At 40.7% G+C, this 144,179-nt stretch overlaps 4 protein-coding genes across 7 annotated transcripts; 3 read left to right on the plus strand and 1 right to left on the minus strand.

Annotated features, from left to right (window-relative positions):
• Positions 1 to 3,061: 3,061 nt before the first annotated feature.
• TIE1 (tyrosine kinase with immunoglobulin like and EGF like domains 1) lies at positions 3,062 to 55,490 on the plus strand. Of its 3 annotated transcripts, none has more exons than XM_063297761.1 (23): positions 3,062 to 3,533; positions 8,255 to 8,533; positions 22,999 to 23,109; positions 23,704 to 23,859; positions 24,888 to 25,019; positions 29,653 to 29,793; positions 35,204 to 35,332; positions 36,928 to 37,073; positions 37,573 to 37,717; positions 38,156 to 38,311; positions 39,244 to 39,384; positions 40,762 to 41,052; positions 42,120 to 42,410; positions 42,681 to 42,874; positions 43,042 to 43,252; positions 45,474 to 45,584; positions 49,100 to 49,290; positions 49,757 to 49,870; positions 50,052 to 50,122; positions 50,535 to 50,575; positions 51,061 to 51,157; positions 51,430 to 51,529; positions 51,957 to 55,490. In XM_063297761.1, exons 1-23 carry the CDS (start codon positions 3,485 to 3,487, stop codon positions 52,026 to 52,028), a joined length of 3,369 nt encoding a protein of 1,122 aa, XP_063153831.1. In that variant the 5' UTR covers positions 3,062 to 3,484; the 3' UTR covers positions 52,029 to 55,490. The 3 variants fall into 3 exon arrangements, with proteins under 3 accessions (XP_063153831.1, XP_063153832.1, XP_063153833.1); XM_063297762.1 differs by having other exon boundaries at positions 39,247 to 39,384; XM_063297763.1 differs by lacking the exon at positions 42,120 to 42,410.
• A 12,760-nt stretch (positions 55,491 to 68,250) lies between these two features.
• On the plus strand, positions 68,251 to 91,609 carry MPL (MPL proto-oncogene, thrombopoietin receptor). The gene is made up of 12 exons (XM_063297764.1): positions 68,251 to 68,747; positions 76,361 to 76,490; positions 76,721 to 76,902; positions 81,409 to 81,563; positions 81,693 to 81,849; positions 83,979 to 84,108; positions 85,040 to 85,197; positions 85,400 to 85,542; positions 88,270 to 88,426; positions 88,564 to 88,651; positions 88,749 to 88,842; positions 89,383 to 91,609. The coding sequence occupies exons 1-12, from the start codon at positions 68,648 to 68,650 to the stop codon at positions 89,800 to 89,802; spliced, it is 1,914 nt and encodes a 637-aa protein (XP_063153834.1). The 5' UTR covers positions 68,251 to 68,647; the 3' UTR covers positions 89,803 to 91,609.
• Positions 91,610 to 92,723: 1,114 nt separating this feature from the next.
• CDC20 (cell division cycle 20) lies at positions 92,724 to 99,986 on the plus strand. Its single transcript, XM_063297768.1, has 11 exons — positions 92,724 to 92,831; positions 93,424 to 93,684; positions 93,911 to 94,053; positions 94,417 to 94,513; positions 95,158 to 95,286; positions 95,517 to 95,713; positions 96,074 to 96,168; positions 96,320 to 96,551; positions 97,162 to 97,287; positions 97,412 to 97,529; positions 98,021 to 99,986. Exons 2-11 carry the CDS (start codon positions 93,477 to 93,479, stop codon positions 98,191 to 98,193), a joined length of 1,518 nt encoding a protein of 505 aa, XP_063153838.1. The 5' UTR covers positions 92,724 to 92,831; positions 93,424 to 93,476; the 3' UTR covers positions 98,194 to 99,986.
• Positions 99,987 to 105,429: 5,443 nt separating this feature from the next.
• ELOVL1 (ELOVL fatty acid elongase 1) lies at positions 105,430 to 125,455 on the minus strand. Of its 2 annotated transcripts, none has more exons than XM_063297765.1 (8): positions 125,319 to 125,455; positions 116,113 to 116,179; positions 112,421 to 112,611; positions 110,716 to 110,796; positions 110,419 to 110,475; positions 109,905 to 110,010; positions 107,951 to 108,087; positions 105,430 to 107,691 (listed from the first exon to the last, which is right to left on the minus strand). In XM_063297765.1, exons 2-8 carry the CDS (start codon positions 116,159 to 116,161, stop codon positions 107,446 to 107,448), a joined length of 867 nt encoding a protein of 288 aa, XP_063153835.1. In that variant the 5' UTR covers positions 116,162 to 116,179; positions 125,319 to 125,455; the 3' UTR covers positions 105,430 to 107,445. The 2 variants fall into 2 exon arrangements, with proteins under 2 accessions (XP_063153835.1, XP_063153836.1); XM_063297766.1 differs by having other exon boundaries at positions 116,113 to 116,174; positions 125,319 to 125,447.
• Positions 125,456 to 144,179: the final 18,724 nt, after the last annotated feature.

Raw genomic sequence — 144,179 nt, forward strand, 5'->3', positions numbered from 1 at the left:
TCAGGCACTTTCTGACTACTTCACTGTAGAGTCCTTTCCTACTTGCACCTAACCATAGCAAAGTGTCATTGGACCGAGCCCAGGCAACTTTTTTCTGACATGTCCCATAATATTACCTTCAATTGTCCCCAGACCATGAGTGAGAGAAGCATAGATTATCCATAGTTGTACTGGTGTTAAAACAGTATTTTCCCCTTATTTCAACACTGTCCAAGGGCAGCCTCAAAGTCTATAAAATCTGTTAGGCTTTGTTACCCATTACTCTGGAGAGAAGTTAAGTGCTTCTTAAACAAAGGCAGCAAGTAGCAATTTCATGCTGGTATAATTTTCTGCCAACTCAAGGGTGGATGAATAACGTTTAAACTTGGTAGGGGAAAAGGTCCTAGTGAACAGGTGTGTAGTTCCAGAAATTATGAGAAGTAAAAAGGATAGGTGATGTTTGTGGGTTTATAATGTTGTACCCAGTATGTTGGATCCAGTGCTATATAGGAGGGTGGAAAATGGCTCAGGAAAGATGTTTTGCCAATTATGCTAGACTTCATCCCAAGCGTGTTTACCCAAACAGGCGACTTCTATTGTTCTCTGTCTAGCCCCTCCCTGGGCTTAGTGTAATTTATGTCTAATAAAACATGAGGTCTCACAGAGCAACAGTAGGGAGGTGAAAACAGAGAGGCAAACTTTACTTAGCCCTGGAAAAGCCAACAGTCCTGACTCCAGGCAACATTCTGCCAAGTCTCGGAGGCATTTGCTAATATAAAAATCAGTGCTTCAACATGTGTTAATTAGTGTTTAGCTTCCTACTGACAACACTAACTCAATTGCTTGGTTATATTTATTGGACCTCATGGAGTTGGCTTGGATATATGCAGCTCCAATAATCTCAGTTTATCTGAATGTAGACACTCTTCCACTGATAAGTCTATGACATACTGCTGTACTGACTGCATGTGCCAGAGTCAGAACTTTCCAAATTGATCAGATCAAGTTTTAGTTAAAGCTGAATTTTTCATCATTGGCCTGGTCCCTTTAACTCATCCTGCTCCTTTCCATGCATCCTGGAAACAAAAGGTAGAGCAAAAAATGCTGAAGACTGGACTTTTCCTCTAGATGGGGTGTGTGTGTGTGTGTGTGTGTGTGATGATCAAGGAAGAGAGACACTGAAACAGGGACTTACTGATGTAGGAAAAGGAAAATTAAGGTGGAATTTCTGTAAGTGCAGTAACCAAGATTTGGTTATATATCAGGCCATCCATGGGGAGCATTAAAAAAAAAGTCAAGATGGCAGCCACGACCACACAATTGGTCTGACACTTTATATCTGTGTTACACATGTAACATACATAAAAGGGGGGAGGGTGCTGGTCACACAGCCATCTTATCCTTTACACACACACACACACACACACACACAGAGCCATGGATATCCCAGGTGGCTCAATATCAAAAACAGCTTATTTCCTTAAGGAACAGAATGTCCACCTTTGAGCATTTTAATATCCTTCAGTAATTTTCAAGGTTGGATGGAAGAACATGCCACCCAATGAAAGATTGCCCATGTGGGGTGGCTCATATTTTAATGTTCTACCTCTTCTATAAGGGCATCTGTAACAACATGACAGCTCCCTTAACACAAACATTTCCAGATGCTCCAGATGATTTTGGTAACAAACCAAGACTTCAGAATTATGTTGCAACTAACAAAATTCTATTTGCTGATCTGCAGGGTATGGTGTCATTGCATGGAGGAGCAGAAAGAGTAGAAAGATAAAAATCAGTGTTGGTGTCTTTCCATTTGCATGTTCTTGCACATTACACTGATGCTATGTAATTGTATGTAACTTGTATCTCTCTTATTTTGTTATCAACAATTGAAGCAATATATTGACTCTGACCCTGGAGAGTTTTTAGCCCTTCTACCAACAGTTTCTCCCTTCAGCCCAATCCTAAGAAAAATAGAATGGAAGGCAATTTGGATCTTCCATCCCAAAGCCCAGAAATACAGAACCCTAAAAACCTGTGCCAGTCCTTAAGCAAACGAGTAGTGTGTAATGACGGAGTCTTGCATGAGGGAAAGGTCTTAATAAAAATAAAGCCAAATCTCTAAATATAGAAATAAATGTATTGGGCCAAGTGAAGTAAAGAGAAGGCAGGCAGGCAGGCAGGCAACAATCTCACACACAAAATTCCAAATAAATTCAGTGCAGTCAGCCTAGCTAGACGGGTTACATATTACCTGCTTTCCTGAGATCCAGAGTTTCAGCCCATGTTTAAAGTACAATGCAGAGAAAATGGTTGGAGAGAGATCATCTGGGTTTGTGTTTGAACACTGATAGGCAGGCCCTCTCTGTTTCCTCCAATTCCTCCTCCTCCTTTTCTTCCTTTCTTCCTTCTTTCTTGAGCACCATCCCCATTTTAATAGACTGTGGAGGAAAGTGAAAACCAATCTCATTGGGGAAATTGACCATGCTTTGCCCAATTCTCCGTCTCTGATGTCGTGGACTAGACAGCAAATCAGATATTAAACCCACCCTCCTAATGAACCTTGATTGAATGATAAAGGAACAGTCCAGTTTTCATCAGTTGTGCCTTTGAATAAATGGGATTACATGTCAGACACTTATTTGGAAAAGTGGAATTCCATTTATCCATGCCTCTTAGCATGAGGCCAACTTATCAGATGCTTTAGATGACATAGTTGTGCCATACCAAAAACTAGAGATTTGTCACACCTCTCTTAGTTGGTATCTCCACTGAATGACTTCCTATTATGCTGCTCTCTTCTGTGGCAAGATCCCGAGACAGACATGGAACAATGGGTGGAGAACAGGAAATGCTGTATGGGAAACAGGATTTCATGTCAGTGCTGAGCTGTCTGTAAGGGCCTCCAGGCATTCCTCCATCCTGCCCCGGCTGAACCCCAGCCAAGAATTTTTTTCTAACTGAGCCCCAGCAGCTCAGGCTGTACTCAGTCCATTTCCACTCTTAATCAGTTTCCTGTCCCTCCCAGTTTTCTTTTGTGGCCATTCTGAGGCTCTTTAGTTAGGCTTCCAAGCGAGCATGGCAGAAGCAACAGGATTGTATCCCCCAGCAGCTACATGTGGCAATAAACGCCAAGCTAAAATGGGTGAAAGGGCCTTTGGGTGCCGTATGAACTCTTGAATGAATGAAGTTCCTGGAATTAAAAAATCCGGCTCCTGTGGCTAACTAAATGGGGATTTTCTTTGCATTTGCCCAAGATACTCTGCATGATAACACCTTCTGCTGAGTTCCTTCAAATCAAAGAACTATAAACATTTATTTTGCTTGATCTGGTGACAACTTCCTTGTAACTGCTTTAACTCTTGTAAAGCAATGGAGGATGCAAGGACAAGAAGCTTAAAGGATGCATACGGCGAGTGAGAAATAACAGAAATAATCCTTAACACTTTTCTTCATCTAAAATAGTGATGTTTCAATTCTCCTGACATTGAACACATTCCTGAAAATGAGATTGGATAAGATTGGTCTTCTAAGCTTCTTCTTGCACCTGGCAGGTAAAATCTATTCTTACTTTATCTTACCTAACTATATCTTTCTATACCAACTAGTCTGTCAAAGAACCAAAGTGAACTGAGTAGCTCACAAGCTGAGGTTAAAAAAACCATTAAATAAATAAAGTAATAAAGTAATAACATGTAATGCAAAAATAAAACAAATCAATTCAGGCTAAAGCCAACCGTATAAAACAAAAGGAGTATACGGTTCTAAAAACATTGTTTAAAATTTGAACAATAAAAAGCCTGAATAATAGAAAAGTATTTGAAATAGTGCCCCAAAGGCCAATCTATTGACACTATGGGATCTTAATCTATCCCAGTGGGGAAAGAATTCCACCACTGGGGCCCACTATTGAAAGTAGTACCCAACCCACTCACTTTGGTATCAGAATCAAAGAGCTGGGAACTCCAGAGGGAGTCCAGAACTTGTGGCAAACAAAGTTAACCCCACCAAACCCTATATTCTGGGACACAAAGAACAGATCCTTCTGATTCTTCTAAGAACTTTGAAAATGTCTATTTCTAGGTAGAACTATTCATGTATGCATTTTCTTCTTTTTAATTCAAAGTTAGATAGACCAATAGCATCTGCCAGTCTACCCTGAAAGCTGGGGAATTGCAGTGAAAATAATCAGCAATAACAGCAGTGTAGGAGGAGAGCCGTAGTAGTCTATGGTGGCAAAAAATCAGAAGGAATCTGGTAGCACATTTTTGGACTAACAGATTTTGTTAAAAGGCATGTGGCTCACTTCATCAAATGCAAAAGCTTATGCCCTTTAATAAAATGTGTTATTTGGAAAAGGTAGTAACAAACAGGTAATTGTTGAATGATGCAGTAAAACAGATAAGTCATTTTATGTCCTCTTTTGTTGTGTTGCTTTATATCTAGATGCTGCATCGGCTGTCAGACACATAATCAGCAGCTTGTCACTTTCAAAAGTACTCAGCCTTGCTTAGCCAGCCCAGGGATCTGCTACAGTTCTTCAGGCAAGAGCTGTATGCGGCTTTTGAGTACCTTGGGGGGGGCACAATGTGATTGTGGCCAGTATGAAGAAGTGAGAACACCAAAACCTAAATCTGTCTTAATTTTTATTAAAATTATAATACCAGATTATTTTATTTTTAATCTGTTCAATTGTCCTGATTCTCAGAGACTGCCTGGACAAGTCCCTGCAGTTTTCTTGGCAAGGCTTTTCAGAAGTAGTTTGCCATTGCCTCCTTCCTAGGGCTGAGAGAAAGTGACCGGCCCAAGGTCACACAGCTGGCTTTGTGCCCAAGGCAAGACTAGAACTCACAGTCTCCGGGTTTCTAGCTTGATGCCTTAACCACTACACCAGACTGGCTCTCTCAATAATACCAGATACAACTAACATAATCAGTTTCTATGTATTTTATAAAAGGCCCCTTCTATCACATTCAGTATTACAACACAGCAGCAATTTTTAGGGGCAGTTCTGGGGCACACCCAAAACTTTAGGCCTCAAACTGGATTAGGTTCTGATCAGGAAACTAGTAGCTGGATTTGGGACCTAAACATTTTAACAGATTTTTCCCACTAATTTCTTACTAATAAGAAAAATAGAAGCTTGAGGAATTTTCTCAGAAAATGTTATGGATGTGTGTGAAAAAGCTCGTGTCTTGTTGCCAATGCTGCTGAACAAAAAATGTAGAGGGGCCATGATACATTTTCTCTATTGCAAAGCGATTTAACTTTAAGCATGGAGAATGTGAACTTCAGCAATTTCATCTGCAAAACATCAGACTAAAGTTAATATTTTTATGAAAAATATCAGAATGTCATATTTAACACTGAATTTAAAATAATGTTAAGCCTTCAGGAGAAGATCAGCATCTCAGAGAAGTGTTTCCAGTGGAAGAATTATTTCATATGCAGAGCTGGTTATCCAGAACTTCTACTTGTCTAGCAATAAAATTTGAAATAATTTTCTAGATTTCCATGTTCAAAATAGTATGCAACTGATATGTAGATGAACTTCACGTGTGTTAGTTACATGCATGTATTTTGATGCATGTAGTTTTGTAAAAGCTTGACTTTAAGGAATTTTGTCACATTTATAAAGGATCAAAAACGATTAACCTTAACTGTCAGGTCCTTCTATTCTCAGTTTGCTTTCCAAGTCACAACAGATACAGGCATAAACTAGTACATTAGTAATTTGATTTCTTAGCTACACTGAATGTGTCCTGAATTAAATGAATAGCATTTTTATGTATTTGATTCCTCTGTGCTAGGAAAATACTGACCAAGTATCATCCAACACATTTTATATGTGTGTGTTTTTTTAAATCCTTTGGTACCAAAATAAAATGTACAGGGATACAGAATATCATTCTCCATATTCAATAACTAGAAATATTCATTCAAAGCAGTTCTAATATTATTTTAAAAATTCTACATAAAGAGAATTCAGACAAGGGAATACATGGCATATGTATAGAACTTTGTCCTAGAATTTACTAATGCAACAGGTTGCAAAAGTTAAAATATTTGTATATATTAAGTCTGAGTTGTCCTTCCTTTTTTATATTTGCAGGTAACATGTTAGTTTTGACAGAACTGCAATATCGCAAACACTGTAATATAATTGAACAGCAGCAGGGCAATAGACAACTTCTAGTAAGATTGTCAAAGATTTTAGTCAGTAAGTGTTTTATGGCAGGGAATAGGCTCTTGCACTTTCAAAAATACTAAGCACATTAACGACTAATAATAAGTGGTAAATAATAATTTTGGCTTTGGTTATATACAGCTCTCAGATTATTGATCACAATATGCTTTATTCTACAAAGTCATGACTGAATCTTCAGATAGTTTATAAGCACAAAGTTGATTCCTATAACACCGCTATATGTTCCACTATTTTCTGAATATGAATTCCATAAATGAAGTCTAACCCAGAGTTTTATGTGGTAATGCAATAACATGCAGGGATCACAGTGATTGTGATCCTGCTCCTGAGAATGGTGATCATGTTCAGGCACAGTTAAGGCAATAAAAAATTTAGAAATCAGCCTGCACTATATTGGCATCCTTTCTGTTTCTGGCTAAATAGTACTAAGTAAAGGTAAAGGTTTCCCTTGACATTAAGTCCAGTCATGTCCAACTCTAGGGGGCGGTGCTCATCTATGTTTCAAAGCTGGCGTTTGTCCATAGAGACTTCCGTGGTCATGTGGCCGGCATGACTAGACGGAACGCCGTTACCTGCCCACCAAAGCAATACCTATTAATCTACTCATATTTGCAGGAGGTTGGCAGGAGCTGGGACTAGCAACGGGAGCTCACCCCATCATGCGGATTCGAACCGCCGACCTTCCAATCGGCAAGCTCAGCAGCTCAGCAATTTAACCCGCAGCGCCACGGTGTCCCCTAATAAATAGTATTAAACATGCAGTTAAAAAGTGCAAAGGTAGGGGCAGCCTGTAACGTTGCCTTTGGAATGGACTCTTTGTCCAAACCATAATGGTGGACATCTCTCGAGGTTGCACAGCATTTTTTGTTAGTCCTATTAAAAATTAAAGTTCTGGTGCAATTGATGGTTTGGGCCCCACCCACTTTTGACATGCAGGCTTCAGTGTGCTACACAAAGCCTGTGTGGCCCTTGAGCTGACAAAGATTTTCCACTCCTGGGGTAAAGCAAGGCAATCATAATATGATTTGATCACAAATCTTAATCTCATTCAGAGAAGTTTGAGAGTAACAACATTAGGAAGCAGCTGATGGAGATTCTCATTACAGTTGCCCTGTTGATTAACTAAACAACACAAAACCAACACAACCAACGGAACAAAGATGGCAAAAAAGTAATAGAACTCATGAAATTGGTTTTGCTGGATTCGGCTGTCTAGCTGTAGGGACCCTAACCCTAACTGAGCTGGGAACAGGAGCCCAAATAGCAATCAGAATAATATGTTATGGGGAGGACCTGTATCTCACAGAAATGCAGTCTCAGGATGCGTAGAGTGCTTTACAATCATTTTCATGGCTGCCCAGCATAATTGTCATAACTGAGGCTAAGGATTCTTTTTATACTTTCCAGCTTAACAAAATGTTGGGAAGAAGTTATGTAAATAGGTTCATAACTGTCCATCAGCACAATAACTTTCCAAAAATGTAATGGGATCAAAGCTGGTGTGGAGGAAGAGGCCAGCAAAAGAAAATTCGAATCTGAAAATGGGCCAGATAAGGATAGGGATTGTGGAGAAAAAAATCAGAAAAACCCAGAAAAATTCCCCAGTATATATCTGTAGGAAAGGCAACTGAGATCCATAGTGGATGCCAAGAGAAATGAAACCAGAATAGAATCAGCTGAGAAAGAGGATTTGCATGATGATGATAGTAATAACACTGAATTATTGTATTGGTCTGTTTATTCTTATTCAATATTATTATAAACCTAAGTGGCTATGAGTATTGAAAAGCTTGTCCACTTTGAAAAACCAGAGAACTAATCAACGTCAACTTCTGTTAGTACTGTTTGTTTAGTATTTTTGTTTACTCTTCTTTATTTATGCTCTAGAAGTTCTATGAGTTCCAAGTCTGTATCTGAGTTTGAGGCTTTCCTCTCCTAAATATCCCTTTTCTAGGAGAGAGGCAAGGATCATACTCTTGGGTAGTCAAGACAAGAGTTTACACTGAGTCATTTGAATCTGCTCCCCATGTCCTTAAGTTAGTTCCATCTTTGGTTCTTTTGATGCAGGAGCAATTCTGGATATCACTCTGGTGGCCAATGTTCTGAGTCCCTCACACAACAACTTCTACCTGTCCTGTGTGACAGGTGAGCGGAATGCCAGCCTCCAAATTGACAGAGACAATGCCATGATCAAGACCACATCCAAGTTCCAGATATACAGGAACAGCAGCAAGGAGGTGCATATGAGAGGGTTTTCCCGAGCAGGCCTGGTAGGCATCACATACTGCCTGGGGAAGACACAGTCAGAGCAAACCAGAGTTGTTTATGTGCACAATGACATTAACGGTAAGTGATAAAAATATTTAAGTAATGATGGACAAGATATACTGAAATGGGGTATCTAAAGTCCAAAATCTGCACTTGAGTAATAGCAAGAATAAAGATTGTCAAGCTAATATTGCTCAACATTCACTCCTTACCTCATATGATGTAATGCTTTCTATCCGTATATGATCCCTCTTACAAATATATTGCTTTTCTGTTGTTTGCTGAGAGTGGAGCTCCAGCATAGCCAGTATGATGTGTGTGTTGGGGGTGGGAAGATGGCAAAGAATCTACTTTATACCATCTGTCACAGAGAAAAAAAATATAGCTTGTATTTTAATTCCTACAAACCTGTTCCCACCCACCTCAGTTGCCTCACTCCCCTGGATACACTCCTGTTCACACATACACACACACAAACACACACACACTCATATTCCTTGCACGGAGATAGAGATGGAAGTAGGCCAGCAAGTAAATAGCAAGAATGAATGTTTTGTCCAGTTCTGTTCAGAAATTCAAATTAAATTATCCACAGCAGTTTCCACTTGACCATATCCAGTGAAGAGAAACTTACCACTTTTTTGGATAATACTAGCTATATTGTCGGACTGCTATTCCTGTTACAACATTTTTTCTAAAATTCAGTCAGAATCTGACTTCATCTAACTTAAATCCATTATCCTATTTGTTGCATTCTGGGGTAATAGAGAAGATCTTCACCTTCTTCTCTGTGGCTTCCTTTCATCATGTCCCCAAGTCTTTTCTTTTTAAGATTCAACATTTCTAGTTCACTCAATTTCTTTTCATAAAACTTCATTTCTGGTCTCATGCTCATCCTCATGGCCTTTTTCTGAACTTGTTCCACTTTCTCCAAATCTGTCTCCAACAGTAATATCCTGAATTGGACCCAATTCTCAAAGTGGAAGCTGCATAGTATATCATAATTTGGAGGCCTGAACTACAACACAGAGGATGTGAATAAATTAGCATTCTTTGTACCTTTAGAAGTGGCATTTAAAACTACAGGACTCACTATAGAAACCCAAGAGGATGTAAGACAGATAATCATACCACAAATCAGAAGGACGTGGAAACAGAACCAACTGAAAGCAGAGGACAGATCAGCCTTCAAACACCTAAAGATGGACCAAACTATCATCATCCTCCCAGCAGACAAAGGCCGCACCACTGTCATTATGGACAGATCACAATAAATACAAAAAGGCCAAAGAATTAATTGAGGACAAAGATACCTACACCCCAGTGAACACCAATCCCATACAGAAACTGGACAACCAAGTCAAAAGAACTCTCAACAACTTTACCAAGAAAGGTCAAATTACAAAAGAAGATCAGAGGCGGATGAAAAGCAGTGGACCCATCCTCCCAGGCTTCTACGGACGCCCCAAAATACACAAGCCTGGCATACCACTTCAGCCCATTGTATCATTACCAGGGACTCCCACATACAACAGAGCTAAAGAGGTTACAAAGAAACTTGGGCATCTCACAGAGGAGAGTGAATATTCTATCAACTCCCCACTACAGTGCCTCTGGAAAATCAAAGACCTAAAAATAGAAGAAGATGAAATTATGGTGTCATTCGATGTCACAGCTCTCTTTACATTCATAGACCTGGCACTAGTCCATGGCAGCAGTTCTACACAACCCACCTGACCTAACCAAATACACCAAAATAGAAATACCCAAAATAATGGATCTCATTGACTTCTGCCTTACAACCTACTTTCAGTTTGATGGACAAATATACCAACAAATCAAAGGAACACCCATGGGATCACCTATTTCAGGACTCATAGCAGAGATTGTAATGCAGCATCTGGAAAGGATAGAACTCCCACGCATACAACCCAAAGTATGGATCTGGTAAGTGGATGACACTTTCATCATAATATGAAAGAAACAACTGGAGGAAACACATGAAACCATCAACAACATCTTCAATGGAATAAAATTCACAAGGGAAGAAGAAACAACAACACACTACCTTTCTTGGACATCCTCATCAATAGAGGAAATGATGGCAAGTTAGAGACACAAGTCTACAGGAAAGCTACCCACACTAACCAAGTGCTCCATTACCAAAGTAACAACCCAACCTCCTGCAAGAGGAGCTGCGTAAGAACATTACTCAGATGAGCACTTACACACTGCAGCAACCCAGAACACCAGAAAAAGGAAACAGATCATCTATACAGCATCTTCCAGCAAAATTCCCCTCAACTTTATCAAAAAGTGCCTTACCACTCAACCCACTACAACCCAACCAACAGAAGCTATGAAAAGGATAACACTACCATACATCAGAAACATCACAGGAACCACCAACAGACTGTTACAACCGCATGGCATCACCGTAGCACATAAACCAACTAAAACTCTTCAAAACATCTTAAGTAACCCAAAAGACCCAGTAGCTCAAGAAGAAAAAACAGGAGTTATCTACAACATACCGTGTAAGGACTGTAACAGCCACTATGTAGGACAGACAGGCAGAAGACTAGCAGAGCGCATCCACAAACACCAACTAGCAGTCAGAAGACATGATGAAAACTCCTTAATCTCACAACACATGGACAGACTTAACCATACTTTCAACTGGGGAACTGTGAGCATCCTAAACCAAGCCAAATCCAAAAACGCTAGAGAATTCTTGGAAGCTTGGCACTCAGACAAAGCAGCCATCAACAGACACATAGAGGTAAACAACATTTACATACCATTCAAAAGAGACAATAGAAAAGCCAAAAGACCAGTACACTCCCTTGCCAGCAATCAACACCCAGATATGTAAAAATCAAGACTAGCATTAACACCAGATGAACCATCAAACAGCATAATATACCCTAATCAAAGAACTATTAACTCAGTCAATCAACCAAGCAGCAAATGACAGCCCAATCAAGGAACTCCCAAGGAGAGAACAACACCCCCATCAACACAAGCTGGACAACCCATGGTATATAAACAAAGAGCAAGGCCCACTCCCTTTTCACACTGAAGATGTTGCCTAGTCTGGCGATGAAACGTCTGCAAGAAAACAAGGCTCAGAGAGCACCAAGGATTCCACAAGGTGTTAGCTATTCTACCAATTTTTTTATCATCTTCAAATCTAATAATAAGCATTTTCTCCACCTCTTCATCCAGGTCCTCAAATACAACTTTCACATAAGGAGAGGCTTAGGTCTCCCTTCCAGACATGAACACAAAAGAAGCTTAGAGAACAAGAGGTTAATCTGTCTTTGTCAGTCAATAGGGAAATAATAGCCAATAGCACTGAAACTCTGAGAGCCAATGTGGTACAATGGTGGAGGCATTAAACTAGCACTGGGGTTATAGCTGAAGGGCAAATGAGAGCAGTGCTATATATGCCACCTTGAACTCCTAAATGAAAGTTGGGATACAACTCAACAAAAATATTTGGTGTATGTGTAAGAATGCACATACTTCACAGATTTTAGAACAAAACTTCTTTAACAATAAAAAAATCTCTGTGTTAGCCTTTAGATTTTGGAATGTACTGTATGTGTCAGAGAGGTTTACTAAGCCCTCTTCCTTCCCATCTCTAGACATCTTCTGGAGACCTTAATGTTCTAAAAAAATATTTTATAATTAGTTGTTTTATTTCTACTAAGCTTTTTATAAACCTCCCTGAAGCATAAATTCTACCGAGAGGCTAACTCAGAGAATGTTGTTCTATCATGCTGTTGGTCAAGATCAGAACATCCATACCACTGAATGATTATAATTCTTCAATTCTTATCCCAAACCCACTCAGTCCTAAATTGCACCTTTATGTTGTCCTTCAATGCCTGTTTGATCCATTCTTTCCCATAATGACATATGAAATGCCAGATCTGAAAGCAGTATTGCAGACTTCACTGTAGTAATGCAAAAGCAAATATTCACAGAACAACAACAAATAGACACAAAGTAAAAAAGAAATAGAGCCAGTCTGGTGTAGTGGTTTAAGGCATCAGGCTAGAAACTAGGAGACTGTGAGTTCTAGTGCCATCTTAGGCACAACGCCAGCTGGGTGACCTTGGGCCAGTCACTCTCAGCCCTAGGAAGGGGGCAATGGCAAACCACTTCTGAAAAACCTTTCCAAGAAAACTGCAGGGACTTGTCCAGGCAGTCTCCAACAATCAGACACGACTGAACAGATACTTTTTTTAAAAGGAAATATTTAAGAAAAGAATTAAAATAGGCACAAAATTAGACATAGAAAATAAACCAAAAACTAAACAAACAAAAATGAATGTTCTGGGGACTTCCAGTGGGGACAATGGAGGCTTGAGCTGTTTTTTTCTGCTGTCTGCAGTCTGACCTGTCAGAGTGGCTTTTTTTCTTGGGGTCAAACAAGCTTCCTTGGAGCCCAGAAGCATTTTCCGGATTAAGGAGAACCCCAGGAATCACCCCAGGTGGTCTCCAGATGGCTGGTCACAGCCAGAAGACTGCAAAATGGTGTTTCGAGATCAACTGGTAAGCGATCAGCTGGGGGCGGGGCAGTCATCTTCTTCCCAAGCCGCTCTGAAGACATAAGGGACCTTAAAGCTGCCCACCCCATTTCTACAGCACTAAGGTTTTTTTGTTTGAATTTTACCAAAAAGAGGCTTTCTACAACAAAGAAATACGGAATCTCTTGGCGAATCTCATTATTTTTGAAAATTATTAACTTGGTAATTTGGCTTTTTATATATAATTTGTTAAATTGAGATTTAAAGAATTTTGTTTTTTATTGCTCTTTTATTAAAGTGATTTTTGAGGAATATAAAATTTCTCTTTTTCGTTGAATCTGCTGATTGGAGTTCTGATCTATTTGCTTTCACTTTCCCATGAGAATGGTGTTTGTTATTACTTTTTATTTTCCTGATTCGCCACACTGGAGGTGAAAAGGCTCAGTTAATAACTTTACCTTCCTGAGGCACTAGAGGGCGCCATAATCTATTTTACTATTAAGAAATATGGAGGAAATTAATTTGATATTTAAAGATCTCTACAATGCTGTTATTCAAGTCTTGGAGCATTTCTCAGATTTTGTGGAGTCCAAATTGTCACAAGAATCTAGAGAGACTGGTAAGGCTGACAACTACCTTAAGAGTAAAGTGAAAAAAGAAAAAGAGAATTGGTGACTTATGTGTAAATAGTCAAAGGAAAATTGAATTGTTGAAAGTTGGAGATAAAAGACAGTATTGCCACCAGGTCATGATCAAGGAAGAGAATTAAACTCTAGAGGCTGGAAGATTTTGGACAAATATCTGGGCTTTTTAGAACAGGTTGTAGAATTTGAAATTGACAAGAAGAAAGCTCTGTACATAATACTGAGAGGTGTAAATGCCTTGGTTTACTTTGAAGTGGGATAATTGTTTATCAGGATGGTTTCTTAAAGGTTTGGATAATTGGTTATGCTGTTTTGAAAATTCTTACATTTTTGGTAAATGCCTAGGTTATTGTTTAAATGTGGTTATTAGGATGGTTGTTTTAAGGGTTTAGATAAATGTTTATGCAGTTTGGATAATTTTTATATTTCTGGTTAATGTTAGTTTAGTTGGCAGACAGGAGCAAATTATAATGAAGAAGGGTAGTGTCTGTTACTATATTAGGTTCCAAACTATGTCTGAAGGGTTTTATATGTTTTTGTTAATTGGGAGGGTAATTTTGTTTTAGAAAGGAATGTAATAATGAGAATTTAAATGCTTCACAGAAATAATGTTTACTATAATATGAATTGGAGTAAGAGATTGATACTGATTTATGTACATATATCTTTGTTATAGGAAGTCAGAAGTCACTTTGTAGTAGTTTGTTTTGTGTTTTTTCACACCTTTTTAGTTCTTTTTCTTTTTCTTTGTAGGCTTCTTTGTTTCAATCTTTTTAGTTTTTATGTATATTTTGAAAATGCTTTAATAAAGTTTTCTAAAAAAAAAAAGAATGTTCTAGTCAACCCCAAATGTCTTTTACCACTGTGAAAGTGATGTAAGCTCATATTAAGTCAATAATATGAAACCGGAATGTGAAATCAATCAAAACTATTGGTCTGTACAAAATTTAAAGATCTCCAAGTACTGAACTGTATGAATTTTGTCACTGGTTTCACTACCAGTTCCTACACGCTTTGTGAGATTGCAAGATCTACTCAGAACGAATCAATGGTTCTCAATATTGATTTAATATGAGCTTACATCACTTGCACAGTGATAAAAGACATTTGGGCTTGACCAGAACATTCATTTTTGTTCGTTTAGTTTTTGGTTTATTCTGTGACTATTTTAATTCTTTTCTTAAATATTTCCTTTTTTAAAAAAAACTGTTCAATTGTGTATGAAGCGCTTGAAGCCTCATAGCATTCTCACTTCTAGCCATTTCTGATCCTCTTTTCTCAGGATCGGTTAAACATTTAGGTTTCAGATTCACAGGGTTAGTAAATGATTTTCCTTCATAACTCACTAAATGACAATGATAAATCTATCTAACCAGACAGAAAACGAAAAAGTGCTGATCCTCCCACAAATATCCACTGTGTGTGTGTGTGTGTGTGTGTATGCATGTGTGTAGATGTGCATTATGATGTCATCATGTGAATGATGCAACACCCATACTTTCATCAGACCTTGTGATGAAATTGCCACAAATTATGTAATATGTCCTGGGCACTGTGACATCTTGGCACAGGTGTCAACAATTTGATTTCATTGTGCCTTGTCATGGAAGCCTATGATTCTTATCTCCCCTCCACTGTTGCACAAGCATGCCTTTTTACATACTGTAACGTCATAATATTTTCTTCATCTCACCCCCAGCCTACACTGAGTGTCAGGGCCAGCCTCGCTCCGCAATAAGACACAGACTCACTTAATGGGCATTAAGGATTTCTGGTTTATTGGAATGATAGCTGACAGAACGAAAAACGGGAACGGGGTAGGTAGGTGGGGGTGCCCCTTTTATACCCCCCTGTATTGCCCCGGGCTTCCCCACCCCTAAATGGCCTGATTGCCCTTGATGGTATTCTTGATGGCTGTATGGGCGTTTTCCCCGGTCTCCTCTTTGTCTTCCTGCAACGGTTGAGTTCTTTGGGGCACCATGTGCTCCTCATCTCCACTCCTCTGACGTCTCTCTTTTCAGTTGCTGATGGGATCATGGGTGTGGGTGTCCTTGGGTGCTTGGTTTAATTCCTGAAAGATTATCTCCTTCCTCCTTTTCCTTAATGATCATGATCCACGTTGTGAGGCTCTTTGTGCCTTGCAACGAGGTCATGACATACTGCCCCCCCAAAGATGTTCTATGGTGCTGGTTTCTCTGGGTATGCCTCATGGAACTGTCTTGTTAGTTGACTAGCCATGACGTGTCGTGCCTGGACCCACTCTGGGTGTGAGAAATGTTTCCATCTCACGAGGTATTGTAGTGTTCCTCTTTGTTTTCTTGAGTCCAGTATTTCTTTCACTTCAAAATGTTGTTGATTGTCTATCATTATGGGTGGGGGTGGAGGTTCTTCCGTATGCCATTTGGATGTGCTCGTTGGTTTCAGTAGTGCACAATGAAACACTGGGTGGACCCGTCTCAAATTGTAAGGCAGTTCCAGTTTGAACGTAACTGGGTTGATTACCTGTATGATTTTAAAAGGTCCAATGAATTTCGGTGCCAATTTCTTTGATGGTTGTGAGGTCTTTATGAACTTAGTGGAGAGGTAGACCCTATCTCCCACTTTGTAGTTCGGTGCCTCCGCCCTGTGGTTGTCCGCATATTTTTTGTACGTTGTTTGTGCGTCTGCTAAAGCCGTCTGGATGACTGGCCAGGTTGTTGCCAGCTGTGCCGCCCAATCGTCTGGTGAGCAGGGCAGGGTTTCAGGTTGCGGCAATTCTGGTATCGGTACAAAATCTCTTCCATAGACCACCTTAAAAGGGGTGTGGCCAGTACTCTGGTGTACTGCGTTATTATAGGCCACCTCTGCAAAAGGTAGTAGGTCTACCCAGTTGTCCTGTTGATAATTTATGAATGCCCTTAGGAACTGTTCAAGTGTTGAGTTAAGGATCTCTGTTGATCCGTCCGTGTTTGGATGCCACGCAGTGGACAGTGCTTGCTTGGTTCCGATTAGTTTTAAAAATTCCCGCCAAAACTTTGACGTGAATTGTGTGCCTCTGTCGGTCACCAACCTGTAGGGGGCGCCGTGAATCCTGTATATGTGTGTTAGGAATAAACGTGCCAGCTGTTGTGCGGAGGGGATAGTCGCGCACGGGATGAAGTGTGCTTGTTTCGAAAAATAGTCTTTTACCACCCATATCACAGTTTTTCTTTGGCTGGGTGGGAGGTCCACAATGAAATCCATGGAAATTTCTTCCCATGGCCGGGAGGGGCTGGCTACCGCCTGTAACAGCCCGTGGGGTTTCCCTCCTTTACGTTTGGTGGTAGCACATATGGGGCAGTTGCTTACGTAATCTTTTACGTCCTTTCTAAGATTTGGCCACCAAAATTGCCTCCTTGTGAGGTGGAGGGTTTTTACAAACCCAAAATGCCCTGCAGATTTGTCATCGTGTGCTCTGTGTAAAATTTCTCCCCGCAGTGATTCGGGCACGTACAAAGCTTTCTCCTTCCAGGCGAGATTGTCTTTGAAAGATACATGTTGTTGGTTATTCTGCAACCATGTATCTTGCTGTAGTGCTTGTGTGAGTCTTTGTTGCCAGTTCGGTGAAATTGAGCGTCGCCTCCGATCGCTCCCCGCCGTTCGTGCTGGCGTGCGCTGTGCTGGCGTGCGCTGATTCTTTGTCTGGCTCCGCGTGACAGCTGGGCAGCCGAGCTGTTTCTCGGTCCATACTGTTCCTACGATGTCGGAGGCTTGCGTGTCGTCCTGTGGTCGTCGGGAGAGGGCGTCTGCCAAGAAGTTTTTCTTGCCCGGTATGAATTTCAGCGTGAAATTAAACCGGCTGAAAAACTGAGCCCATCGCACCTGCTTCGGGCTGAGCCGTTTTGGCGTGCTGAGTGCCTCCAGGTTCTTGTGGTCCGTCCACACCTCGAAAGGGCAGGAGGCCCCCTCCAGCAGGTGTCGCCACGTTTCCAAGGCTGTTTTTACTGCAAACGCCTCCTTTTCCCATACGTGCCATCTCCGCTCCGTCTCGGAGAATTTGCGGGAAAGGTAGGCGCAGGGCTTTAGGTGGTTGTCGGAGTCCTTTTGGAGCAGGATGGCTCCGATGGCGAAATCGGAGGCATCTGCTTGCACCACAAAAGGCTTGGAGGGGTCGGGGTGCTGTAGCACTGGCTCAGCTGTGAAAAGGGTTTTCAGTCTCTCGAAAGCCGTTTGACAGTCAGCTGTCCAATTCAGTAGCGCCCCCGGGTTCCTCGATTTGCGCGTGTCCCCCAAGCCCTTAGTTTTTAGCAGGTTAGTTAGAGGCAATATAGTCTCTGCCAGCCTGGGCGTGAACCCCCTGTAGAAATTAGTGAATCCCAGGAGGCTTTGCAGCTGTCTCCTTGTGCGTGGGCGTTCCCACGCCAGGATGGCTTGGACCTTGCTGGGGTCCATTTCTATCCCTTTAGCAGAAATCCTATACCCTAGGTAGTCAATTTGTTTTTTGTGAAACTCGCACTTGGAGAGCTTTATAAACAGCTCTGCCTTGCGAAGTTTCTTGAGCACGTCCTTTACCAAGCGTTCGTGCTCACGTTCTGTTTCTGTGTAGATCAATACATCATCCAGATAAACCAAAACCCCCTTAAAAAGGTGGTCACGCAGGACCTCATTAATTAACTGCATGAATACCCCCGGTGCCCCCGCCAATCCGAAAGGGAGTACTTTATATTGAAACGCCCCCAGTGGGCAATTGAAAGCAGTCTTCCACTCATCCCCCTCCCTTATCCGTATGCGGTAGTAGGCTTCCCTTATGTCCAGTTTGGAGAATACCTTACCCTTCACCAAGTGGGACAAAATGTCCTTTATTAAGGGTAAGGGGTATTTATTTGAAATGCTTGCTGCGTTTAACCCGCGGTAGTCTGTACAGAGCCGCAATGTCCCATCCTTTTTCTCGCGAAAGAGGACTGGCGCTCCCACTGGAGAGTTCGCTGGCTCAATGAAACCCCTCGCCAGATTTTTGTCTATGAAGTCCCTTAACGTAGCTAGCTCTCGCTGGGTCATAGCATATATTTTTGGTTTGGGTAGGGGTACCCCCGGGACCAGTTCAATGGTACAGTCCGTCTTTCTGTGGGGGGGGAGTTTGTCCGCCTCTTTCTCACCGAAAACATCGGCGAACTCCCCGTATTTGGCTGGCAGTCCCTCTGGCAGAGCTGTCTCTGTGTGTTCTGCAGTTGTCGTCGCCCCCCCCATGGCTGCTCGGGGAACCTTGTCCCCTGACGGTGCTTGGTAGCGCCCGTCAGCAAACTTAATCTCTCTGGTTCTCCAATTGATGACTGGGTTTTGCTGCACGAGCCATGGAATCCCCAGTATGAGTCGGGGTTGCCCCACCGGTGCCACGATGAAAGCCAATTTTTCCTCGTGGCTGCCGAGCCGTAGCGCGGTTTTTCCGGTGTATTGGGTGACCGGGCCCCCTCCCGCTGCAGATCCATCTAGCTGCGAGAACACCAAATGGTGCTGAAGTGGATAGCAGCGGAGGTCGAGTGCGGCTGCCAGGTCAGGGTGCATGAGGCTTTTGGAGCAACCTGAATCAATGAGTGCCCAGACCTTTTCGGTTTTATTTCGATGGGTGAGGGTGACACGGACGTAGAGGGTGGGGCATTCCTCACTCACCCCTTTGTCGAAGCGCCTGTCAGTGTTCTCCACCTGTCCTTCGGCGCCCCTTAGGCCAGGTGGTTGTCGTTTCCCGCCGCCTCATCTGGGTTGCTGTCCTCCCCCTCCGAACTGTAGGGGTCGTGTCTGCGTCGGTACTCCCCCTTTGCTGCTGGTCGCTTTCTCGGCGCTGGGGTTGGTACTGTTTGTGCCCTCCTTGGGCTCTCTCTGGGCGTCGTTTTGGGGCATGCGGCTGCTTTGTGGTCTTCCCTGCCGCACGTGAAACATTGCCCTTGTGCGAAACGTCTGTCCCGTTCCTCCCTCCAGGGTTGGGGTCTCGCCCTCACCTGCCTTGCGCTGGTGCGTGGGGGTCGCGCTGTCGCCATCTGTTGCGTTTCCCTCCTTGCGTGGAGGAACGTGTCGTGGGCGTTCTCCGCTTCCGCTGCCAGCTGGATCCACCCCGTGAGGGAGCTGGGGTTGTCGCGGCCAAGTGCCCACCGGAGGACGTTTAAGTTGAGTCCATGTTTGAACTTCTCAATCAGTGTCGATTGAGACCACGTGTCTACTTTTCCGGCTAGGGCTTGGAACTCCATGGCATACTCAGCCACGGAGCGCGGGCTTTGTCTAAGTGTCTCTAGCGCCCTTTTTGCCTTTTCTTGCTCCAGGGGGTCCCTGAAGTGCCTTTCTAGTGCCTGCAGGAATTCAGTGCTGTCCTGCAGCGCCCGGGCGCCGGATTGGCACAATTGGACGTACCAATCGGCGGCCCGCCCTTTTAGTTTTATAGCCAGGGCATTGATTTTGCCCCGCTCAGTTCTAAAACAGGGACCCCATTCTTCGAGGTAGTACCTCGCGTTAGTTAAAAAGAAGGAAAGTTTCGAGGGGTCCCCATCGAACTTTATGCCAAAGTCTTTGGCGGGTGCCCTGGTCTGGCTCCTGGCCCCCTCTGCGTCGTGCCTCGGGTTTTGCCGGAGCTGCTGCGGGTCGGGGTGTCTCCGGTTCTCTTGCGGCATTGGTGCCTCTCTCTGGGTCTCCTCGCAAGGTACTCGTCCCGTCGCTCGGGGGGGAGGGCGGGGGGTTCTCCCTCGTTCGGGCTCCTGGATCCAGGCTCCGCCGTCGCCGTCGCCGCCCGCTTGGTCGTCCCTCCGCCTCTCAGCCTGGCGCATCTCCCGTCGTGGGGTGGGCTCCTGGGGCCGGACGCCGCCGCCGCCGAGGTTGTCCCGCCGTCTCACGTCCGGGCGCGCCTCCGCTCGTTGGGTGGCCTCCTGGGGTCGGGTCCCGCCGTGGTCGCCGCCATCCGCTGGGTCTCCACCCCGCCTCGCCTCCCGGTGCGCCTCAGGTCGTCGGTTGGGCTCCTTGGGTCGGGTTCCGCCGTCGCCGCCGTCCCACTCGCCCTGCCGCCTTTCGACCGGGGTTGCCTCTGCGCCTCCTCCGTCGCGGGGTCCCTGTGCCACCGTCAGCTGTTGGAGCATCTGCCGCACCGCCTGCATCCCCTCCTCCAACGCGCCGAGCCTCTCTGCCATCCCTGGCGTCCCGCCGGGGTTTTCGCCGCTCCGCTCGCCCTCGCCGTTGGCTGAGGTAGAGGACGGGTCGTCCCTCGATCCCGCCGCGGTGCCAGGCGCGCCCTCGCCTTCGAGCGCCCAGGGTGGCGGTTCGTCTCGCGCCTCCGTCGGGGTTGCCTGTAAGCTTGGAGAGGGTCCCCTCGTCTCGCCCCCGGTGCCTCGCGGGCTCCGGGGCACCGGGGTGGGTCCCTCCCCCGCTGCTTCCCCCCAGCTGAGTTCCATACCTACCGGGGCGTTGCATCGCCCGGACCTCAGCTGCATCCCGCCCTGCGAGAGCGGGGCTTCGTCGCCGGGCGCCGAAGGGTTGCGCCTCCTCGGTTCCTGGTTCTCCATGCCTGGCTGGGTCCCTCACAAACGAGTTGGATAGGTGCCAGGTGGAAAAAAAAATTTTTTGGGGTTCCCGTTTTTATGTCAGGGCCAGCCTCGCTCCGCAATAAGACACAGACTCACTTAATGGGCATTAAGGATTTCTGGTTTATTGGAATGATAGCTGACAGAACGAAAAACGGGAACGGGGTAGGTAGGTGGGGGTGCCCCTTTTATACCCCCCTGTATTGCCCCGGGCTTCCCCACCCCTAAATGGCCTGATTGCCCTTGATGGTATTCTTGATGGCTGTATGGGCGTTTTCCCCGGTCTCCTCTTTGTCTTCCTGCAACGGTTGAGTTCTTTGGGGCACCATGTGCTCCTCATCTCCACTCCTCTGACGTCTCTCTTTTCAGTTGCTGATGGGATCATGGGTGTGGGTGTCCTTGGGTGCTTGGTTTAATTCCTGAAAGATTATCTCCTTCCTCCTTTTCCTTAATGATCATGATCCACGTTGTGAGGCTCTTTGTGCCTTGCAACGAGGTCATGACACTGAGGCAGCTTCAGCTGCATCTTTAGCTTTCCAGTTTTAAAGTAGCACTTTCCCTCTTTTCTCAACCCAATTTTTGCTGTGGCCATGATTTGGATCATTTCATTGACCATGTTGACATGGGCAGGGGCTAGGATCTGTTCAGGTCTAGCTAACCACTTTAGTCTGCAGCAGGGATAACCCTGCCCAGATGAAAATTAGTTTTCCTGCACTTTGCAGCAGGTTGAACCGAATGATCCTTTCCAGCTCCACAATGCTATGATTCTACAATGCTGGACACTGTCTTCCATGGCCATTTTAGCTCAGGCTGCAGAAGAAACTGGACATCTGGCTTCTGCAGAGGCAGTTGCCTGACTGGTGCTTTTTGAAATGCTTGTAAGGTCTTACATGGGCTTCTTATAGACACAGGCTTAGCACTCTTGGAAAAGCACTTGTTCTGTGCTGTACAAAAGATTTAAACCAGGAAATACAGCTGGGTTCTTAACGGCTGTCTGTTGCTGATTCTATCACCAGTGAGTGCATTACAGATTTTCTACTGTCTTTGCCAACAAGGATTTTTTATTACTAGGGTTGGGGGCTCACAACTTCGCCTGTTCATACATCAAATTGCCTATGTATGAGGGTGGAACCTATTCCTGAACAGAAGTCTAGTACTCTTTTGAGAAATATTTCAAAAATAGCAGATTCAGAGTTCTGTGAGTCTAGGTACCACAATGGAACTGGTCCCCAAAGGAAGAGGGTGGCAGCTCATTCTGCATTCTGTGAAAGTGACAGTTTCCAAGCAGTAGGATGTAGTAGCATGTTTCCTTCAAAGCAGAAAATAGTTGTCCTGTGCAGCACAGAAGCAGAGTATTTCAGCTTTACAGTGTTGCTGCAGATTTGATGATTGTATCATGGAAAGGATGGGGTATGTGCAGCAGACAGATGCATTAAAATGGTCATGTGGTTGGGTTGATTGATTTGAGTGAAATACTATTCTTGGCCCACCTTTGGCTCTGCTCCTCACCCCTAGAGCATGCAGCCTCCAAATTAATACCTTCCCCAAGGGAAAACAGTCCTCTGTGGTGAAAAAAGTCCCTCAGAGTGAGTATCCTACTTTCATCCCACATAGTGAATTGTATAATTTTTTTCTATATATTCCCCTCCTCCTGGCAATATATCTAGCCATTTGTATGTGCCATCAAACAGGATGTGCTCTGGTAAGTGATAGAAAAACCAGACGTAAGTGCCACGATGGTTATCTTCTTTCAGATATCAAGACCATGTTACTTTAATGAACAAGGAAGAGAAAATATTTCAGGGCATAGTCTGTAACCCAATCCCTATTTCTGTCCAACTTTGCAGCCAACCTGATTCCAGAGAAAGTGACACACACAATCAGCCTCTTCCAGTCTGCCATACTTGTTGCCAGGATAAAGAATGGGAAGAAAACAGATATCTGGTGGAAAAGGAATGGCAAGTGCTCTCCTCATCTAACTGCATGTCTGTGATAAGATCTGCCCTTTTTCTAAGATATCCAACTCTCTCTTGGAAAAAATTCTTAAAACTTGACTTTCCCTGTTGACGTACAACAAGTTAGGCGTCCGCTACAGCAGTGGTCCTCAAACATTTTAGTCTCAGGATCTTTTTACATTCTTAAAAATGATTGAGGACTCCAAAGAGTTTTGGTTTATGTGGGTTATATCTATTGATATTTACTGTATTAGGAATTAAAACTGAGACATTTTAAAATTTGACTTCACAGATCCCCTGAAAAGGTCTTGGGGACCCCCAGGGGACCCCAGACCACCCTTTAAGAGCCACTGTGCTATAGGAACCATTGATCCACATATGGATCTACCTATTGGCTTCAAAATGGGCGTGTTGGATTTCCTTAGTTCTACTGTTCTACCTACTTTCCTAACAGCAGATATCCAGCTGCATAACCCTCTCAACCCTCTGCATGCAAGTCATATTTCAAAATATGAATCTCTAATTCAGTAGTATTTCTTTGTACTTCAACCTTTGGCTTTTCTATATTTCTTGCTTGTTTCTTATTTTTTTGTGCAGGGACTTATTATGACACCATGCACCAGGGTGAGTTAAAGAAGAATCAGTCCATTCTGATCCTGTCCTCTGTTACCATGGCTGATGGTGGGATTTACAGTGCCACATTTATAGAGGACAGCCCTTTGTCAAGTGCCTTCTTCAGACTGATTGTGCGAGGTGAGATTATGCATACCTAAAGCAACCATTTCATGCTTCCTAACATATTTTTGTGGGTACACAAGAATGCTGCTTCTTAAAACTGCACTCCCCAACCTAGTGCTCAAGTAATACTTGGAACTATACCCATCAATCCCTCCTATTAGTCAAGAATGAGGACAGCATAGTTCTAAATGTCAGAACTATGTTATCAGAACAGACTAAGAAAAGCTATTTTCAAATATATATTCCTAAGAAGAACAGTGCTTTCTCTTTTTACTAATTGCACAGAAAAGAGCGTTTTAATAGTTTGATAATCTTTATCTGCAGAAATACCCTTTTCTGTGCAACAGAGATGAGGAAAAATTTAACTCATACACTTTTCCAGAAATGCCTGATACCATATTCTACAACCAGTGGTCGTGGGAGTTGAAATCCAGTGCATCTGGAGGGCACTTGATGGAAGAAAAACCTGTCCTATTTTTATTTAATGCATGATATGACATAACTCTTTGAGTGAGATGGAGGGGTGACTAAATTTGAAATATAAATAAACAAACATTTTTAGAATTTTTCATCCTTTTCAAGTAGTTGCTAGTAAAATCAAGCAGGGCAATGATGAATGTGATCGCTATGTTTTTTGTAAGGTTTATCAAAGCAATTGGTGGGAACAGCAGTCTAATGTCTAATTCACTATTTGGTTATGATATATATGCAATTCACAGAAGAATACACTTATCACTCAGTAACTTATGGTTTGATGACTCACAAGGTATGCTGGGAGTGCACCTACCATTCCCAAACAGCATAGCCAATGCAGGACATTCATTTAGGAAACACTGATGTAAAGAAATTTGAGTGAAAATTATTGTTAGGCTGATCTGAACACTTTTTCAGTGATGCATCTTTAACACAAAGTCATTTCCTGTTGCCAGAGATAGTGCACACGATGTATGAAATTATACTTGGAGGCTGCGAGTGACTCTGCCATAATCTTTCCTTCCTGGTGCTGCCTGGAGATTCTTCATCTCATCATTCTGTCTCTCCAGGTTGTGCAGCCAAGAAATGGGGCTCGTTCTGTGACAAAGACTGTCCCGATTGCCTGAATGGAGGCATCTGCCATCACATTGTGGGAGAATGTATCTGTCCACCAGGCTTCATGGGCACCCGCTGTGAAAAAGGTTAGAAGCAACATGTTATTGTTCTGGTGGAAAGGGATGTTCCTGATCCATGAACTGAACTTGGAAATCAGGAACTTCTTTATTATAGTGGTCTTCAAGGGCTGCAGGGTGATAAAATACTATAGTGCAGGGTGATAAAATACTATAGTGGAGACCAGGGTTGAAAGTTTTGTGTCTGTTTCCCCCTTTTTTTCCAGACTTAAGAGGATATGAAATCCAAAAATATATGTGCCAGTATTAACACATATGTTTTCAAGTTTTAAATGACCCTAAATGACTACATGTGTCACTGAAAATCCAAAATCCACACTTGCTGCCCAAACTTGATTTGTGGGTGCTCTGTGGTATACCAAAGCGACTGGGAGCCCACACAGAGCATGCTGGCTACTCATCCTTGTATAAAATGTGACACACAGACCCTTTCTGCATCAGCAGCGTATGATCACCAGTGCCCCAGTTAAATAGGAAGTGGCCACCTTTGAAGGACTCTCGCTGGAAAATTGATGAGTGGCCAGAAAATTGAGTGACCTCCTGCCTTCTTTTTTTTACATTTTGCAGATTGTAGAAAATCTGAGTCAGTGACACCATAGACAGAGTGCCCTGATCCCCTCTCTTCTCATGTGGGGGAGGAAGGAGGAAGGGAATTAAATGAGCAGCAAAAGAGTTTGGGGGGCTGGCAGCACACATATACATATATACATACAGTATGTGTGTGTGTGTGTATATACATACGTATATATATATATGTACATATGTATATACTGTACATATTCATATATATACATACACATACACACACTAGCCAACCCATGTCATCTTTCCACATATAATATAGGCTGGCGCCATTCCCCCCCAAGCTTCATAACCCTCAGCAGAGCCCTGGTGAAGCCTCCTCCTCCTCCTTGGCTGACCCACTACCTGCCACTTTGCTGGGGGGAGGGGGAACAAAGGGAGCCATGGACCTCAAGGAAAACTATACCCCCGCTCTACATCCTGGCATGTCCCCAAGGGCCCCCTCCCTCCAGGGAGGAAGAGTGCTCACCCACTGACTGCCAGTGGCCCCCAGCCAGCCCAACCTCACCAGTAGGCATCCAAGTTGCTCCCTCGTCCTTCCCTCACTGCTCGCTTCCATTAAGAGATTTCGACTTTCAGCCTTGGTTCAAAAATAGCCAATCACCAGTTGCCCGTCAGGTCTTGCTGCCAGCCAATGAGTGCAGGGGCCAGAGGGAGGCGGGAAAGAGGACAGGGGTACCATCTTCCCTTGCATCACACAACCTACAGTTTTCTGGGAATTGTAGTCTGAAATCATGATCACGTGACTGTGGCTAACCATGATGATGCTGCAGCAGCCACAACTTTGCAAATAGAACTAGTGTGAAGATCCTTGAAATTTCAATTCAATGGGAGTCATGGATCCTGGATTTTGGATGCATTCTTTAAGTTAGCCCATTTGAGGTACCTTGCTTCAAAAATTGTTGCCCTATGATGTGCCATTTTGCCCAGTTAAAGGTTACACACAGACAAAGAGGAGAGTTTTAGTAGTATATAGATACACACACATACATACACACACATACACCTATATAAACCCTCTTTTTCCTCTTTGGAGGACATGGTTGACTGACACCCTTTTCATCTTGCACCTAGCCATGGCATGAACCTGCTCCAACAGCCTCATTTTTCTGCCATGTCCTTATCACATTGTCATCATCTCATCAGCATCACACGTACCTGAAGTATCTTAAAGTCATCCTTACCTTTTCTGTTACAGCTCTTGAACAGGCACAAGCCACAGCAGTTTTGCTGTGGATACAGCCTGATGTTCTTCACCAATTATTCTGTTGGGATTGCAATCAGGTGATCCACAAGTGATAAACTGAGCCAGCCAGGTACCTATTAGCACTTTAGACTGGTGAGACTAGCACTCTTCTTCTGGTGAGGTGTAACCCCTCACAATGCCCATTCTTCTTCAGGCAATAGGTGAGTGGATCTTTCAAATCAGGCTCAAGTGTGCTCATCAGATCTCTGAGCCAATCTCTGGCTTGGAGACCAGGAGCAGGAATGGAAGTGGGGGAATGATGAGAAGAATAGGGAGAGAAATATCCAGCTGTTTCACTCTGCCACTTCACAGTGCAACCCACCCACCATGCCTGTCAGTTGGGCTATTTTAAAACATTGGTTTAGCATTCTTCTTAAATGGCAGTAACCCTGTGTTCCAAGGAAGCCTGAACATGCGTTTAGCACTCTTTTTTAGCACTTTAGCAGTAGGCTGGGAGGAATGGCAGCAGAAGGGAAATCGTTTTTCCATTTCTCTCAGCCCCTACAGTAAGCCAAGCCTGGAATTACTTTTGACAGATGGCCACACCTATTGGTCTAGCAATCTGTGAAAACTCACCTGCTCCCCAGCTCAGTTAAGGAGAGTGATTAATGCAGTGTTTCTCAACCTTGGGAACTTTAAGATCTGTGGACTTCAACTCCCAGAATTCCCCAGCCAGCCATGTTAAAAAAGAACACTAAATGCATGTTCAGGCTTCCTTGGAACACAGGTTTACTGCCTTTCAAGAAGAAAGCTAAACCAGTGTTTTAAAAGAGCCCAACATGCTGGCTGGGGAATTATGGGAGTTGAAGTCCACAGATCTTAAAGTTCCCAAGGTTGAGAAACACTGCCCTATCTAATCCCAGTACTTACTGAGTTAAAAAGTTTGCATGATGTGCTAATTAATGGTCATTTCTGCTGCATCAGGGGACCAAATAGACTGAAACTCATTATTTATAACAGCCTTTCTCAACCTTTTGACCCTGGAAGAACCCTTGAAATATTTTTCAGGCCTTGGGGAACCCCTGCACATTCAGGATCAAATATAGGCCACAAGTTACAAAATGATTATATTTGTTTCATGTGTAGGCCTGTACATGTGCATTAACAGTGTTCTTAAACTAAAAATAAAGAATGAAACATACTGTACCTCTTTAATGTCAAGTTGCCCAAATTTGAAATATTTTTTTAAGTAAATCATGATTTCCCTAGTGACCTCTCAAGGAACCCTAAGGTTCTACAGAACCCTGGTTGAGAAACCCTGATCTATAAGAATAATTGAAGGTTATATTATCTTTGGACAGCACTTTACCTGATTTTTTTAAAAAAAATATTTTACAACATAGACTTGTATCTTCCCTTTTCCGATGTGCTCCAGAGCCCCCATGGATAGTTCACGCCTAGGGCATATTTTCCCAACCATTTTTCAGGTTGTCTTTTTCCTGCTGTTGCCTTGTGTGAGGAGCACATTGAGTAGATGAGAAATAGTAAAAATAATTCCTGTTCTTTTGCATTTAAACTGGAAATCCAGTACTGGAAGGTACAGAGGCAATGCCATTCTGTGATGAGCCATATAGGAAACCAGGAAAAAGGCAAGCACTGGAGCACTGTCCAAGGATTTTTACAGGGGTACATCACCATTCTTCCAAATGTCAGGAAAATGAATGTTTAGGAGGGAAAGAGATGCTATTTTCCCATAGTGAGATGGGCGGTATATAAATTTAATAAATCATCATCATCTCCTCTATTCTGCCATTTGTGCCCTGCATCAAAAATAAAGAACTCCCATGGTGTGCAAAACTAGGGGTCAGAGGGAACACAGATCGCACATGTTGATAGAGGGGGTGGTGAGGAAGAAAATCTGGGACAGCAGCTTTGGCAGCTGCATGTCTTAGATCTGCATAGGGCTTGCAGGTTGATTATATGTGCTAGTGGTGTGATTGCTCCCCATCCCAAAGGCACATTCCTTCAAGAGAAAGCTGTGGTGGGAAGGCAAAGCTAAAAAAAACAGGGCCAGAACCCATTTCATCATCTCATACATACCCATCATACCACACTAATCCATTTCTTTCTACTACCTTTGCTTCTGTCTTTCGGACATCCTATTTTTCTGACCTTTTGCTTTCTGTCTCATTTCCCCTTTTCTCTCCTGCTAGGTCTCTGCTTTATTCTACCCCACTATATGTCAACAGGGATTTGACAAAACACATTCCTGCACACCAAAGGCAGCATTTTCCCAAAATCTTATTCCTGAGTAGGAGTGATTAAGAGGAATTGCCATGTCCCAAGAGGAAGCCCCATCCAAAACATTCGTAGCAATTAAGCTGCTTAAAGAGCTTCCACTGGTTCTAATAAACATTTTAAAACAATTGCTGAGAATGGATAGAAAGTTCAGTGGGATTATGGTGCACAGTGAGGGGAGGGCTAAAATCAGCTGGGCTTTTTAAAAGCTTACTTGAAATCCTGGTTGATACATTGGAGATGGCACACAGTCTCCATAGGTGGCAACATCTGGCTAACCTTGTAACCCTGGAGATGGGCACAAAGCCTCCATAGATGGCAATCATCCTACAGGGGTTACTACAGACTTACTCAGACTTACACATGCCTTTTTCAGCTGTGAGGTATGGGTAGAAAATTATGCAATGTATAGCCTACCTGAAGCTCTTCAGGGGGAATAATGAGTGTTCTCTGAGCAAAGGTAAAATTGCAAGGCTAGTTCTGGGACATATGGGAGCAGGAGTATACAAATAGTGCACGAGTCACTGATTGCTGGAATGAAAGCAGCTCTCTGATAGGAGTCTTCTTGCTTTGCAGCATGTAGGGAAGGTTGGTTTGGGCGAAACTGCCAAGAGAGGTGTCCTAGTGAGCAGGGCTGCAGAGGGTTATCCTTCTGTCTGCCTGACCCATACGGCTGTTCCTGTGCTGCTGGGTGGAGTGGCCTACAATGCAATTCAGGTATGTCTACTTCCAGCTGATTTGTCCCAGTATTGTGCTACTACCATACTTACTGGGGCAGTAAACGTGATCAGAGGATGGAATGAGGAAGGAAAGGCAGAAGCTGACCTGCTTTTCAAAAGGCAAAATGGAAGCATTGAACCACCACACAAAAACTCCCAAATAAATAAATCCGTTCCTCTACAGCAGGGTTCCTCAACCTTGGCAACTCTAAGCTGTGCGGACTTCAACTCCCAGAATTGAAGCTGGCTGGGGAATTCTGGGAGTTGAAGTCCACACAGCTTAGAGTTGCCAAGTGTAAGGGTTGCCTATTCTAACAGACTCAGTCTCACAAGCAGGTGCTTAAGGAAAACTGGTTTATTGAAAGAATAGTGTGCAAATACAAAGAAAGCTGGGAATGAGCAAAAGCGCGCCAAATACAAACTAAAAACCCTCGCTTCAAACCCGATCCCGCCCTAGCTCCCACTTAGCAACCACCCCCTCCCAGGTGTTGGCAACCATCACACATCGGCCTGAGAAAGTAACCTTGAACACATGCAATAACCCAAACATACATTCCTCAGTTACAGTAAGGAGATTACAGCCTGGCACGGCTGAAAATCTCCTCCCAGCAAACGTGAGACACGGATCAGGAAATTGACATGCGAAACATTACGATGTATTCAGTACATTGAAACGATGAACATGACACCAAGGTTGAGGAACCCTGCTGTACAGTATTTATTTCTTCACTGTATTATTCCCCAATAGATTTTGACCTATGGGATTTTTTTATCCAGGGTAATCCCTAAAAATATCAAAGGTTGTTCCTTACCCTTTTCAGTTTTACCGAATTACTAAATAGCATCAGGACTAATGGCATCCAGTTTGTTATATTTTAGAGTCCCACTTGATAAAGAACCCATTATTTGAAATGCTTTGAGAATAATACATAGACATCTTATGGAAAGCTAATATTTTACCACTTATAGATAAATGTTCAGTTATTAGAATTTGCTTTTCTCAACACGCTAAGGGAGAATTCAGGTAAAACATTCTTAATGAAGATCACTTTTATGATAAACTCATTCTAACTCTAGTGAATCAGGAGAAAACAAGAATTATATATCGTACCTGACAAAAACAAAGGAGGTACGGCAAAGGTGGTTGCCATTATACTTAATGTACATAAACTTTTGATTTCATGGTCTCCATCAACAGAACAATGACATGTTCCCTGGAAAATCTCTGTCTGGAAAAGAGGTACAACAGTTTCTCCTTCACCTCAGACACATGGTGGTGCATAAGTTTTATCCAGCTTTGGCTGCTTTCTCTGTTGGGGCTGCACTTGGCTCATAGCCAGGAGAGAGTAGCTTCCTCCCTTTGTTTCTTCAAAATAGTTTCTCTCCTGGTTGGCCCCAACATACAGAGAGAAAAAGAAAGATGCTTGTAAGCAGGAAGTTCCAGTGGGTGAAAAAAAGTTTCAAAAGTAACCCTGTCCTGTCTGTGCTCTCCTGTTTCTGATGCTAGATTTTCTCATTCCTCAGCAATCATCTCTCCTATACTGATGTTTGTTTTTGAGGGGGAATGTTTGGAGTCAGGGTTAGGCAACCTAGTACACTCCCAGTGATTTGGACTGCAATTTCCAGAATCCCTTCTCCTTCACCATTAGGCTGGGGCTGATGGGAACTGAAGTCCAAAATATTTGGAAACACTAGGTTGCCCACGCCTGCTCACATTACCCCAAAGCCAAAAATTGCATGATATTTTGGATACCATAGAGCTTGCTTTGTTCTTCACTGACTGAAACACAAAATAACAGTGGAATGCAATTTTTTTGTCTCCCTGAAACCACTTTCGATCTGAAACGTGAAGTTCACACATTGCCAATGATCAGAAAGTTGTGCCTTTACTGCTAAGGATGTTAAAGCATCCTTCAATATTGTGCCAAGTAAATACTTTTGTATTGGTCAGTTCTAGAAGTTGACTTGTACCAATGTGTGACTAGATTTAGAAAGTCACAGATATTGATCTTGACCAATCACAGTTTCTTTCACTGTCCTCCACAACCACATCAACTATCTTTGGTGAAGCTAACAAGATCAGGGTAATGAAAGCATTGTCAAGCATTGGGTTTTAATTTAAAATGTTATGTGTTTGATAGCATATACGTGACCTTTAAAAATAATCCTCCTCCTTCCTCCTGAAAAGGAGACATTTTCTCTGTGTACACAGGTAGTCCTCGCTTAATGATGGTAAGAGGGACCAGGATTTCTGTCACTAAGTGATGCAGTCGTAAAGTGCGATGTCACATGACCACACCACTTAGTGACAGTAGTTCCAGCTGCCATCATTACGTGAATCCCACACTGTCATTAAGTGCAATGTCACATGGTCACCATTTGCAACCTCCTGCTGGCTTCCCCACTGATTTTGCTTGTCAAAAGACGGCAGTGAAGGTTGCAAATGGCAATCACATGACCACGGGACACCGTGACATAATAATTGCAAACTGGTCGCCAAGCACCCAGATCATGATCATGTGACCACGGGGATGCTGCAATGGCCACAACTACAAGGACCAGTCATAAATACCACTCATTCAGCGCTGTCATAACTTCAAATGGTTGCTGAACGAGTGGTTGTTAAGCGAGGACTACCTGTATGCAATCAGTATTTCTCCCACTCTTGGCAAGTTCTCCATACCCTGTAAAAGAAATTGACAAGGATTTCCCCTGAACTTATCAGTTTCACCAGGAAATAGAAAGCAGTAATGAAGGAATTCTATATTGAGAAAGTTGACATCTTCCTCTTCCCAGCGACATACATATTGGTAGGCTTCTGTAATAGTTTAAAATCAGAAAAAGCCATTCCTCAGTGTTCTGCAGCATGGAAAAACCCTGCGTGTTGCCTAGAAACTCAGGCACCCCAAGTTTGGTGTGAAGCTGATAAAAACTTGATCCCCTGAATTTGGGAGAGACTAACTCTGCAAAGTGGCCCCTTCACCCTTCCCAACAGCACAAATCACAAATGCTTCAGGCAAAGCGAAAAGCATTTATAGGGTACAGAAACAAATGATACATACATTTGGTATATGTGATACATCAGAAAGTAACTAATCAAACAATAAAAGACATTGATTACATGTGAGAACTAAACAATAGAAAACATTGATTACAGATAAAATTCCACAAGTGGCAAATTTATGGGTTATGCCACTCTCTTTCCCAGCTGGGTTTGTATCTTTCTTAAAACTTGCCGGTGTATTCAAGGACTTTTAGAATATGCTCTCTACTGTTTAGTTGCTGAGAAGGCAAGTTCTCACATACCAGAAGAAATGGCCTCAGCCCAGAAGAAAAACATGCTTTCTTAAAGTTAGAAAAGAGGCCTAGACTGCCATGTTAGAAATGCTAATATCACCTTTGTGATGCTAATAATGAGGCCTAAAATTCCAGGTAATAATTCCCCCATTCTCAAACTATTAATAGTTTGCTGAATCACTTTTGTATTTAGTGAGCAAGTTAGCTGTTAATATTTGAAACTGCATAAGGTCTACGGTTGCAGTGTGTTGTGGAGCAGGTTTTAAAAAGCAGTTGCAGCATGGGGTGGCAGGCAAATATAAATAAGGGATACATTGCATAAGACAACATGTACAACATGGAGTGCCAATGTAATAATTATATTGCCAATTAATAAATGTTTCTTGAAAATGTTCCCTGTCCCTAGTTAGGGAGACAACTATTCTAGCTAACTTCTGTTGTGTAATTAAGACTTCATGAAACATGCAGACAGCTTTGATTAATGTACATATAGACTCCCTATAACTGATCTAAGGCTAGCCGATTGTGCAATACTACATATTTCAGAGAAAGGATTTCATCCTGAAGCAGCTTATGGCTCTGTGAGGTATAGTTAATTAAGACTCTCAAAGATTATCCTTTCAAAGATTATTTATAGGAAGAAAAGAAAGTTATCCTTTGTGAGTCCTTGGCCTAGAAGAAGCTCCTGGAAGTTTCTACATAGGTTCCAGGAGCAAGCCAGTCTACAATAGCTTGAGTACCACAGTGTCCTTTCAGATGTAGTTGTTGAGCCAGAAGATGAAGAAAAGCACATGGGACAACTGGTTGCCCATTAAGAGCCATCCAGAAGGAACCGTTCCAAGAAGCATCATAGAGACATTGCAAGCAGCAGTCCCAGCATCTGAAAGAAACTTCTCATAAGCAATAGCACAGGAACTTGAAACACAGGTGCAAAGACTGAAAGACACCAGGTTGTTGAGCAGCCTTCTTAGCAACCTCTTCAGCGAAGTGATTGCCTTTAGCAATAAAAGAAGAAGCACATCCAAAGATGAAACAACCAGGCCTTTGAGAGCAATCTGGTGGCCTAAGGTGGTCAGGAACCTTCTCAGCTTCCATAAGGCACCTGGAGCATGGCAAACACCATAAGTCAGTGAAGATATTAACAGTTTTGTCTCTGGCAATACAACAAGCTTGAATTAAGGCAATAAGTTCAGCTGCTTGGGCCCCCAAAGAAGGTGGCAAGGATTCCGCCCAGCAGATGAAAAGAAAATAAATAAATAAAATTGCAGCCCCTGTTAAATGGACTCTGTCAACCAAAAGGAAGACCCATCCAAAAAGAGTTCAAAGACAGGATTCTGAAGGGGCACATTTGTAAGATCTGAGCAAGGTTTCTCTACCAGATTATGGTTTGCAAACAGTCATGTTGGTAACTTCCTTCATCTGTAATCTCAGGAAGCAGAGTTGCAGGATTCAAAGTTGTATACCACTTTAAAGTCACATTTGGAGTAGCTAGAAGGTCTGCTTCATAAGCGGCTGAACGCTGATGTGCAAAGGCTTGAGTTCAGCAACCTTACGAGGAACAAAAAACAGGTAATCAAAAACCCATAACCAAGTCTTTTGATATTTGAACAAGTAGGACAGCAGCAGCCAAAGCTCTGAGGCATCCTACTGCACCATGATCAACAGGATCCAGCTATACAGAACAGTGGGCTACAGTCCTCTCTCTGGTAGTCAGAACCATAAAAAAAAAGTTTAATCAGTCTGTCAAATGCTGGTATCCAAGGCTTACAGAAACCTAGAATACCACCTGGCACTTAATAGAAGGCAGTAGCAATAGAAGGCAGTAGCAATAGAATCTCACCTGGCACTTAATAGAAGGCAGTAGCAATTGAAGAATAGCATCTACTCTGGCAGGGAAAAGTTCTCTTGTGCCAGGATGTATAATATAGTCAGTTAAACAACTGGATAAAATACATGTAAAACACACTCATGTATCTGTATATCCAACAAAAAGATTCACAAACACTCTAACTAAAACAAATGCAATCTGTCACATTATCTTTGACCAATGAACTCCATCTTTACAATGGGTAAAGTTGTTGAGGTTCCCAATCCCTCTGCTCTTCCCATAGCTTGTTCTCCTGGCAAATATGGTCCTGACTGTACCCTGGAGTGTAACTGCCAGAACGGAGGCACCTGCAATCGATTCAGTGGCTGTATCTGTTCTTCTGGTTGGCATGGACAGCATTGTGAAAAGTCAGGTAAAGCAAGAGTGATGAGAATGGGAATGACATCTGAGATCTTCCAGACATGGAGCACTTTGTAGGTTCTGGTGGGGGTGGAGGGGTTGTTAAAAAAAAGTCAAGATGGCAGCCATGCACATAAGAAAGTGTGGGGTTTGATCACATGACAATGGCTACCATCCCCTGGCAGGTTATTTTATAAATGATGATGGCAGTCAGGCAGGAGATTAGGTTTTTAGTACAAAACAATAATTGTATACAATTATATATCAGATGCTCACATACTAAAAAGAGTGTTTTCTTATTTGTGTCACTTCAAATCCTTTTATATTCCTGATTTCTTCTTTTAACTTAATTTCCTATAATAACACATCCATTTTAGCCTTGAAACTTTCTCCACTCAGATTGTAAATTCATTTCATCAGTTTTGTTCTTACTCCTTTTTGATTACTTCCTGTTAAGAGTTCCTTGACTTATATTGCTTTATAGCCTAACTCTTAGATTTCTATTACTTTTACTATAGTTCTCTCTGCTCCCTCTTTATTTCTCCAGAATCACTTGCTTTGCTTCTCTCAGGAAGCACCTGGGTGTGGGTCCAGTTTCTCTTAGTAGGTGTAGCTGTTACTCATCTCCTTTTGAGATGACCCCATTCCTATCTGTCAGACTTCACTCTTCTGCCAGCAGCTTTGGTGGAAATTTTCCTCTGTGTGAATGCCTGAATCGCTTTTGCCAGCCTTCTTCCAGCCCTCATGGATTCCACAGAATGGCTTCTCCTTTCTCTGGCTGTCATCACTCTTGATGGACTGTTCTATGGGTTTTCTGACTTCTGGTTTTCTTCTCCTTTCCTTCTCCTTTTTTCTCCCTCTCCAGCCATCTCCAACATGCCTTTTTGATACTCTCCCAAACAGCCATCTCTTTTCTAAATAACAGCTTTCCTAAACTGTTAGCTCTTACCTGCCTCTGTTTAATACTTGTCAGTTCTCCTTTCCCACTTCTAAAAAGGCATTTGTTTATGAATAGCAAGGCATACATTCCTGGTAGGAGATACTAGTGAATGGCTTATGATCTTGATGAGAGGCAGGTAGAGCCATCCTCACACAAGTACACATAGGGTGCACTGTTCATTGAATATAAAACATCTCCCTTTGGTATTAAGCTTGACTTCAAGTGATTTCATGGACTTATCCATGAAATTTTCTTGGTAACAGTATGGAAATAGTTTTCCACTTATTTCTTCTGGGATGTGTTTTCAACTTCCAAGTCTAGCCCTAGAATTTTCTAGTGTTTCTTATCCAAGTACTAACTACATCCAAATCTGCTTCTTTTTGATATCATCCAAGGTTATTTAGGTGCTATCACCTAGCTTGGTAGTTATTTTATTTATTCATGCATGCATGCATTTTACCCATTGTCATAATCCTTGTGGACTCTAAATGGTTTACATATATTAAAATAAGAGTAATAACTCATATGTTATGTTAAATCATAACAGGTGTATCTCTAATACCTGTCACAGAGGTGAATGAAAGAGTGGATAAATATCATAAAGTATGTTAAAAAGCTTTCTTAGTACATTGTAATGATTTAATTTTATTACGGTATTTTCTGCCAAGACCGTATACCCCAGATCATCAACTTGGTGTCTCACTTGGAGTTTAACCTAGGCTCCCAGACTGTAGTTACCTGCATAGCAACAGGCAACCCACCTCCTGTGCGTGATAACATTGAACTACGCAAGCCTGATGGAACAGTGATAATAGTAAGGATCTGCCCATTTATGTATTTAACTTTCTGTCTGATTCTGTATTATCATGTGAAATCTATCTCCTTCCCAATTTTGTCTGGCTAACTACACTTTTGTCTGAGTATTGCAACCAACAATGACCAAGGCCTTAGCTCACCAGGAGGATCCACTGCCTCTGAATTCTGGCCAGGTACTGTTGGCCCCTCCTGTTCTCTGGCACGCACAGTAGCACCCCTCCTTCTCCCAACCATGGTCATAACTGTGTCATGAATTGCAAAAATCGCAAATTATGGTGACCCCCATATAATTCCAAATGGGTTCATGAACTACTAGAGTGAGAATTAGACCAGATGACGAATTTCCAAGAGTGTATCTAGTGTCTACTGTATTATTTTTCTATGTTGGTATTAAGGATGCCCCATGTTTAACTGGAACTTCAACAATATGGTTGTTTTCTCACAAATGTCTGTTAGCAGATTTTGGCAGGATATATGGTGTTATTGTTTCTCCTTAGCCCACAAAAGCCATCATGGAAAAGGACATGACAACCTGTGAATTTCAAGTGTCACAAGTGGTCTCTTCTGACTCTGGCCTCTGGGAATGCCGTGTCTCTACTACTGGGGGACAGGATAGTGGCAAGTTCAAAGTTACTATAAAAGGTGAGAAAGCAGCACAAGTAGTGACACATCATAGCTAGAGCTCACCCTCTGCTTCTGAGATGCAGAGAAGTCACTGAAATGTTTCTAGAGTCTCTAAGGTTTTGTCCAATTCAGATTGTTCTCTGTTTAAGAGGAAGCTCTGTCTCTAGCTTCTGTCCACCAACACTTACCCAGACGAAGTATGGTTATTAGGGAAAGGCTACTGTTTTCACTGTAGTATTAATTCTCAAACAAAGGAAATTGTTACTGGAACTTTAATCAGGTCAGGATGCATGAGGATGATTGTGCCAAGTACAATTCAGGGAACAGTGATTTGAAAATTTACTGATCCAGATCTTTTTTGGTCAAGTCATTTTCCCACTAAAGCAAGAGATAAAATCTGCATACCCTTGCCCCTTTTGTATTTATTTGTGATGAATTCTCTGTTCCCTTCTTTAGTGCCTCCAATGCCATTAAGTCCTCCTAGACTTCTGGCCAAGAAGAGTCAGCAGCTGGTGATATCCCCTGTGGGGCCTGTGGCAGGTGATGGGCCCCTCATCTCCATCAAAGTTCTGTATAAGCCCCAAATGGGCAGTAGCTGGTCATCTATTGAAGGTAAGGAATTGTTGTACTGGAATGAGGTGAGTTTTTATGGCACATGCTGGATATGTTGACTGAGACTGGATTCCAAGATCCCTTCCAACCCTTACTTTCTGTTACTTATCTCTCCTTATTCCAATTAAAGAGATTTTCAATTCCCTAAGGTTACATTATGGACATGTTTATGTTTTGTTTTGTTTTATTTGCTTCTGGCCTTGTATTCATAGAATGCTTATAATGGAGAAAGGAATCTTCAGTAAAGGGTAGCATCTCAGTGTCCTGTTTCACCATGGAGTTCAAACATGCAAATACTTTCATGTCAGTTCAAAGCAGCAAGTTGCTAAACATCAAAACTTGGGTTTCCTTGGAACCAGCAGAGGCTCCTTTTCATTGAAGAAAAACAATATGGAAAGTATTGTTGCAAATCTGTTTTTCCAGCAGCATTTTGCATTAACTCTGAAGCTGGTTCCTCAGCCATCTAAAGCAGTTTCTTGGAGAGGACTGGAAGAATCATAAAATAATTTCCTCATCCCTTTTCTTCACAAGTGTCAACTAAATATTCCTTTGGACCTAATCCTGCATCTACTTTGGCTATATTTCTTCCCAGCCATCCAGACAAAACCTAGGAGATTCCAGTTTCTAGATTCCTAGGGTGTCTACTCAGCCAGTTATGAAATTACAAGATGTATTTAGTCATATAAGCAGCAAGGCCTACAAGAGCTGGATGGTATATATGATTCCTCAAGGAGGGGCATGATACTTCAAAGAACCTAGACTAATGAGATTTCTCTCTGCAATAGATGGTAACAGAAAAGGGATGAATGTTAGGCACCGAGAGCTGTAGATCCCAGTTTCAGAGTCCTGCCCATTGAGCTTTCGGTAATAGAAAATAGGTAAAGCAAGACCATGATACGAGACCCTGAATTAATGACTTCTACTCTGATCAGCAGTTGATAACACCCAGAACATCACTCTCATGAACCTGCGACCTGTCACAGCCTACATTGTTAAGGTGCAGCTAACACGCCCTGGAAAGGGAGGAGAAGGTGCCGCTGGCCCCAGTGCTATCATGGTAACAGAGTGCAAAGGTGAGTGCTTAATGTTTGTTAGTCAGATCTGTAGTTTGTGGGAGAGGGGGAAAGGAAATATGACTAAAGAAAAAACAAAGAGGGAACATGAGACAGAGAGGAAAAAGTCCATTTTACCAAGTGCTGTAGATTTTATTTTACATGTCCTACAGCTTATTCTTAGGAGCAATCATGCGCAGGTTGTGAAGAAGAAAAAGGATCTATTTATTCTGGCTTGAAACCAATCAGGATATGAGTCTCGTTCAGTCATTCTTTCCAGCCGGAGATGATATATTCAAGACTTGATAATTTTATGCCTTTATATGTGTGTAAAAACATCAAAATCATATCCCAGGATGCCCTGACTTGAGCTTCAAGAAATAAAAAAAATATTTATTGTTTACTACTTATATACATTATTTGGCTTCTTCTAGTGGTGGAAGGCGGTTCGCATGTCAGTCCCAGATGTTTTCCATAACAAGAGTAACAACAGTTAACTATAATAACAAAATTCAACACTATGTTCTATACAGTAATCAACTTAGAAGGAATACTTTTTTCTTAACTTAGATCCAAGCTCTCTGAATTTGCTTTAACCCTTCTTTTTAATATATTTCTATAACATACCAGCATTTTCAGTTTGGCAACATCTAGCCAAGTTGGCTAAATTGAAAAGCTTAACAGGAACAGATACAGCTGGCATTTTGATGGAAAATATCAGGGCTCTAGGATAGCCTGGGAAATTTAAAAAAAACAGTCTGGAAGAAGATAATAGCAAATCAGTTCCACATTATTGCCAAGAAAATTGCATTCACAACTTAGAGGAGAATGGTAGCAGAGAAGGTAGCAGAAATGGAGCAATTAGCAAGTGTCTATAACATAAAGGTAGACACTGGCTAATTGCTCCAATTCTGCTACCTTCTCCATCTTCAAGTTGGGGAATGGATTTCTGCTGGTATCCAGTTGTATCTGCAAGACATTATATTTTGAGGCAGAGGAGATGAGATATCAGCCTCAGTATTAGTGAAAGGGACAGGAAAGGAACACACTTCCCTAATATGGCCCTTTCACTTTATACAAGGAGAACTTTCTCACCTCTCTTCTCAGCTAGCATACCTTCTCTGAGTGCTGGGAAAGAATGCCTTGCAGCTGAGTGGTGGTGACTCTGACCATCTCTGGGCTAAGGATAGTGACTTCCTGAAGTTGAGTAAAGCAACTAATATACAGTTGACATTGCAGAAAGAGCAAGTGTAGTTGTGTGCTGCATTAAAAACCATTGAGAAGGGAATTCTACACTAAGCCTATGGCTCAGGATGAAAAAACACAGAATTTCTTGCTCCCTTGCGCTGTTGACAACAGAATCAGTTTGATGGGTTTATATTTCTCTATTTCATATAGAGCCAACAGTCAAACCTGTAATTGAAGGTTCATTTGTTGAAGGGAGCAACAATCTACGTGTGAACTGGAATTTGCCCAATAGTGACAACGTGGGTTCTGGGTTCCTTGTCCGGCTCTATGATGCAGCTAAAAAGCTTGTTCATCAGGAAAATGTCACTTCCATGATTGTTCAGTCAGCCTATATTCCACATCTCAAGTTCAAGAAGGACTATAGCCTAGAAGTAATGGTCTATCACTGCACCAGCTTGGGACCACCATCTGATCTCTACAAATTCAAGATCAACAGTAAGGGTAAGAAAGCTGTCCCTTTCAAAATGAACAGGATGGCTCTGGAGTAGGGCACTCAGTATAGTTTGTTTCCAAGTGATCCTTTAGAGAATAACTATTATGTCAGAGATCAGGGTTTTAGAAGTTGCCAGGCTTTGACTGGCCATGTGTTCTATGACTGATGGTCTAAAAAATCCCAAATTTCCACTGCATATTAAGAGAGAGAGGGGGGGGGGGGAAGAGAGAGAGAGAGAGATAAATAGATGATAGATCTAAGAGGCCTCTTGTTGTGCAGTGATTTCTTTGAATTTCCTGTGTTGCCATGGGAAGCCGAGGGTATCATAGGGTATTTCCCTATATCTACTCATTGTATTCCAGCAAGATGACAACCCTGCTGATCAAATCTCTCTCAACTAGGATGCCCCCTGGCTCAGAAAGGAGGGATTTTAAATAATTCTGTGTAGAATCTGCAGCAAGCAGATTTAAGAATTTCATTGCTAGCAGTTCCATGAAAGGATCATTGTGAGCCAGAACAAAGATCAGCTAGTGTGTATTCTTTCCCAGAGTAGTCTGTAATAAGAGCAGACAAAGATGGCATTTACTTTCTATACTTAAATTTTACATTTTTTAAAATACTTTTCAAAAGCCTAATGTGCTTACAGCAGCTCTGCTCCTCAAAGAGTAGAAGATTCATGCAGGAACATTGCATGGTCCCATGGCCATTTCAGGAACCACTGGGAAACAAGTCACTTGCAAAGAGCCCAGAGCTATTGGAAGCATTCGGGACCTTTAAAAGTCAAAGGATGGAAGACATACCTCAGCCAGCTTGGACGCTTTAGCTAACTCCTGTATTATCTTTGGATCTGATTGGAAGATTGTTCTACAGATTTTTAGTAATGTTTAAAAATGGCAAGAAAATTTGCTGGATTGGAGATTCAACCCCAAAAGTAAATTCTTAAATGAAACACACTGTTCCTTATATGCTAAGCCCTAATCAGTGCCTAGGTCATTGTGGCACAGCATGGCATATATTCCAGGCCAAAAGGAACATTTGCAGAGCTAACAGCTGTGCCATTTGCCTCCTCTCTCAGGACCCTCATCACCACGCTCTCTCTCTGTGAACTCCCTTGCTGATAACACCATCAGGCTGTCCTGGCTAGCCCCTGAATACTCTAATGGGGGCATCAACAAATATACTGTAGAGGTGCAGCAGCTGGGAGGCAGCAGTGATCCACAATGGATGGACACAGAGAATGGCAGGGATACCACAAAGATTATCACAGGGCTTAATGCCAGCACAATCTACCAGTTTCGGGTGCGAGCCATCTCTTACGTACCGGGCGAGTGGAGCCAGCCTGTGAGAGCTGAAATCCTGGGTGATGGTGAGTGGGCCAAAAGCCTATTTGGTTAGATGATCCAATGAAAAAATCATGGAAGGGGGAGAATATTGGCATGGAAAAGCCAGGGAAAGTTCCACATACATCTAGCATGCCCTGGCCAGGATTCTCCAAGCAAGCAATCTTGGCCAATTTACCCAGAAGGCAGAACAGCTTAAGAACCCACAAATGGCAGACATGCCATCTTTATTGTACTGTGATATAGTTTTGCCAGCTGTGTACCACAGAGCCAGACATTTTATTTTTGTCCTACAGGAGCCCTGAGCCAAGTGCCTACCCTGGAAAGTAAAAACTTGCCTCCATCTATCACGGACCAGCAACTGGTATTAGCCATTGTGGGCTCTGTCTCTGTCACCTGCCTGACCATATTGTTTGCTCTCCTGGCTCTTTTCCTCATCAAGAAGAATTGTTTTCATCGTCGCCGCACCTTTACCTACCAGTCTGGCTCAGTAAGTGTGTTGTCCCCAGCCCACTCGCCTGCACTTCTCCGATGATCTTGACTCCCTTCCATCAGCATCTTCATTCCTTGGCACTCTTGTCCTTGTGCCCCCATGTTACCGACCTGTCTGGTCCACAGGGTTACCTGCAACTATTCTCCCCACAAATCATCTCACAGGGAGAAGAAACTATTCTGCAATTCAACTCAGGCACCCTGACACTGACACGCCGGCCCAAACCACAGCCTGAGCCACTCAGCTATCCCATCCTGGAGTGGGAAGACATCAAGTTTGAGGACATGATAGGGGAAGGGAACTTTGGACAAGTCATCCGAGCCATGATCAAGAAAGATGGTCTGAGAATGAATGCCGCCATCAAGATGCTGAAAGGTGAGATGTCTGTTATGACTGTTGGACCAAACCTACTAATGTCAGACCATCACCCTTCCCTTTCTGGCAGAATGGATCAATGATTAACCCACCAATCCTGATCCCTGACTTCTAAGTTGGCGGAGGAGGGGGGAGAAATGTTAATAATGTTTGTTACAACACATAAATACAGATTCTTCCTATACAGTGCAAGGTTCTCCTCCAGCAGGTAATGGATGCACCAGCCTCTTCTTGCACCTCTGTTCAGAGGACAAATTAAGGGGCATCCTTATCATGGATCCTTAGAATAAATCTGCATCACACAATTAAATAGATAAAACTAGTTTCATAACAATTCCTCTCCTTAGAATCCAAATCTTTGCAGGAAACTAGAAAATTATTTAGTTACTTAATTATTCATTTACTTATTTACCATCTTTATATACAGTCCTACTCCATAAGGTGCTTAATAATTATAAAAACAGGTAACAGATAAAACAAAACAGAACAATCACCACAAAAAGATTAAAAATCACTTCCCTCAGAACAAAAGAATAAAAAGCAAAACCTCCAATATCTGTGCTTAAAAAGCTGACCACCTATTATTCTCCAAAGACCCTATGGGATAAAACTGTGTTTACTGCCTCCCTGAAAGACAGCTAGATAGTGACAGATCAAACCTTCAGGCTTTTCCAAATGCCAGAGCTGAAAAAAAAAAGAAGGTGGAAAATACACAATATATAAAACGGGTAATTTGAAGGCAGTCTTCTAGATTAACCTGGAAAAGTGCATAGTTTTAAAAAAAACAAGAAAGGCATGCCAATGTAGGATGTGCGTAATTTTTTATAAACAAAGGGATGGGGAACGAATAAGGTTACCCTCTCCTTCTATTATGATCTGGATTCAATTTTACATAAGATAAAGTAATACCAAAGGAATGTTGGATAATATGCATTTTATGTGACATGTAATTAGTCCTAAGACAATATATGCAGCTGCTTTATACCAAACCAGATAGCAGATATGTTGATCTAATTCAATCCAGCCAGTTCTGACATAGAGTGGCCTTACCCTCACGTCCTGCAAACCACAACACTAAGATGCATTGCTAAGTGTTTTTGAAGGATATATTCTGATGGCATGGACTTTATCATATCCCCAGCCCAACCAAGAGGCAGCTTAAATTCATCTTTAGCTATATCAGTGGTACTAAAATCTTGTTTTCTCTCTTGTCCCAAAGTCCTGCTGTACAAATAATCTTCAGTGCCTCATTGATGATGCAGTTGATGATTTGGTCAGGGGCTGAGATCTGCCCAGTTCTCATTGGCCAGTTTGGACTGCTGTAGGCACACCCACTCCCCTCCAGCAAGTGCATTTTTCGTAGAGCTATTCTGCCTGTGTCAGTAGAAGAGTCTGCTTCTTTCAGACTGGGCTCTTTCCTTGCATCTGCCACAGCATGGAACTGTGGGATTGGAGACCTGGAGAGTAAAAAGCTACCTCTCCCCACTTGTCCTGCCAACCTCCCCAGCCCAAGCAGCAGTTTGGCAGGCTGTCAGGGCTCAGAGGGGTGGCAGAGGGGTGGTAGAAGTAGGATTTTCCCCCCTGCCAGGTCTCTCGTTGCACAGAACTTAACCATGTGATCAGAGACCTGGCAGGGAAAGACTCAGCTTCTCACACCTGATGCCAGTCAGCCAGCCTAATAGATGTGAGGAGCTTCCATTTGTGGGATGGGGTGGCTTCCCAGTAAACTAAGAAGGCTCCTCTCCTGCTTTACTAGGATGCCTCCACCCATGCATCAATCAAGCTTTGACAGATGATCAAACCTACTGGTTAGAATTTTCCTTCTCTCTCAACCCCAGCCTATGTTAGTAACAGCAATTGCTGAATGTTTTTTCTACTGGCAGAAAATCAATCAATAGCTTTCCTTAACTTGTCCTACCTTAAAGGTGTCAGGACAGCACCACTTGCAAGTCTCTTTATTAAGATCAGAGGTGAACCATCAGAGTAGTGCAATTTATGCAGGCACATTTTCTGCTGACTCTGAGACAGAAGGAATAGCTCATGACTTTTAGACAGTCTTCACACCTGAAGATGCCAGGGGCTATGAGCTGAGAATCTTTTCTACCAACCATGTGAAGATTTTCCACCACATTTATCAGAAAAAGTTCCCTGTTGGAATCCTCATGCTAGCTAGCTTTCCTAACTGAGTTTGACAAAATTGGCATCTACATCTATATTTCAGAATTTGCCTCTGAGAATGACCACCGGGACTTTGCTGGAGAACTAGAAGTTCTCTGCAAGCTGGGTCATCATCCCAATATCATCAACTTGCTGGGAGCCTGTGAGAACAAGGGTGAGTGCCAGTGACTCAAGACAAAATAATCTCTATACTTAATCTTTCAGTACTTATCATTATTTCCATTTGTCTGCTTTCTTTTCCCCCCAAAATCGGGCGTGTTGGTTGAAGTCTCATTCTACTAAAACCATCTGTGGCTGAAGAGACATAAAGTAATGAACTTTTCAGTAATCTCTTACCTGGCGATTAACTTTTCTTTCCCTCATCTCTTTTTTTTAAAAAAATAGTAATTTTATTAAACATTACAATTAAAAAGATAAACAGTAATATAAACTAAAAAAGAAAAAAAGAAAAAGAAAAAATAGTCAGAAATACAGAAAAAGAAAAAAGAAAAATTATTCTTCGCTGTTAGCTGCAGTCGTTAGCTCCACTTTGGCAGAGATGTCTTCATTCTGCCAACCCTTCTCCAGAAGTCCTGAATCGTGAAAGCCTGCCTTCTAACCCATATCCCCCTCACCTCACATTGGGCTGGTTCTTGAGCAGGCCCTCCCTAAATGATCTTACAATATGGACAGAATCATTACAAACACAATGGTCCCTGAGGAAGATCAACTGATTGAATCAGAACAGCCCTGCCCAATATTTAACTGACATTATCATTTCACTATGGCAAGGTAGAATGATGTGTCTCCTGAAGCAAATACAATCCACACTCATCCTGTTGCATAGAACTGATAGACCAGCAAAGGAGAGCAAAATGTGGGGTCCTTGGTGCTCTCTGAGATTGGTTGTTCGCTTGCAAACATTTCATTACCCAACATCTTCAGTGCTAAACAGTGTTGGGTTTGCTCCCTGTTTATACACAGTAGCTTGCCCTGCCGGTGTTGGAGGCGGTGTAGTTTTCTCCTTGGTAGCTCCTTGATTAGGGTATTGTTTTCTTCTATTAAAGACACAGAGATAAACCAAATTTCACACCATTCAAACAAGACAATAAAAAAGCTTAGAAGGAAACAAAAAGACCAGAACACATCCTCTCCAGCAACCAACACCCAGATAAGCCAGGATTAACACCAGACAAACAAGAAGAAAAAAAACCTAATCAAGGAACTGCCAAGGGGAAAACCACACATCCACCAACACTGGCAGGGCAAGCTACTGTATATAAACCAGGAGCAAACCCCACACTCACTCGCACTGATGATGATACCTAGTCAGGTTATGAAACTTCTGCAAGCAAACAACCAAGCTCAGAGAGCACCAAGGACTCCACAGTTCAACCCTGAGCTACTTATATTTTCTTCTATTAGAGCAAAATGTCCAAAGTCTCTCTCCATACTGGGAGGATGGGTATTAAAACAGAAAATGCATTTTAACGTATACATGTATACAGCGAAGTATGTTAGAGCAAACATTCTTATCTGCAGTTGCATGTAAAATTTTAGGCATCCCTGTCCGAGCTGAAACAACCACTAAAAATCAAATATATTGCCCATCAGGGGGCAGCACATAGCTAGTTAGTATCTGTATCTCTCTGCTGTAAGAGCTTAAGGGAAGGTAGACTGTATATACGTACTTTTCTAAAGATAAATTCTAAAAGTTAAAAATGACAGCTTTCTGTAAATGTTATACATACTATTTATGTACAGTTTACAGATTCAAAGTAAAAAAAAACAGTGAATATGGCAGGTGCAGAAGTTTTAACCCCTTTCAGTCAATGCTTTGGCAAAAATTATACCTTCTGAACATTTCCTGTCTTTATATTCTTGCTTATGGAATATAAGTTTCTTTCTCCACTTTTCCTTGTAGAGGTCTTCTAGCTCAGAGATACACTAGGTCTTCTTGTACCCAAAGCCACTCAGTCTTGCTAGAGTTGGGCTTGAGCTTATTTCTCCTCTTCTAGACTGCCTCCAGCCACTGGGACAATACATCAACAAGCATCACTTGGCCAACCAGGAATTAAGATAGACAGTTGGATGTCTGCACTGCACTGATGATACCTGACCCCATTCTGTCAGATGATGTCTCCCAGCGGTCTCGTGTAGGTGTAAATAGGAGAGAGGAGAGTGTCGAGCCCTGAGGTTCCCACAAGCCACAGGTCTTGGACTCAATCTTTTCTCTCCCACCAACACCAACTGGTACCAACCCCAAAGAAAGGAGAACCACTACAAAATCCCACTCCCAAATCCTGAACTCAGTCCAGAAGGATACCATAATCAATGGTTTTGAAAGCCATCAAGAAGTCAAGGAGGACTGAGTGAATTGTAGCACCTATGCCAATCCTGCTGAACTTCCCCTGCTTTGAAAAAGAAAATTATCTTCATTTGTAAATGCTCAGACAACTGCTTAGAGTAGCTCAAAGTGTTGAAAGTAGGAAGAACAATCACAACCTGAATGATTGAAAGGCTAAGATTATTTGTTCACCTGTCAAATTGTCTTCTCTTAACTATTGCAAGCCTAAAGAGTCAACCACCTTTGGGGACATACAATTAACAAGAAAGGAAGGGAGGAAGGGGAAGGGGCAATCAACCGGAAGGGTTTCAAACTTCTGCACCTGCCATATTCACTGTTATTTTGAATCTGTGAACAACTGCACACGAATAATAATTAGGCATTCAAATTTGCAGAAAGAGATCATGTTTCACGGGACACCGTTTAGAGGTTGGATCACTTTTTGTTCTCTCAATGATTCATTGAAACATATGATTTGAACAGGAGTGCTGAAACTTTTGCATGCCACTGTAGTGTATAAATGTGTTGGGATCTGAGCTGGTTGCCAGGAAAAGCAGTTGAGGTTACAGCAGGTGTCTCAATCAACAAATCTTTGGGTGGTTGCTGTGAACAAAGTATTCCTATTAGGAAACATTAATAAAAGGATGAAGTATGTGTGTATTATAATAACAAGGCCAGTATTACAACACTGTTGTACAAATCAGTGGACATATTTAGCCTGAGAATATTGTGTAAAATTCTGGTCACCACTCTTAAAAAGAATAGAATAGAGCAAATCAAATGTTATTAGAGCTAAAGCAAGATAACAGGGTTTTGTTTGTTTGTTTTTGAGAAAATTAAAAAGCAAAGAATGGGATAGGGTAGAAGCTTCCCCACTCATAATACTAGAACCTGGGACCATCCAATAAACTAAATGATGGGAGACCAAGGACAGGCAAAAGGATTTTTTTGCCCACACAGTGCCTTGTTAGACTATGGAATTTGCCATCATAAGGTAGAGTGATAGCCATAGACTTGGATGGTTTAAAAAGTGGCAGAAATAAATGCATGGAGACTAATGCTATCAGCCACTATTTGTCACAAATATAGGCTACTTTCACTATCACAGGTAATTTGCCATCAAAAGCAGGTCCTGGGTATCTTGAATGGAGGGTGCTATTATACATTTGCCCCGCTGCTTATGCGTTTCCCATGGGCATAATCAATCACTGTAGCAATGGCGAGCTGGTGGAGATAGGTCCTGTCTGATCCAGTAGACTTGTACTAATGTTCTTATGTTCACTTATATTTGTGCTGAGTTATTGGGATGGCCCAGTTTGACAGACTTTGGCCTAACCTTCTAGGTTACCTATACATCGCTATTGAATATGCACCCTATGGGAATTTGCTAGACTTCCTACGCAAAAGCCGAGTGTTGGAGACAGATCCTGCCTTTGCCAGAGAGCATGGAACAGCCTCAACCCTCACATCCCAGCAGCTCTTGCAGTTTGCATCTGATGTAGCCAAAGGCATGCAGTATCTGAGTGAAAAACAGGTCTGTATGCCAAGCAGCCCCACTAACCAGGCTCACTGGAGAAACTCTTTCTATAGGAATCAGCTGGGAAAGCCAGGGAGGTAAACAGAAAAGGACTGTGCATGTAGTTTCTGCCTCTGCTGTGTTTCACATTCCCAGAATGGTAGAACTATAAGCATTCTAGGGAATGACTTCACAGGAGTAGAATCGTACAAGTGTTTTCAGAAGGATTACTGAGACTCATTAAGAGCTAGAGGCAACTGGATATTGTCCTAGTATGAATTAGGACTGAATATGGTAGAATTCTGAATCACAGATGGCCTTGCATTTTCAAAGAAATTCATGAGAAATGTTAGGTTTGAGATGCACCGAGGAATTCCAGTCCATTCACAGTACAATATGTGATGGTTGCTATTGCCTGCAAAACAAGAGTCCCCACGTTCTCTGCCACTAACTATACTGCTCATTATTGTTGTCTCTTCCCCAGTTTATCCACCGAGACCTGGCTGCCAGGAACATACTGGTGGGTGAAAACTTGACCTCCAAGATTGCTGATTTTGGTTTGTCCCGAGGAGAGGAAGTTTATGTTAAGAAGACAATGGTGAGTTTGGTAGAGAATCACGGCAAAGTGGAATTAGAATAACTAGAATATCCCTTGAGAAGCGTTCTCCCACACCGCTTAGGCTTCTTTTCTGCTTTGAAGAGAACACTGCTTCGTCTTTTTTTCTGTGTTGCCCCTCATTCCTCTGTGAATCTCTGATTCTTCAAATATGTTTCTGCAGGGTCGTTTACCAGTTCGTTGGATGGCCATTGAATCCTTGAATTACAGCGTATACACAACCAAAAGTGACGTGTGAGTGACCTATCCTTTGGGGACAGGGTTCACCTCGGATTTCAAATGGTAGGCAATCCTCAGTCTTCCACAAAGTCTTACGATCCTTTTCTTGGCTGACATCATAAGAAAGGTACGTTGAGGGCAATGTGTGATTCAGCCATTTCCACCTTGCTGTCCTCTAGGTAGGTTGCCCATGCTTGCAAGAAATTATAGGAGCTGACATCCAACAAGTTTTTAGATATTGAAAGACATGTAAAATGACTTACAATTAGTAAGCAGAAGATACTGGCTTTTTAATGTTTTCTTTTCCTATTGACGTTATGTAAGAGGCCAAAACCAAAATAATCTTAATAAAATCAACACTTTCTATAGCTAGGCTAAATGTACTAAAGGACCACAGCCCACATCCTAACTTATCTTTCTGTTGCAGGTGGTCTTTTGGGGTCCTTTTGTGGGAAATTGTGAGCTTGGGTAAGTTCCTATCTAGTGGGAACAAGCTGGACTCTGTTCCCTCAACTGTCCTTTGATAGTCTGCATCCTATTTGGGCCTCACGCTGCTTTGTACAGCTTGTTCTTCTCATTTGTTCCACTTCCTCAGACTTCTCTCTGTGGCATGAGAACTTCTTTCCCTTGTCTCAGGGAGGTGAAATAATTAGATTAAAACATTCACTTTGGGGGAAAGCACAAAGTGTGGACATTCTGAGGATTATCTTGAGGGAGAAGAAAAGTTTTACATAAGTTAGACCCCACCTCATTCTTGCTGCCTTGATATTTTTAATTATGCTACCCTTTTCACTGGATGGAGACAAAAGATAATACGGTACTAATAGAGAAATGGACAGTTCTGGAAGAGATGGCAGCATTTGTCCTCGTAGTAGAAGGCTGCTATACTTATGCTTTATACCCCACAATGGCTAAATATGGTGTCTTGTCTGATCTGTTTTTTCTCTTGCTAGGAGGGACACCGTATTGTGGCATGACGTGTGCTGAGCTATATGAAAAGCTGCCACAAGGATACCGCATGGAGAAGCCTCTCAATTGTGATGATGAAGTGTAAGTGGAGGCCCTATTCAAACCTTCACTTTCTGCATATTTCATCCCCTGCATTCTGTATAATATACTTTTTATATTCAATCATACTCCATTGATGATAACTGGCAGACTAGGACATGGCTTTCACATGTTCTCACTGTTTCATTCTGCTGGAAATGCTTAAGAGAGGTAAAAACAGACTAACCTTTCAGGGTAGACCATTCTGGCAGTTCCTCTTCCCTCATGTTTTGTCATTGTTGGTGTTTTTTTAAATTTGTCTCTTCCTCCTACAGGTATGAATTAATGCGTCAATGCTGGCGGGACCGGCCATATGAACGTCCACCATTTGCTCAGATTTCAGTGCAGCTCATTCGCATGCTAGAAGCTAGGAAGGTATTGATCTCAGGAGATATTCCTGCTGTGATCTAAACAATTATTGTGAGCTCTGGAGTATTTATAATCAGATACCACTGCCCAATGTCACCAATAGAATAATCAAGGCACAGTTAGCCTGGCCTTCTGCTGAAAAGGACACATTTTGTATCCTTTTCAATTGTATCTTTCAATTTACTTCAGAATAGTAGGATGCAGGTAGTCCTTGGAGATACAAAGCAGCGGGATGTATATCAAGCAATTGTCCCAAGGCTCCATGGTATGGAGCTTACTCTGAGCACTATCTCAGTGTAAGGTTAGATAATGAGTTACTATTATCATTTAGTCTGTAATCAAAACTAGGAGGAAAATGGAATTTAAAGCAGAGAATGAAAAGAAATCTCCCTGCTGAGTAGCCTTCAACATGATTCTGTTTTTCCTTTGCCAGGCATATGTGAACATGGCATTATTTGAGAACTTCACTTATGCAGGAATTGATGCAACAGCTGAGGAGGCATGAGGGACCTGACTCCTCCCCCTCTGGCTACAAACAGAGCCCGGATGATTGGGACTTTCTTGTACATTTGCCTCATGGGGATGTCAGCAGCTTATCACACAGACTGTGCTGGGCACAGTGTACAGTTGGACGCTGTTAGTTTAGAAGATTCTGCAGGAACCTAATATGTCAACTTTCCTTACAGTAGAGGAGACTACCCTTGAATGGATTGTTCCAATATGTGTGGCTTTTAAAAATCAAACATTATAGGTATTTTCTGTGTAAGAGAGAGGCCCATCACTCCAAGGGAGAACATGTCCAAAATGTTCCACCATACTGAAGAAAAAAAGTCTAAGAAGATTGGGAACCAGTCAAGGACACTGTGGCTACAACGCACACCACACAAGAAAGGACAGCCCTACATTACTGCCAAATTCCTTGGACAGCATTACAGAAAAGATGGGGCAGTTGGCAAACAGGGCAATTCTTTCCAGAATCCAATTCTCCAAGAAATAACGTCTATCTACAATGATCAACTTTGTCAGCCCCACTGGGTAGACCAGACCAGGAAAGCAACTCCACAGGAAGGCTAAAACGACTTTTATTGAGACTGACTGTAATAATGGAATCTTGCAAGTCTGATTGTGCTATACCTCTTCCTCCTTCTTATGGTTCAATGAATTAGAGAGGCATCTGCGTGAGGTGCTTCCGAATGTTATTGTTCTGGACTTTAAAAAAATGCTTCAGCCTTTTTTGCCTAGGTAATTTTTCCTACATATCTCCATCAAGGTCATCTTCCTTACTCTCTATATCTTTTTCCTCATTTCATGATGACCTGGCCATTTCCTGAAATAAGACCATATGACACTGAGCCCAGCATTTGAAATTCTAGTTCTTAGATAAGCCACTAGATATACTAAGTACCTAGTGAAGAAACTGGAACAAAGGCCTGGCACCCTTGAGGTGTGGACTAGAAAAAGGAGAGAAGTCCCAACCTCATTTCCTTCTATGAAAAAAAAAATCTGTCCCTTCCTCTTCTCAGTCTAAGCCACTAACTCATAATGTTCCCAGAAAGTTAGGGAGTTACACAGGAAATCTCCTTCAAACATATTAACCAGACCAAGATACATAATGCATCTAAGAACTGACCATCAGTCCTCCCTCCTTCAAAAGGGACTGATAGCTTTCTAGTGAGGAAATCTATGAGTTCCAGCAGGATTTGGAGGAGGGGGTGGTTGGCGGAGATTATTAGATCAGATTAAGCTTTCAGTAAGGAAAGTACTGTAAAGAATTTCAGAAACTTTTATTTGTGAAATTTAATATACCTACCTGCTTAGAAACAGGATACTGAGCTGACTGTACAACACTTAGGAAATTCCTTCCATACTGAAGACTTCTGTGTCTCACCTCTGCTCCCCAGAAACATTAGAACTTTGGAAAATAGGTTTCCAGGAAAACACAGAGGCATTTGTTAGCTTCTCTAGACAGCTACAATTTAAACAAAACCAAATACCAAAAAAAAACCCCATGCCTTATAACTCTATGGAAAACTAATTCAAACTTTGAGGGCATATTTCATTATTGATTCTTTTCCAGCCTCCATGAGCCACAGGGGTGATGTCATTAGAGTGGGAAGGAACAATATTTTCAGCTGTTTCTTCCAAAGTTGAAGGCCTGCAGAAGATAGATGGCTATTATAACTTATAATGCACCTTAACTCTTTTCCCTTACCAAAAGAAAAAAAAATGTTCTACCTTAAAACAACTGTTTATATCACTGAATTTTAATGGCAGAATCTTGAAGGCTCAAGGCAACTGGAAAAATGGGTCTGGGTCATATCCAACTTAAGGACTGCAACTTACCCCTGCCCTCTAAGTTCCAGTGTTTCTTATACTGCAATTCCAGAAAAGGTCTTAGCTATTATGAAGTAAATGATTAGGGCTTGGCAATGTTTCAGATTCAGTCTTCAAAAATTGCTTTGAAGAGTATAGGAATAAAAAGATAGCATCTGAAAAAGCAACTTTTTCTGGATTGAAAAGATGCAAGTTGTTCAAGGTGTGGCCAACAGGTGTTCAGTTTATACTCTTGCGCAGCCCAAAGCAGGAGACTTTCAGGAGATTGCATCTAAAGTATTGCAGAGTTTTCTGAAAAGGGTTACCCAAGTAAGCTATGGTTTTTGTCTACGATGGCAACTACAAGAAGAGTGTATTCTCATTTTATCACTTGAAAGCAGATAAGATCTTTAAAAGAATCAAGGTCAGCCTTCCCAATTTGATCTCTTCCAGAAATGTTAGAATCCAGTTCCCAGCATTCCTCCGTAACCTATGGTTAGCTTTTTTTTTTTTTTAAAGATGTCAAGTCAGTTTTTGACTCTTGATGACTGCCTGGACAAGTCCCTGCAAGAAATGTTTCTTGGCAACATTTTCAGAAGTGGTTTGCCATTGCCTGCTTCCTAGGGCTGAGAGGGTGTGACTGGCCAAGATCACCCAGCCAGCTTTCATGCCTAAAGAGGCACTAGAACTCACAGTCTCCTAGTTTCTAGCCTGATGCCTTAATCGCTACACCAAACTTGCTCTAACAGTTAGCCTTAATGCCTAGAAATTATGGGAAATGAAGTGAAATGCATCATTTTAGGGCACCAGGCTAGATTTAGGGCTGATTTGGATTTGTGGAGGAAAAAGCTTCCAGTATTTTAAGGGGGATTATCATACTTTCAGATTTTTATTGGAGGATAAGACTGTTTGTCAGCAGGGGTGACTTTATAATAAAGGCAGGAGGTAGTAGTGACAATCCAGAAATCTCCAGGTCCCTATTTCAGTAAGTAGCCTGTTTATTCATTACTATGGTATGCAGGAAGCATTGTTGCCACTGTGTAATGTTTATTGAAAGGTGCCCCAGTGTCTCTTTTTCCATTACATTTATAAGGTGTATAAGTGCTCAGAACAGCAGATAGGGCAGGAAAGAGTAGAATATACAGAACATTCTCTTTCACGCCATTGTAGTTATACCAATTAGCTGTTAAAGCTGATTAGGAACAGAACAGCTATTTAGCAAATGAAATCGGTGTCCATTTAGATTACACAGAGCAGGTGGGGCAACTGTATGGGTTAAACTCGGTCTTTAGCACTCCTCTTTATTATGGCATGGCCTACTTTTGGCTTTCTTTGGCTTTAAATATTTTAAGATGCAGAATAGGAAAGAGACAGTAAAAGAAAAAAAGAAAATCAATGTATACATGTAAATCAGTTTTTCTTCCCTGTTAAATTTTTGCAGAAATGTAGGCTCATGTATTTGCTGCTCCCCCTTCCCACTCTGCTTTCTGGATCTTATTGTTGCTTGCCCTAGAACAAGTAGCTGCTATGGATTCAAAAGTATGCTTTGCATATTGTTGTATGGATCTCTTCTTCCTTACCAAACCTTTTGCTTTGTTCCATACATAAATTGTTGCAAACGCAATTTTTTCATAAATGAGTTTTTCCTAACAAATTTTGTTTCACACTCTTGACAAATTATACTTCAAATGTCAAGTGGTGTAAGGTAGGTTGTAAGGTAACCTTTCTCAACCTTTTGACCCTGGAGGAACCCTTGAAATATTTTTCAGGCCTCAGGAACCCCTGCACATTCAGGCTCAAATACAGTCCTGTATATATGCATTAACAGTGTTCTTAAACTAAATATCAAGAATGAAACTTATCACTTTAATGTGAACTTGCCCAAATTTGAAATATTTTTTTAAATAAATTGTGATCTCCCAGGGAACCCCTAGTGACCTCTCGCAGAACCCTAGTTCCGGGTGAGAAACCCTGTTGTAAGGGATGATAAATTATACACACCTATTCTGTCATGAGTAAGGATGGCGAGCAGGGGGCTCCCATCCAGACTGTTAAGCGCATGCGTAGCACTGAGGAATTGGGCAGCCATTCAAAGAGACACAGATCGGGACCACCTTAACCTTTGGGTTTTATATGTCTGAGTTTTTCCCATGCTTCAGTTTGTTAGGATTCCTGTAATGTACTAGCAATAAAGCATTAGAGACCAGTTCCCTGTCTCAGCGTGTTTCCTGGTTGTTAGGACATACTCTAACACAACAAAATCCTGAATCACAGCACCCAACCCTTTTTAACCACTGTTAGCAAACTGCTTTTTATGGGGTTAATTATAAGCTTTCCTTAGGCTACTTCAGGATGAGAGAGACATAATTAGATTTATCTGCACTGACCTATTTCCCACCCCTTGGCTCTGCCTACCAGCTTTCTGTTGTATCACCAGCCCCAGTTAGAATCAGGTGTTACTCCCTGTCAAAACTGAGGAATCTGGGAGATTTTTTTACTAGCTACCGATATATTTGGGTTTCTCCTGAATAGAAATTCTTTGTTATTTACTCCTTCCTGGACATAGAATTTCTCAGGAGACTTCTAGAAATGAGACATCATAGCTGTCATCAACTGTGTCTGATTGAAAGATGCCTCAGTTTTCCAGTTTTTCCACTTTATTATTCATTTAAAAGATAGTAAGAAGCAATTCTAGCCAAGCTTTATCAGAACAATCAAGCAGTTTCACTTTCTCCCCTTTACCTCCCTGTTTTGTATTCCTGTGCAGCTATTTTCCCCTCTTAACTGATAGCCTGACCCAACCTGATGCAGAAGTACAAAACGCATTTTTTTCTCTATCTTTAAGCTCAAACTTACAATATTTTAAATATGAATCTCTTAGCAACTGATGGTACAAATTTAAGATATGTGTGTCTAGAATGTATGCACCTTTTTTGTTTCTAAACAAACTTATTTCTATCTAAAATTGTAAAAGTTTTACTGGTTAGCATCCCTCTATAAGTCAGATTTGCATCATGTTATCTGCTGTGGGGTTTTCTGGCAGGTAATCCTTTGATGCTAACTATCACTTCTATTTCTAAGTTTCTCCTTCCCAGAGTTCTCTCTGATGGTCTTTTAACTTGACCTCTTTGCTAATTCTGCATCTGCTGCTCCTTCTTCTCTTATTAGCCCTATGCCCTATGAGATTTGAACTATCTTCTATTCCCAGCTCACCAGCACAGCTTAGCACAGAGTTAATTCAGACAATGTGATGGGTTTCTGCATGGATATGTGAAAAATCAGTCTGATGCTGCAGCATGTCAATAGTCCTCCTAGAAAGATGGGTTCAATACCTGCTGAAGAACAAGCCTCTTGTGTTCTTCAGCAACAGCTATTTGAGGAAACAATTACTTCTATTTTCTCTGGGCATGCAGGTAACTTGGCAATACAGCATTATTACTTTTAGTACGTCAGTAGACTTTGATTTTGTTGATGACAAAAATGTTCTTGAAACAATCACATAATAATCTGCATAGATTTGCCTATAGTTTGCCTTTGCTTAGGTGATTCTCACGGATTATAAAATCCATCATGGCTATATGTTCCTGCCACTGCTCTAGGATGAGAGTGATTTAATATAAATAGTTAATGACACAGAAAGGAACAAAATTGGGCAAAATGAGCTGAAATGAAAAGGGTTGCTTTGGATAAAGACTGTGAGGTATGAAAATGGGAAGGCCAAAAAGCCTGGGGAGGAGATGGGGGCAATGTCATGGTGGTACACAGAATCAAAATGTTGCTGGGGCATATTTGTGCTATCATTAGGCACAAGTGAAGAAAGACTGAAGATACCCAACGCCTTACAGGAAAGGCTGGCTCCATTTTGGCCATTAGTGGCAACATGGATTCAAATTACCAGTAAAAATAACTGACTGGTATGAAAAGATAAGCACAATGATAAATGTAACTGCTACTCCTAAGAGTAATGTACATACATATAGTCCCAAAACTTTGTCAGGTCTATAAACCACATAAATGTGACTGTTTCTCTCCTGCAGGATTCAGAATCTACACAATTCTCTGTATCTCTATTGTATAACTGATGGTACTATTAGAAGGTAATCTTCTCCCCAAGCTGGGAATGAAGAAACATAGGCAATTGCTGGAACAGAGGTAAAAGGTTTATTCTCCGAGAACACAAAATACAGAGTAAGTGTGTTGCTGAGAGTGGCCATGCCAGTATTTCCCCCACAAGCCCTTTATATAGGAGAGCTAGGCTGTTGCTATGCAAAGGTGTTCCCATCCCCTAGGAATTTGAGAAAAGTGTAGTTTTCCAGATTTCTGAGAGGGGGCGCTCTGTGGTTTGGCCCCCTGCTGTTTGTGTTTCCTGACCTGGTTGTCTGGGTTCCCTGTGGGACTGTGGCTTTGTCTACTAGCTTGGAATGTTTACCTTGGAAGGAATCTTTCGTGATTGGATTATGGAGATCTGTTTGGCTGGGGAAAAACGTTTACCTGAATGGGTTCTGCTAATATCTGTGAATGAGCTACCTTTCGTGTTTCCAAGGTTTCTGACTGAATCGGAAGGAAGTCCTTTGTATAAACAGTTGGGCTTCCTTTTACATATTAATCTCTGGTATCTCCTTTTTGCATCAAACTCATTCTATTTTGTAACCTTTAACCTTTTACCTTGCTCAAGGATGTCGTGGTAGTAAGTAAAACGATCTTTTAGGCACCAGGTAAGATAATTGGTCTCATTTAGATGAGATGAGCCAGAGGAAATCCTCCCCCCATGCCTGCAACAGACTGCATCGTGCGTCTAGATACTCATGGTTGAGTCCGTCCCTGTTACTTGCGCTGCGAAATAAGGGAGGTTCAGCACTGCAGTGCAGATCGTGGGCCCATAACCTGTTGTGGTAGTAAATAAAACGATGTGCAGCAAGTAACAGACACAGCACAGAGAGCAGTGAAAGATTCTAGACTCTCCCATTTATATTAATCCTATCCAATCCCAACAAGGATTGCATCATGCATGACTCAACCATTTCTTCATACACCTGTGTGTTAAGCATTTATCCTTAATACCTGTGAGTTAATTGTTTTCTCTGTTCAGCACTAAATTTCAATTTAATTCCTTGACAAAGGAGAAGGCAATATTGCAGGGAGAGAGTGTATCTGGGGAAAGACAACACAAACAGCAGGGAGATATCTTAATTTCTTCCAATAGTACAGTGGGCTTACATCACTTATAATGACCAACAAGAAGAAAATGCCTCACCAAAAAGGAGAACAAAAGAGGGTGCTAACATAGTCGGTTTGAAATTCTATTTTTTCTATAGGTGAACTTTTAGAAATATATTTTAAACACTCAAATTATCCTACTTCAGACACATTATGCAAAGACCTATGGGAAAGGTGGAAGGAAAGAGAAGAGAGAACAACCAGCAACAAGGTGGATGGACTCAGTTACAGTCGTGATGGGCACACCATTGGAAGAGCCGAAAGACTGGGTGAGGGACAGATCATTATGGAGAAAATCTACGTGGTTGCTAAGAGTCTGTGATAGAATGTGAGGGCGACCTTGGAGAACAGAGGGAAGAGATGCTGCCCAGGGAACAATAAGATGAAAGGAAAGGGAGTCCGAGAGAGGGTAATGGTCTAGAGAAGAAACTTAGGAAACACCCGCCCTGACCACTCAAATGATAAACAAAGAGGGCAGGAGATTTGTACGTTCAGACTTGCAAGATTCTGTTAATGTAGTCTTACAATAAAGTAGAATTAGTTCATCTAATCATGTTTCCTGTCTGGTTTACCTGGAAGGGCTGACAGTCGACACTGACTTAATAGCACATAATCAATCAATCCTTTAAACAGAAATACAATATAATTTTTATCTATAAGGAAAAACAATTTCCAGTTAGTTTGGCTAATTGCTAACTACTAAATGACAACTTCAAATTACCTTCCTGCTCTCCCTGTTGATACTTATCTTTAAACAGGACTTAGTTCATTTCCAGATGACCAGTTCATTCATTACCAAACTTGCAAAGATAGGGTTAAAAGCCCTTGAAATGGTTTTTGGATATCTCTACTTTTACATCTCACAGTAATGTCTGTGGAGGAATGAATGCAGGAATGCCAAGATGTTTACAGAAGAGGTTGACTAACTAATCCTTGTTAGCACTCTCCAGCAAGCCAGTCAATGGCAATTTTTGCTCCACCTTCTCTGGACTCTCACATAGAGCATCTAAGTTTACACAGAACTCAAATTTATAATATCCATTTACCCCTTCCACAGAAAGAAAATAAAAAAACTTTCTTAGTTATTCCATCCCTCCCCCTCAATCTACTTATTTTACTTCTGTGAACATAATGCAAGAAGTCATTTGAAGCTAAATAACTTGTTCTTGAAAGAATGGCTAGGCAGCTATACCTTCTTCAAGACAGAAATTCTATAATATGAACCTGACATTGAGAAACTTTGAAGGGCAGGGATTAGTGTGAAGACACTCTTTGAGGGAAACATCATAGCATTAGTGGCAAGAAATTCCCTGATATTAGGGTGACTTTGGAAATAGTGTGGGTTAAACTTCCTGGTGTATTTATATATTTAAAGTATTTATATACCACTTCCTATTTTAAAAAAATATTAATGCAGAGGTAAAATAGCACTGGGCACAAAATAGTGGTATGAGTCTCACCCGACTACGTTGTCATGAGGTTGGTAGGGCATGGACCTACTAGTGCTGAGGCCAAAAATTCATCTGGAAAGGCTCTTTGGATATATAGCCCTTCATTCACTCTATTCCTTCAAAGAGAGAACTGTATTCTAGAGAGAAGGTCATGTGGCACTCCTAAATGTAGTTCATCTAATTGGCAATAATTTGAACTTTGCACATTAACTTTGATCTCCTGCAAATCACCCATAAGTTCTACTAGCAATTTGCATTCAACGTATGAAGAAAGCAGAGCCATGCCACTATTTCAGTGTAGCATGTCAGGTAATTATTCCTCTGGTGTGAGGAATCTGAGGCCAACAGTATTTGCATAATTACACCTTTCAAGTTAAGAATGAAGATGACATCTTCTTCATTAAGCAATTTCTTCCCAGGATAGCGTTGTTTAACATATTTGTCTCCATGCATCTTCTACTATCATTACTAAAGCTTTTTGCTCTTGGGCATCCAGTTGAGGGTGTGCTGAACCAATGAAAACTGCAGCAATAGAGCCAATATTCTTTGTAGTTAATTGAAATTCTGTTTAACAAGGAATTAAATTTCCATAATGAAATGCTGGAAATAACATCATGTTTCAATTAGGATGCAGTACAAACTCTGCCACTGTTTTTCCCTCTCATGTAATGTAATTGCAGAAAACTACTACAAAAGTTCCTTTGGCTTCCTGAGGATACATTCTTATGTTTACTCATGATTTAAATACAATTGAGGCAGTGGGCCAAGAGTCATGGGGAAGGGAAGCTGCAGGGAAAAAAACTGCAGTTGCACCTTGGAGTTTGGAATAAGGCTAAGTGCTAGGATTATGTAAAGCATTTGAAACAGTGCTTTGTAATCTTGTACTTAGCGTGAGAGAACCATTCCTCTTCAAAGTGGTGAAATAACCATGACCTTTGGAAAGCTCGTGCCACTGTTTCAAAGGATGTCTCCGGTTGTTTCCACACGTGGGTATGCACACACAGACAACACTTCCACTATCACTGCTAGCAAAGTCTCTCTCTCTCTCTCTCTCTCTCTAGGTCGAATGCACTAATGTACTTGTAGTACACCTTTTAAAAGTTTAGTATAGCCCTATTAAATGCTACCTCCTGCTTCTGTGCTCTCTCTCTCTCTCTCACTCACACACTCACACACACAGATATTTGGAGCTCCATAAAGTATTTGCATGTGATACATTAATTGTTATTTATTTGTGTTGGAAGTCCTGGCAAATCCAGCATGCCTCATTAACATGTAAATTGAGTTGTCCCACAATGCAACTCTGAGGGAGCTGTTTGTTGCCACTCCCACTTCCTTTCCCTCCTCTTCCTTCTTCTCCACTAGAAGCTAGCACATGGATGTGTGCTGCTCTCCTCCATTCTGGGCACCATATGGTGGGCCTGGAATTCAGCTTTCTTCCACACAGCTCTTAGCAGCTGTATGTCATGTTCACTGTTTCAATGTACAGTATACATCGTAACGTTTCACATGCCATGGCGCTGACGCGCGTTTCTGTTTGGGAGGGAGCTGCTGTGAGACCTTGTACCAAGCTCTGTATCTGTGCTCATTACAATGGAATGTGTTTGGGTTATCTTCTCTGCTCAAGGACTTTTCCCGCAGACCATCAGAAACCATTAGGAGCACCTGGGATTGTGAACTTGGGAAGATTCTACAGGGGGAGGGATCTCATTTACACCAAAGGTTTTAGTTTGCATTTGGCGCGCTTTTATCATTCTCAGCTTTCTCTGTGATCCTGCATACTATTCTTTAATAAATCGATATCTTTGAATTCCTGCTCATGAGTCTGATAGTGTTTTAGAATAGGCAACCATTACACTGTAGGGCTGAGAGTTTAGGGCAAAACTTACCTTACCTAATAAGGTTTTCAATTTCCTGGCTATTTCCATGCCTGTAGTACAATGACATGGATAAGCTTCAGTCCAATGAGTCATCTGATCTCTACAATGACATACTGAAAACTTTGCACTGTAGGCAAAGTAATAAAGACCATTTGTAAATGAGAAAAAGGGACTTGAGAAAAAAGAACCTGGGTCTGTGGTCATCCCCCCTTTGTGGCTGTACTGCTATGAGGAGATGTAACAAATGAAGCAATTTTCGTGGAGCTATGAGTCAGCCATCAGTTACTCTCACCTTTGGTTAGAGAAAATTGCTTCAAATTTATTCTTCCACTCTTCCTCCTCCCCCGTCAGCAAACTCACCATAATTTAAGGGTGACTGAAGATAAAAGACTGGAGCTGCCACAGAGAGGGAGGGGACTTGAATGGCCACCCATGTGGCAACAGCATCAGCATAAGAGTTCCCCTTGGTCACCATGGAGTCATAATGTTGATGTGCAGAGCAATGGACAACCGCTATGAGGGTAGGAAGCTGGATTGTATCCAAAAGAGCCAATACCAAGGGACCATGAGCAATATGGGAGTCATTGGCAGTAATGGCATGGCAAATTCCAAAAGCATTCTTAGGATCAGCATAGATGTTAACAGCTTTGTCTCTGGCAATGCAACAAGCTTGAGTTAAGGCAGTAAGTTCAGCTGTGTGGGTTCCCAAGGAAGGTGGGAAGGGTTCCACCCAGCAGATTAAAAAAGAAAAGAAAACAACTGCAGCCCCTGTTAAATGGACTCCGTCAACCACAAAGGAAGACCCATCCAAAAAGAGTCCAAAATCAGAATGTTGTAGGGGCACAATTAGTAAGATCTGAGCAAGATTCTTTACCAGGTTTATGGTCTGCAAACAGTCATGTTGGTAACTTCATCTGTAGGCTTAGCAGAGGTGCAGGATTCAAAGTTGTACATCACTTCAAAGTCAACTTAGAAGGAGCTAGAAGCTCTGCTTCATAAGCAGATATATGCTGATGTGTAAAGGCTTGACTTTGATATTCAAGGAGAATGGCAGCAGCCTCATGAGGAACCCATAACCAAGTCAATGGAAATGCCATAACTAAGACTTTAGATATTTGAACAAGAAGGACAGTAACAGCCAAAGCTCTGAGGCATCCTCCTGCACCACGAACAACAGGGTCCAGATGTTCAGAACAGTAGGCTACAAGTTGCTGTTTGTCACCCAAAGGTCCTGAAGTTTATGAACTCCTTGTTGTTCATAAACAGAGAAAAAAAGGTTTCCCATAATTAGGGAAGCCCAAAGCTAGTGGCCCATGTTTAAATTGGGGCAAAGGCTGGTGCAGTGTTTGGTTAGGCAAGTCATTGTAGTCAGGACCACAGAAAATGTAATTAGCTTGCCAAACGCAGATACCCATGGGTTACAGAACCCTAGAGTTTCAGGTAAGGCTCTCACCTGGCATTTGGTAGAAGACAGTGGCAATTGAAGAACAGCATCCAACCTGGCAGGGGAAAGTTCTCTTGTGCCTGGGTGTATAATATAGCCCAAGTAAGAGATTTCAGTGTGGGACATGGTGGCGCTGCGGGTTAAACCGCTGAGCTGCTGAGCTTGCCGATCGGAAGGTCGGCGGTTTGAATCTGCGTGACGGGGTGAGCTCCCGTTGCTAGTCCCAGCTCCTGCCAACCTAGCAGTTCGAAAACATGCCAATGTGAGTAGATTAATAGGTACCGCTTCAGCGGCCAGGTAATGGTGTTCCGTTTAGTCATGCCGGCCACATGACCACGGAAGTGTCTACGGACAAACGCCAGCTCTTTGGCTTTGAAATGGAGATGAGCACCGCCCCCTAGAGTTGGACACGACTGGGCTTAATGTCAAGGGAAACCTTTACCTTTTACTAAGAGATTTCAGCTTGTAACGACTGACGCTTACTGGATCAGGGTAGATTGTGCTGGAAGATGTATGGTAGCCAGATCTGCCTTCAAAATTTGCAAGAACAAAGTTCGGGGTTCAGTACAACCTTGGGCAGCCTTGTAGGCAGTGATGAGCTTTTGGGTTGGTGCTAGAGCCTCTTCTGGAATACCAAACTGAGGTAGACATGAAGGCAAGCCAGACCTAGTATAGATTATAACTGATACAGCCAACTCCAAAAGGCCCACCTCAGTGAAACCCCAGCCCCAAAGAACTGAGGGCAAAGCTTGCAGGTCTTCTGGAGGCAGGGTGCTGGAAGTGGTCAAAGAAAGAAAGTTAACTTTGTGGTAACTATCAAAGGGAACATCCAGAATAAGCCAATCTGGACTATTGGAAATTTTGGCAAATCCAGCATGTGTCATGTTCATCGTTCCAATGTACTGAATACATCGTAACGTTTCGCATGTCAATTTCCTGATCCGTGTCTCACGTTTGCTGGGAGGAGATTTTCAGCCGTGCCAGGCTGTAATCTCCTTACTGTAACTGAGGAATGTATGTTTGGGTTATTGCATGTGTTCAAGGTTACTTTCTCAGGCCGATGTGTGATGGTTGCCAACACCTGGGAGGGGGTGGTTGCTAAGTGGGAGCTAGGGCGGGATCGGGTTTGAAGCGAGGGTTTTTAGTTTGTATTTGGCGCGCTTTTGCTCATTCCCAGCTTTCTTTGTATTTGCACACTATTCTTTCAATAAACCAGTTTTCCTTAAGCACCTGCTTGTGAGACTGAGTCTGTTAGAATAGGCAACCCTTACATAAAGCTGGGAATCTAAAAAACGTATTCCGCTAGCCCCTATCCGGATCCGTCTGTGAAGGGGAGCACTAGCGATGAGCGAACCAAGATTGCAAGAGATGGAGAGCGAGGCATCGAGTGAAGGGGAACTGGACGCCATGGTGGTGAGAGCGGGGAAGGTACCATGCAGCAACGCTCCGGAGGGTCGGGCAGAACCCAACCCCAACCCAAAGGAGAAGGAGGGACGTCAAAAAGCCCCAGAAACGACCAGTACTTCGGCCGGTGATTACATCACTTGGGACGAGGACTCGGTCACTGGGGCGACTCAAGCCTCCTGGAAGCGGCGGTACCTGCTGTCACCTAAGGTGGTCAGAAAAGAGGCGCCTGAGGGATCACCCACCCCTGACCGTATAAAGGTGTTGGAGTCAAAGTTAGACTCAGTCAAATTCATGCTGAAAAAAATGTCAATGGGCTGGGGTTCGCCTGAAAGAGGAAGGGAAGGGTCCCACCACAGGCATTCCACCCCACCATCACCCCTAATATCCCCCAGAGGGAGAAGCAGGACCCGGCGCCGAGGAGAGGAGAGGGGCCCGAGGGTGACAATTTCGAGGTCCCCTCCGGCGGAGAGGCGCTCGTTAGGGGCCATGCCAAGGGCTGAGCGACCAGAAGCGGCGAGACCCCCACCCTTCACGGTAAAGTTCGATGGGGACCCTATGAAATTGTCCTTCTTCATAACCAATGCTAACAGTTATATGGAGGACTGGGAACAGGGGTTCCAGTCAGAACGGGGCAAAATAAATGCCATTGCCACCAAGCTCAAGTGGAGGGCGGCCGATTGGTATGTACAGCTGTGCCAATCGTACGCCCCGGAGTTAGAAGACTTCGAGGAGTTCCTGTGGGCGTTAAGGCAACATTTTGAAGACCCGTTAGCTCAGGAAAGAGCAAAGCGGGCATTAAAGGGACTGTACCAAGGGTCACGATCCGTGGCGGATTATGCGCTGGAATTTAAAGCTCTGGCTGGGAAAGTGGAAGATTGGTCCCAATCCACATTGGTGGAGATGTTCAAGGATGAACTGGAAACTGAGGTTCTGAAGTGGTCCCTGGGGCGAGAAGACCCAAAAACCCTGTATGACTGGATTCAGCTGGTGGGCAGCGCTGAGCATGCCCTAGAGACGTTTGCCCACCGAAGATCGGCGAGGTATGGGAGATTCAGTAAAGGGTCCCGCACCCCGGCTCCTCCAGGGAGATCCAGCCAACGGACCTGGGAGGAAGAGAAGGAGCGACGCTATGCGCGAGGCCAGTGTCTGCAGTGCGGAAAGGAGGGACACCGAGCAGCAGCGTGCCCGAAGGGAAAGACCGAGGACCGGCCGGGAAAGTCATCCAGGAAATCTCCTTCTCTACCGAGAAAGGCTGTAATCTCCTTACTGTAACTGAGGAATGTATGTTTGGGTTATTGCATGTGTTCAAGGTTACTTTCTCAGGCCGATGTGTGATGGTTGCCAACACCTGGGAGGGGGTGGTTGCTAAGTGGGAGCTAGGGTGGGATCGGGTTTGAAGCGAGGGTTTTTAGTTTGTATTTGGCGCGCTTTTGCTCATTCCCAGCTTTCTTTGTATTTGCACACTATTCTTTCAATAAACCAGTTTTCCTTAAGCACCTGCTTGTGAGACTAAGTCTGTTAGAATAGGCAACCCTTACAGCATGCCTCATTAACATGTAAGTTGCCCCACAATGCAACTCAGAGGAAGCTGTTTGTTGCCACTCCCACTTCCTCTTTCCCTCTCTTTTTCTCCTGTCCACCCAGGGGGAGGGAGCATGGATGCTGCTCTCTTTATCAGGTCCATGTGCTTGGGCCTTGATGAGGGATTCTGCCCCTTTCTTTCACACACCTCTTGGCAGCTGTAGGGCTGAGAGTCTAGGGCAAACTATGTAATTAGAAAGAAAAGAAGAACAAAGGAACTTCACCTTTTGCCACCAAGATGGATGTAGCAGAAGCAACAATGAATAAAGTCAGTAAGCTTCTTTTTACTTCTTAACCTAATGTGTCTAAGCATGTGATTCTTTATGCTTGGGAGGGCTGAATGTGTAAGAGCAATAACCTGTGTTTCTCTGGCATGCTCACTGAAGCTATCTAAGATAATTTTCTTTTTCTGTGCCAGCTTCTAAGCTGTGTTATAAACTCTCCTCCATTTCAGTGGTTCTAGCAGGCCGCTGAATTGGCTTCACGGACTACATTTAATTGTGGCCCCCAGTTTACAAATTTGTCAGGTAAAGAAAGGCAGGCTTAAAAAAAAATGGACCAATAGTTGTGTTAACGCACAGGTTTCTAATAGTTGTTGTTAATGCACAGGTTTCTTCAACATCAACTCCTTTTTAATCCTTGTAATATAAAATTGGTTTCCCCTGGGTGCACAGCCAGTAAAGAACAAGAACCTCCAATATCAAGCGAACATTTGCAATCTTTTCTCTTAATTTGTAATGGAACATAAGGTACACCTCTATCAAAATGCTCAGTAGGCAAAATTGCAGCCACCAGAAACAAAAGTTGTAGTTTCTAAATGATGGTAATTCAACAGAAATCAATTTTTCAGTCTCAGAAAAGCAAGGATAAGTCAAACTCAGTCTCACGTGGTTTGCACTCTGCACCTGTAGAGATACTCAAGGATCTTGGTGCAAACTCAAAGGATTGAATTTGAGAAGCATGAGACTTGTAAAGCAAATAGCATATCTCAGGAAGCTATAAAGCACAGTGTGTAAAAGTATTGCTAAAATCCTGAAAGGGGTGGTTCAGCTCCCATCAATGGAAGCACTGCATTCCCCCTCTGTCAGTCATCCTCCCCCCTTTAAAGTCAGAAGGAGGGAGGGTGCTTGAGCTACAGGAAAATATGGAGCATGAAGCCTGAAGATGGCAGTCAATGCCAGTCAACCCTTTTCTCTCAGTTTTCCAGTAACCCTGGCTCTTGCTTGTCCATATGATGCTATCACATTGCTCCCCACCCTTAAATATTCTGAACAGTGCACTAGGTAGTGGGGAAAGAGTGTCCCCCTTCACTAATGAGGATTGCTAGCCAATATGGATTGTTTCTATTTCAAGAGCACTGCCCACCCTTGCCTGCCCTCAGGCTATCCCATGCAGGACCAGAGGATGTTTATTTCCTGTCTAAGGATCTATCCTCCAAGGCACTACCACAAGGGCAGGACATTCACCCTATCTGATAGCAACAGCCTCTAGGCAGGGCTTCCCCTCTTGCAGACCATGGCATGGTGGTTTGGGGCTGGGGAAGTGGTGGAGGACTGGAACTGGAGAAGGCTTTTACCAAAGTTTCCTCTAAGCAGCTGGGCTGACGCTCTGCAGATACATTTCCGCTACGGAGGTCCAACAGCAGAGGTTCAGAGTTTTGGAGCTCAGCCACCTTAACTGGAACATCAGATCAAGCAGTTACTGCTCCCACCATGCCCAGCAAGTATCCAGACCTCCTGTGCATTCAGATGTCCATAACCTCTAACCGGGTTATGTGATCATACTCAGCAGCAGCAGTTTAGATGCTTAAAAAGTTGCATCACCTGTTAGAATGGCAGTCTATTTGTGCTCAATGACACCACTTCCTTTCCTTGCAATGCTGCTGCTCACCATTTTACGTATGCTCCATTTTGTCCTTGTCACAGATGAAGGTAAGAGTAAACATTGTTACACTTCCTTTTGTCTGGGAGGAGAGTGTGATTTTTGCTGATTTTCTGGGGTTCTGCAAATCTAAATGTAAATATAGTACAACCAGGTGGGTGAATAACCATTGGGCTGTAGTATCTGGGAAGAGGGAAACTGTATGAAGTTAAGATTTCTGGAAGTCTCAGTCAGTTTATTTGACATTGTTAATTCCTGGACATAACTCTGATGGGTAACATAAATGTCTAGCAATATGACTGCTCATGCTTGTTGAACGTCACACATACATGATGAAAGAAGCTGCTCTTCACATATTTCTCCTTGCTATGCCATTATTAGGAATTCCTCAAAACACCTAAGCTTGACATTAGTAAATGTGCTACTGATAGTATGGTCAAGAACTCTATAATGAAATAAAGCAATTTTGGAACTGAAAAAGCAAGTTTTCAAACTCTCCAGAATTCTTTATTAAGCTGGATGGTGACTCAAGTTCTCTCTAGTTTTTCCCACTCATCAAGGAACTTCTACCTTTCACTAAGTCTGGAAACAGATCTAAGTAACATTTTCAGAAATGTTGTTTCATCATCCCAACTCCTTTGTGGACAGTTCTAAGCTCAACAAGATACCATCACAAAACTTTGTCTAAACTAATTTATCTGAAGAAGTATTCTGGAATATTTGAAAATCTGCATGATATTTGAAGAAAGGATTACTGTCCTCTTCATGTTCTCCTGATTCAAATTTTTTTCCCTGGTTGCCTTTATTTCAGTTAAGCCCAACTGGGTGGTGGACTCTTCCATTTTTCCTAACTTTATAAAATCAGCTGAAATAGTTTTTCCTCAACCTTTCATTCTGAGGATATATGTCCTTTTAATTTCTTTCATGTCCTTTATCAAATGACTAATTCCATTTGCATTGTATAACATTAAGCACTTGCATAGTGAGATGTTCTTTCTACATAAAGAAGAACCCAAAACTAGGAAATCTATTTGGGAGGACTTTTCTGGATAAGCCAGTCCATCAATTGTAAAAGGAACTTAGGCGTACTCCCACTTTTCACAAACCTGATTGCATATGGTGAAGAGAGATCTCTATACCCTTTCAACAATGTGGGAGAACTAAAAACAAAACTGCACCATGTTATGCAGTTTAGCTCTCCTTCCAATTTTATGGCCTCATCAACATGTCCTCCTTCCATTTTGAGAGATAGTGATGCAACACAGGAAGCACTGGCTATCTCCCTGAATTAGCTGCTTTCATTGACAGACAAATCTAATGGGCCATTTATCACTGTGATCGCCTTATGTTAATAACACAGTTTTTGAATGACTACGATAAAGTTCAAAAGAAGTGATGCTGGAAGGAAAAGTCACCAGGGCAGTTGCTCAGAAGGGAAACAAAGTCCCAGTGAATACTGTGAACACCAAAAGGTTATGTCTTGGTGTCTATAGAGGCAGCATTTCAGGCTCTTGAATTGTTCCCTTCTGCACTTAAGTGAACTGACACATTTGTCTAGCTGTGGCCCAAATTTAGGGAAAGTGCTTCATAGGTAATAGGAGTTGGACACTGAGCAGGAGAAATCAACTTCAGGAGCCCCTCCTTACAAATACCACAAGGGTCTCGTTCTTTAGTCCATAGGAAAATCTGAGTGTTTGTTAGGATAAAGATATGGGACAGGACAATGTAACTTGGAACTAATGGCTGATATTTCTGTTACAACCCATTGACCAAAGTGTTTTTAGAGTGTCTGGAATATGAAAACACATATGTCCATCATCATAATCTTAATTGTTTGATATTGGAATCAAATGCAGATACTCTTTAGGATATACCACAGCCATTTCACATGTCTACTCTGAAACAACTAAAGATGTTTCTTTTGTGTTCCATCTTTATCTTTAAATCCACTTCCTTATTTTAAAAATTTGCAAGTTGCTCCTATAAAAAAATCACATGCCAGTAAGGTAATGCTCAAGATCCTGCAAGGTAGACTTCAGCAGTTCATGGAGCGAGAATTGCCAGATGTACAAGCTGGGTTTAGAAAAGGCAGAGGAACTAGAGACCAAATTGCCAATATCTGCTGGATAATGGAAAAAGCCAGGGAGTTTCAGAAAAACATCTATTTCTGTTTTATTGACTATTCTAAAGCCTTTGACTGTGTGGACCATAACAAATTGTGGCAAGTTCTTAGTGGTATGGGGATACCAAGTCATCTTGTATGCCTCCTGAAGAATCTGTATAACGACCAAGTAGCAACAGTAAGAACAGACCACAGAACAACGGACTGGTTTAAGATTGGAAAAGGAGTATGGCAGGGCTGTATACTCTCACCCTACCTATTCAACTTGTATGCAGAACACATCATGCGACAAGCTGGCCTTGAGGAATCCAAGGCTGGAGTTAAAATCTCTGGAAGAAACATTAACAATCTCAGATATGCAGATGATACCACTTTGATGGCTGAAAGTGAAGAGGAACTGAGGAGCCTTATGATGAAGATTAAAGAAGAAAGTGCAAAAGCTGGTTTGCAGCTAAACCTCAAAAAAACCAAGATTATGGCAACCAGCTTGATTGATAACTGGCAAATAGAGGGAGAACATGTAGAAGCAGTGAAAGACTTTGTATTCCTAGGTGCAAAGATTACTGCAGATGCTGACTGCAGTCAGGAAATCAGAAGACGCTTAATCCTTGGGAGAAGAGCAATGACAAATCTCGATAAAATAGTGAAGAGCAGAGACATCACACTGACAACAAAGGCCTGCATAGTTAAAGCAATGGTGTTCCCCGTAGTAACATATGGCTGCGAGAGCTGGACCATAAGGAAGGCTGAGCGAAGGAAGATCGATGCTTTTGAACTGTGGTGTTGGAGGAAAATTCTGAGAGTGCCTTGGACTGCAAGAAGATCCAACCAGTCCATCCTCCAGGAAATAAAGCCAGACTGCTCACTTGAGGGAATGATATTAAAGGCAAAACTGAAATACTTTGGCCACATCATGAGAAGACAGGACACCCTGGAGAAGATGTTGATGCTAGGGAGAGTGGAAGGCAAAAGGAAGAGGGGCCGACCAAGGGCAAGATGGATGGATGATATTCTAGAGGTGACGGACTCGTCCCTGGGGGAGCTGGGGGTGTTGACGACCAACAGGAAGCTCTGGCATGGGCTGGTCCATGAAGTCACGAAGAGTCGGAAGCGACTAAACGAATAAACAACAACCTATAAAAAATGCTGACAAAAGAAATATTTACACATCTATTGCTGTGTCTGCAAACTAGATCTAGATTTTGCAAAACAGCTTGAGTACAACTTGGTATGTGTGACCTGCTTTTTGTTATAGGTAATGAAATATATTAAAGCTTAGGGTGGGAACAAGCCCTGCTGTCAAAAAACTGATGATCCCTTATTTGGGAAGGGCAGCTGTGCCAGATTCCTAGCTGCCCTACCTTTCTCTGCCTCTCCTAGTCTTCCTAAATCAATCCCCTGTCCTCAGATGTAAGTGTAAGGATTGCCTACCCTAATAGACTCAGACTCACAAGCAGGAACTTAATGATATCTGATTTATTAAAGAATAGTATGCAAATACAGAGAAAGCTGAGAATGAGTAAAAGCGCACCAAATACAAACTAAAAACCCTCGGCTCAAACATAATCCCTCCCCCCGCCCTGCCGTTGCAAACTCCCCCCCCCAGGTGCTGGTAACCGTTTCTGCTGATGTCCTGGGAAAGGAACCTTGAACACACGAGATAACCCAAACACATTCCAATCCAGCTGCTAACATATAACAATCCCACGAGATGGAATCCTCCTCCCCTCCCAGACGAAACACGCATCAGCCAAATGACATGCGAAACGTTACGATGTAACGGTAACATCGGAACGGTGAACATGACAGTAAGAGAGATTAGGAGAAGAGAATGCTGTCTCATCATCCATGCCAACATATGATCACACTCCCAGTCTGTAGGTGAAGTGGGAGGGTGGAGGAGAGAGATCGTCTTTCAACTCAGGCAGCCAAATGTCTTCAGGCAGCCTTGTTAGTGAGAAAGGAGTCACACAACTCTCTTCTCTGCTTTCTAAGGCTGCTTTTCCGTTTTCAAAACAGAATGGTCTTGTTGTGTACATTTGCATGTAATATGTAGTTAATCCTCTTGTTTCCTCCCCACTTACTGGGGAGCGCTATCTCCCTAAAGCAGGAAGCTTTCCTCCCCAAGCCCTCAGCAAATGCTTATCACAAAACCACATGGTTATTTTAGAATGTTTTGTTTGTGAAAAAGGGCTCTCCCACGCCTCCGCCACAAAAACCATGAGGGACAACCTAATAAACAGGTCCTCTATCTCATGTTCTCTCAGATCATCCTCATAATTGTTTATCCAGTATAGATTTCTACCTGAAAAAGAGAGCAAGAAGACCAATGGCACTTAGCTTTATTGGCATTAATAAACATAACTGGACAAGTGGTCAAGAGAAATTAAAATCATACAAAGCACAGATTTATAACCACAAAAAGAAAGTGATGCTAATATATGCCATTTCACTACCATCACCAGAAAGTGCAAAATTCATGTATTTTCCTGATGCTGCCACCTGCTCTTAACATTTTTAACATTGTTGAATGCCACCTTTATTATCTTTCCCTTTATAACAGCCTTTCTCAACCTTTTGACCCTGGAGGAACCCTTGAAATATTTTTCAGGCCTCGAGGAACCCCTGCACATTCAAGCTCAAATATAGGCCAGAAGTTACAAAATTATTATATTTGTTTGATGTGTAGGCCTGTATATATGCATTAACAGTGTTCTTAGACTAAAAATAAAGAATGAGACTTACCTCTTTAATGTGAAGTTGCCCAAATTTGAAATATTTTTTTAAATAAATTGTGATCTCCCAGGGACCCCCTAGTGACCTCTCGTGGAAGCCTAGAGTTCCATGGAACCCTGGTTGAGAAACCCTGTTTAAAAGAATATAGCCAAACTCTAAGATGAGTAAAGCAGTTATCAGTCCTGTCCAGGCTGAGTACCAGTATTATGATGTTTTCTGAGCACTTAATATGAAAGCAGGGGAAGGTAGCTGAAGGTAGAAAGTATAACGGCATAATGCTCAGATGCTGTGCTTGACACCAGGTTGTTTGTGTTGGAGGTGTTAACAAATCAGCATGCCTCATTAGTATATAGATGAGTTGATGCAATTCTCTATGTGCAAGGAAGCAGTTTGTTGCCACTTCCTCTCCCTCTCTTCCTCCTTCACCACCACCGAGAGAGAAGCATGAGGCATGTAGCTCCTCTCCCTCCATCTTGGGCCATGCGGTGGGGCTAAGAATCAAAAGGAGTTTTCCCATTTTCTGCACGCAGCTATGAGGGTTAGAGGTAAGAGTTCATTAAGTTTAGGGAACAGAAGAAACAAAGAATCCTCATTTTTCCATCAAAGATGGATGTAACTAAACCAAGAATAAAATCAGTAAGACTCTTTACTTTTAAACCTACTTTGTCTAAGCATGTGATTCTTTATGCTTGGGAGGGCTGAGTGTGTAAGATCAATAACCTGTGTTTCTCTGGCGTGCTCATTAAAGCTATTTAAGATAATATTCTTTCTCTATGCGCAGCTTCTCCACTGTGTTAAGCTCTGCTCCATTCAGTGGTCCTAGCTGAACACTAATGGCTTCAGTTTGTGGGTGATTATGATGCTGATTACATGCCATCAAGTCATTGTTGACTCTTGGCAACTACATGATGATGACCTGTTCCTAACCTAGTTCTTCAGTTCTTCCAACGGTGCATTAATCGCTACTGTAACTGAGTCTGTCCAAAACTTCACCCTTTTTATGTAAGTTGTGACACATGTCAAAAAGGGATGGGGCTTTGATCACATGGCTTCCATGTTGGCTTTTTAAAATCCCTACAGGTACCTCTGACATTCATTAACTGAGAAAAGTGCTTGAAGCTTTCAGTTACATTAATCAGAGTTTCATCTGATCTGATGTGACAAAAGTTACATCTTTTGATTTCAACCATTTCTTTTCCATTTCCCTACTAACAAACATGAAAAGTAATATCATTAGAAGTGATCAGCATATATTTTATCAGATTAGAATATTCCTATACAATTTACTGTTTTTTCATTCCCTTTATGTACAAACCAGAAGGATTGAGTTCAAATCAGTTTGTAAGGAAAATGGGATACTAAAAAAAGCAGTGATCTTCAGATACTACAGGACATTTTAAGCACATAATTTTATGTGAGATTGTAAATTAAGCAAAAAGTAATTGCTTTGAAAAATCCAAAAAGCAACTGTTTTTGTTTGTTTGTTTTTTGATTACATGCCATCAGGTCAGTGTTGACTCTTAGTGACCATACAGATAGATTTTCTTCATGACGATCTGTCCTTAACCTGGTCCTTCAGGTCATCCAACGGTGCACCCACCATCACTGTAACTGAGTCCATCCAACTTGCTGCTAGTCGTCATCTTCTCTTTCCTTCCACCTTTCCCATAGGTCTTAGCGTTTAAACATTTTTTTTCATTCAAGTAGATTGATAAAATGTGATGATTGGTTATGTGCTATCACTTAGCAACCACATAGATTTTCTCCCGGATGATCTGTCCCCAACCTGGTCCTACAGGTCTGCCAACTTTGCATCCATTGTCTTTGTAACTCAGTCCATCTACCTTGCTGCTGGTCATTCTACTCTTTTCTTCCACCTTTCCCAGCATTAGGGCCTTTTCCAGAGAGCGAGGTCTTCATGTAATGTGTCTGAAGTAGAATAATTTGAGCCTGGTCATTTGTGCCTCAAGTGAGAACTCTGGGTTGATGATCCATTTGTTTTCTTGGCTGTCCATGGTATTCTCAGCAGTCTTCTCCAACACCAAAGTTCAAAGCATCAATAACTTTTTCTATCCTGAAAGCAATTATTAGAGACCAAAAACAAAAAAGAATTACTGTTGTAGGAAAGAGGAAGGGAATGTTCACCTAAGTAAGAATCTTGGAGGGGATAGAAAGTGCTCTGAAACTCTCTACTCTCTTATAATCCATTAATCTATTCATCCATTATACCTAATTTTGTGTGTCCTGCTGATTGCAGCACTAGAGAAGGGTTTTCACTTCTCTTCACACAAATGCAGAAAGCCTCAGAGGAATGGAAAAGAGAAAGAGTAATGTTTCCTTTCCTGAAACTCATTCCCTTCCCCTGTGCAAATAGGCCTGAACACTGTTATAATACTGTATTCACAAATCCTGCTAAATCATAATGTGGTTTGCTTGCATAAGTTTAATTGGATGGGTGAACACACTTTGTGTTTACGTGTGAACCAGGGCTTCGGGCTTGTTTAACAAACCATGGTTTTAAAAGATTGGCTTAGCATTATGCACAGAGTCTACAACTCCCATTTTAAGCTGCTTGATCTCTTGAAAAATAGCAGCATGCTCCCAATAGAACATTTTGTCAAGGATGTCATAATCTTGACTAATACAGTTCCATTTGCCACTTGCTTCCTGCCATCTCATAGTCAAGAATAGCCTGGATATATTTGGTGTTATAGCTCTTGTTCTTTTCAACTAAAACACTACTGAGAACTCAAACCATTTTTTGTTTCTTTTCCCCCTTTTTTAAAAAAAACTTTCCCCATACAGAAGCTATTCTACTGGCCAAAACAGCTCAAGATGTCTTCTGCTTTTCCCGGACCTTTGAGGATCTCACCTGTTTCTGGGATGAACCAGCACATGTGAAAGGAGCATATCGATTCTTCTACACATATGAAGGGTAGGAGGTTATTCTTCACATAGACTGGCCAAGTTGTCTGAGTAGAAGGGTTTAGCCAAGCAATTATAAACCTAGTTGCAGTTTCTGAGCAAATTACTTTGAAGTCTGGGAAATGATGGTGGTCTGTAGAGGGAAAGGGATGGTTGAAAGTCACTTTTGCCACTTCAGAACAAGATTAAATTACTGTGGGAAAGTACTGCAATCCTAACTATTCTATTTCACTCCTGCAGAGACAAAAGCAGAGAATGTGCTCTAATCTCCATGAAAAATACAGATGGAGGTTGGCGCCACACCTGCATCTTTCCTGAAGACCATTATGGCATTCAGCTCTTTATTGAACTCAATGTTGAAGTGTTGGGTATTGTTAGTAATCACAGCATATTCTCACAGTATCTCAGAGTGAACACTGTTGGTAAGTTTCTTCCATATACAAAATGTGAAGCAGGGAAAGAGATGAAGATTGGGTAAAGCCCATTTTGGTCACTCTAGGGCTGTCCAGCATCCTAAAACACATTGATACTATGACCTGTATTGACGCAACAATTTTAGCCAAGTTATGTACAAATATGATTTCCATGTTATAATTTCAGTGATTGCTGGAATGAATCTGTGAATCACACAGATACTTGATTTATGAATTTAGTCAAACTTAATTAACTCTATGTTTAATTTGGCACTGACAGGTAAGATTCTTGTTCAAAGTTAATAATGGACAGTTGTGGACTTTTTATTTATTTATTTATTCATAACATTTCATGGCATAAACAATATGCGGGTATTTATTTCAAGCCATCTTTCAGGGCATACAGTTATCAGTTTCCAAGGGGTGTGTCTGATGCTACTGACGTCCCCAGAAGAGAGGGTAAAACTTTTCACCCGGGTATTTTGCTTTTTGCAATAGACCTGAGAAAGAGGTTAAGTTCAAATAGGCACATTGAGCCTTCAAAGGTTTAACACATCTATTTTGCCCCTTATGTAGCACAGAGAGGTAGAAAACAGTACTATCAAAAATTGGTGGTTTGTCCACAGACTTCTGCAGTATGATCTAATGGGTTTTCTGGAAAATGCAAAACAGGGGTTGGAGGACAGCATGTGGCTAAAGCAGTGCATTCACCCACCAATAACTTAAACAAAAAAATTAAACAACACTTCCTATCACTAAAAATAGTTCAAGTACAATACAAATGACTTTACTTTACTTTGTTTTTCTTTTCTTTTCTTTTTAAAAAAAGCAGTAACAAGGCTTCATTTTTCTCCCTGGGAAAAGGAGTTCCAAAACCGAGAAGCCACCACCAAGAAAGCCCTGTCCCTAGTATTCCCAACAGCCTAATAACTCTTGCTGGTGAAATACAGAGAAGAGGTTGCCATTTACTCTAAAATGTAACTGTAGGGATAAGGCAGAGACAAAGAGGAAGGTAATGTGAGCAAATGCCGTTATACTCATATGCTTCGTGCCTGAACTCAGTAAGACACCAGCAGTTTTGAGAATTTTCATTTCAACTCTGTCTCTGCTCACACAATAGTACTTTCCCTACTGTCCAGGAGTCAAGAGCATCCCAACCCAGAAGTTAGCCCCTATCATCATGTTTGAGAGTGCTTGTTGAATACAAGGATTGAGTTATCATCTGCCATTTGGATTTTATTTTTATCTATATTGTTTACCTGTAACTGTTTTTTAGATACTGTATTTTTATATATAGTAACTTTATTGTATATTACTGTTTTATCGATTATTGTTGTAAACCGCCCAGAGTCCCTCTGGTGGGTGGAGATGGGTGGTGACAAATTTGACAAATACATAAATAAATTTTAAAAGATGTTCCTGCACTGATACCCATCATGTAGCACCGAGTTTTCTACAGACTTATTGAGAATTGTTTTCCCTACCTTTCAGCTTGTCCATATAGCAGGGATCTGAGAGTCCCATCAAGCAGCTTTGCTGTTGATAACAGTCAAGTTCTCACATTCCTGTTGCCTCTGCAGTTCCCTGTTCCCTGCTTCTACCTCACATGGAAGCAATCCAACATGAGTGGACAGATAGGGGACATGTTACAAGTGCACCATGATGTGTTTATTAGCCTTCTGCGTGGATTTCCTATTGTTCAGCTTTTAGAATAATATTTGCTGCAACTTTAAAATTATGATTTTGCATTATTCCATTTAGAACAGCAATAATTTTATTTCTGTTTTGTCCTTATGTTAAGGAAATGCAGAACAAAAAAACACATTTTCACTGTTTGTTTAGGATGTACGTATAAAACACATCTGAGTCTAGATGGCCTATATTGTTTTTCAAAGAATCATGCATTTAGGGGGGGGGTGTCTCCAAGTGCACTATCCATTACCATGATGCAAAGCAGACAGACTGCATGCATGCTGGTGTACATGCTTATGTACTGCTTACTGCAAATCCTACAGCTATATTGCAAGGCACATACAGGTAATAATCAGAATGTCCATTCTGCTGGAAGCTGTTGTTCCATTAAAAGCCAAATTGGCCATTTGCATTGTTAAATAATTTAATATGAATGCCTTTTGCTGGAGGAGAGAGTGTGTGATGGATACAAGAATTGCACTTGGAGAATTGCACTGTTGGGGATTAAATAAATTAAACATAAATTGAATCTTGTGATTTGCAGATAAACAATTGTAGGGGAGAAAGAGGTAATTTTATTGCCAGCAATTGATTTCAAATTTTATTTTTCTCTGACACCATTACATATTTACTTCTATGTAAGTGAGTGTTTTCATTAAAGTTGCATGTGTTTGTGAGAAAGATAGAAAAAAGGCCTTCATCTTTAAAATGTGATTGTACAGTTCAAGATGTTGTGTAAATGACCAAGCACAAATATCACATTACTGCACTGTTGGATTTAATGGGTGCTTTAAAAGTTTAAAGTAACTGCTGCAGGAGAGGGCCAGAAATAAAGCAGAAATTGGGGGTGGCTAGGAAAGGATGAATCCTTTTTCTATCGTTGCAATCTGAAATCCTGAACACGCTTATATTCGTAGGAAACAAAGCTCCCAGTTGTTTGCTCATAATCTTTGAAAAGCCCTCTCTCCCAGAGGCACAGAATCTCTTAGCTATAGCAGAAATGTTTTGATGGTGACAGCGTAACTCCAAAACTATCCTTGGTTTGGCAGCCTCTGCTGATTTGAACCATGTATAATTTGCAAATGGTTCCAAGACTAGAATAGTGGCAGTTGAGCTTTTTTTTTTTTCCCATGTCAGAAGCACCTACCAAGGCACTTCTGTGTTGAAAGGATTTGCCAGTGATGTCACCGTTGCCTGGGGGACGCCCAATGGGGCTCCTTTCATGTCCGTTTTTTTCCTACCGAAGTGGTACCTATTTATCTACTTGCATTTGCATGCTTTCCAACTGCTAGGTTAGCAGGAGCTGGGACAAGTTGACAGGAGCTCACTCCGTCATGTGGCTCACGCTCTCAGGTTTCGAACTGCTGAGCTGCCAACCTATGGACTGGATTCAATATCCTTAGTTCAGTTGGAATTAGAACTATTTGTCAAATAGCAACCACTACCTGATTGCCTTCTGGGGTATTTCTAGGAACCAGCATATGTCATGAATGACTCTTTTCTCCTCTTGAAACCTTACCCCTCCATGAACTCCCAGTAGCAATGATCTAGCAGTGGAGGAAGAAACCAAGTTTTTTCTTGTGTTACCAAATTGTCCTGTGCTTGTTTGTGCATGATGTGATCTGGTGCTGAGAAGAAAGGGATGGGAGTGGTGCTTTACCTAAGTCTTAGCAGGCCAGATGGAAAAGCTTGACAAAAGCAGTGCATCTGGTCTACAGGCTGGAGATTCATTATAATTTAGTCACACGGTTTATTTGATTATAAGCATACATGCAAATTTCAAGACAATAAGGATATAAGCTGCAAATAGGAAGGCTGTGGGTAGGTTTCCAGTAATGGTGGATTGTGGATGGCATCTGCTCTTTCTTTATAAGTGTCGCTAAACAACATACTGTATATTTGATATTAATCAAGTTTCTTTCTTTGGGCAAGTTGCGGAGATATTTGCTCATACATTGACATTGGCAGTATTGCTATTTTTTCTCCGTATACTACATTTCCATCAATATTTTCTTTATCAGCAGACATTTTACCCAACAAGTCCCTGGGTCCATCCTAAGTCCCATTAGGTCCAGCAAAAGAGGAACGCTCCAGGGTCTGGAGTGCCATCTGGCAGGCCCTGGGAAGAGAGATTTTCTGTCATGGCACCCACTTTTGGAATATCATGCCCCAGAGATTAGACTGGCCCTGACCCTGTCAGCTTTTTGCAAGGCCTTAAACACATGGTTCTGTCACCAGGCCTGGGGACCTGGGCAAGCTCATGCAATGGTTGTGTTGATCTTTAATGGTAAGTTTGTTTTTACCCTGGCTGTGGATTACATGTGTGTTGTTTCTTTGTTTTGTTTTTTTAATGATAATTAAATTATAACAATTTATATAATAAAAATATATTATAATAAAAATAATTATTATTTAATTATTTTTAAACACCCAAGTAATGAACTTGAGATGAGAGGCCATATACAGTAAATTGAGATAATAAATAAATAAATTAGTAGGTCTTGTAAGAGAGTTCAGCTATCAATTCTAAAGGAGGCACAAGTGCAATTTATTTATTTATGTATTTATGTATGTATGTATTTATTTATTACATTTATTACATGTATTACATTTATTACATTTTTATGACTGCCCATCTTCCCCACACTGGGGACAGATGTTCCAATTTCTCTTCTAGCAGATTAGAATGCTAAATATATCAATCAGATTACCTCCTATTCAATCTAGAAGGGCCATTCTTTCCTGTTCAGACATCACACAAATAGCATAGAGATAAGCAAGAGTTTTAACTTTTGTTTTGTTTTGCTTTTTTTTTTTCTTAAGGTCTCGTTGCTCCCCCAACAAATGTAACAGCTAAGTGGCCTGGGATTGCACAACAACTGCTTGTAAATTGGGTGCCTCCATCTATCGGCTATGCAGACTTCTTGATTTATGAAGTTCTTTATGGTGCTCAGGATTCCATGCAGCCACTGTTCAGGGTATGGTTAATATAGGGGAAAATGGCTTTGGTATACAGTAAGGGATAGAGGATATTTTTGCTCTATTACTTCCAAGTAAAAATGGTCTAATTGAAGAAACTGTTATAGTCCTGTTCTAATTTATTACAGATTGAAGTGAAAAACAGCTACATGTGCCAGCTCAAGAATCTGATCCCAGGGCAGCAGTACCACATCCAAGTCCGCACCAAGCCTGATGGCCTCTCTCTTGATGGCATCTGGGGACTCTGGTCTCCAGCAGTGATAGCAGAAACACCCCATCTTTCTGGTGAGTGGCCTGTTGGCTAGGAAGCAGCTGTCAGGAATTCTCAGTGGTGCAAACTTGTAGGGCAATAGCATGGTAGGATGCAACACTTCTTTGTGGAAGCAGGGCACCCAGGAACCAGAATTGGCATAATCATACTGGATCAGTATTACTGCACAATGAAAATTTAAAATAAATAAAATTGTTGCTAGCATGGATTCTATGACTCCCTATAAAATCAAAATTCTCTATACAGGAGGCATGTTTATGCATGAAAATATTCATGTAATGCTTGTGAATCTGTACTTCTGCTACTTGCACATTTTTCTGGCATGCAGGTACTTTCATATATGTAAAACCACATGTCCCATGAAACACTGAATTGGAAATACATATTTCTCTCTCATTCCTCATTACTATTAAGTAATTCAATAACCCCATGGAGATGCAGCATCAAGGTACTTGCAATTCTGGAAATGCAAATGTTGCATTCCCTTCAGGATCCATACTACTGATCAGAAACTACTGATCATCCTGACACAAGGATGTACTCAGATCTGCATTTGCTTAGCTAGCATGATGGAAATGGGGGAGATGAGCGGTAATATAAATTTAATAAATAAAATAAAAAAGGGACAAACAGAGAGGTATGGATGTTTACCTTCCAGTTCTGGAGTCTGTTAGGCGTGTGGGCATGATTAAAAGTATTGGAGAGCATATGGAAGACAAAATCAACCAGGGCGTAAGGACTAACTACCTTTTCTTTCCATTCGCTTCTGCATGTCTTCCTGCTCAAAATTTGCATCCCTGCTCAGAATTTGGGGTATTTTCTTCTACCAGCTCTGCTAGCATAACATACCTGACCCAGTCAGTCATTAATTCAGTCAAATTTCCTTTCAATGATTCTAGCAACTCACAATCACGCTAACTGAATCAAAAGGCACTTGTTCAGAAATATTGCCTGCCTTCCCAAGGACATGACTGGTATCACATGAGCTCTTGTGCCAGGAGAGCACTTAACAGACTTCATGACATCACCAACCTCTTTTCCATTGTCCAGGGCAAGCAGACAGCAGTTGGCGTAGTTTGGATACCACAGCTGATCAGTGTTTAAGAGTATGTTTTGTGCCACCAGATTCTGGCAGTGATTTTTTTCAGTCATTTTCTCTCTCCAGCTATTTTTCTTGAAGAGGTAGGTAGGCAAAATGGAGCAATTGAGTAAGTTTTATGTTCCCCCAAACATGGTGATGGGATAGAAGACTGGCTCTGGCTTGGGCTGAACCTGACTCTATAGGCAGCTTGAAGATGGGTGGAGTTCAATTTCCAAAATTCCCCAGCCAGCATGCTGGCTGGAGAATTCTGGGAGTTGAAGTCCACCCATCTTCAAGCTGCCAAGGTTGAGAAACACTGCTATAGGCACTAATTGGTCTTTTGATTTAACAATTAATTCCCTTCCCCTGACCCAGTGTATGTCCCATTGTCTGTATATTCTTCTAAATTTGTCATGCCTCATTTATGGATTTTTATGAGAAGCCCCTTATTATCTTTCACTTTTATCTATGCTTTCCTTCTGCATCATCTGACTCCTCCCCCCCCCAAAAAAAGGTGAGGAAAAAAGTAGAAAAGCTGCCCAATGCCTTTTGGCTGGTGGCATTAGGAATCTTCCATCTTCCTAGGTTGGTCCTTTCCTTTCCAAAACGAACTTTGCTTCTAAGGCACAGCAATAAAAAAAAATCTAAATATAACTATTTTTCTTATTAAAGTTTTTTTTCACATTTTATAATAAAAAATAAATTTGTGAAAAGAGGTTTCCAAGTGTCAGAAATCCAACTTGGGGAAGGAGTTGGAACATGCAATAAATGTTCTGAAAAGCATCAAAGACTGCCTTAGGATAAATAGCCACAGCTGTACAGATGTTCCTGAGCTACAATCACAAGCAGCCTCACCCAATATGAACAATGTTGAGAGATTTGGGCAGTTTAGTTCAGTTATATAGAATTTCTAGAAGATACCACTGTGGGTTGGCCACTGTCTACAAAGGCAGGATATGCATTGTATATACTGTATATCAAAGAACATAGCATGTGAGACGCAGAACAGTACTGAAAAAGCAGCTGTCGAATGGTTCTAACTCTGTTCTCTCTCCTGGACAGAGGTAATTGGTCTGCACTGCTTCACTCCAGACTTGCATCAACTGCACTGCCAGTGGGACAAGAAGCCCATTGGTTCTGGCCCCCTTCACAGCCTCTTGTACTGGATGGAAGGCAACAGCAGCAGTACAAGGTGACTAGATGGGCAAGTGAACAGTACAAGGTCCCCTCCTTCCTGTCCTGTCCCATAATTTGGGTTTTTGCTCCTGTTTCAGGTACAGCTCCCAAGTAGAGCCTTTCCTCCCCTTCAGTTTCCACATCCATATGTAGGATTGAGGAAGATACAAACAAGGTTACTAACTTTTAGCTAGTTAATGCACATCCCATCCTACTTTCAAATTGCTTAGGTGGCATAGATAGTTCCCCTATCTAAGCCACCTTCTTAACAGCAGCAACCCTGGGAAATAGGTTAGGCTGAGATGAAGAGACTGGCCAAAGCTTAACTGGGAGAGTTTCAGAACTGAGTTGTAATTTGAACCTAAGTTTCTCCAGTCCTAGTACAACAGTTTAAAATGGTATCAATCAGTCCTGCTTCTTGGTTGCTTGACAGTGACTGACTTTGTGCCACTCACAACAACTTCTTTCATGTTTACTAAGTTTCCAAATCCCAGGTCTCAAATTGCCATAGTTTAGGAGGAGGCTATACTGTAACATGTGAGCTTCATCTGTCGTTTCCATATCTTGGCCCAGATAGTACATCTTCTTCACAGAGCCTATATTTCAAATGGCCTATGACAATCAATAGAAAGTGATGACAGCTGTTCAAAATTATTATGCAACAGGGATGATGGATGGATGGACAGATGGATGGAGACAGACAAAATAGATGATAGATAGCAGTGCTTTTTAAAAAATTTTGCAATTTAAGGGATCTCACTAATCATATTCATTCCAATATGATTAGCAAGATCCCCTAAATTGAAAGGTAAGTTTAAACAAAACTTGGGGATACTAACTGTCAAGGAAAGTGTGAGTGTTGATGATAATTTAAAAACTGTGTTTAAAAGGCAACTTCAGGTAGTTCTAGCAGACAATTCAACACTATTTTCCATTTTAATTTTCAGAGGGCAAGTCTGGCATAAATGTAAGAAGGAAGACCCTGTTTCCTGCACATGCACCTTCCAGCCCAGCAGCACCAATTACCTTTCTATCCTGGTGACTGTCAGCCAGGGTGAGCAAGAGGTCAGCTACTTTGAAGAGCCATTCAAACTGTACGATGTGGGTAAGAATCTTCTACATCGCTAGGCCTCAGCACCACCAGGGCTTTCAGCCCAAACGAGTGAGCTGTTCTGAGATGGTCCAGCATCAAAGAACAGCAGCACTAGGAGAGATGTAATATTATTAATACTGCAGCAGACCTCTGCTTCTCCAAGAAGCTGAGCTGACTTAACCAGCCACCTCTCTCTCCCTCTCTCCTGTTATAGTGCACACTGCTCCCCCAAGAATCCTGCAAGCTTCGGTAGACAGAGATATACTAAGGCTGGAGTGGGTCTCCCCACTGGAAGAGATAGCTGAGCACATGGTATATCAGATACGGTATACTGTGCAGGACACCTTGAAATGGAAGGTAATATGTTGGTGTAGGATGGATAGATGCAGGACAGCTTCTTAAGAAAAAGCCATGCTGGAACTGCCTTTTGCTCTAAGTCAGTACTCTGGAGCATAAATAGAAGTCTATGATAGTGTCCCTGGTACTGTGTTTTTTCCCAGGAGATATCCTTGTGATATCCAATTAGCAGTGCCAGGTAGTTGCAAATAAAGAAATAAATAAATGCTTCAGTATTGCAAATTTAGAACTATAACTTCTAAGTTATAAGATATGATACCCTAAATTCATTTTATTCTGCACGAATCATCTGGGATGTTGTGTCCCATTCTGGGACCTCTATATCCTTCTTATATCACAAAAAGGATATAGAGGTAAGCGACAAAAATGATCAGCACAGTGTAAAGAATGGTTGAAGGAGATGAGAGTGTTTAGCTGGAGAAATGAAGATAGAGTGGAGATATAAGAGCATTCTTCATACAGTATATCCAAAGAGAAAGACAGTAATCATTTATTTTCTGCTATCCCAGAGGGCAACGCAAAATTTATTACTGATAGTCCTTGCTTAATGACCACAATTGGGACCAGCAACTCTATCGCTAAGCAACGTGGTCATTAAGGAAGACATCACATGACCGCGACAGGTTTACAGCCTCATTTCTGCCATGGTTGTTAAGCAAATCATCACATGACTGTGAATTGCAATTTTACTGCTGGCTTTTCCATTAACTCTGCTTGTTGGAAGCCACCTGTGAAGCACGCAAATGGTGATCATGGGACAATAGGATGCTGCAATGGTCATAAATGCCCGCTGGGTATGAAGCACTAAAATCCTGATCATGTGACCGTAGGGATGCCGCAACAGTCATGTGAGGACCGGTTGCAAAGTTGTTTTTTCAGCGCTGTCATAACTGAACAGTTGCTAAACAGGGCAGTCATTAAGCAAGGACTACTTGTAGCCTTAAATTACAGGAAGGTTGATTTCAACTGAAGATTTAAAAAAGCTTCTGGACAGCAAGGGCAGTTTCACACCCCCAGAGTTCTTCTCCCCAGTTCCTCAGAAAGCAGCTGGAATCAGGCCCACGATAGTGTTTGTCTGCCAACCTTAAGAAGAGAATTCAAGGAAAATACCAATCAGCCAATCTGTGCTTTTCTTCCAGCTGCCAACCGAAGAAAACAATAAACATTATTCAAGCCTTATACTGTACTGCCTATTGGGGTTAACATAAATCTCCTTACCCCCATTTCATAAATAAAGGAAATTACTGTCACTCCCTCACAACCACATGTTTTCAGTACATGTATTTCTATGGAATTATCTAATGGACTGCAGAAAGGTTTTGACAGTTTTTTGCTATGAGGGAAAGGTTTTTCAAGGGAAGATTGGTAGGAAAAAATGAAAAAAAAGTGAAATCAGGGCACCTGGGGGAGGGTCCAAAAAGTCACAATCAGGGCTGCAACTCTGTGATTGAAGCCTCATCTCCTTTTTATGTATCCTGCATGCACAACACACATAAAAAGGGGTGGGGGCACAATCATGTAGTCATGGCTGCCATCTTGACATTTTTACAACCCCCACTCCCAACAGCTGTCCCTGAGTGAACTCTCACAAAGGTTTTTCAGCTGTTTTGCAGCCATTCCTCTATTACATTTTATAAACCCTATGAAATATATAGGTGAAATACTAGCATGTTGCTAAGTTTTCAATTGAGTACTCTGTTCAATACTGTAGCTGTGACCATAGTTACATCTTGGTAAGATCTAAACAGTGCTTACAGAAACAGGACACCAAATCTCTGTGATGGGGAGGGAGAGAGATAAAGAGAATGAAATTGCCCATGATCTGGAAAATGGGGGTCTTGCAAGTATTTCTTTGAATGGGGAAACTGACCACTCGTAAGGTCTGCAGGACCACAGCAATTCAAAGGAAAACACCAGCTTTGCAGTGATTTCCAATACACCAGAACAAATCAAGTCAACTTAGGGAGCCATAAAATGGTGCAAGTTTAATAAGATCCAGAATTGATCATAAAGTGGTACAAAATGATGGCATGGACATACCTAAGATTAGTTCGGTAGTAGAGAAATTTCTTAGAATGGGAGATAAGTCCTTAAGCAGAGAAGAGAGAGCCATCTTTAGGGATCTTTTGGTCTGAGTTTTCTGCAATGGACAGCAGCCAAATTAGTTGACCTACAAGATTCAGATCGTATCTATGGAATGTAGCAGAAGGGAAGAGGGACAAGCACCATGTAATCAAAAACACTGTGATCCTAAGGAGATCCTAAAATGTACACTCACCACTGTTATATATATGACCAAACAAGCTGACCTACTGGTCTGTGGAATGCATAGAAAAACTTACTGTATTTCTGGCCCAAGCAATAATGTCTAAACTGAACCTTTACTAGAGAATGAGATAAATGCATCTCATACTTTTGTATTTGGCTCAAGGTACAACTAAGGCAACCAGAAGTGTTTAACAACTTAAACAAAAGAGGCTTTAAAAGGCTTAAGAATTCCAATTAATCCTCTCATTTTTCAAACATGCCATAACTTTCATGAGTGGACACTACTACAATTTGTATTATATTAAATGAAGCATGAGGAATGTCCCATCCAGAGGAAAAACAGCTCCACAGCTGTGACCTAGATAGTAGAATAATACCTAGGACAATGCTGTAGTTTTGGGATATGACACCCAGGAGTCTAATTAGTAGAGTGACATGATGGGACCATTTTCTGTGTAGACTCTGCAGGTGCAGTATTCAAACACCAGTGAAATTCATCTGGCCACCCAGGATCGCTACTGCCTTCAGCTGCGTACCCAGCCGGATGGACAGAGGTTCCGTGGGGGCTGGAGTGCTTGGTCAGAATTAGTGTGCGTTGAAGTCCTACCTGGTACAGGTAAGCAACATCAGTGGCGGCTACTGGGGAGAAGTTGCTAGATATGGTTCAGAGAAAACAGTTGGCAAATGAAACAAAGACTGCTGACCCTCAGGAAAAAAGAGTCACAAACTCACCACTGTATGCTTCTGCTTTAGATTCGGTGATTATGATTGTGGCCATTGCACTCTTACTGTGTGCAGGACTTGTGCTGGGACTGGGCTTCACCTGCCTCTCCAATTACAGGTAACTGAATTCTGTGCAGTTCAGCCATTGAACAAAAAACACACTTGGGATATGCGTTGTTATCCCTTTGAGATCATCTGTGTTTCTTTGTTACTAGTAGTGTGAAACAAAAGCTCTGGCCACCCATTCCAGACCTACACCGTGTCCTGGATGGATTCCTCAAGGATAATGGCAAGCAACAGCAGCAGCAGGTGAAGCATTCTTTTCAGTATGTTAATTCTAATGCAGTAAGCCAGTAGAAGCAGAATTAGGTCATCTTTTTACTAGAAAAGGAGAACATTCCTGTGCTTTTTAACTCTTTCCAATATACTTTTTGTGGGAATGTTGCATCATTCTGTGGGCATTATTTTCCAGGTTTCAGGAATAATATAAGCAAAGCCATTTCTCTTCTGTCTTTTCAGTGATGCAGACCTTTTCAGTTCCATTCCGGTTTTGAACTGTGATGTATGTGATGGTGAAGACAGTATTATGTATGGAAATAAGATGATGTAATGTTAGCTTGTGCCAAGAACTCTCCCACGCTCCTCCCTTGTTCAGATTACATGCTAAAACCCTGGGTGGAACTGTTCATGATTTTCAGCTCTTCCTAGTTGGAGTACACTGCTCATTTGTTGTTATGTTGCCTTTTACATTGTTATTTCATACAGACTCCCATACAGTGAATGTCAAGGAAGGATGGAATAATTCAGAGGTCCTTCTGAATTTCTGATTGTTTCTTTCTGAACTTTTAGGTAAATGCCTTCTTTTGCAACAAAATGTTGGAGGATGTGCCTTTGACTTGCTTGTTGGAAGTATTATCTGAGATACCCCTGGAAACACCAAGCTTTGACCCTCTTCTAGATACGATTTCAGCAGAACAGGCAGAATGGGGCAGCCAGCCTTCTTCCCACCAGCACTACATGGTGCTGGGTTCTAACAATCCCCAAGGTAGCCACCATGAAAACGAATACTTTGATGACATAAATGATGATGGAAATGCTTTCCCACAGTCCTTGGAACATGATCTACACATAATGTCAGAGCCAGTGATCCACTTTGCCTTGTGGAATGCACCATCAGAGATTAAAGAAGAAAGAAGGGAGGAAAATTCTGAGGACCAAGCCACATCTGTCACTGACATTTCAAACCAGACATATTTGCTAATGGGCTGATTGTGTCTGCCATTAGGGGACAACACTATGAGAAATTATTAGGTCCTACGGATGTAATACAATACAAACAATTTTGAATTGTAGTGCAGCTATTTAGCTGCTACTCCCTGAGTCTCTTATGGACCTACTGACTTTACCAGTTGACTGTTAGAGCAGAGTCAGGCAATTTTTCATGGCCAAAAGCTGCCCTTAATTTTTGGAAGGCAATGATGCAAAGTGGCTAGACCTATATTCCATTTTTTTTTTCCTGGTTTGAAGGGGAAAAGACTTACACTACAATTTTTCTGTTTCTCATTTCAAAATGGCAGGAAATTATACTGCCAAATTCTGGTAGTTGTGGTCAAAGGAAACTCTGATTGCTGCAAAAGGATTTGAGGATCTGTGGCCTCAGATTGCCCACCCAGGCATTAGACTATGAGGGGGAGTTGAATGTGGAACTTTATTCCAAGGCATGCCCACATTGCATCTGGTAACCGCAGCTTTCCAAATGCAAAGTGACTCTTACAAAGCTATGTCCCAGTGTTTTATATGACAGCCTAAAATAAAACAAGCTCTTTTAAATACTTTCTCCATTTTGGAGAAATAGGATCAACTACCTTTTTGCAAAGTATGTTTTAAGCAAATGCTGAAAGAATTGCAGGAATAAAACTGCTTAGCATAATCAGAAACAATGCTGAATGGTAAATATACCACGATCAGCACAAAAATACAAACAGTAATTTGTGAAATAAGCATCACTCTATGTTGGGTCACTGCAAAGGTCATATCTGTCTGTTTCACTCATTTTAAATTGCACAGGTTACTACTGACCTGTAGAGATTAGGATTCACTGTTAATATTTGCATCGCCATGGCTGCTTGTAAACACAAATGTAATGTTATTTGAATAATGCAGCTGCTATAGTTCACTGCAGTTAAATGAACTTTTTTTTTCATGAGGATCAAATTTAGGTGTTCATGCAGCACTGATTAACTATTTGGTGTCATAAAATCACCTCTTACCATCTCCAGAGAGGTTTCACCAACTTTCAAAATCTATTTTGCTTTAAAAATAGAAGGATGATGACCCAATATTTAACAGAATAAGACAGCAATCAAAACAGAGTAAAGGAAAAAATTCTGTTGGCTTACTGTAGCCAGGGCAAGAGCTACGTCTCTTCTGATGCTGTCCCTGTAGCAAGCAAATTAACTGCATGAGCTGCAATTCAGCAGTTAATGGGACTGATTCCCAGGCTCCTCAAAAGTGCTTTGGATCCAACTGATATAAGGCCTCAGATGGCCTTGCTTAAGGTCTATTGCTGGTAGAGAGTTCACGGAAGGGTCCAGAGCAAAGGGTATTTCTGAATGAAGGAAGCAGATGGAGAGCTGAATCAGTGTTGCAGTGGATGGGATGACCACAGCCACCTGACATGGGTGAGGGAAGCAAGATACTTCTGATAGGGAAAATACAACAGCAGCTACTATTTTAAGGTGACACTGTATATATCACTTTTATAATCAAATGCCAGCTAGAGAGTTTGAGATGTTGTACTGAATATAAATGTACTGTCCTCAACAGACCAGGTTGGAGCAACGAAGGAAAAGAACCTGGGATCTGAGGCTACGTACAAAAAGTACTTCCCATTTTCCTTGTATATTCCATATTCAAAGATAAATATATTTTGTGAGGCCAAACATTAAAAGAATGGCAATTATATCTAGTGTAATAACAAATGTAGATAAGCACAGCAAATTTCCCCAATGGAGTAGTTGCAGAAATATTGAAAATCCATTTTGCAAAATTAGGTGAAGTATTAAACATATTAAGAAAAGCACACAAGTAGAATATGGAGCATTTTTGCAAGACTATTCAGAATGAAATGATTTTTTAAAAAGTAACACAGCAGACAACATTCACCTTGTTCATCTGTAGTTGGTGAACTACAATCTTCAGCATCTCTCCCTACTATATTGACCTTGCTAGCAGAAGCACCTGGAAATGATAATTCAGCAACATCTGAAGGATTGCAGAATTGACCTGCCTTGTAGGACTTCTTGTCAAATTGCTGAGTTCAAACTGCATTTGCTGAACAGGTTCTTTACTACCCATTTAGGTTTTTCCTGTAAATATAGGATGTTGTTGATAATTCTATTGATCACCAATAAACAATTGAACAAATTGTCTTTCTAAATTAAAAATCTGTTACAGATGTGACAAAAGTAATCCGGTCCATTTTAGGACATTATTTCATCCCTGGGAAAACTGAAACGCTCTGGCCTTGTAGATTTAGTACAACCAGATTATTTATTTATTAAATTTCTCTGCCGCCCATTTCCCGTACGACGACTCTGGGTGGATTGGGGCTGGGCAGATTAAGGCTGTAAACTCTGAGCAAACTGGGCAGATTAAGGCTGTAAAAGCACATAAGCTCCATTGAATGTAATGGGGCTTTCCTCTGAGAGGATGTGCAGCATTGTATGGTATAATACCTTATGAAAACTACTCTAGTCTGTTTGCCTAAATCTCGCAATTATCTTTAGGAACACACTTTTTTGGTTATGTAATCTTTCCTCCGATTTTGCCACTTGAACGCCTAGCAGAAGAGTTTACATCAATTTAGGCTTAGCAGTCAAATAAAAGGCTAATATCCCAACGAAATTTCTTGCAGCTTCCGTCTCGCCTGCCTCTCCCTAAGCATCGAGCCAAAGCCGTTTGCTTAGAACATTGAATTTAGAATATTTTAATTACAGCGTCAAATGCCATGGAAACGTCCCCCCGCCCCGCGCCGAACATTGCCAGAAATTCCTGCACGCCCCTCCTCCTGTTACGACAATGTAAATCACAAGGAACCACCCAAGTTACCCTGGGAAACTTTTTGATAGCAAAGCCGCACCCACTAGCTATAGAAGGACCAATGAGAGTAAAGTGAGGCGGGCGGGCCGTAAGTCTTGCGGCGGACGTTAAGTTCGAAATGGCCAATAGTTGATCAAAGTGGCAAGTTTAAATCCTGAATGGCGGAAGGAGCCGGAAAAGTTGGAGTCAGAGCAGTGGTAAGTGGTTTTGCGGACCCGAGCTTTTGAGGCTCCTAAAAGCATTTTTGTTTTTCTTCTACTTCTCGATCTCTTCCGGTCCTCTAGGTTTTCTGCCCAATATTTCTTGCAACATATTTCGCCGCGGTGCACGAGGCCTTCCTCCCCCTCAGTGCTAGAAACAGACCTAGTAATTGTATGAGGAAAACACATGCTGCTTTGAACCAGCAAACGTATTGCAATAAGAGAAAGTAGCGCTTAGTCTCCAGGAGATAAGCCGTTAAGTACAAAGAAAGCTCCACCCTGTGGAGCTATTTTCGCTCTGATTAGGGTTGAATGCCTTTGTGCAGGGGAAAAAGTCCCTCGCTGATAGAAAGCACAATATTAAAGAGGTGGGTGGTCTTTTCTTGCCACGAGATAAAGGAGGGTGGTCTTTTCTTGCCACGAGATAACTTTTTGCTTGCAAAGACTGCATTCAGTCACATGACTCTAGTCCTCATCTGGTTTGTTATTTTGGAATGAGGAGGTGGTGTGTGAACTTATAGCCATCCCGTGGATGCAATTGTGTCCCCTTTCCTCTTTCTTATCTACTGTCTTCCTTCCTCATCGGTAGGTCAACTTGTCTACCGCTCTTCCCTGGCTCTGGTTACACAGCACTGCATCTCTATGGCACAGTTTCTCTTTGAGAGTGATTTGCACGGGCTGTTGAAACTCGATGCCCCAATATCAAACGTACCCCCTGCACGGTGGCAGCGTAAGGCTAAGGATGGTGCTGCTCCCAGCACTGGAACTGCCTCAGATGCCACAGCTCCTTCACCTATGAAGCCAACTAACAGGCCTCATAGTACCAGCAAGACTCCCTCCAAAACACCAGGTAAGATGTCTTTTGTAGCTAGGGGGAGGATAAACATCACTGTATGAGATGAAGTCAGACATTAAGTGCCAACTCTTTGTGCTCTACTGTTTCTCCAATTTGTTTTCCAGTGTTGGAGATCTACTGTTTGTCTCAGTGACCCTGTGAGATAGCATAAAAGAACCTTGTTCTCAGGCTAGTAATTACCTGAGGGGATATAGATTAATGAAATCTCTATGTTTTTCAGGCAAGTCTGGTTCCAAATCACAAAATACTCCAAACAAAACTGGAGGTGATAGATACATCCCTAACCGTAGTGCTATGCAAATGGATGTGGCCAATTTTCTCCTAACCAAAGAGGAGTCCTCTGAGGAGACACCCACCAAGAAGGTGAAGAGTTTGTGTGTGTGTATACCTGTAGTGCTTTTAATGCTTGACAATTGTAACATGCAAGTCCTTCTATACATACCAAGTTAAAAATGGAATATCTAGTATACATTCCTACCTTGAAATGTATCATTTATACAATTATGGAAGTATTCCACAGGTTATAACTTGAACCATCTGTTTTCCAAATGCTCTATCTGCTCCCTGTTAATATTGGGTTTTTAGATGAAGCGAGACGCTGGATGAAATGATTCTGTAGACCCTCTCAGCATTCCCTGTCTTGCCTGGTACAGTCATGGTCACACAGGTTTGTACCTACTGAATTCTGTGTGATCTCATACAGTGCTTTTTTTTTCTCCCTCTAAGGAGCATCAGAAAGCCTGGGCAATGAATCTTAATGGTTTTGATGTAGAAGAGGCAAAAATCCTGCGACTCAGTGGGAAACCTCAGAATGCCCCTGAAGGTAAGTCTGCGTTGGACTTATTCAACACAGGGTAAATTGAGAAGTGAAGTGCATGGTGGATTTCATAATGCATCTCTTGTGGGTGAAATCTCCAACCATAATAGCTGGCTTCCAAACTGGTATTGCAGCAATGATCCATAATCTAGTTCATTCAAGTTGATTCCATTGATCTGCTGTGCTTGTATTTTAAATGAAAATTAATCTAGGGAATTCTTGACTAATGTTCAGTTAGCAGGCTGACAACTATACGCTTCTTACAGGCTTGTTTCTTACCTTTTGTTTCAAGTGGCTGTTTAGAACCCCACTGGAAAAGGCAGCATTTTTGCACTTTCTGAATAACAGCAATGATGCTAACTTGGATTAGTTCATGTTCAGCATTAAAAAACAAACAAACTTGGCTTTCTCATAATGCAATCCTTACATGTCCTTGAAAGCAAGCTCTGTAGCATCTATTACAGTCTTCTGTACCCTACTGCCTGTTGGACACCTTGAAATTGATGTCTCTATTGAAAGGAATCCAGCTGGTGGCCTTTAAATGGAGATTCAATTTCCCAAAATTGCCATTGACCATGTTAGCTTGGAATTATAGGAACATTCAGAGTTGATCTTGGTTTGTGCTAATAATCATGTTGCCTCTTTTCCAGGATACCAGAACAATCTCAAAGTGCTCTATAGCCAGAAGAGCACGCCAGGCTCCACAAGGAAAATAAGCAGATACATAGCTTCTGTGTCAGAGCGGATTCTAGATGCCCCAGACATTCGAAATGATTACTGTAAGCAGGCATGGGAGTTTCATTTCAGCGAGGGTTTGTTCCAAAGTGCACAGGATGCTCATCTGCTCTGCCATGTTACAGCTTCCTTGGGAAGAATTATGCCCCCATATTGTATTAGATATGGCTGCCACGGAGAGGCAGGAAGGGATTGTATCTTTATTTAACTTGGCTTTATTTTTCCAAAGTTAGTACCTTGGTGGCCTTACTAAGTGTGCATTGTCCTCATTTAGATCTGAACCTAGTTGATTGGAGTTCCCTCAACTTTTTGGCTGTGGCTCTGGATAGATCAGTGTATCTGTGGAATTATGATTCCCGAGAAATAATCCAGCTCATGCAGATGGAAAACTCGGATGACTACATCTCTTCGGTTTCATGGATCAAAGAAGGAAATTACCTTGCAATTGGCACAAGTAATGCTGAGGTCCAGGTGAGGCAACTGAGGCTGTGTTTAATGACCTTTGTTGCATATTGGCAATTTAATACTCTGGCAATGGGGCAGGGTAGGATAAAAAAATCTTTTAATATTAAAGCAAGTTAAATTCTCTGTTGGAGTGAAAATTTCTAAGAGACAACCAATGTGGGCTTGTTATGTTCAGGATTGAAAAACTATGAGTTGCTTCCTTTGACAGTCACTGTGGTCATGATTTGATTCATTTCTCTATATCTGAGATGCAGTAAGTTCATGACAAGTGGGGAAGCCTTGTGCACTTTCTCATTAGGACTGTATTCCACGAGACAGTAAAAATTAGCAAGGTTGGGTATATTGACTATGTTTGTATTGATTTAGTTATGGGACATCCAGCAGAAGAAGCGTCTACGAAATATGGTCAGCCATTCATCCCGTGTGAGTTCTCTAAGTTGGAATAGCTACATCCTGTCCAGGTAATAATTCCTAAGCAATGGATCTCAAGGGCACTGATGGGAGAAGAGGCCATGTGGCTTATCGTTTTTCATGGTGAGGAAAAAGAATATATATTACACTTGGCCTTCTGGTATATTTGATATCAGGGAGTATGCTAATTTTCCCTTACAGTGGATCACGGACTGGTCACATACATCATCATGACGTCCGTGTGGCAGAACACCATGTGGCAACACTTGCTGGTCATACTCAAGAAGTATGTGGGCTCAAATGGGCACCTGATGGCCGTTACTTAGCCAGTGGAGGAAATGACAATCTCGTAAACATATGGTCAGTTGCCCAAGGGGACAACTGGTCACCTCGTCCTGTGCAGACTTTTACACAACATCAGGGAGCTGTTAAGGTGAGCACATATCTGTATTTAGATAGTAGACATGACTCTATTGGTAAAAAAATTGTTATAAAACTCAATTAATGGTCATTTGGGTAGTTCTTTAACCAAGTTCTGTAGCTTGCTATGTGATCTGAAACCAAGATGTGGCATTTTAAGTTCCTCTGGAAACTGGAATTTGCAATAATCAAACCTTGATTGTGAGATGTGATTGTTAGAAATCCAAAATGTAGCCACTTTAAGTTCTGACAGCACGAGTGAGTGACAATATTTTGTTAAATAACAAGAAACTAAAATGATAGCATTTTCACAGAGCTTCTTAGATTACTGGTAGTCCTCGTTAAGTGACTGATTCATTTAGCGACCATTTGCAGTTATGACTGTGATGAAAAAGTAACTTTACAACTAATCCTTACATTTATGACCTTCACAGGTCTGTAAAGCAAAGGAAAACGGAAGTAAGCTCATACGCACAGTTGCAGTTTCACTTAGTGACCACTTTGCTTAACAACCAAGTTGCCAGTCCCAGTTTTGGTCACTAAACAAGGTCTACCTGTAGTGTGCAAACACAGCCAGTATTTCTAACCACAGAGAAGGGTGGCAATATTACTTTCCCTCTTAGGCTGTGGCTTGGAGTCCATGGCAAGCCAATGTGCTGGCTACAGGAGGTGGAACAAGCGACCGGCACATAAGGATCTGGAATGTGTGCTCTGGGACCTGTCTCAACACAGTAGATGCACAGTCCCAGGTAGGTTTGCCTAGTACATTTCAAAGGGAGGTTAGGATTATTCTAATGCTCTCTAACACGCTGTACTTTTTTCTACATGAGCTTACCTCCAGTCAACTAATATTCTACTTATTGGTGCTAATAGGTATGTGCAGTACTATGGTCTACAAACTACAAAGAACTTGTATCTGGTCATGGCTTTGCTCAGAACCAGCTGGTAGTGTGGAAATACCCATCCATGTCAAAGGTCACTGAGTTGAAAGGTAAGATCCGTTGTGGATATTGCAGTTACATCACAGAGAAGACAGCATGATGCCCATGAACATCAATGTGTACCAACAAAACTCTTGACACCTACCAGCATCCCTGTCTCGCTTTTAAAAGATTTTTTATAAAAATTACAGAACACTGACATCACCACAAATCTCAAACATATTTATTTACAAATCTGACCTTGAGCCCAACAAACATTCCACGGGGATAGATAGCATGCTGAGGGCTATTTTCTCCTTTGGTAAATAATATTTTAGAGCTGGTTATGCTCACTGTAGCAGTTGTTTTGTAAATAGGCAAGTCTCTTGTTTCCAATATGCTCCTAAAATTCAAATGTGCCAGTGGCCAAAATGGTTGCCTACCCTAGGTTAGATTAATTTAACCTACAGGTTACGGTGCTGTCCCATAAAGAAAAATGCCCGTATTTGCTTGAATAGATTATGAACTATCCTTTAGTCATTTGTAAAATATCTTTCTCTAGGTCACACTGCTAGAGTGCTAAGCTTGACCATGAGTCCAGATGGAACCACAGTTGCTTCAGCAGCAGCAGATGAAACACTCAGGCTTTGGCGCTGCTTTGAGTTGGACCCAGCACGTAAGAAGGAGAAAGAGAGCAGCACTAAAACCAGCATTATCCACCAAGGAATTCGCTGAGTTTCATCCAGCTCCCTCCCAACTTATTGCTTTATGTACAGAATTTTAAACTATTAATAAATATTTCACTCTCCTCTAGAAATAGTGTTGGTATATGGGTTGATATATGAATCACAAAGTGGTGTGAGTGCCTTTAATTGATATTGGCTGTTTGCTAGGACTTGGCCTGTATACCGTTGTAATAAAAATAAACTAACTATTGAAGAAAAATTAAGACCAGACTGTTCCTCCTGAATCCAACTGTAGTCAGAATCCAACTGTAGTCAGCCTCCAACTGATAAGAATTTGCTCCTTCTCTAAATCACTGAGACAGCTTTATCACTAGGTAAATTGCCTTAGGTTTGGTCTTTTCCTAGCTTTCAAGGAACAATTCAGCTTCTCTCTTCCACCCCTCTTGAGTTGTGGGACAGATCAGGTTCCAGAACTGAGTGTTAACCTGGAATATTAGTTTGGGATCTGAAGTATATTTTCAAGTCATGATTTAAGCTGCTGCCACCCTGCCCCACACATCAGATGCAGAACCCTCGAGCTCTGTAGGATGATTGCAACAATTTATCAATCTGTCATCCTCAAGATGCAATGTCCTGTTACAGAACAACTGTTCTAAGTTATGTTGTACTGGGAAATACATAACAGAATTTTGTCTTGCCAAGTGTTGTTGCCTTATACCAGACAGACAGACATTGCAATCTTGCTGTTAACTTGCCTAACTGAACTCAGTGATTTTACTGAACCATGTGCACTGATATTTAAGATTCTGTTCTTCCAAAACTATTTTCTTTGAACTCAGCCTCAGTAATCTTGGAATAGCTGCTCAATTATCCTGACAGTTAATCCTTCTACTCCTTTGCTTCTTATCTCTTGCACCTCGTTTAAACTCAAGGCATTCTAATATCCCAAACATGCTGATAGAGGAGTCTATCCCTCCTGTTTTTTCCTCCCCACTCAATCAAAGCAACTGTAACCCAAACTCTCATACAAATGCAATTCCTTATTTCTTCAGGCTAGATCATTCAGGTTTTAGTTCACCTTTATCAAGATTTTACTGCCTTCTGATTCAGTGGTGAAAACAATCTGCAAGAGTCACTCGTCACTTCCTTATGCCTAACTCTCGCTCCTTTATCTAGTTTTCAGGATTGAGTCCAGCTAAGGACTATCTGCCTGGCACCACTTTAGTACTAAGCCCTGGTCAATGAAAATACAGTAGCTAACATCTCAGCTTTGCTACCTAGGGGCCAAATTATCAGGAAATAAATTAAGTCTCCAGGCATTACAACAAACCTAGTTTACCACAATCCTATATATTTGGATAGAGGTCAGCTTAAAAGTTATCTGTTTAAGTAGACAGGATGTGTTCAATGAATTCAAAACGCTAGGATGGGACATCTCTGTCTATACCTTCTAGTGTAAATGTTAACATTTTTATAACATCAGAAATTGCCAATAATTTGTGTTGATACACAATTCAGCTATGAATTCATGCTGTAATTTGCTATACTTACATGGGTGAGACACTAATTTGTTAGGTTTGGTTCGATAATGCTTAAAAGGGAAAAGAATATTCTTCTGACATGAAAACTCTACTTTCACCAAATAGTGGTTCCATTACCACTCTGAAGGGTGACACCACAATGAGTAGGCCATATGCAAGTATGGATGCTTCTGGCTTTGGAGAGAAAGAGATGCCACTTACCAGTCCTTCAGGTTAAGGATTCTGTCTCCTAGGTAGAACAGAGTACTAATCTTTGGAATTAGTGTCTGACAGTCAAGTAGAAAAAATATAGTAAGCAAAATACTTAGCCAAATTGTAATATTTTTCATTCTTTAATCTATTGTATTCACACATTTAGAATATACCTATACTACGTTTTGTCTTTTTTGTGAAATGCTCGTGTTATGTAGGTAGAAAGCATTCTTTGGTTGACAGATGTTCATAAAAATCCACAAACACTTGTCTTGTATTCGGTCAATGTTAATTATAACCATTTTCATTTTTAAACTTATCACAAGTATTTCCACAGCATGCTTATGTGTGACAGAGGGGTGGAGTTTACAATTCAGAATCTTTACATGTCCTAAGGCCATGTGCAGATGGAGGACAACTTACTGTTATGTATACAGGCAACCTTTTGAAACTCAAGCAGGGTTTGTCCCCCCTTGCTGGGGTATATCCCAATGTGCATTGCTTGTATGTCTATGATATATTATTTATGACAATTTATGACAAGGGAATGGAAGTACCTTGTGTAGAGTATAAGTCCTGAGCAAAGTTTTGTTACAACAAAGTACAGTGCACTTTTAATAAGTAACCTATATTGTTTGTTTGGGTGTATGTGTGTCTTATCAGATATGCCAGCATTCAGCATTCAGCAAACATAATACTCATGCCTATTTCCTAAACTGGGATTTGGGGCTAGGACCACATCTGATGAACAATTAGAAGAAAGTAATTTAAGCAATTTCTCCTATATCGTAAGTGGGATTTACAGGTAGGCTTAGTCAAAATATGCAAATATAAATTCTTGAACAATTAATAGGGCTTTTTAGCAGTGATAGCTGAAGCCTAAATGGAAGGAAATTTGTTTCTTTATGAGGAAGTACTCTGAGATACACGTAGTCCTCACTTAATGATCACAATCAGGACTGGAATTTTGGTTGCTAAGCGAAGTGGTCATTAAGCGAATCCAACCCAATTTTACGACCTTTTTTGCAGCGGTGGTGAAGCGAATCACTGCAGCATTAAGTGAACCATGTGGTCATTAAGCAAATCATGTGGTTCCCTGATTTTGCTTACCAGAAGCAGGCCAGGAAGGTCAAAAATGGCGATCACATGACCACAGGATGTTGCAAAGATCATAAATGCGAACCAGTTGCCAAGTGCCCAAATCATGATCAAGCTGACCATTGTACTCCAACGGTCGAAAGTGTGAAGACCAGTCGTAAGTAGGTTTTTTCAGCTCTGTCATAAGTTCAGATCATCACTAAATGAATGGTTGTTAAGTGAGGACTACCTGTACATCTTATTACAACTAGGGAATAAGTAGAATAATTGCATTCTAATGCTTATTTAAAGTAGATTAGATTGCATGTTGTATAAATTTGCAGGGACAACACAGTACTAAAAAACAAAGCCAAGCTGCCAATTTCCTGCATCCAATGCAACAAAGAGGATATATGGTAATTGTTAAGTGCAGTTATAATGATCTATGAGTAAATTTTCAAAATTAAGTTGTGCCCCACATTCTAGCTTGCTAAAAAGTTGAGAGGTATGATCAAAGGTTCATGTATCTACTGTAAATACAGTGGATAAAGATTCTTCAAACATTCTCAGCTTTACTATGCTGCTATTCAGGATTAGATAAATTGAGTCAGCATTTATACTGATGAGAGCCAGTTTTGTGCAGTGGTTAAGGCACCAGGCTAGAAAGTGGGACACAGCGAGTTTTAGTCCCACTTTAGGCACGAAGCCAGCTGCATAACCTTGGGCCAGCCATTCTAGAAATTAGGCGATGGCAAACCACTTCTGAAAATCTTGCCAAGAAAATTGGACTTCCAGGAGAGGCAAGGCAAACTGAAGATATCTTGGTGAAAGCTGAGCAGACAACTACAGCAAAGATCAAAGAACCGGTGAGTAGACCGGTCCTTCGGAACCTCTGGATGAGCAGAGGATGGGAGATTGTCTTCGTGTGTTCTGACTGGCTGCTCCTTGTGAGGAGACCACGGGACAGCGGTCTTCCATGAGTTTGAGCCTCAGGAGACAAAGGGATTAGCCATCTTGCTCACAACCACGGTGGAGCCTTTTAAAGGACACTAAGTTTGCAAGCCTTACTTTCTAATCACTTTTGGAAATTGCCTATTAACCATCTTAAAGCTATTAGAAACTTTCGGAACGAGAATTTTGAAAAGTTGCTGGGTGACTTTAGCTTCAACTCTGAAAAAAAAGAAAAATTACAAGCTTAAGAACTTAAAGAATTTGAAATAAACAGCAAATAGCTAAATTTTGAGCTAAGAAAGTTACAAATGGATTAAGAGCCCAGTTAAATTTGGAATACTGACTTTTACGATAAGACTTTGGAATTAACTATAAAAAATAAATAGCTTCTTGTGGGAACCAGTTATTTTGGCTATCTTGGTTCATAACAAAGATAAGCAACTATATGATTTTAGAAACTGGATACTAGAGGCGACTAAAGATTCTAAGCAGAAGGAAAAAAAAATACAAGCCAGCTTTTGGTGTCAGTTAACTGGCATTTAGAAAATGATGCAAAACATCGTAACACTGGAAGTATTAAAGGAGATCTTTGAAGAATGGATCCAGAAATTAGTATCTACAATATCAACAGTGTCAGTAATGATGTCTGATTCTATGGATAAATTGTCCAAAAGATGTTAATGAGGGAATGACAGATGTGGAGCAAATTTTGTCTAATAAGACAGAGAAAGTACCCAAAGTGGAACTGTAAATGACAGGCCAAGAGAATGATTTGGAAAAGGACGCTTTATTGGATATACAAAAGAAAATGGCTGAAGTTTTAAAAATTGAAGTGGAAATACAAATGACAAACCAAGAGAATGACCTGGAAAATGTTTTCTTACTGGATCTACAAAAGACGCTTGTTAAACCCTTGAAGAACTTTGTACAATGGGATAAAGAAGAATTGAAGAGAAATCAAATCCTACAACATTTGCATGAACTAAAGATTAAGACTTAGAAGTAAAAGGAATGAATATAAAGTTGGTTTATTTGATTAAAGTTAAAACAAGACATTTATTCGCAAAGTTCTGGCAACTCTTTATGGACTTTTGGCTGACACCAGGATTGAAAAGCTGATGTTTTATGGATTGCTTATAGATAAGGGATGGGATATGGGATGAAGAGATATCTGTTTGTAGCCTTATAGGGGGTGAAGAGTTACTAAATTTGCCTATACTTGTAATGAAGATTGGAAGTCACTTCTTTATATATTTCTTTTTCTTTATCACATTTTTTTTCTTTTTTCTTGTGCTTTTTATTCTTTCTATTTTTTTCTTCAAGTTTAGTTTGTTTCAGTTTTTACTACTGTAATCAAAATCCTTAATAAAAAATTATATACTAACAAAAATCTTGCCAAGAAAATTGCGGGGACTTGTCCAGGCAGTTATCAGGAGTCAATGCTATCTTAAAGGGAAAAAAAAATCAGCTACTAAAATATCTTTCCTTGCATTTGCTGTCCAAGATAGAGGAAGAAAAAATAAAAGACGCTTTCTAATTGTACTCTTGTTGCAGCAGAAAATAGAGGTAAAGTATGTTGGTATATGCTAGCTACCAAATTTGACTCCAGTATATAGAATACAATACCTGTCATGAAGAAGTGCCCCTTGAATTTTGGCTGTTGTACATTTGAACCATTTTGTTTTGATCTGTGCAATTGATAACAACATTCTTAATTTACATAGGTTGAATTGTAGCCTACTACTAGAGACTGTAATATTTACAAATTTGTCACTGTATCTGAATTTGAGCTACATTATATAATTAGCAGAATAGGGGTACAACTCACAGAACTTTATTGGTATTGGAAAGATCACAGCAAGTATATACATACCTCATCTCTGCCAATCTTTCTCATCTCTACGAATCTTACTGTTATGAATAGCTAATTATTTCAATTTAGTATGAATTGGTAAAAAAAGAATTGAACCTCTTATTGCAAGTGCTACTCTAGTTAAGTTTGCAGGGGGCAAAACAAAATCATTTAATTATCAAGCCAAAATATATAAAGCATATACAGTTACAGTCATACCTACGATAACGTACGGTCTTAATATAAGAGCTAATGTAACAGAACGTGGGAGAAACTCCAACCACTTTGTTCTGATTATGATTTGCAGAAAAAAGCTACTTTTTGTGCCTACTGTTAAGCAAGAAGTATGCAGGCAAATGGAACACTCACACTATTAGATACAAAGATAATGCTCTTGGAATTTCTCATCTGAGATGGTGTTGCTATTAAGAAATCAAAATGACATTAGTAGAAGTTATTGGACAATCACCATTTGGGCAGACACTGATCTGCAAACAAAATTTGTAGTGTAACTATTTTGATAATTTGTTGGAAGTTGTACAGTGTACAAATTTAATAAATAATAAAAAGATTTAGTAAGATTATAATTCAAGTTACATGAATGAAGTACATTTTTAATAAAGCTTCAGGAGTTGGTCCTTCAGATCATCAGTAGGGCAAATAAAGCATTAATAGTTTCAGGCTTATGTTGAAGTGTAGCTTATTATAGATAATTTATGAAATCTATCTGCAGTTGTAACTGAGTAAAGCTGCTTGTGACCGAGGAGGTGTAAACACTTCTCTTCCCATATGTGATAAAAGTTCTCCTCTGGATTTCCTATTTCAAAAAAGCTAGTCCTATAGCAACCTAATAGAGACTATACTGAAGCGTTATTAACTAGTTTAAGCAGGAAATTCTGATGCCTAGTAATTCACAACACTGTAGATAATCATACTCCAAACTTAGAGCAGTTAACTTACATCCTATTCAGAAGGCACATGGCTATTCAAAAATGCATTACATCAGAAAGACACTGGGGCAACATGAACGTAATCTGACTGACAAGTACTAAAGTCAGCACTTGTAAAAAATGCTGAAGAAATTAATACCAGGTAGTCCTCGCTTAACAGTCATTCATTTAGCAATGGTTTGGACTTATGATGGTACTAAAACCCACCTTGCAACTGGTCCTTGCCCTTACAACTGTCGCAGAGCCCCCACGGTCACATGATTGCAATTTGGGCACTTGGCAACCGGTTCGCATTTACGACCATCACTGTGTCCCCTGGTCACCATTTTCAACCTTCCTAGGTTGCTTCTGGCAAGCAAAATCAATGGAGAACCACATGATTTGACCAAGCGGTTCACTTAACAACTGCTGCAAAAATGGTCATAAAATCAGATCAGATTCGCTTAACAACCACATCCTGAAATTCCGTTCCCAATTGTTGTTATACAAGGACTATCTGTACTGTCTATGAGGGCCTGTTCATTAGAATTCATGAAAACCAATGATTCTTAGAACAGAAAGTTACTTCAGGTTTATAACAGAGGGCATTTTAGAATGGGTAAGCTATATTGCCTAATTTGGGAACAGTGTCACATGTTGGTTTTTCATCACCCTTGCATGATTGATCATCAAATACTGATCCATTTAAGTACAGCAAAAAATGTTGAGAGCAGGCACACATATAAGAGAACAAACAAGTATCTTTTACTTTTTTCCAAATGGTACCCCTAAGTATCCCCTACATTGTAAAAGCTTCTTAGTCAAACATTGTATCAATTTTAAAGGTTGCCATTAGCATTAGTTTAGGGTTTCTCAGACAAAGGTGGGGAAACAGTACACAGCAGGATAATCAGCAGTGTAAAGATATTAAGTAGTGTTACAAAACCTTCTATTTCAACCTAAAAATGAACTTAGCTTAAAGGCTGTTAAACAAGATTGCCTTATTTGAGAATGGCCAGTGAATGTATCAAAATATTCTGGGTTATACAAATCTCTCTAATAGTATATACAGCATTGTTTATGGCACATAATCTAGACTCTGGGTTAGTCTACCCCTAGCACTGAGGTAGAGAGACTACTACAAGTTTATTCTAACAACGAAAAAGGTATTACTTAGTGCCTTAGCTTATTATATTCACCAATGTAACCTTGCTGTCACATTTTGGCACTCTGAGCACAGGAGGCAGTACAGATCTAGGATCTACTACTACGGTTACTTTTCCAATTTATTCTATTGCAGGATTATTTTGTACGGCACACATAGCACTTGCAGCTTTTCCACTTATCACACTCAGCCAGACCATAGGCAATAGCACCAACGAATACAGGTCTCTTCAAGCCCAGGAGGATAATGCCCAGCAGCTGGAGCTTCAGCAAGAACACAAGCCAGTGCAAACAGCTGGCCTGAAAGAGTTCCCATGTAAAGAGAGTAAGGAATATACATTCTCCTGCCTGGAGTAGCAGAGGGGACAAGCAGGAGTCTAGGACATAAACGCTGTATTGAACTTTGAGTGAAGTTATTCTATAGACACAGAAAAATGGTAAAACTTTAATTTGCAATTCCTGTGTACTTGAGCAGAAGTAATCTGAGCCTGGCACCATACACTGTGGATGAGCCAGAATATAGCCATCCCTCTACTATAATGCTTTATAGGACTTTGATCTCAGTTTTTCAGCTCCTCTTATCTAGTAAACCAACCTCAACTAAGACACCAAATCACTGCAAGAACAGCAGTAGTCACTGGAACTGAAAATCGATAATTAACATAGCTAATTATAGTAAAGTTGTTCTGTTTCTCACTCAGGCCCAAAGAGCAATGGTCAAGGCCTTCAAATCAAGAACAAGAATGACTAATCTCTTTCTATCCATTTATTTCTGTGAATACAAGTGGAAAACTCAGCTATGAGGGAGACACCTCCTCCTGATGAATCCTCCCCAATACTTAGATTACAGGGAGCCTCTGTTCCTTGGAGCAGATCCAACAATGTTTTAAAAAGGCACACAGAGCAATGACATGCAAGCTGGACAACATGTTCCTATTTCTTCTCCTTGGGCCTCAGTGCAATAAGAACTTGTGGTCATCAAACCGTATGGAGAGTGAAGCCCAGAGTTATTGCTAAGGTCCTGGGATCAAAGCAACCAAAGTTGTGAAGTAATGCCAAGGGAGGAATACAGCCAAGGCAATAAGAAAAAAACCTTGCCTAGTAGTACTAGTAGTACCCCATTTGCATACAGAGCAGGAAAAGTTATCTCCAGGAGGAGTTATATCCCACTCCCAGCAAGAAGGGACCACTTACATTTGAGTAGGAATGGCAGGATACCAATGGTAAATAAAGAGAATAAATAACAACACAAATTTAGGGAGAGCAAAGTAACAAAAATTCCCATCTAGATCACATTAAGTACATAGAATTAAGTGGATAAATGTGTCCCATCAGTCAGGGTTCTGCTTTGGTCCAGCTCTGAGGGGAGCCCAGCCCAGGGCAGACACAGGCACTTTGGAGACCTTGGGCTGGATTCAGCACCAACAGCCCAGGCAGCCTGTCTCCCCTGGGGCAGGGTGAAAGCCAGGCAATGAGGGAAACAGGGCAGTTGGGAAGGTGGTTTGGAACTGCAGGGTAACAGTCTGTAGGCACTTGATCTGGCTAAGAAGCCCAGATACGGGACTAGTTGGTCTGAGTCACCTTGATCCCACCCCCTAGTTGGCTTTGACTTTGCCATTAGCAATAGCACCATTCTCATGGAAGCCATTTTGCTGAGGTTGTGTCATGGCCTTGGGCAGACGCTTGCCTTTGGTGTACGACTGGTACCAGAAGTTGGAGAAGAGAATGAAGAAGATAACGCCGTAAATCCAGATGAGGTGGATGAAGATTGGGAACTGGTAATTACAGGTAGGCATGAAGTAGTACTGGGAGATATGGATGGAGACGAACACAAACTGCAGCTAGGAAAAGAATCAAGGCAAAGGTTATATGAGTAAAGGTTACAGTTGTAACTCCTTCCACCCACAGGCAAAGATGAGTAGTCTTAGAAGAAAAGGGAAAGTTCAACACAGCTACAAATATCAAATTAGGTTATAAAGTTCCTGTCATTAGCTAGTTAAAAGACTCAGAATCAGACCAGTGACCAAGCTGGTTTGTAGAACTGAATCAAAGTTGGAGATACTGGCATAATTTGCCTGTTCCTTTCCCTTTGTTACTTACCAGCTGAATAGCAGTGATGTGCTTCTTCCACCACAGGTACTTTTGGAAAGCAGGCCCTGCAGCTGAGAGCGCATAATAAAAGTACATCACAACATGTACCATACAGTTCACCATGGCATGGAAGGAGCCCATTCCTCCTGTAGAACAACACAGGAAAAAGAGAATGCAAACAATAAGGATGAGTGACATAACTAGACCTTAACAGTTTATATAAATATTGGAAAAACAGAGAATTCATTTGGGGCACCTGGGATCATGATCAAAATGGTATAAGAGGGAAAAAATTGTTAGTAATTTTTATTCAGTCCATACTTACTCAAAAACTTTTGCCTGTTATTAGTGTTAACTATTAGTGTAACATAGCTTAGGACATTCTGAGAAGGTAAATCTAAGTATCCACCAAATACATTCACAACATCTAAAACAGAGTCAACAGAGCATACAAATACTGAAAATTAAAACTGTTGGTTGAATTTGCTGGACTGACCCATGGAGACCTTGCTTATAGATCTGCCAGTGAGGCAGCTAGCAAAAACAGAATATATGTCCTTTTCCATGGTGGTTGCTCATTTGTGGAATTCTCTTTCCTGAGATCACTCTTTTTTTTCTTTTTTGGCAAATCCCAGAGACAATGTTCAATCTGCTTTAGTGAGAAAAGTTGAGTTGGTTATTTTTTTATTCTTCTTGTTTTAATTATTAAATGTATTTTGTAATATCACTAACCATAAGGTATTTTCTACTTACTTGTTTTAGATCTCCAGACCATATCATTTTTAATATATATTTTTTACATTCCGGAGTAGGTATTGTATTGTTGCATCTTTTTTTTTTAAATAGCAGACCAGTTTGGAAGGACGTTTATTGTGGAGTCCTTGGTGCTTTTTGAGCCTTGTTTTTTTCTTGCAGACGTCTCACTGCCAGACTAGGCAACATCTTCAGTGCACTGAAGATGTTGCCTAGTCTGGCAATGAAACGTCTGCAAGAAAACAACAAGGCTCAGAGAGCACCAAGGACTCCACAGTGCTACTCCCTCCACTTGGTGCTACTCCTTGAGCTACAAATATTCGCTTTGATTAGGACGTTTATTGTTTGTTTATAAGTATCCTATCCTGCCCTTTCTCTAGAAGCTCAAGACATGTACATACATTACAACTCTTTCCTCCAATTTTTGCCATAACAGCCCTGTGAAGCAAGTTGGGCTAAGAGATAGTGACTGACCTAAAGTCACCAACTGAGCTTTCATGGTTAACGGTAGATTTAAACCTGGGGCTCCTAGTCCAACACCTTAAGCATTATATCACACTGACTCTTTTACTCTAGAAAAGCAGCATAAAATATCTTAAATAAGAATTTTAAAATCCTTGATGTTTTAAAATCCTGCTTGACTTTTCTATAATCATTCCCATATTCCTAACTATTCTACTGGCATTTGTACAGAAAATTCTAGCACTCTGTGATTATTGTGGATATATATTAGACTTTTCATAAGTAATGCATTCAACTGCACATACATACACAAGCATACAAATAGCCTTTCACCTGGAACCATGGTGATCTTGATGACTAAACACTGGAAATGCGTGTGATTGCTAAGACTTTAATGATGACAGAAAAATAAAAGAAAAGGGAATCTATTTTAAAATCTACTTAAATCACAATAGCAAAGGTCTGAAGAGATCCAGGACTTCACCAGTATCTAGTATCCAAGCATGACTTTAATAATGGAAGCAGATGGGGACTGAAAGCTGAAAGGCTGAGACTGATGTGCTGTTCCTATCATGCCCTGGGCAGCCAAATTTTATGTTCAAATACACATACTTATAATAAGGGGACACATATTCTGCATATATTTATGAGATACTGTGTGAGAAAGAGACGTATCTGAAAATAATTATGGATACTATTTTCTCAGATCATATCAAGACCCAAAGAAAATCCCTTTTTAAAATCTCACCTGGACCAAACTTCACACCCCACCACCAGCTCCAGGGTAGCACTGAATGGTGGAACACATGCAGAAAGGTCACTTGTTCATTCTTTTTCCTTAGGATAAAGATCACCTGGAAACAGCAGTACACTGTGAGATGTAGGTTTCAGGTTTTGGCTAATAGTGTATTTATAAGTCTATCCTTACCTGATCATATATATCAGATGTAAAGTAGGAGAAAAAAAGGACCCACGGTACAGTCCTCAAAATATGACAGTCAAATTGTTGCTAGACAATCTTTTAAATATAACTGCATTTATCAGAAAGCATATAGGCTGCCCCACCCAGAACATCCTGCTGCATAAACATAGTAAAGTGTGCAACGATTAATTACTATAATTTTATAAGAATATAAATGCTGGAAGAATAAGTAGATTTGAGTGGCCACCATCTTCTCTAAATGCTAGTGATACTGGGTCAAAAGTATCTGTGCTTTAAGTAGAGAAATAGGAGCAAACATAAGAAGTCCAGAGTCACTTACTGTATCCATCAGTTCAATGATTTTAGAGAAAATGAAGATCCATGCCACACGGACCATCTAGAGACAAGGCAAAAGTCAAACATCCTAGCCATCGCAAGAATCAAATCCCATCTTTCCCTCCACTCTTCTCTCCTTTTGGTAGTCTCCCTCCTCAACCCTCTTCTCAGAGCAGCTTCACCAAAGGCCGTATTAAAAACTAAAAAAAAAGAAACACAACACACAAGAGGAACAGGGGGGAGACAACATAGAGTAGAGGCAGAATGGAGGGAGGACAAGACAGGGAAATAACAAGCTTACCCGAAGAGCCTTGGGATCCTGGGATGTATCAATAGGGTCACACCTCCACGTATAACCATTCAGCCAGCCTGACATTAGAAACTACAAAAAAAAAAGGCTGTTAGAACTCATCTTTCACAGCCTTCTTCTTCATTAAAACTACATTCCCAGTAACATCACATTCACCAGTTGCATTTCATAGCAGTTTTCTTTTCCAGGTCTCATATTATGACCAAACACTACAGAATTTTCAAATAAATATCACTACAATTTGCATAACTACTAATATTTACATGTCTTTTTACCTGAGAGATTTTACTTCAAATATTTTTATTCAAGCAATGCTTTTACATATTTTGCTGCTACAATGCAAGCCTTACAGACTTACTTTGCATTACACCAGAGGAAGTTTTTAAGATACAAGTATGATGTACTATATTTACCTCACTGAATAATTCTCACCAATACAATTTTTTGAAAAACTAAACCGAGTATCAGTAATAATGTTGTATTCTCCCATCTCAAGAACAAATCCCACATGCTATTGTACTTGGGAAAAATGTGCATTCACAAGCAAATATAAAAGGATTCAGAGAAGTTACTCAACATAACAGCTGATAGAAATATAATGTGATCTTGTCTAGTATGATCATGGCCAATTGGTGTAAATTCTATTAGCTAGCTTATAAAATGAGTTTGCAAGATGCCTATTAATCATCATTTACTGTACTTCTACAATGTCATTTGTACCATTCCTGGTAGGAAAATTCAAAGTTCATGGAAGTAAGCTTTCCTCACTGCATCAAATTTTCTAATACCTACTATCTTAAAAAAACAAAACTCTTTTGTTTTTGTTTTTCTCTCTTTTGAGGAAGCATTTTTAATAAGTTTGAAGAACCTGAAGTTTTCTGTTGAACTGAATCTTCTAGGTAATCTTCATTGATTTGTATGCCTTAGGGCAGGGTTTCTCAACCAGGGTTCCATGGAACCCTAGAATTCTGCAAGAGGTCACTAGGGGGTCCCTGGGAGATCACAATTTATTTAAAAAATTACTTCAAATTTGGGCAACTTCACATTATAGAGGTAAGTCTCGTTCTTTATTTTTAGTTCAAGAACACTGTTAATGCATACATACAAGCCTACCCATGAAACAAATATAATAATTTTGTAACTTCTGGCCTATATTTGAGCCTGAATGTGCAGGGGTTCCCCAAGGCCTGAAAAATATTTCAAGGGTTCCTCCAGGGTCAAAAGGTTGAGAAAGGCTGCCTTAGGGTAACTTTTAGACGTTCCAGAAAAGTAGTGAGGGCAAGTACAAACATTTCTATCTCTCCATGCTTACAGGCCCTAGATGTGAAAAAAGTTGCATCTGTCTCTTTCATGGAGAAGTTGTCTCTATGTAAGAAAGAATAAATATCTTTCCAACTTGCTACTGAAGCAGGTAACCTGAACATGCAATAGCAGTGAGCTAGTGTTTTAGTCAGAAATTGTGGTATCTCTTCTTATATATTACAGACAGTTTAAATGTGTGCTATATATTTCAAACCAAAGACAGAGGGCTGTATTTTAGCAATACTTCTAGAATGATAGAAGTTTCATAGCTCATACTGTTTTAGATATGCAAAAGTAGAAAGAGACCTTGAAACTGATGTTGGGGAATTCTATAAGCGATAATGGTATATCTAAGAGCTGCAGATAAAATTTAATACAGGAAGAAGGGGCTTACCTCATGAAGAATGTACAGTGATAGTGCCACCAAAAAAGAATTATAAAGAATCATGAACTTCTTAAGGTTCAGAGGTTTCCTGTTGGCCATGAGCCGTGGCCCCAGTGATAATACAAAATAGATGTAGCTCAGCATGATACCCGTCATGAGCCAAGGAGTATCCATAAGTGGGTATGAAGCAACCCGGGGGTCTGCAGAAAAAAAAATATTTAGAAACATATATGGATCCCAGAACATATCAAATATTTTGTTATCAATAGCCAATGCACCTGGAGTAGATGCTTTTTAGGTACAGTGGTGCTTAAAAGTTTGTGAACTCTTTCAGCTTCTGGTGGGCAATGGCAGACTGCATGGCTGTGCCTGTGCGCTTAGCGGGCAGAGCTGACAACGCGGCAATTTTTTTCAGGCTCAAGCAGGTTCTCCTGAAGCCCAAAAATGTTCTCTGGATAAAGGAGAAGACCTGGAATCATCCCATCAGTCCTCTGGACAGCTGCTTGCAGCCAGAAGATCGCAAACAGAGTTTGTGTTCAACCTGTAAGAGCTAGCGAGGAGGCGGGGACATCATCACTTTCCAAGCCATGCTATAGCCTTAAAGGGACACTAAGACTGGCCACCCTATTTCTAAATAACCAATTTGTATTTTTTTTTAAAGTATATGTACCCCAAGAGAGGCTTTCTACTGCAAGGAGAAGCTGGTTCTCTTGGTGCTTATCGTTATTTTTGGGATTACTTTAAAAAAAAATTTTTTTTAAGTTTTGGACTTCATTTTCCTTCCAAATATAAAGGAGGATTTAGCGTAAACAATTGTCTTCCTGTTATTATTTCTGTATTAAATTTGAAGATATTAGCATTTTCCTACACGTTGAATTGGCTGATTTCAACCTTCAGCTTTCTGATTTCACTTTCCCTTGGGAACTGTCTGCCTATCTCACTTCCACTTTGTGTAAATGTGTGAGACATGGAGGATTTCAAACAGATTCTTTCTGACTTCCACCAAGATTTTAAACAGATTTCTTCTGACTGATCAAGCTTTTATGCAAGATATTCAAGACATTGTAGAAAATATGAGATCTAAAATGTGCCATCAGGTTGGGGATGTGGTGGATGAAATTGAGGAATTTAACAGTGATAGAAATGTTTCTTTTCAGAGTGACATTGGGATTTTTATTGAGATGCTGGATGAAGATTGGATAGTGGAGTTGGAGAAATTTAAGGGAGAGAGATCTGCAAGCCACAAGAGAAATTGACTTTCTGGTGGAATGCCATGAAAAGAACCTGGAATCTTTGAGGAGGGCAGTTGCATTGTTTGATTCTTTTAAGAGAAGAGCTCTGTGCACATTGTGGGGATATATAAATGCTCTGGTTTATTTTGAAGTGGGATAAGGGTTAAAGCATGTTTATCTGGTTTGCTTTAAGGATTTGATTGATGTTATTTGCTTTTAAAGATTTGGATTTACTGTTTTGAATTTTGGAGGGGGGCTATTAAGATTAAGATCACTAAAACTGTTGTATTATCAAATATAATAGCAGACAACCTATGTGCTTTTTAATTTGATTCTTATTATAGTAGACAGAAATCTACAGAATACTTGTACGAAGGGAATTATTAAATAGGTGTTACCTTTTGGAGAGGAGAAAGATGTTTAGGAGGTTTGTATGAATTTTTTTTTCTTTATTTTAATATAAGGGGGAGGAGTAACTGTACTGAATGACTTTTATTATGTGCTAAAGTGGAATGATTTATAGAAATAATTTGGTGTTTCGGTTTAATATAGAGTAAGAGATTATGGAAATTTTTGTATATCCGTGCTGTTAAAAGTCAGAAGCCACATCTTTTTGTAAATCTGAAAAAAAAAATTATCTTGTGTTTTTGCACTTTTTTAGTTCTTTGTTCTTTCTTTGTAGTTTTTTTTTGTAGTTTTTATTCTTCTTTTGAAACTTAATAAAATTTATTGACAACAAAAGTTTGTGAACCCTTTTGAATGTTCAAAATATGATCTAAAATGTGATTTCTTATCTACACAAGTCCTAAAACTAGATAAAGAGAACCCAATTAAACAATTAAACCAACAATTAAACAAGTCAGAAACATTATACTTGTTCATTGCTTTATTGAGGAAAATGATCCAAAGCTACATATTTGTGTGTGGCAAAAGTATGTGAATGTCTAGGTTTATCAATTCACTTGAAAGGGAAATTAGAATCAGGTGTTTCAATCAATGGGATGATAATCAGGTGTGTGGGAAGTCCTACCTTGTTGAAGGAAGAGAATTCTGGGTATTCACTATCAAAGTCTGACCTTCACAACACAGGGTTGAGAAAGTGTGTCATAGCTTGAACAAAGGTGATAACCGAGGACCTCCAAAAAACAGTTGTTGATACTCACGAGGCTGAAAAAAGTTATCAAACTTTCCAAAGAGTTTGGACTCCACCAGTCCACTGTCAGGCAGACTGTGCACAAATGGAGGTAATTCATCACCATTATTACCCACCCCAGGAGTGTTCGACCAACCAAGATCACACCAAGAGCAAGGTGTGCAGTACTCCAGGAGGTCTCAAAGAACCCCAGAGTAACAACTAAGGAACTAAAGGTCTCTCTTGCATTGGTGAATGTCAGTGTTCATAAGACTACCATCAGGAGAACACTGAGCAACAATGGTGTGCATGGCAGGGTTGCAAGGAGAAAGCCATTACTCTCCAAAAAGAACATTGCTACCCATCTACAGTTTATGAAGGACCTCATGGATTAGACAAAAGGTTATTGGAAGAATGTTCGGTGGACAGATGAGACCAAAATAGAACTTTTTGGCTTGAATGAAAAGCATTATGTTTGGTGAAAGGCAAACACTGCATTACAGAATAAGAACCTTATCCCATCTGTGAAACATGGCGTTGGCCGTATCATAGTTTGGGCCTGCTTTGCTGACTCTGGACCAGGATGGCTTGCCATCATTGTACCAGCAAATTTTACAGGAAAATATCAGGGTATCTGTCTGTAAACCGAAGCTCAAGAGGAAGTGAGTCATGCAGCAAGACAACAACCCAAAAGACACAAGTCATATGATCAAAGAATGGTTAAAGCAGAAGAAAGTTAATGTTTTGGAATGGCCAAGTCACGGTCCTTAGCTTAAGCCAATAGAAATGTTGTGGAAAGACCTAAAGTGGGCAGTTCATGCAAGGAAGCCCACCAACATCCCTGAGTTGAAGCTGTTCTGTAAGGAAGAATGGGCTAAAATTCCTCTAAGCCAATGTGCAGGACTGATTAACAGTTATCAGAAACATTCAGTTGCAGTGATTGCTGCTCAAGGGGGGCACACCAATCATTGAAAGCAGAGGTTCACATACTTTTGCCACACACAAATATGTAGCTTTGGATCATTTTCCTCAATAAATCAATGAACAAGTATAATGTTTTTGACTCATTTGTTTAATTGGGTTCTCTTTATTTAGTTTTAGGACTTCTGTGGAGAACAGATCACATTTTAGGTCATATTTATGCAGAAATATTGAACATTCAAAACAGTTCACAATTTTTAAGCACCACTGTATCTTAGTGGGAAGTACTTGTGATACTAATGAGGACATTCAGTTACCAGCCACAGGCTTGTTTCCTTTTGGGGGAGGAAAAGAGTACCAAAACAAAAAGTAATTTAGGTTTTACTCATTCAGTCATTTAGCTAAGACCTGCTCACCTGCTCCCTTCATGAAGTCTCGATACCTGTTCACCAACACATCCATCATAACAGTATAGCAGCTGTTCTGCATAAGAAGTGAAAGTGTTAGTCAGTATACTAGAACTGGACAACCTGCAAATCATGCTTTAATTTGGGTGCAAGTAATGAATGGCTCTGCATTATTGCCCAATTCCCTGCAGAGCATAATTAATTTTTTGGATGAAATAATTGATTTGATACCCTTTCACAATAAACCCAAGGGAATTTTCCAGTTTTAAAACTGCTGTTCTTGCTGTACACATGTAGGGTTCACTTTATTTTCTATGAATGATTTTGATAGGTACCCATAGCAAGACAAATAGAACAAAGTACAAGTAGAATAAAGCTACTCAGATGCAAAATACATTCAGTGTAGAGGAAGCAGCTCCACAGAGAGTTTCATTTAACCTTCAAGATAAGGAATCAGTGCCAGCCTATGTCATACAAGTCATGACCTTCCCAAGAAGGAACAGTAGGCTTAAGGTAGATTTTACCTACACTGAAATTGATGCATTTGAAACTGCAGCCCAAATTATTATTTGAGGATTAGGGGTTACATCCCTCAGACCAAACTGACTGTATATGGAAGATAATAATATCCAACAGCATTAGGATCCCTAGAAATATTCTAGCTATGGATTTATGATGAGAAACAGATTCACACCTGGGCTTATAAAAATCAGATAGTTCTGAAATGGTAGTTTATAACAGGAGAAAAATACACAAAATAACAATTTAAGAACAGTCATTAACAAAACCTATATATTGAAAATTACTCAACTGCTTTTAAACATACTAAAATGTTTATGTCAATAATGAGGTATTTACTTTCTACCAGATGCTAGCCAAATCAGTGTTATAACAGAGAAGACCCTCCCTGTCATTTCTCATGATACACAACTCTGACAATAGAATAAATAAGATACCCTCAGCAGATCTTATGGTACATACTAAAAGAACCATTCCCTCAAATGTCAAAAGCATGAGGGTTTTACACGTTTTGACACATCTTGAAATCAGACCAAAAATTTATTGCAATTATTTTGCAATCCATAGAATAGATAGATAGATTGGTAGATAGTCCTGAAAGCAATGTAATTGCTGCTAGCTGCTAATTCCAGATTGTCCTCAGTGTAGCTCTCTGTATAGTGCATCGTAGTAATCTAGACTGGACATTAACAGAGCCTGAACAACTATGGTCAGACCATCCCTATAGAAGACAGTATATTTTAGCTGAGTAAGAAAAGCCAGCTGAAAACAATTTAGGCACCTTGGCTTCTTCAGTGACAGAAATGAATCACCAAATACTTTCAAACTAAATACCTTTTTTTTTCCAAGAGGAGTGCAAACCCATCTGGAAAAGCTTATAACCAGTTTATTTATAATGTCCAGGTGGAGGCTGAATATAATACAGCCTAACCTGGTTCAAATGATAGGAAAGAATACATGATATACTTACTCCAATATGGAAGTGGGGGCAAAATGGAACTCTACGTTACCTCAGTGAGACCAAAATAAAAAATGCTACTGTTACTTTCTGAAATCTATTTTGTTCATCAACCAAACAGCTTATATATCAGAGCAACCAAGTGTTTTAGGACAGCATTTTAGGAAGAAAGTGCTGTAAGATGACTAAAAATATATATTTAAGTGGTCAACCTTAGAAACAGGACATATAGAATAAGAAAAATCACAAATCATTTTCTAAAATATTATTTTTAGTATAGTGACTCAAGCTAGAAAGATGCGAAGGGCTAACACAGATAGCACAAAGTAAGTTGTTAGTAACTGATGGGAAAGGGACATACACTATCAGTATACATTGTGCAACAGGAACAATCAGGGGAATTTAGAACAGCCTCAGTTTAAGAGGAACTGGCCTTTTTTTTTTTTAAGAATTTGTGAGAGAATAAACAGTGACGGACCAAGAAAAGCTTAGGACCAAGAAAAAGGTAGGCAAAGAATACCAGGAGTCTGGTGGTGTCAAGCTGCCAATTTTGCTCTTGGCTTCTTTGAGTTTAGGAAATTTGTCAGGCAAAACCAGGAGAACAGACCTAAAAGTACAATAGAGGCAACAGAAGGATCAAGGTAAACAGTCCACATCAATTATGGGTAGCTCTTTCCTGTCTCCACCATAATATACAAGAAGATACTCTGACTGTGATGATAAGAAAGAAGTGCAGACAAAGGACAATCTTATTTAAAGCTGTTTCAAAATGTCTTGTCCTTAAGTTTAATATCCACATGAAAGGAAGACTAACTTTTTTTCCAGAAACAATTTACCTTTAAAATGGGAGACATATCATAGATTTGCTGAGAATATAGCAAAGGAGACTAGTTTTTTTCTTCTGTCCAAACGTTCATGATGCATCCATGCAGACTGCTTGGCAGTGTTATGGAAGTGACTTGCAATTCCCTTAAACTAAGATACTTTTTTTACCTCCCATCCTACCCATTCCCAGGTAGCCCCTATACATCACTACAACTCAACACAAACCCTCCCCACTATTCAAACCATGGCAGTTGCTGTTGAATTGACATGGAGGAATATGGTGGCTTCTTAAAGAGATACCAAGTTCCATATCTTCCTAAGTCTAGTCATTTGTACTCAACTGAAGCAGTGGGGCAAGAATCAAGCAACTGATCTGGGCAATTGGAAATGGCTACTCCTTGTTCATTCACTGGTGTACAATACCAGCTTTCACACTCCTGCATAAGTATAGCACTGAGGGCTGAGCATAGCACTGAGAGACACATATCGCACTAATAGGCATACTGGTTCCTTGAATACAGAGACCAAGGAACAGGAGCTTGTCCATAACATTATACTGTTGTATTTAATAGGACATTGATTATTATCTGGACTGAGATTTCATTAATAAGTTCTCCCGGCATCAACTTTCCCACTGGATGTTCTATACTATAACGAGTTTTAGTTACAGATGATCACATGAGCCTGTCTATTCAAAGGCTAAGATCTAAACCTAATCAGACCTAAACATTTCTTCTTTTACACAGTACACAGAGAGGAGAGAAATGATGTGCCCAATACACTTTCCTCCTGAATCAGTAGAGTACAGAGATAGAGCAATCACTGTCCCTGCATGGGCCCAACCTGCTCAGCCTGTTTGGGAGCTGGAGGGAATTCTGCTCAGTACTCTGCCACATAAGCAGCCCAGCCCCATATTCTAGCCTTCGGTGCAGCAGACCAAGAATACAGCACAATTCTTCTTCATTCCTTAAGTAAACTAGAAATGCAGCTAAGATCTGCAGTCTTCTCAAAAACCCACTCCTATACACCATAAGGCCATATAATATTGTCCTGGCACCAATGCAGACTAAAGTACTAGAGAGGTCAGACTGGAACAGTGAGGTAGGAATCTTCACCAGCAACATTCTACAGGTTGCTAAAATGGCTGTTAAAATGGAAAGCACTCCCCCACCCCTCACTGGTTTAAGAAGAAAAATGTTTTAGTTGACATCCACTCACTAAAATTAAACTGCCAACAACCTTAGGTAGAAGAAATAATATATCAGAGTTCTAGTGCTACAGAATTCAAAGCATGAGGGTGAAAAGAGTCAGAAAATCATCCCTCCTCCCATCACATACAATAGAGCAGGTCTGAATATCCACACAGGAACCCACTCACTATGCATTTTCCAACTGGAATCCACAGAAACATTTATTGAGATAAAGCCCAGCTGTGCTTCACCTTCCGTTATTGTAATCTTTAATTCCCAAATTCCAGCTCCACCCACCTGTACAAACAGGATTCTGGCAAAATTATAACATGACACATCAGGCCCACTGACATTCTGAAGTCAACAGCACAAAAACCCACACCCACATGAGTTGCTTGCACAGAAGTGTTGTGCCTGGTACTGCCACCCACATATCCATGGAAGGAAGTATCTCTCAATAACATATTGATGCATAGAGATGGAGGAGGGGATTGGAATCCTTCTATGCTTGCCCTACTAAGTGAGGCTGTGTGGAACATTCAGATCAGTGGGGAAAAGTACCCTCAAAATGGAGGACAACACCTGAAAAGAGAAGTGCCAATTCCAATTCTATATTCAAAGCATTATCCTGATCACAAACTAATGCAGCTAATTTCCACTAGTTCAACGATATATCCAGTAGACTGCTACCTCTCTTCTAGAATAAGTAAGGGTTTTCTGAATAAATATTTCCTAGTTCAGTGAAGTAATATACTATAGGCTACAATAAGACAGAACTGCCTTAACAATACAAATAGATTATACAAAAGGGCCATCATGGTTTTGACAATCATATAAAACTACAGAATCTCTAAAGCTTGCCACAGAGGAACAGACTCATCAAGTCAAAAGAATTAGTGCAGAGTTGCCATTTGAAAGACTGTTAAGATCAAAAGGGAGGAGTAAATGGGCTCTGTTACAATCATGTTCTCCTTTGGAACCTACAATATTAACAGTTCTTAGCAAGCCTAAGAACTATGCACATTGAGAGCATAGGTTAAACCTTTCCAAATCTATAAAGACTACCTCCTACAGGCCACATTTGGATCATCTTGGTGGCATCTAGCCAGATAGGTTCAGGAAAGGGATCCAAAATATTGTTTTGTGAAGGAGACAAAAATATTTTCTTTTCCAATTCAGTAAAACACTGCAAGATTACATTTGAATAAAAATAAAAGGCAAGCTATTATTTGCAATAATTATCAGGTCAAATTATCAAACATGAACATGAATCAGTAGTGTTGGCTTACTATCAGAAGCCAAGCTAGGCTGATTTAACTTCAAGGGACTTCTAGATAACTGCCCCTACAAACTCTACTATAGCAGCAACTGTTGCTGCACCCTGCCACCACCTCTCCAGCTAGAAATCACAGAGATTGTGTCAATAATAAAAGTCACATGTGTTTCCTCAGTGATAATCCAGAGTTGAGTAGACAGTGATCCTGCGTGCCTTAAGGCAAAAGACATTTCACTGCAATTGAACTGCTGCTGGTCCTAAACTAAAATTCTTGAGTCCTCTAAACCGGGACGTCTCTTTGTAGATTAAGGTTTTAGACAGGGGAGAGAATAAGCAAAAGCCACTAACTCCACCCCATATATTCATCTCCTGTTCAACTAGTGACTTCCATCTAACACTTAATAAGTTTAGTATCAGTAAGCAGTATCTTGTGAATTAAGTGAAGGCTACAGTATTTAGAAAGCCACCTAAAACACAGTATGTAAATAAACATTGTGCATATTGGCAGTTTCCTACTAATGAGTGCTCCAGGACAATTAAAAGTAGATCCATGACTCAAAGAGGACAGCCCTGATGGGATACAGCAGTCATGAGTCTTCCATGGGCAGACTAGAGAAAAATGCACGTGCTCCAGGTAACCAGCAATCTACAAGCCATAGCAGAATAAGAGAGGGCTTTAGTACCTAAACTATTGATAAAATCCCTAAGATGCACAGAATATTTTTTCTGCTTTTATTTGCCAGTGTGTCCATTCATAGCAAGTTCCTTCTACATAATGATTCGGACAACAAACTATTCCTTGACCACTTTATCCCCTAGACAAGAAGCATGCTTGGCTCCTTTCCTCAATCATTTACAGGACAAGTGCATGCTAGGATCTATACATTCATATGGCAGTCAGTTCCAACTGTTAAAGTGAACAGCCCCTAACAGATACCCTCTGAGCCTGACTTTCCAGAATCCAACATTTGTTCTTGGACAATCACCCAAACCAGAAGGTGACAGAGTTCCCCAATGAATACTACACAATTACAAATGTTATCACTTACAAATTACATGTATACATTGTTCTTATCTATATATATTAAATGCAATTTAGCTCTTTATCAAAGCACTCTGTAACATATCCATTAACTGAATTTTGATTTTTCTGAGCTTTTAGAGAGTCACTTATGAACAGATGCATTCTATGCAAGTTACATTTTAAGCCCACTATTCTGCAAGAATTCCCCCCCAACCATGTTTTTGTCTTACTTTTCATATAGTAGTGGGGGAAAGCTAGATCCATGTTTCCTTGCCCATCCTTTTCCACAGCTTTTATTACTACTGTTGTTGCTACTCCTGCTGGAGATCGGAATGGAGAGATATTGCCTTCAATAGGCATCTACATGCTATAGCATTGTGCAAAGTTAAGAAAAAGAAAGGGATTGAAAACAGCACACTTCTCCCAAATTCATCTGCTTCAGAATGGTACAGGGAGGAAATGATGATAGGGCAGTTTAAAACAAAACAGCTGGAAGTGCATTCAAAACTACTAAATAGCAATATGTGCCAACATCCATGTTAGACAGGTGAACAGGCTGCAGAGAAGTGTGACATTTAAAATGCAAAATGCGTAACTTGATTTTGGTGGAAATGAAATTAATGGAAACAGTGGTGATAATTAAAATTATCAAAATGCAAATTTGATTTTCATTTCCATATTGCCACAGAATACCACTCTTATGATTTGACTGAGGTGTTAGCTAAGCATGGCAATGTGCCAGAAATGTGCCCTCCCACACAAGTACATTCCACACACTCAGCTCTTGTAAGGAATGTAGCATACAAGCTTGGCAGACAGAGTTTACAGGCCATCTTATTTAGAAGAAATTCTTAGTATCTGGAAGAAAACTGATTGGATTGTACAAGAAGAAGACATTCGTTCATTCATGACCTGACATCTTCACTGAAACTTTAAGAACAACTCCAAATGCAGGATAAAAGCAGCCTAGAATATACAGAAGGAAATAGTTCCTATTGTGCTTAGTTGGGACTTTGGGTGGGTATAAGTTAGTTCTAAGCAGTCAACAGCAATGACGTACTCACACAGTATGTCATTTTAAGTATTACATTTATTGTGAAGTCAGGTTTAAATATATTATCTCTTACTGTGCTTACAATTGTCTTGATATACAACTGAAATAAATATGTAAAATGGAACTATCTACAACTTCTCTGCCTACTGACTCTAAAAATGTAAGATTTGACTACAAAATATATTTAAACCGTTCATTCACAGACATTTTTCTCAGGTCTCATCTTCACTATTCCTACTGTATATTAACAGGAACTAACTTTGGAACAGAAGGTTCCTCTAACTTTGCATGGTGGGGGGATGGAAATTTAAGCAGAAAAAATTACGGAAAAAAATTAAACAATCTACAGATCCTTCACTTAGAACCTTTTAAAAACTCATGAGCAAAGCGACGTGTACATTTGATTTAGATTCAATAACTTGAATGTTGCAAGAACAGCTTTCAACTGTAAGATGGGAAGAGCTGTTAAATGTAAGCTTCATAAACATCTTATGTTTAATACAGAATGTTAAAAAATTAAAAATGTAAACATTTCCAATAAATTTTATGTGAGCCTCTGTGATTTTACATTTTTTTTCAAATTCCAACCACATCAGCATCAGCCTTTTAAGAATAGGAGGTAGCCCTCTTGCTCTGTGTTGCAATGAAAATGTAGTGTTGCAAAAAAAAATGCAGTTATTGCATACGTAACAAATATATGTATTATGGCTTTAATTTTGTGCACCATAATCTGATATAGTCTGATGAAGAATCTCTACTCCGCAGAAGCTATGACACAAAATATTATTAATCTTTACAGTATCTCAGGAAGCTTTCAGCACCATACTTTGTGGGAATCAAGCTGGGTAAACGTCGCGAAAGCGGCGTCCCCCCAAAGGGTCAGACATGACTCGGTACTTGCACAGGGGACCTTTCACACCTTTCACAAAGCCTTGCCAAGCAATTTAACATACAGTTGCTAATCCCCAAAATATCAGAGATTACTGACCATTATAAATTCTTGTCAAACACAAGCATCAGTTGTAGATGGTTTTTTGTTTTAATGAAATTGTTTTTATTCTGTTGCTCAGAATTTCTTGGAATGGATGAGCAACCATATTAATTGGATGAATGAATACATAAATAAATAAATCATTTCCTTTCTTCCTTATGCTTAGTCCTTGAGAGCAAATGCTTAGATTGAAGTTTTCTTTAGTCACTATACATTTAAAAAAAAAAAAAAAGATGTAAGAGGGGCAGAAGATTCACTTCTTTGCATTCCCTTCTAACTGAATGGGGGTTATGAACTATTACTTACACATTCTGATATTACTACTGTACCTCCAACACCTCTATTATTATTAAAGGGCTTGTACAACTAAAGACTATGCTCAAAACCTTATAGCAAATGCAAGTTTGACTGTTTCTTTTACAGAAACCTTCCATTCTTTTTTTACAATTAATCCTATCTCAGAAAATGATTTAAACAAAAAACTGAAAAAAAGAGGGGGGAGTGAAGAAAAAGATGTATAAGAAATGAATGGCTAAATTCAACTCAGCACCCACCTAAACAGAAGAGAAAGAATCCAAAAGACATCTACAGTTGCCATTTCCACCAAACCCAAATTCCTATGCTTTTAACAGCTATATGTCAACGTTAGATCGTTTTCTCTATTACCACACTCCAAGATTGCAAAAACCCTCCTCTATTGAATTTCTGCCTGTCGCACTGACATCAGAAGCCCTTGTGTTTGTATATGCTGAGGGAAGGGGGTGAATTTCGTGTAGCGACCGTGCCCTCTTCCCTTCTTTTACGGTTCGACAGTTTTGCCTCCGATTACAGGAATCCGTCACGAAGACCAGCGCGAAGGGGAACTTGTCAATAGTGCCGCTCCTCAGCGCGCTTCAGTCGCTCCGGCCCCATTTTTCTTAGGGCTATCCTCGGCCTCTTCCGGAGCAGAATTCCCCCCCACCCCCATTTTTTCCAACCCATGCAGCAAGCCAACCTGTGCTAGAGTCTCCCGGGAAAGGAAATAGCCTCTTTGCCCAGCTCCCGCTGCTTCAAGCAGAAATGCTCCCGCCTCTAAGACTCGGGCTCCTGTCAAGTCGGCCTGCGTCACGCGCGCTGCAGGCAAGCAGGGGAGGAAACCGCTTCTCCGCCGGCTGAGCGAAAAGAGAAAAAAAAGCCCCCGGGTAGCGCTGCCGTCCCGAACGCGGACGGGGAAAAGGCCAGACCGGTCCCAAGTCCGCAGCTAATAGGGTGTGGCAGTCGGGGAAAGGAGGGAGGAGGAAGACAGCCGCGTGAAGCCGGACGGGGTGTGCGACCCTCTTGCAGGCCCCGAAAAGCCTCGCAAAGTGCCGAGAAAGCTTCCCCGAACGACCGCACTCACCCGCCGGTGGCCGAGCAAACGGGAGGAAAGCGGCGCGTCCCTGAAAGCGGCTCGAGCACGACTTCCTCCTCGGTGGACCAGCTTCGGAGTCACCCCAGAGTTAAAGAGGACCGCCCCGAACGCTCTTCTGCTGGCGATTGGCAGAGCCGCGCTGACTACGATTTACCTCACTGAGGAGGAGCCAGTCCTCGGGCTCGCCCCGGAGGGGACCGCGCTAGCGGATTGATAGGCCGACAGCCCCCGGCGGGTGGTACATGGCGGGGCGGGGAGGCCGCGTTCTGCTGGTTGGAGGGAGAGTGCCTGTCAGCGTCTTCGCCGCGTCTCGCCCAGGTTTCGGAGGAGGGCTGGGACAGACTTGCCCGACTTCGGAATTGGCTCGCGAGGGCTCCTGGTCCGCCACGCCATCCTGGGCCGCTTGGGTGGAAGTGCGAAGGCAGCCAAGCCAGGGGTGACCCATGGAATAAACGTGTCCCTTCTTTAAATTTCAAATAATTGCATTCTCTTCTGTTGGAATTGCCTTCTGCCCGAGGAGGAGCGTTGGATCTCCTAAGGCTACGGACCTGACTGAAATCCTTCCAGCTGTTTGCCTATGAACTATATGACCTTGATCTTGCCCTTGTATGAAAACAGCTTTTAAGTAATAAATTTGTATTATTCAACCCATTTTAGCAATCCATGCTATAATAGCGTTTAACATTAGATTGATAAGTAGATTGATAAAATTTGATGATTGATTGTCTTAACATAATGGGTCCAAATGTGATAATTTGAGGATGGTCATTTATACCCTGAGTTAGAACTCTGGCTTGAACTTTCTGCTTTGTCTGAGGTCATGAAACATCATTTAGTTTTATTCTCAAACTTTAAATGAAACATTTTGCTTTCTCTATTTTTTGTTTGTAAGTAACAATTTCTCAATTCATGAGCTAAAATATTTTTGCATACTATCTCTATAAACATACATGTAAGTAAATGCTGTTTCAGGACCTTCAGCTAGATCAAAGGGAAATTATTGTGTTATGGGAATAACAAACAGGGTCTTTAAAATGTATTTACAACTTTTATAGACTGCCCCAATCAGAAAACTCAGCACAAAATTAATTGGTTGCAGTGCCCGAGTCATTCCTACTGCCACTGGCCAACAGATAAGGGACTAGCAACGTAATGAAGGCATTCTAGAGTGCTTCTGATGTGAGGTCTTACGGAACAGTGAAATCTTACTGGGAAAAATGAATGGGTGGTGATTCCTTATTACCCAAAATGTGATTTCCCTCCACCTAGTTAGCGTGACTGGTTGCTGTCAGAAGCACTAGCGAGGTGATTTGAGTGGATTTAGCAAAACCATTTACTACATTGGCTTAATAAAATACATATTAATTGCAGTTACCTAGAAAAACTTGTGATAGGTCACATAATTAAAATATAATTTTGTGGTACAATTAGTATTTATATGATTCTGTATAAGGATTTATTAGGATTTCTTTGTTACAGTTATGGTCTTACCTTTCCACTAGGAAGAAGGTATACATGGAGATCTCCATAATATCCATACAGCAACCATCAGTGCTGTTGGTTGGTCTGAGAGTGATCCAGTGAGTTTCCATGGTTGATGATGGCAGGTTTGAACTTGGATTTTGATCGTGACCTTGACTTGAATTTGATCATAGAAATTTGGAGTGCAGTGGAATTAGAGCAAAACTGCAAAAGTTAGAGTGGAATTCAAGGAAAAACCAGATCAAAGGCAAAAACAAAAACAAATGAGAAAGAATAAAACATTATGAAGCTACTGCCAGTAACAAAGATGTATCTGTAAAGGGCTGTCAGTGAAGAGAGACTGATGAGACTGAATTCATTCTTTTAAGAAGCAAACCTAGAGTTAATACTCAAATACAAAGAATTATTTCAAAAGCTTATACAACTTTTTTTCATACTAGAATTTAAGGCATTGTATATCTTGTATACCACTTCATTACAAGCACCTGAGTTGTCTACAACTGGTAAATTTAAGATCAGCATTTAAACCATGTATTTAATTCTTTATCATACTTAATAGTTGGATATATCATATTTTAACTTCATACTAAAAATAATACTATTTATAATAGCAGTAAGGATAATAATTCTTCCTATGAAAGGCCTTTCTGAGGGCAGCTCATCATTACTAAAGAAGGCCCCTTTTTGAAATTTGTATAAATAAATAATGACTTGGTGCTTGCACAGGGAATCCTTCACCTTTCACATACATACATACATAAATTTGGTATAGTGTCTGAATGCAGGGATTTAGACATCATGGCCTAGCAGATGAAATAATAGCTTCATTTCTTAGATGAAGCAGCAAGAACCATAATAACCTGTAAGCACTCCTGTCTTGGGTCAACTTGGGAAGAGAATGGACTTCGTATTTTTGCTGCTGTTAGGCAACATCAGATCTGAAAGGATTCTGGATCTGAAAGAAGCTTCTAAAGACAGAAAGAATATTGTCCTCACGCTGATTACTTTGGCTACATAATACATTGCTTGTTTCTTTGTGAAATCAAGTTCTGGCAGCTTTGCCTTTCTTTAATCAGAATACACAGCATTGCCTGTAATTCTGACAACAACGTTCAGGAAAGAGGTACAAAATATTGGTCCACAGGATGCGTGTAACTCCCCAGAGGATCCCCAGATGCAGAGGCTTAAAACAACATTTCATCTCCTAACAATGCCCCCCTCCCCCAAAAGAACAGATCATGGTCCCATGAATCTTGCTGCTGTGCTCCTTAAGCAAATGGAAGTTACACACTCCTTGTTTGGGTGATGACTTCTATAGTGGCATTATAGTAAAAGATTCTGCATCACTCTAATTAGCATATAAGCCCTCAAACTCTGAAAAGCATAAAACAACAGGACAGTATTGTGGGAATTATGGCCAGGGCACAATGGGACCATATGAAGAGTACAAAGAGTAAATTAATATTTGCCCCTTTCAACACTGGGTTGGCACAAAGGGCAGATATTTTTTTAATAAGAACTTTAGTAGAATTTCAAGGTAAAGTTAAAATACAGAATACAGAAAAGTTTGAATACAGAACTAAAGAAAAAAGGAAAACTAAGAAGAAGAAGGTGACTTCTGACCTTCTCCAACACAGATATAAATGCTTATTATACTAATTTAATCTCTTACCCTTAGTTAAACCTTGGCTAACATTATTTCTATAAAAACAGACAATCATCAGAACCCAAAATCAGAACTTCATTTTTTTCTGTTACCAGTATATAGTCCAAAAGCTATTCTAATTCTATTCCAGGTAGAGATAAATCCAGTCACAGTATTTTCTCTTATCAATGCTGTCAGTTTGCCATTTGTGCCAACTGTATTCATTTCATCATTCATTCTTCCCTTGTGGGAATTTGTGCATCTTTCCATCTTTATGCATATAAAATCTTGCTGCTGTTATATACAAAAACTAAGTCACACATTGTTTCTCAAGCTGTTGATCCATCAAGCCCAAAAGAAACAGTTCTGGTTTCATCTGTATGTCCACTTTGAGAATCTTTTGAATCATAATACATATTTGCTCCCACAATTTCTTAACCTTCCCACAAGTCCACCAAAGATGGTAAAAAGTTCCTTCACCTTGGGAGCACTTCCAACAGATATTTGATACCCCTTTAAACATTTTTGACAACTTATCAGGTGTTAGATACCAGCAATACATCATTTTGTAAAAATTCTCTTTCAAACTGTAATTCAAAGTGAATTGCAAACCTTTGTTCCACATATTCTCCCATTGCTCAAGCATGATACTGTATTCAAACTTCTTTGCCCATTTAATCACACAATTTTTAACATATTCATCTTCCAAATTCATTTGCAGTACCATTTTATACATCTTAGTAACAATACATTCATCATTAGTACAGAGGTCCATTTCAAACTGAGTTTTTTCATTCATAAAATTGTAAGTCTTTTTATCCAAGTTAAATTGTTCTGACAATTGTGCAAACGTAAACCAATGACAAATATGTATAACCTTCAAATATAACAACTAACCAATTCTAATTGTTCCCTTGTTTTAAGTTTGGGTTCACCTTCCTCAAAATTCAACAAATCTTTATATCTCAACCAGCTTGGCTTCCCACCATCTCTCTTCTGAAGACAGTATCCTGTTCAGACTATGTAACCAGGCAGAGTAATATCAAAAATACTCTTAATTAAATAACTATTTACCATAAATAAGGCCTTGATATATGAAGACGGGTTCAACGAGCCCAACTGGGCCGCAACAAGGCAGCAGAACAGGACTTCTAACTGGAACTGGTGGCTGGATGAGACTGGAACACAATGTGCTGATGAAGCTGAAGGCCACAGGTCTCGAACTGGAACAATACTGGAGCTGCTCTGGCGCTGGATCACTGGATAGCTGGAGACTTGTGTTGGACTGGAAGCAGCGACTAGAACCTCGAAGCAGGACTAGGAACTGCAAACAAGGCTGGACTTAACTAGAAACTCTGGACTGGGTTGAAGACTTGAAGCAAGACTGGAACTCGGAGCAAGGCTAGAATCGGTTGAGAGCCCTGGACTAGGCTGGATTCTCTGGACTGGAGACTTGGAGCAAGGCTGGGAACTCAGAACAAGACTGGACTCAGCTGGAAGCCCCGGACTGGGCTGGATCTCAGATCCAGAACAAGATAGGTGTGAAATACCTGAATATGGCTGAGCACACAAAGCACGATTGGACAGAACCAAAGGCACGCGGCAGTGCTGGAGTTTCAAGGTACGAAGAAGCTGCTTGGAAGATCGCTGAGTTTCAAGACTGGAAGCAAAACTGAGACTGCTGGGCTCAGCGAGCAAAGGATCCTCGATGGCAGCAGAAGCAGGATTCAGGTCCTCTTCAGAGTGGAGCAAAGGTGCTGATTCCCTTTGGCAACAGACACTGTCTCCAATGCAGGTAAGGACTCTTCCGTGGACACTGAAGGCTTGGAGGATCAGTTGTCTCCGGCAGCTTGCTCTTCGTGTAGCTGCCTTTTATCCCGATCCTTGGTGTGCTTGGAACCTCCTGCAGCCAATCGGGCTGCCTTTTCCTTCATGCACTTTTCAGCCTGTCATTGGCGCACACTGGTGGATTTAAATCCTCCCCCGAATCTTGGCCAATCAGCGCCTCGGGTTCTTCCTGCGCTGCTGACTCATCCTGGAGTTTCGTTTTCCCAGTTTCAGCTTGGTAAGTTTCCAATTCTTCCCCTGACTCAGAAAGTGTTTCGCTTTCCAAGTCAGAGGCAGGCTTGACTGTGACAGACAGCTTCTTGAGGCAACAACCACAAAGGTACGTTAGGAGACAATCTGAATTTATATTTATTCCAAATCCTCAGCATGGCACACCTAACAAAATGATTTTTAAATTTTGTATTATACCACAAGTAGAGCCAGCTTGGTCTAGTGGTTAAGGTGATGGGCTAGAAACCAGGAGGCTGTTAGTTCAAGTCCTGCCTTAGGCTTGAAAGCTGGCTGGGTGACCTTGGGCCAGTCACTCTCTCTCAGCTCAACTCACCTCACAGGGTTGCTGTTGTGGGGAAAATAGGAGGAGAAAGGAATATTAAGAATGTTCACCGCCTTGAATTATTTATAAAAATAATAAAGGCTGGATAGAAAATAAAACATAAATAAAGATTTAGGTGTGCCACCCAAATCTCAAGTCATATCCTTCCAACTCCAATAACTTCTTATTCTTTGGAGTCACCCAGTCCTTCAACCAAAGCAAACCACAAGCATCAAAATACAATTTCAAATTGGGTAAACCTAAATCTCCTCATTCTTTGCCATCTTGTAACAGTTTATACTTAATTCTTAGTTTTTTCCCTTGCCAAATAAACTTAGAAATGTCCTTCTGCCATTGTTTGAATGGTATATCTGTTGTCAAAATTGACATTGTCTGAAACAAGAACAACATCCTAGGTAAAACATTCATCTTAATCACCGATATCACAAAGGGAGATGTCAATTCTTTGAATTGCCTCTTCATATATAGTGTTCCACCACATCTTGTTCGTTAGGTCTGTAAGAATTATGAGAGATGCTGGAATAATGAGGGTTAAATTGGCCATAATAGCTCTAGAAGCCCAGGAATGCCTGTACATACCTCTTTTTTTGTTTGGGGAAGATCTGCTTGTTGGATAGCAGTGATTTTCTTTAACTCAGTTTGAATTCTTGGTTTTCTACAACAAAGCCAAGGTATTAGATTTCTGTAAATTCCAGATGGCATTTTGTAGAATTAATTATCAAGCCAGCCCTTCAGAGACCAGATACTACTACATCAAGGTGCTATAAATACTCCTGCCAGATAGGCTTCATACTATTTCCCTTGACCAGGGAAGATTTTATCTATGAGTCTTTGGAAAGTAGCAAGAGTGTAATACAAAGAGCATTTCACAAAACAGAAGGCCCGGAGGGTCTTTTCTTTGGATTTCTCTTTTAAAGAAATCTGCCAATACCTCTTTGTTAAATCCAGCATAGGCTGGTGCTTAGCTCCTGTAGCCTAATGAGTAAGCCAACTATTCTAGGCATATAGTTGTTGTCAGATTTAGTTATTTAACCATTTGAGGTCCACCCAGAATTTAACCTCATTGCTGGATTTGGGAATGAGCACTATAGGTGAGGGCTAAGTGATTCCTAGATTTTTCAGGTTCTGGACTTCCTTCACTAGGGTCTTTCACAATTTCTCTGGGATCCTGTATGCCTTTGTTGAAAAGCTCAGGTCTCTCTCATTTCTATCTTATGTTCACCATGTTATGGTGTCAGGTTAAATAGTATGTGAGCAACAAAAGCCCCCAATATCTAAGACAATTCCCAGTCAGTGGAAATTTTCTAAGATCCTCCCCAGCACCTGGACTATTGCCAGATGTCCTGCTAGGGGGTTCTCAATGGTGAGTTTCAGGATATTCATCCAGAACTCCTTGGGAATTCCAACTTCTCTCCTGTAAACAAACATTTCCCAATTCTATACAATATTCCATCTTCACAAATAGATAAAATGCCCTTTCCATCATTCTTTATCTTTTCCAAACACCTTCTAGGGAAGTTTCCCATTTTTTGACTTTTGTTGTCTAATGTTAGATCCCTAGCTTTATCATCTGGTGGCAGAAGCTTGTTCTCCTCTTCTGCTCCACCTTCTTCCTGGCTTTTTCTCATCTGGCCTTGGAAGGTGACATCTATTACTCCCTGATCTCCCTTACTGCCAGTTCTTTTGTTATCTTATATATTGAGGGTTAACACCAGCAGGGAGTTTTCCTTCCATTTCCTGTAGTTTCTGGAAAGTGACTGAAAATTGTACTTTAAGAGGCCAGCTTGGACAGACCCAGGACAAATTACCCTAGTTGTCATACTCGTAACATGCTGTTTTCTTTCCAACACCTCCTTGATCTCCTATAGCCCAAACTAGGCTCTCGGTCTTCTGTGACTGTTCTTCCTTACCTGTTGCCCCTTCCAATTCTTTGAAAGGTTGCCTCCTTTCCTTGCCTCCTTTCTAATGTTTGCTATTGCTCATGGAGTTCCTCTATTTTCTGGGCTGCTCTATTTCTGGCCTTCAGTTAGTTAGTTGCTCTTTTGCCTTACTCTGGGTGATGCTCCTATATCCAGAAGTATACTGCTCCCAGCAGTACGGGCAAGAACTGCTCCAGCAGCATTTTCTCTGCAATTTAATCAATTCTCTTCTTCTCTGATTGGATCCATTTTCTCCCTAAGTCTAAAGTCATATTTCAGTAACTCCTTCATGGACACCATAGTTATACTCTAGGAAACCTCTATTGAGTACATTTGGTGACTTCATGTATACATCAGCCTCCATAATACTTTCTACAAAAGTAATTCTCCTAGCTTTGTTTTCTCTGCATGAATTCTTTCTGCTAAGCATAAGCCGCAATCCAATGTCAAAGTAGCCACTTCGACCAGGACAGCAAGAGAAGGCTCCTCTCAGCCTTTTCCCATAGCACAAGCTCTGCTAGAGAAAACTGAGAGGCCCTCTGAAGCAGACCAAAGCTAAGCAACACAGTTACTTTGATTTGGGCTTAGAAGTGACCAGTGTTGCTTCCATCAGAATAATTAATGACTTTGAAGTCCTAATAGGGATATATTTCCTCTATCAGTCTGATTGAATTTTCAGATTATTTGTGCAGGAGACTCTTTCAGCATGATCAGTATGGAAATGTTATGGGTTGACACAAGGTGAACAAATCATTCCATTCTCTTCAGCACCTGCTGGAAAACTTCTAAGTGGCTTGCTGAAAAAAGAGACATGGAAATAGAGACAACCAGCCTTGTTTTGTTGTTGTTAGTATCTTTTCTGTATGTATTTATTTTTTTATAGTAATTTTACTAAAATTACAATTAAAAAGATAAAAACTAATACAAACTAAAAAAAGAAATGAATAAAAAGAAAAAAATAGAAAGTGCAGAAAAAAATAGAAAGAAAAATAGAAAAGAAAGGAAAAAATATAGTAAAGAAATATATAAAGAAATGATTTCCCCCTTCATCACAACTATGAACAATTTTAGTAACTTATCACCTTCTCTTGAAATACAACAAATGATCTCTTCTTCCCATATCCCATCTCTTATCTATAAACAAATCGTTAAAGCCTCATTCAGTTCTAATCAGCAAAAGTCCATTAAAGGTTATCAGAGATAACAACATATCTATTTTAACTGTGATCAAATAAACCAAATTTATATTCCTTCCATTTACTTTTAACAATCTTGATCTTTAGTCCCTTCAAATAATGTCATAGAACTTGATTTCTTTAAAGCTTTAACAAGTCTCTTTTGTAAATCCAATATAGGAAAGCTATCGAGATCACTCTTTTGTTTTGTTATTTGTATATCCCTTTTAATTATTAAGACATCAGCTGGTTTCATTTGTATGTCCAGTGTAGCATCTTTTTCCATATTATTCTTGTAGCCTATCATTTTTAAATCCACTTTCAAATCAGTCTTGTCCGGTAAAATTTGTTCCTCTTCCATAACATCTTTTAAACATGGTCTATCTATAGAGGCAGACACTCTTAAAATTAACTTCTGAGTCCATTGTTCAAAAATATCCTTTAATATGTCCAATATTAAAATATTTTGCTCCATTCTGTATTAGCAAGTCAAATTTAAGTTTTTTTCTCCTTTAATTGTAATATGTAGTTCTTCTGGTTCCCTCTAGTGTCCAACCTTCAAAGTCTCATCCTATCATGTTTTTTTTAAAGATAATTCAGAACAAAAGCATTTTCCCATTGGAAGGATTCTTATAATTAATTCCAAAATCTTATTTCAAATCCATCTGGACCTTTAGTCTGTTTGTAACTTTCCAGAATCAAAGTTCGAATCACCCTTTTGCTGTTTATTCCAAAATAATTTTTTAAAGCTTGTATTTAAAACTTCTTTCACTAAGGATTGAAGGAAACACACCCAGTGCTGTAAAATATGTTGATCCAAAGGCTCCTAACAGCTGAAAAGCAGTTAACAAGCAATATCTAAAAATGATTAGAAAAGGAAGTATGCAAACCCAATGTCCTTTTGAAGACGCTGACTTCAGTTTGGCAAAAAGATAGCTATTCCCTTGTGTCCCAAAACTCTAAACCCGCCAGAGACTGCTGCCTTGTGGTCTCCTCATGAGGAGCAACTGTATGGAGCACTTGTGGGCAATCTCAAGTCTTCTCTTTGTCTGGAGAGGAATTATGAAGAGTCATCTACTCACTGGCTCTTCATTCTGCTGTGGGGAGCTGTCTTCAGTTCACCATTTCTTCCCCAGAAGCCCCTTTTCTGTGTGTATTTATAAAGCTATCCTAAAAGATCAGATGTAGTTTGGGAGGGGAGGAAGAAAGGGTTTTTCTAGCTTGTTGTTTTGAAATGTAATCCACAGGTGGTATCCTTGATTAAGAATGCCTTTATGAAAACAGATCTGATACACACACAGCTTCATCTCTTGAGAAACAAGGATCTGATCACTGGAATCGAAATCTGTGATGGGCTATTGCAATTTGCCTTGTGGTACTGTCTATGAAAAACAATTGGGAAATGCTAGTATGCTGTGGCAATGTTGCTGGGTTCCACTTTTCTAAAACAACCATTTAATAATAATTCTTTAGCTACTAATTTTTCTTAGACTTGAAATATTTTAATGTACAAATTTCCAAACAGTTGGGTGTATCTAAATAACACTTTATTCAGTATAAGCAGCACTGTCATGTAGACAGGCCCTTGCTGTTGCAGATTCACCAACTGTTGAAGATTCAGTACTATTACTATTACAAGAAAATGGCTTCCATAACTATTGCATTGTTTTCCCAGTAGAGCTCCCTTCTGACAGAAGGCTATTTCAATACATCCTTTCCCCCATTTCTTTAAAAATTTTCTTTTCATTTAGGCTTATATTACTATTTATGTTGATATTTATTATGGGTATTGAGAGGTTTTATAACATATCCTTAATTTTTTGTTTCCATTCCTTTTGGTATGGATTGATTTTAGAAACATTAAGTACAGTTTGATTATTGAATGTTGTGGGTTGATTTCAGTTTTTAAGGTTGAAGACCATTTGAAGTCACATTAGAAGTAAGAAGAAAGAATTGGAAACTTTTCAACTTACCATTCAAATTTAGCCACTACACTATGGCCATGTTCAGATGATACACCTGAGTCAACTGCTTCCTGGTTAATTGATTACATCTGTGTGTTGGCAGTGCATGGAAGTTGATAACCCCGTCAACTGTGGAGTAGCCATTTTCAGTGCTGTAAAAGAGGCTGAGAGACTTGAGAAGATAGAGCTTTTCACAATTTGTAATAAACATAAATAAAACATAAATAAACATTTGTAGAGACACCCATTATTTCTGCCCCCAGGGGGGAGGCAGAATATAAAGCAGGTCAGTGACAAAATGCCTAAGAAGCCCAATTTTAGCATGGCCACTCTAGGTCAGCTGTGTTCCAGAAGCAGGAAGAGAGGGCCAACATTCGGTTATTGCTATTCCTTGAGCAAATTGACTGGAGGTGGGGGAATTAGTTTAGCCCAAAGAACTCCAAGCCCATTTGGGCCCCAAACCTATCCCCTGTACCTTTGCTGTTGACTGGGTTAGATGTTCACACAAAAAACTAATCTCATGATCCAGGAAATTATACATGTATGTGTATGTATGTATGGCATACTGCCCAGCATGATGTCATATTTTTGTGATTCATTTCAACACAAAACAGATTTATCTGAACATTGCAATTATGTTACATCTAAAGCCCAAAAGAATAAAGCCTAATCTCAAGAGAAAAGAAACAGAGACTGAATTTTGACATAATATTAAATTATATTTTTAATCACTGTTGTTGAATAAGTCATACCATTGAATAAATAATAAAGTAAACAGAAACCATCATGAAAACAGAAGTAAAGTTTTGCTTCCCGGAGGAGTTACAGCATGGTCTTATCCCTAAATTAAGGCTATTGCAGAATTACAGTTCATTCCTATTCCAAAATGAAACCTGCCTGGTGGTAGTGAGAAAGGGATGATTGTTCCTAAAGAATTCTATACTTACCATTATATTGTCAGTATAAGCAATATTAGCAGTTCAAATCTAATACCACATGACCTACTGATCACAAGGGGGCAGAACAGTGTTGACAGAGAGTTAAGGATTTACACTTCTGTCCCTTTATCATCATTCTGTTTGCTCCTTGTCTAAGAGATTGCAAAACAGAGGTCACTTCCTTTTGCTTTTCTTTCCAGGGATATATGGGCCAAACACATCTTTTTGGACTGTCCCTCTGGTAGTATGCCTATCCCTATAAAGTATTTCCTTACATACATTTTCTTTATGTTATGGTTATAAAACCTGATTCACTAATTATTGCTCAGGTTAGATTCCAGCTGTCAGAGAATGTTCAGATGCAGACAATGAAGACTTCAACTTCCAACAAGCACTGTCTAACCTAACACAGTACTCACTCGGCAGATTGCTGCGTAAAAATAGATGGTATGATTTGCAGCCTCTGCATTATTCTCAGAGATTATATTGCATAAGTAAAAGGGATGGGCAAACAGAACACTTTGTAATTATTTACAGTAGGGATTTATAAGAAACTACTGGCACTACTAGTCCACTGGGTAAGAGAATTATACGAAGCATGAGGCATGGGTAGGAAACTGGCATGCTAAGTGATGCCAATTCTTTGCTATCTCATTTGCAAGGGATCAGTGGGTCTTGTGAACTGGCTGTTGCTGCTTTCTTATTCTGTACCATTTAGTGCAAAAATTGAATTCAGCATTGCAATGGTTGGGGCACCTTCCTTGCCATAAGCATCATATCATCCAATTTTCTATTTAGAGAAAAAAATGTATTTCAGTTAAACAGATAATGTGTCCTTCCTTACTATTATCATTAAGAAAGAAAATCTCACTCCTTTTTCCTGTGGAATGATGCAATCTTATCCTCTATGCTAGCTGGAGAATAGGATACTGACTTTTCCATATGGATGTACCCTCATCATTCTTTTATTTTGTTCAACAGATATACCACCTTTCTTCCAAGAAGTCAAGGCAATGTACACAGCATATCCTCCTCCATGGATTTTGTGCCACAACTCTGTGAGGTAACAATTGTCTCAAAGTCATCCAATGAACTGTCATGGCCAAGAATGATCTTGAGCTTAATACCTGAAGTATTCATCACACTACTGTTTTCTAGACCAGTACAAAATTAATCTAATTCAGGGTGGCTAGTTGCTGCATTTAACATTTTGGATAGGGTAAGATATGGGACTGTTTCAAAAACTGGTGTGGAACATCAATTTTCGTTCCTTCATCAGTGGTTCTCTTGTTTCTTTCTTTCTTTCTTTTTCTTTTTTTGATGTTGAATTTATTTTAGAGCTTAACTATCATTTTTGTGATTCATACTTCAAAATAATGAGAAACCAGGCTGTGACTAGAAAGGTCTCAGAGTTGCGCCATAGTAAAGAGGTTTCTGGGAATACCTACAGCCTTGGAAACTAGGCTGCATATCCATGTCTAGACTAACCTAACCAATTTTGCCAACACACAAGTCAAAAAGTGATTGATAGAAGAATAAAAGTTTCCTATGCTGTCCCAGACTAGAGTCCTGCCTTCAGTAATGGCCTTACTGAAATCTTATTTCTCTCAACCTGTCTCCTAACTATAGCAGACCATAACGTAATTCTGTGACCAAACATGACACATATATGTAATATATAAAACTTTACTCTCAGCATACAAGTGATGGATTTTTATCGCTTTATGTCATGGCATGCTTACAGAACTCAGAGCATACAAGGGGAAACTGATGATAAAAATCTTAGGAAAATGGCACAAAGGTAAAACTTTGTACAAATATTCAAAGACAACAAATACTGGATGCTACTGACACTTATCTTCTCAGAATCCCAGGATCATATCCTCAGAATCATATCCTGCCACAAAATAAATGCATAACAAGACATGACGTACCATTCTTCTAACTGGTGATTATAAGGATGAGATGCTCTGTGCAGATAAGGAAGAGAATTATATCTCAAAATATTTTATGTGTTTATTTTTTTGAATTGTTATCCTGCCAAGAGTTAAACTAGAGTCAAAGCTAATGATCTAAGATCAGAATTTTAAAAAATCAACATTAAGTGTATCAGCATAAATAAATAAATACTTATTTACAAAGTTATGTTTGGGGTCCTTTTAAAAACCTTACATGGTGACATGTAAGTAAATATCTCCATTCAATTTCAGTGTACAGTTGACTGCAAGCAGGTACTAAAGTCAATCACACCATTACTTGAAGATGTTAGAAAGAAATAGATATGGCTATCATCAACACACCGAAACATTCAGTTAATATCTCTTAATGATCTCTTTGTATGGTTTTATGTAGATATTAAGGAGCACTGAAGACAGAACAGAGCTCTTAGGGACATCATATAACAACCCCCATCTTGAAGCAAATGTCTGAAAGTAACACTATTTAAAATCAAACTAAAAAGAACCATAGCAAAGTCATGTTTCCTATTAACAAATCTCTCAAGTGATCCAGAATGGCATCGTAGTTGATAGTCTTGAAAGCCACTGAGAGATCAGGAACCAGAGTCATATTCCCTTTGTCAAGCCCAGTTACCCATCCAAAGTAGTCTTGAAAAAGATTGAGATAATTTGTTTCTTCCAGGACCTGCAGCTGGAAAACGATCATTCACTTGATCACCTTATCCATGGAAGATTAGCCTATAGTTGCTAATCTTTAAGTCATCCAATATAAGTTTCTTAAGAAAGGGTGTATTATTAATTGCTTTCTTTGAATAATAAGGTATCCTGCAACTCCTAAAAAAGTATTAAAATAAACAGGACATCTTTATTAGATTTTAAATTACAATTTGAACAAGGTCCAAGTGTTGTAATATATTGCTCAGTATGTCTTCATATGTCACAAATCTGAATTGAGCTAGTCTAATAATATAATGAGCACATGATCATCTTCAACAATATGAGGCAGTCCATGGGCTTCTTGGTTAATCAGTGAGTTTCAGCTGTGCCCACAAGGTTACTAGCAGTTCCTAAACTGATTATAGTCACCGCTTACATAGCAGCCAGCTTAGAGATCTGAGGGCTATCAGCAGAAAAAGGTTTTCTGGGGCAGATACCCCTGGGTTTGAATCCTGATTATATGCTTGAATCATGGCCCATGTGAGTTCATGGAAGCCCTACCCCCCAATTTTCCAGGTAGACTGCTCAACTGGGCACATAGATACATAATATCTCAGTGCATTGCATACAGATCAGTCTGCCTCAGGTATCCTTTTTTCGGTTGGAGTCAAGCTCTTCCAAGTTAGTTTGAAGGAGGAATTTGATAAGTCGATGGAGAACAGACCTATCAAGGCCTGTTAGTCTTGAAGATTCATTGTAATCTCCAGGTTGGACATAGCATACCTCCAATACCTTGCTGTAGAGGAACAAGAGCAGGAGAAGGGTATGTCTCCACTTACTATTGTGAAGACCTCAGAGACATCTAGTTGGCCATTGTGAGAGCAAAATGCTCAGTTAAGATTGGCCTTGGACTGATCCATTAGAACTATTCTTATATTCTTATGCATGGACTCTTCTAAGGCCCAGTGGAACGTACTTTGTTAAGTGACATTTCAGCGCAGGAGCTTCTCCAGTGCTCCCTTAGTGAAGTTTGATCTGGCAACCCACAAAGTGATTGTCTATCATCAAAGTTGAGCCAGGGCCTACAAACTTATCAAATTGTCACTAGTCAACAGTTCTATCCCTTGTTCCTTCTGGACATTCTGGGCAAGGAACCAGAATTTGAATCACTTTTGGTACCTAACATTGCTAAAGGTGGCAATTCTTCTATTTGCCATTGCAGTTTTTCAAGTTGTCTATGTACATGACTTACATCTGGGCCACAAAACCCAGAAAGTCAGAGAACATTATGCTGAAAAAAAAATACTACATAGCTATTTTTAGAGAAACGAGAAACCCCACCCACACCTAATCATCCTGAACTTATTGAGACAGATTTCCATATACAATTTTCTTTGAGCCAGGAAGGCTATGATGTGATCCAGAGAGCTACCAAACTCTTCTGGAGTTGTTACAAGGATATGTTGAGTTTGCAGACATACTGGTGATAGAGAATGGGCCAGATGACAGTGCAAGTTGGCAATCATTGTTGTCCCTTGAGCCAACTGATTATATAATAACACAAAACAAGGACATGACTACGCTGTTAACATACACTGCAACGTTCAAAAACATAGAATTGAAGTAGGAGACAAAGTATCAATCAATGACTAAAAGCAGGAACGAAAGTCAGTCCAGAAATAAAGAGCTAGGGGTCTCAATAATTCTTCATTAGGACTTTTGGTCCCAAGGAGGCTTGTACTTAAAACATAAACTTTGGGTCTAAACCCACAAACATTTGCAATTACAGCCTCTCCTCTTATTAGGGACTGCCCTATAGTTGTCCAAAGCTGAATCTGCATTTCCTGAGCTCCTGTCTGAGCAGGGCATGCAGCACATCCAGTGGTTCATTCTTAGGTTCTGATAAGATTTCCTGAAGAGGAGGAATGGCGTCCTTGTATCTTCCTACCTCTTGAAATTCCACAACCAGCCAGAACTGAATTACCAGATTTAAATTCCAGGTTGGGTACAGCTCTGAACAAGAATGTTCCTCAATAGGATACTATTTCCCAATTATTGTTTTCATCACAGCAAGGCAGAAAAAGATACTCAAAAGGGAACATGAGTAATACTTTAGAAAGAGGAACAATAGGTTGAAGGCAAAAACAAAAATCAATAATGGGGGCACAGCTTTTAATGCAAGCTGATGGACTTTCAAAATGACACAAAAGTGCTGATTAAATCTCAAAAGGAAGAAAACCAGTAGTCTCTAAAAGTTATTTTTACTGCAGTTGGGAATTATAAATGTTAGGTTCCACATAAGCATTTTTACCAAGGGGAAAAGGAACCAAGGAGTGATTGCAGTGGAAAAGCAGAGCTGAAGAAAAAGATAGCTTAAACCAATCTACCTGATTTCTTTTAGCAAGCCCTAACTTCATGGTGCCGAACAAAAATTAATACAAAAACCCAAGTTCTGAGAAAGTTAAGCAACTGTTCAACTATAAGAGTAGAAAGGATTCAAGATACAAGTCTTTCAGTCCTCACCTGGGACACACTTTTAGACCAATTATGGATATGTCAGAGTTGAGATCAGATATAATTAGAGCTTCAACCAAACCTCTGATTAAGTAATTAATAAAAACAAGTCATAGCATTTTCAACAACAAGCTATTGAAATATACAAGGCACTACCAGATCTTTAAAGCAAAAGAAGAAATTAATTCTATGAGGGTGGAATGAAAAGTAATGCCTCTACCTTAGTTTAAATACTTTAAGTATTTTAATAAATGAAACAGGAAAATAATCCTTGAAATGAGCTCTTTAGTAATTGTATTTACTTTTCTACATAATCACCACCATCCTCTTCACACTTCTACCAATGATGGACAAGAACTCTATACTTTGTCTCTTTAGTCAGGTCCTGACAGTCCTTTCCACATCTTCATTTGAATCAGACAGATGCCCATGAAGGTATTCTTTCAGTTCTGGGAAAAGGTTGAAGTCACATGGCACCAAGTCTGGACTATATAGCAGATGGAGTAAGACAGCGGGATCCAGCTTGACAATTGCCTCTTGGGTGGCTTGTGAAGTGTGAGGCTTAGCATTGTTGTGTTATCCCTTTTTGGCTTCCCACCTTTGCTTAATAGTTGCTTCAAAGTTTTTACTATTGCAGTGTAGTGCTCTGATGTATTAGTGGTGCTAGGTTCAAGAAATCCATGTCAATAACACCATCTGCATCCCAAAAAATTGTAATATGAATTTTCCCGCCGAAGCCTGGGTTTTATTTTATTTTATTTTATTTTATTTTATTTTTTTGCAGGTGAAATTTTATGATATTCCATGGATTGACTCTTCATTTCTAGGTCATAATGATGAGCCCATGTTTCATCAGCTGTCATGAGGCTATGAATAGATTCCTTACCTTCATTCCTGTAGCATAACAATTGCTGGCAAATTTCAACCCTTGAAGCTTTAATCTTTGCTATCACCATACATGGAACTTACCTTGCACAAACCTTCTGAAGAACATCAATTATGTGATCTGCATGTTGACAGTAATTTCCCTTTGAGTGATCCGCCAATTGTCCTTAATCAGTTCATCAACCTTTCTTGTGCAAAACTCATTGGTTGTTGTCATCCATTTTGTTCCTGATCACACAAATCAGATGTTCCTGAGATACTATCTTTACATTTTTTGGCACAGCAACACACTACTCATGACAACATAATGATCAAAACAACTTGCATTCGGTGGTGAATTTCAGATGAAGGTACTCCTTTGGCAGTCAAAAATCCAATCAGGCACTGATGAATACTTACCGCAGGCTTCTACTTCATGAACAGTAGCAACACAATCTTTTCTCACAGCAGCTTTCTGCCAGCTGAAGTGAAAGAAAAGACACTGAGAACACATCAGAGCTTTATGTGCATCAGTATCACTATTGATGACTTATAACATTATTTTTATTTCAACTCCCATAGAAGATGTACTATTTAATAAGAGACATCTAATTAACTAATGAGGTGAGGGAGGAATGGTTCCATGTTGTTTCTTCATATTTCAACCCATCTTCAACCTTCCTTTTCTAGGGAAGGTTGTTAAAAAAGTGGTCAGCTTACAGCTCCAGAGGGCCCTGGAGGAAGTTGATTATCTGGACCCCTTTCAGTCTGCATTCAGGCTGGGTCATAGTATTGAGACATCATTGGTCACATTTCTCAATGATCTTTGGCAGGCTCGGGATGGGGATAGTGTATCCATCCTGGCCCTCCTTGATCTCTTAGCAGCTTTTGATATCATTAATCACAGTATCATTCTGCGCTGGCTCAGCAGATTAGATGCGGGCAGTACAATCTAGTGGTGGTTCTCCTTTCTCCAGTTGCTGTGGGAGGTGGCAGAGATTGAACCTTAGGCCCCTGCTTTGTGTGGTACCTCAAGGCTCCACTCTCTTCCTGCTCCTACTGAACATAAATCCAATGGGTGAGATTATTTATTGACAAAGGGAGAGTATCATCAGTACTCTGATAATACCAAGCTATACATCTCTGCTGTTATTTCCTAGTGCCTGGAGGATATTGGGGGTGGATGGGGGAGGACAGACTCTGGCTCAACCCTGGCAAGATTAAGTGGCCATGGATTTTAAGGCCCCCTGGATCCAGAGATTTTCCATCTTTAACTCTGCATAGGTTTGTATTCCACTAGTCAGAGCTGTGTGCAATTTGGGAGTCCTGGAT

This window comes from Candoia aspera, chromosome 3 (assembly GCF_035149785.1).
Source record: "Candoia aspera isolate rCanAsp1 chromosome 3, rCanAsp1.hap2, whole genome shotgun sequence".
In the NCBI taxonomy this organism is placed as follows: domain Eukaryota; kingdom Metazoa; phylum Chordata; class Lepidosauria; order Squamata; family Boidae; genus Candoia; species Candoia aspera.

What these genes read in the sequence shown, in the direction of transcription:
- ELOVL1 (XM_063297765.1), bottom strand. Translation starts at nt 116,161, where the DNA reads ATGATGGATGTGTTGGTGAACAGGTATCGAGACTTCATGAAGGGAGCA. An exon ending in CACTGTACATTCTTCATGAG is followed by an intron (nt 110,797 to 112,420) that starts GTAAGCCCCTTC and finishes TTTTTTTTGTAG; the next exon opens with TTTCTAATGTCAGGCTGGCT. An exon ending in AGGATCCCAAGGCTCTTCGG is followed by an intron (nt 110,476 to 110,715) that starts GTAAGCTTGTTA and finishes CCTTGTCTCTAG; the next exon opens with ATGGTCCGTGTGGCATGGAT.
- CDC20 (XM_063297768.1), top strand. Translation starts at nt 93,477, where the DNA reads ATGGCACAGTTTCTCTTTGAGAGTGATTTGCACGGGCTGTTGAAACTC. An exon ending in AGGAGACACCCACCAAGAAG is followed by an intron (nt 94,054 to 94,416) that starts GTGAAGAGTTTG and finishes TCTCCCTCTAAG; the next exon opens with GAGCATCAGAAAGCCTGGGC. An exon ending in CAAGTAATGCTGAGGTCCAG is followed by an intron (nt 95,714 to 96,073) that starts GTGAGGCAACTG and finishes GTATTGATTTAG; the next exon opens with TTATGGGACATCCAGCAGAA.
- MPL (XM_063297764.1), top strand. Translation starts at nt 68,648, where the DNA reads ATGGCAGTCTATTTGTGCTCAATGACACCACTTCCTTTCCTTGCAATG. An exon ending in TTCTTCTACACATATGAAGG is followed by an intron (nt 76,491 to 76,720) that starts GTAGGAGGTTAT and finishes TCACTCCTGCAG; the next exon opens with AGACAAAAGCAGAGAATGTG. An exon ending in CCATGCAGCCACTGTTCAGG is followed by an intron (nt 81,564 to 81,692) that starts GTATGGTTAATA and finishes AATTTATTACAG; the next exon opens with ATTGAAGTGAAAAACAGCTA.
- TIE1 (XM_063297761.1), top strand. Translation starts at nt 3,485, where the DNA reads ATGAGATTGGATAAGATTGGTCTTCTAAGCTTCTTCTTGCACCTGGCA. An exon ending in TGGCCTACAATGCAATTCAG is followed by an intron (nt 29,794 to 35,203) that starts GTATGTCTACTT and finishes CTCTTCCCATAG; the next exon opens with CTTGTTCTCCTGGCAAATAT. An exon ending in GTGGGAAATTGTGAGCTTGG is followed by an intron (nt 50,576 to 51,060) that starts GTAAGTTCCTAT and finishes TTCTCTTGCTAG; the next exon opens with GAGGGACACCGTATTGTGGC.